This window comes from Eleutherodactylus coqui, chromosome 8, assembly GCF_035609145.1.
Source record: "Eleutherodactylus coqui strain aEleCoq1 chromosome 8, aEleCoq1.hap1, whole genome shotgun sequence".
Lineage (NCBI taxonomy): Eukaryota > Metazoa > Chordata > Amphibia > Anura > Eleutherodactylidae > Eleutherodactylus > Eleutherodactylus coqui.
Genome location: NC_089844.1, coordinates 165,187,858 through 165,308,057, shown reverse-complemented (window position 1 = coordinate 165,308,057; position 120,200 = coordinate 165,187,858). Strand labels below are relative to the sequence as shown.

General features: G+C 47.3%; 8 protein-coding genes across 23 annotated transcripts; 3 read left to right on the top strand and 5 right to left on the bottom strand.

Moving 5' to 3' along the window:
* The first annotated feature begins 2,120 nt into the window (after positions 1–2,120).
* NUPR1 (nuclear protein 1, transcriptional regulator) lies at positions 2,121–5,338 on the top strand. The gene is made up of 3 exons (XM_066576864.1): positions 2,121–2,288; positions 2,575–2,727; positions 4,944–5,338. The coding sequence occupies exons 1-2, from the start codon at positions 2,186–2,188 to the stop codon at positions 2,718–2,720; spliced, it is 249 nt and encodes an 82-aa protein (XP_066432961.1). The 5' UTR covers positions 2,121–2,185; the 3' UTR covers positions 2,721–2,727; positions 4,944–5,338.
* Positions 5,339–5,452: 114 nt separating this feature from the next.
* Positions 5,453–13,719, bottom strand: LOC136577116 (uncharacterized). Its single transcript, XM_066576863.1, has 12 exons — positions 13,493–13,719; positions 12,323–12,434; positions 12,116–12,209; positions 11,957–12,011; positions 11,704–11,844; positions 11,239–11,399; positions 10,942–11,040; positions 10,707–10,852; positions 10,423–10,594; positions 9,718–9,830; positions 6,664–6,748; positions 5,453–6,583 (listed from the first exon to the last, which is right to left on the bottom strand). The coding sequence occupies exons 1-12, from the start codon at positions 13,608–13,610 to the stop codon at positions 6,527–6,529; spliced, it is 1,353 nt and encodes a 450-aa protein (XP_066432960.1). The 5' UTR covers positions 13,611–13,719; the 3' UTR covers positions 5,453–6,526.
* Positions 13,720–20,918: 7,199 nt separating this feature from the next.
* Positions 20,919–28,676, bottom strand: LOC136577113 (sulfotransferase 1C1-like). Its single transcript, XM_066576849.1, has 8 exons — positions 28,489–28,676; positions 27,598–27,921; positions 26,872–27,000; positions 25,240–25,337; positions 25,045–25,171; positions 23,934–24,028; positions 23,680–23,860; positions 20,919–21,424 (listed from the first exon to the last, which is right to left on the bottom strand). The coding sequence occupies exons 2-8, from the start codon at positions 27,767–27,769 to the stop codon at positions 21,312–21,314; spliced, it is 915 nt and encodes a 304-aa protein (XP_066432946.1). The 5' UTR covers positions 27,770–27,921; positions 28,489–28,676; the 3' UTR covers positions 20,919–21,311.
* A 981-nt stretch (positions 28,677–29,657) lies between these two features.
* Positions 29,658–43,011, bottom strand: LOC136577114 (sulfotransferase 1C1-like). Of its 12 annotated transcripts, none has more exons than XM_066576853.1 (9): positions 42,880–43,011; positions 41,383–41,588; positions 39,853–40,036; positions 39,666–39,779; positions 35,338–35,435; positions 35,002–35,128; positions 34,577–34,671; positions 30,637–30,817; positions 29,658–29,950 (listed from the first exon to the last, which is right to left on the bottom strand). In XM_066576853.1, exons 3-9 carry the CDS (start codon positions 40,022–40,024, stop codon positions 29,838–29,840), a joined length of 900 nt encoding a protein of 299 aa, XP_066432950.1. In that variant the 5' UTR covers positions 40,025–40,036; positions 41,383–41,588; positions 42,880–43,011; the 3' UTR covers positions 29,658–29,837. The 12 variants fall into 12 exon arrangements, with proteins under 12 accessions (XP_066432950.1, XP_066432948.1, XP_066432947.1 ...); XM_066576851.1 differs by having other exon boundaries at positions 42,698–43,005; XM_066576850.1 differs by having other exon boundaries at positions 42,737–43,005.
* Positions 43,012–45,032: 2,021 nt separating this feature from the next.
* On the bottom strand, positions 45,033–53,783 carry LOC136577112 (sulfotransferase 1C2-like). Its single transcript, XM_066576848.1, has 8 exons — positions 53,644–53,783; positions 53,362–53,534; positions 48,579–48,704; positions 48,385–48,482; positions 47,928–48,054; positions 47,327–47,421; positions 47,067–47,247; positions 45,033–45,680 (listed from the first exon to the last, which is right to left on the bottom strand). Exons 2-8 carry the CDS (start codon positions 53,531–53,533, stop codon positions 45,568–45,570), a joined length of 912 nt encoding a protein of 303 aa, XP_066432945.1. The 5' UTR covers position 53,534; positions 53,644–53,783; the 3' UTR covers positions 45,033–45,567.
* Positions 53,784–61,534: 7,751 nt separating this feature from the next.
* LOC136577111 (sulfotransferase 1C1-like) lies at positions 61,535–87,411 on the top strand. 5 transcript variants are annotated; one of them, XM_066576846.1, is made up of 8 exons: positions 61,535–61,700; positions 81,441–81,621; positions 81,906–82,034; positions 83,825–83,922; positions 85,740–85,866; positions 86,155–86,249; positions 86,335–86,515; positions 86,673–87,411. In XM_066576846.1, the coding sequence occupies exons 1-8, from the start codon at positions 61,686–61,688 to the stop codon at positions 86,783–86,785; spliced, it is 939 nt and encodes a 312-aa protein (XP_066432943.1). In that variant the 5' UTR covers positions 61,535–61,685; the 3' UTR covers positions 86,786–87,411. The 5 variants fall into 5 exon arrangements, with proteins under 5 accessions (XP_066432943.1, XP_066432939.1, XP_066432944.1 ...); XM_066576842.1 differs by lacking the exon at positions 61,535–61,700 and adding an exon at positions 72,709–73,086; XM_066576847.1 differs by lacking the exon at positions 61,535–61,700 and adding an exon at positions 73,246–73,394.
* An 8,758-nt stretch (positions 87,412–96,169) lies between these two features.
* Positions 96,170–103,925, top strand: LOC136577110 (phosphatidylinositol transfer protein beta isoform-like). The gene is made up of 12 exons (XM_066576841.1): positions 96,170–96,291; positions 96,731–96,761; positions 96,838–96,983; positions 100,567–100,658; positions 100,791–100,798; positions 101,746–101,820; positions 101,936–102,019; positions 102,099–102,176; positions 102,445–102,555; positions 102,733–102,855; positions 102,939–103,013; positions 103,153–103,925. The coding sequence occupies exons 1-11, from the start codon at positions 96,272–96,274 to the stop codon at positions 102,984–102,986; spliced, it is 816 nt and encodes a 271-aa protein (XP_066432938.1). The 5' UTR covers positions 96,170–96,271; the 3' UTR covers positions 102,987–103,013; positions 103,153–103,925.
* On the bottom strand, positions 103,483–117,131 carry LOC136577108 (large neutral amino acids transporter small subunit 4-like). Its single transcript, XM_066576840.1, has 14 exons — positions 116,502–117,131; positions 116,344–116,412; positions 114,478–114,667; positions 114,327–114,382; positions 108,397–108,473; positions 107,980–108,072; positions 106,412–106,545; positions 106,078–106,241; positions 105,673–105,825; positions 105,432–105,555; positions 105,170–105,284; positions 104,900–104,973; positions 104,498–104,621; positions 103,483–104,118 (listed from the first exon to the last, which is right to left on the bottom strand). The coding sequence occupies exons 1-14, from the start codon at positions 116,638–116,640 to the stop codon at positions 103,972–103,974; spliced, it is 1,659 nt and encodes a 552-aa protein (XP_066432937.1). The 5' UTR covers positions 116,641–117,131; the 3' UTR covers positions 103,483–103,971.
* Between the last annotated feature and the right edge of the window lie 3,069 nt (positions 117,132–120,200).

The following is a 120,200-nucleotide window of genomic DNA, read 5'->3' as shown; positions in this document are numbered from 1 at the left end:
ATACCGCCATTAACCCCTCCGCCTCGTCCTCTTCTGCCAGTCATATCTGTACCTGGGTGACAACCAATATGGCCGCCATCATAAAGGTCGACACCCCAATAATAGGGGGCTGTATCACTTCCTAGCTGGATAGATTTGCCGTGCAGGAGTCTAGGAAAGCTGGGTGACAACCAATATGGCCGCCATCACGGCTCCCGCCTGCGTTGTCAGTCCTAGTAGCGCATAATACAGGGATGTATCACTGTCTCACCGGACAGACATCTAGGAAAGCTGGGTGACGACCCTGGTGGCAATGGCAGCGATTCTACGTCACCCAGCTTTCCCGGAGACAGCTATAATAATCCCGTAGTCGCCACGTATTACTACATACTAAGGCAGACTCGCCATGCAGGAGTCTAGGAAAGCGTGTCTCCACGGTGATGGCAGCCATGTTGGCGGTCACCCAGCTTTCCCAGGATGTAGCCTGCCATGTGATGTTTGTGTATGACTCGCTCCTGGATGTTATGATGGCCGCTCCGCGGTTACTCATTACCAGGACAACAAACATTTCTACGTCTGGTGACACCCAGGCTCCGCCCCTCACGCTGACCCCGCCTCCTTCCCAGATCCTGTTTATTTGCTCATGATATTTGTCATGGAGTCCAGCCCCCCCCCCCCCCCCCCCCCCCTACGGCGGGGAAAACTGTGGAAAAGTACAGAAACTTCTCTGTTCCCTGCCTGATACATATGGAGCATTAGTAGAAGGGGTTAACTGCCCCTGGCAGCGAAGGAGGGGTTAATACAACCGCTAGGATCCCAGGGGGGCGCAGGAGGATGTGTCATGGGATCTCAGGGGTGGAGGGGGCGCAGGAGGACACGTCATGGGATCTCAGGGGGGACGCTGGAGGAAGTGGCATGGGATCCCAGAGGGGGCGCAGGAGGACGTGTCATGGGATCTCAGGGGTGGAGGGGGCGCAGGAGGACACGTCATGGGATCTCAGGGGGGACGCAGGAGGAAGTGGCATGGGATCCTAGGGGGGGCGCAGGAGGAAGTGGCATGGGATCCCAGAGGGGCGCAGGAGGAAGTGGAATGGGATCCCAGAGGGGGCGCAGGAGGACGTGTCATGGGATCCCAGGGGGGCACAGGAGGAAGTGGCATGGGATCCCAGAGGGGCGCAGGAGGACGTGTCATGGGATCCCAGGGGGGCACAGGAGGAAGTGGCATGGGATCCCATAAGTGGATACGATAACTTAGCGCCAGATGTGCCTCAGCTCTCATGTGTTCGTATCACCTTGCAGCAGGCTGGCACTGGCAGGGTTAATTCTGGTTGCCAGGGGTGGAATGTTCTGCAGGATTCCCTAGAAGGTTCTATAGTCGCAGTGTGGTCAACTTGCAGCAAAATGAGGTGATATTCTGCAGCACATTATATCTGAGATGCTCTGCGGAGCCTTATCAGCTGCCGTACACACACTGTAGGACTTGGCTTGCAATGCTCTGCAGATTACCAGATCAGGTGCTGTTTGGCAGAAAGCTGTAACTATACAGCTGCGGCACCCGTCTCTATATATGGTAGAGAAGCTTATGTACGCTGGAGGGTTTAATGGCGCAATGTTCTGCAGGAGGCTGTCATAGTATAAGACAAGGTTGCAAAGCAGCAGCACATTATGTGGCGTGATGCTCTGCAGAACGAAGCCGACACTTTACAGACAGTAAGATAGTGCTCTGCAACAATACGATACAGTGTGCAACAGGCTGCAGGTTATCACTTTCTGTAAAGCCGTCCGGCCGCGATACTCTGCAGATCTGGAGATGGCGTGATTTTACGTGTAACCCTCCAGTAGCTTACAAGTGCAATATTCTGCAGATTGGGATAGCATGTGCTATTGTGTAGAACTGCCTGATATCTCAGAGGTGTAATGTTCTGCAGATCAGGAATAGCATGACATTATATGGAACGGCTATCCTGCAGAGCAGTACAGGGTGCGATACACTGCAGCTCCACATCACTGGGAGAGATGCTCTGCAGACGATGGTGTAATGTGATGTAAACAGAGCACACGGACGTCTGATGCAATGCGAGGAGGAGGGGCAGGGCGGCTGGGAGGAGACGGGCAGAGACTCCCCTAATATATACCTCCAGACAAAGCCAGGGCACAAACACAACCCGAAGCGCAGAGCCCCGCAGGACAAGCGAGCGCCGCCACCATGACCAGCTCACACGTACAAGTGGAGAAGCTGCAGCCCACCGACTTCGAGGTGCAATACTTCGACAACTACGATTTCTACAACCTCAGCGACCGTTATACCCGTGAGTAACCCCGACCCTTCCCATGTACTACAACTCCCATCAGCCTCATCTGTATGGGGCTGCCTAAAGCCTGGCTGTAGATGTGGCAAGTATCGCTGTGCTCCGCCCGTGACTCAGTCTGTAATATATATGCTTCTTATAAAGTGTTCGCCTCGTAGACCTGTGCCAGTATAGTCACTGCAAGCCAAAGAGACTGGAGATTACTGTGCCGATCATTAACCCCATCCCTGCCTCGGCACTGACATTACATACAGCTCATCCTAATCGCACTGCTTCATCTTCCCAGAACCCACAGCAGCCAGAAAGGGGAGAACGAAGAAAGAGGCACGAGAAAACACAAATAGAGACAACCCTAGCGGACATGAGAGGAAGATCGTGGAGAAACTGCAGAAGACCGAAGAGAAGAAAAAGGCCAAACCAAGCAAAGAGTGACACTCAGGTAAGCAAACATGTAAGTGAATATGCTGTAAAACAATCCCCCTCTGTACAGGAATATAACTACTATACTACTGCCCCCCTATGTACAAGACTAAAACTACTATACTACTGCCCCCCTATATACAAGACTAAAACTACTATACTACTGCCCCCCTATATACAAGACTAAAACTACTATACTACTGCCCCCCTATATACAAGACTAAAACTACTATACTACTGCCCCCCTATATACAAGACTAAAACTACTATACTACTGCCCCCCTATATACAAGACTAAAACTACTATACTACTGCCCCCCTATATACAAGACTAAAACTACTATACTACTGCCCCCCTATATACAAGACTAAAACTACTATACTACTGCCCCCCTATATACAAGACTAAAACTACTATACTACTGCCCCCCTATATACAAGACTAAAACTACTATACTACTGCCCCCCTATATACAAGACTAAAACTACTATACTACTGCCCCCCTATATACAAGACTAAAACTACTATACTACTGCCCCCCTATATACAAGACTAAAACTACTATACTACTGCCCCCCTATATACAAGACTAAAACTACTATACTACTGCCCCCCTATATACAAGACTATAACTACTATACTACTGCCCCCCTATATACAAGACTATAACTACTATACTACTGCCCCCCTATATACAAGACTATAACTACTATAATACTGCCCCCCTATGTACAAGACTATAACTACTATAATACTGCCCCCTGTGTACAAGAATATAACTACTATAAGACTGCCCCCTATGTACAAGAATATAACTACTATAATACTGCCCCCTATACACAAGAATATAACTACTATAATACTGCCCCCTATACACAAGAATATAACTACTATAATACTGCCTCCCATGTACAAGAATATAACTACTATAATACTGCCCCCTATGTACAAGAATATAACTACTATAATACTGCCCCCTATGTACAAGAATATAACTACTATAATACTGCCCCCTGTGTACAAGAATATAACTACTATAATACTGCCCCGTGTACAAGAATATAACTACTGTAATACTGCCCCCTATGTACAAGAATATAACTACTGTAATACTGCCCCCTATGTACAAGAATATAACTAATATAATACTGCCCCCCTATGTACAAGAATATAACTACTCCAATACCGCCCCCATGTACAAGAATATAACTACTATAATACTGCTCCCTATGTACAAGACTATAACTACTCCAATACCGCCCCCATGTACAAGAATATAACCACTATAATACAGCCCCCTCTGTACAAGAATATAACTACTATACTGCCCCCTCTGTACAAGAATATAACTACTATAATACTGCCCCCTCTGTACAAGAATATAACTACTATACTGCCCCCTCTGTACAAGAATATAACTACTATAATACTGCCCCCTCTGTACAAGAATATAACTACTATAATACTGCCCCCTATGTACAAGAGTATAACTACTATAATACTGCCCCCTATGTACCAGAATATAACTACTATAATACTGCCTCCTATGTACAAGAATATAACTACTATAATACAGCCCCCTCTGTACAAGAATATAACTACTATAATACTGCCCCCTATGTACAAGAATACAACTACTATAATACTGCCCCCTATGTACAAGAATATAACTACTATAATACTGCCCCCTATGTACAAGAATATAACTACTATAATACTGCCCCCTATGTACAAGAATATAACTACTATAATACTGCCCCCTATGTACAAGAATATAACTACTATAATACTGCCTCCTATGTACAAGAATATAACCACTATAATACTGCCCCCTATATACAAGAATATAACTACTATAATACTGCCCCCCTATGTACAAGAATATAACTACTATAATACTGCCCCCCTATGTACAAGAATATAACTACTATAATACTGCCCCTATGTACAAGAATATAACCACTATAATACTGCCCCCTATATACAAGAATATAACTACTATAATACTGCCCCTATGTACAAGAGTATAACTACTATAATACTGCCCCCTATGTACAAGAATATAACTACTATAATACTGCCCCCTATGTACAAGAATATAACTACTATAATACTGCCCCCTATGTACAAGAATATAACTACTATAATACTGCCCCCTATGTACAGGTATATCACTGTTATAATACTGCCCCCGGTGGCTCTGACATATAATTAATCATGGTCGTCCCCTGCAGGCTCTCTCTCCGGACGGCACTAGGACGCAGGACTCGATGGCACGTGACAGACACTGAGCACTGGAAGAGTCAGGGAAGGTGGACAGAAGTCTCCGCCATTCTCCAGGAAGACACGGGGGAGATACTGGAGACGGCTGAATGACAGCGAGCCGCAGAGCGTTCCTCCAGCACCACTGCTCGACCCGAAGAGCACACAGTGGCACCAGAGCGCTGCAGCACATCACAGCTGTTGGCAGCACCGTAGAGGATGCAGAGCATTGCTCTCTACCCTTCTGTGATGATGTGTTTTGTAATGACCCCTCAGCCAGTGGGCGGAGCCACAGCTCCATTAACCATTTCACGGCTGCAGGGAATGGAACTAACTTTTGATAAATAAAGATGTTTGATGCAGACAACACTTGTGAGTCGTGTTATGCGAGATTCCATCCCAGCGCTCCGATTCAGGGTGTTCCCATTCACTGACAGCAAGCAGGTAACACAGCCGGCCCACTGGCCACAGGAAGAGCTCATCCATGTAAATAAGTTATTTATTTCTCTTGTACAAAAAAACAGAAGAACCCAGGAGGAGATGACAAGAGGAGTGTAGAGTGAGCGCCCCCTGCTGCTCAATACTGGCAGTGTAAGAATCCCACACAGTCCATACAATAAAAAAAGGCACCGAACGCGGCGCAGAAGAGCCCGGCGCCATTCCTCAGCTTATGTACGAAGCACCATGATCCGTCTATAGGAGCGCAAGAACAAGAGTATAGACCTATACACAAAACCAGCACCGAGCCCACTCCATGCTACACAGATGTAGCAGAGCCGAGTAAGCATTCCATATGGTGATTAGAGAAGGCAGACATTACTTGCAGTCCTATGTAACACCACAGACTTAAAGGGGCTGTCTGGAACTCAACTACCCTATGCCCAGGCTAGGTTATTACTAGTTGAACAGCAGAGGATTGTCGCTGATCAGCTCTGCACTGGGCCAACGCCTCAGGAAGTAGACAGCTCCATTCTCACTGCAGTGGACAGGCTTGGTATTGCAAACCAAGTTCTCATTCTCTTCCATGAGAGCTTTGCCTGTAGTACCAAACCTGGCCACTGCAGTGAGAATGGAGTTGTCTACTTCCTGCAGAAATCGGTTTAGTGTACGAGGTATTGGCCCAGCAAAGAGCTGATCAGTGAGGATCGAGGGCAGAGGACCCCCGCTGATCTACTAGGGCTATACCATCAATAGTTTACAAGTGGACAATCCCTTTAAATGAAATGCTCAGCTCTGCTACATCTGCAGTTTGGCGGCTCGTGCTGCGACATCACTGCGGTACAGACAGGCCCAAAAGGAGGGGGGAAAAAAAAGGGTATATTAAAAATGAGTCTTGATCCGGGGGTATCTGCATTCTTGTAGGGGGAGATCAGTAGTTATTGCTGGTGAATATCTGCGGATGTCGTAACGCCATCATTGGTCAGAGCGGCGTCCGCCCTCCGCTGAGTGCTGGATACACATGGTTGTAACAGTGTGGGGGTTGTGGAAGGGGGTAGTGTTTGTCTTGTTGGCCAGCTGCCCCCCTGTGGCAGGTCGGGGTTACAGCGGCTGCCCCTCAGCTCATGTCGTGTTCGCCCACGCTCTGCTTCAGGTAATCCTCATACAGCCGTTTCTGTAGGGGCGAGAAGAGAGAACGGTGAGAGGCGGCGGACGGAGGTCGCCACATACAGACGGGCGTAACGAGCCACTCACCCGCTTGTGCTCCACCACCTCGGTGATATACGCATGGCGGTCCAGCAAATAGCGGCGCTGCTTCTTGTTCAGGGTCTCTTGTGTTCTGTGGAGAGAATAGAGAAAGGTGCGGGATCAGACACAACAGCAGAGGGCGCTCTGGGGCAACAATGCATCGAGGAAGTGATGTGTTAATAACATACAGGGGAATCGCTTATAGTGCAATTCCATTCTATGGACTAAACGACATCTGGGGGCGCACAAGAGCGAGGGAATCCTGGAAGAAGTGTCCTGGAGCACACTCACTGACATGCAGTAGGAGACATGTCCATGGGCGGGTCGGATTCTGCATGTGGAAGCCTGCTGCGGAACCTGACCCTGCGAACCCGTCCAGGTCGTCTTATTTTCTCTACTGCAGATATGCCGGCCGGGGTATATGCACAGTAGAGGGGTCTTTTTTTCCCCCCAAACCCCTGCTTTCCTGCGGGCTGCGAATTGGACGGCTTGCATTGACTTCAATGGAAGCCGTCCGTGTGGGAACCTCACTGAAACCGAGAACGCTGCGATGCGATTTGTTTTCTGCACCCGAAGGTCCGCAAATCTGCATGCTTTAACTCAGGTGCGGACGCCCAGGTTTCCCTATGGGTGGCTTGAACCGTGGATCATCACCGCGGGTGCCCTTCGAGGATTTTGGAATTCAAAGCCCCTCCGTGGACATCAGGCCTGAAAGGGGTTGTCCGAGTTATCTTATTGGGTCAATCCCCCATCATGCCCCTGTGCACTAGTCATATAGCTTATATTGTCACTGATGCGCCTGTTTGCCAGGTTTTGGGCGCATCATGTGACTAGTGATGTCACCTGACCAGCCGGGCCCAGTGATGTCCTGTAAACGTGGCAGCCTCGCCCGTGATTACAGAATGCCACGGCTTAGATTGCAGTCAGGGCGTCTCGTACAGCAGCAGGGTCGCGCCCGCCAGTCCGATCTTTCACTGGCACAGGACAGCGAGCGTGTCTGTCAGCAGCAGGGATAGCCTGTGACTATAGCGCCAGCGAATGAGTCAGCGCTTCACTTAGGAGAAGCGCTAAGCGAAAAGCCCGCGATCCGGGGGTGAAGACTGTGTTTTCGCTCTGCACGAGCGCCAAAGACCTTAGCGGGGAGGTCAGCACTGTACAGTCGGCCCGCGCAAAAGCTTTCACTTCAGTACTGAACTGCAAGCACATGTGTGACTGCTAACACTTGGTGGGGTTAGTAGCCGGATAGCCTCACAGGCCATTGCCAGCCACTAGGGGGGAGAGAGGCGGGCCAGGCAGAGGGAGGTAAGGACCTTTTTACACAGACGGCCTGTCAGGCACAGATGCGCCAGACAGCCATCTCAATGCTGCTCGCTCCTGTGTAAGAGCAGAGGAGCGACCATCGGCAGTGAACAGAGGTGGAGCCGCCGGTTATCACTGCAGCCCGTCCGCCTCCATCCACAGTCAGCAGTTTATAGAGGGGCGCCTGCCTGCTTATACCTGACCGATGATGGGCCGTGTAAACTAGACCACAATCAATGAGCAAACTAATTATCGTTAGTCGGTGTGCGTCTACACCGACCGATCATCACTCAGGGTCTCACTGGATCTGAACCATTATCAGCAGGTGTAAAAGGATCCTTAAAAGGTAGAGTGAGTGCCGGCGAGCGGGTGCCACAGAGGCCGGTGAGGGACCCCGCGGGCGCCACAGAGGCTGGAAGGGATAAAGAGCAGGCACCGGCGGGCGGCACAGAAGCTGGGAAAGGTTATAGAGCAAGCACCGGCGGGCTGCACAGAGGCTGGTGAATGACCTAGCAGGCGGCACAGAGGCTGGGAAGGGATATAGAGCAGACACCGGCAGACGGCACAGAGGCTGGGAAAGGTTATAGAGCAGGCACCGGCGGGCTGCACAGAGGCTGGAAGGGATAAAGAGCAGGCACCGGCGGGCTGCACAGAAGCTGGGAAAGGTTATAGAGCAGGCACCGGCGGGCTGCACAGAGGCTGGTGAATGACCTAGCAGGCGGCACAGAGGCTGGGAAGGGATATAGAGCAAGCGCCTAAGGATAAAAAAAAATATTTAAATGAAAACCTAACCAGTGTGGCGGTATTATGCGGTGGAGGGCCGCGGACACCACATACCTTTATGCCAGGTTTGATGTGGCCACAGCACAGAAAGCTGCAGCAAGGTGTGGGATATTCCCAATGACAATTATTTGGGTAGTCTACAATGTATCTCCGCCGCCTCAAGGTTAAGAACCGCATCAGCGATCGTGTTTTTGCCGCAGTTTTGCTGTGATGAGCAACGGCCCGTTTACACTGAACGAGAAGTGGCTCATTAATTGCTTCGGGTCCTTTTACATACTGGCCAATCTACCAGGCGCAGAAGCCAGACAGTTGTCCAGCGATCAGTGGGCTTCTACACAGGAAGGAGGACAGTGAATGAAGGTGGAGCGGGCCGCGGATTGTTCCTGCATTCACAAACAGGCCGATTGCCTCCTTACTTCCCTACTTCTCCCCCCTTCTTTTATACACTTATCTACTACTAGGAAAGTTTTTCAAATCTTGGGACGCCCCCTTTAAAGCCCAATAAACTTATCGTCCAACCGCTGGGTCCCCCCATTTCACAGCGCAGGGTCCTCTCTACCGTTTCTGTAATATAATGGAGCAGGGTCCGCAGAGCATTATGCTTGGCTACTTTAGACAGCCCCATTGAAATGAAGCCGGGGCTGCGCATGTGCGACCAGCAGCCCACTCCCCACTACATTACATAAGTGGGAGAGGGGACCCTGCACCATACAGAGCAGTAATCATCCCACCACATGCTCAGGTGTACAGGAAGCTGAGATATGGGGGCTGTCTGCACTGGACAGATGCTTTAGCAGCCCTCCCATCAGTACAGGAGAGTAGCCAAATCATCCAGTTAGTGCAAGGTATCAAACAGCAGCACAGATCCCAGCTTCCCAGGCATATGAGATCATGGACCTGGGTTCTTCATCCTCGTAGTAACTGCACCCCCTCATAGAACCTCTGCTGTCAGATACCCGATATCAGGGAGTTCCTTACCTGAAACATCTCTGGGCCAAGAACAGGAAGAGCAGGGTGAGAAGCAGCAGTCCCATGAAGGTGTAGAGCACGTAGTCCTCCGGGACCACCGACCACAGGGTGTGCAGGGGCGACTGAGGGAGGAGAGGGGAGAAGAACAGGTTATATAAATAGCCATCTGCTTCAGTGGCCCCGCATCACTTGACAGACAGCATTAATGGATGCTCACTCAGCTTAAAGGGCCGGTACAGACCTGGGGAAATAAAAGAGCTCCATGTGTTGTGGGCGTCTGTACAGGTAGGATGCGTATAGAGCATATGGCGTTAGGACATGTAGCCGTATGGCTGATGTGAAGGGTTAAGTTTGGGTATCCATTCTTCGACAAGATCTCTGCTTGCTGTCGATAGCATGCAGAGGCTGAAAACCTACCCTAACCTTATTACTTAATACGTGTCACAGCTGAGTGTTTGTTACACTGTGTCAGTGCAGACCTTCTGTGTGGTAAACACAAATCTGTCTCCTGTCCCAATATATGGAGTTTGGGAGAAGAGACTCCGACCTCCACACAAGTGCAATGTAGTAAGTACCAGGGGTGCGAGCAGGACGAGGTCAACCAGCTGCCATCCTCTGGCGATCCAATTCACTGACAGCAAGCAGAGATCTTAGAACTGGTTATAAAGCGGCAAAATATCAGAAAGTTGCCGAGCTTTTCCGGCTGGCCCTCACCAGGTAGATCTCTAGGGTCTCCACTCCGGACATTCCCAGGAGACTCAGCCAGAACTCGCGGGGCATAGTGCCAAACACTATGGAGGCAAAAAGGAAGAGTGGCAACAGAAAGCCCGTCAGCCCAAAGAGGCAGCCACGTACACGGGCGCGCCTATTCCTCCAGACAGTCTCACTGCGGGGGAGAGAAGGCAAAGATTAAAGTCTTCATCCAATAATCTGGCAATGGGCCCCAGGTATACCGGATTAAAGGACAAGTCCACCCCCAGGAACAGGCAAGCACTCACTTGTCCTCACGCAGCTTGCTCTCGATGCCCTCGCTCAGTCTCTGGCAGTCTCTCCCGAGAGTGTTGAGCGTGGTCTGCACCGTCTGAGTGATGGTTTTCTCAATGGTCTTACAGACGTCTTCCACCTGGTTGACGCAGCGACTTGGCTGAAAAGAGACGGAGTATAACTACCAACGGACACCAGGGGGCGGCATTATGGGTAATATTACCATTTATGACTGAGGGAGGGCCTCACCTTATTGGGGTTTGGGATGTAGATGGTCGGCATGTCGAACCCACACTTGTTCAGTCCGGGCCTCTTACACAACTCCTGGACAATCTGCATCAGGACCCTCTGAAAGAACAAAACACAAGATATTCCAGGCACAGGTCACACCCAGAGCTGCATTCATAGTTCGGCATGGTCCAACGCCCTGCCTAGAGCACTGCAGGAGATTAGATGCTGTACCTCTCCTAGAGGATAATGCATCACCAGCAGCTTTGGTAGTAACTGGAGTATAGAAGACATTACTGACCCCGCCCACGCTCTCACCTGCCGGTCGCTCTCCCCTCCGGCCTCGTCCGCTTTGCTCAGGTAGAAGCGCAGTTTGTCGCCGTGGCTTTCGTTGATCTTCTCCACGATATCCAGGGTGCGTTTACACAGCGCCTGACCCATCGGGTCAAAGAAGACCAGCACCAGGTCGCAGAGCTCCCCTAAAACACCACGGTTACACATATCACACCCCTCATATCACACACTGCTCCCTGACAAGGGGAATTTGGAGCCCTCATTCTCAGCAAGGACGAGGGTCCCAGAGGCCAGACCCCCCTTTAGCAGGTTAACTGCACATCCATCCCCACTGCTAGGATGATAATCCCATGCTGTATTAGCAAAACTTCCATAAAAGTTTTAAAGATCATCTGATAATCCAGAATACATCAAGTCCTGTTGATGCTGGATTACAGGACTACTCCCGGTACACCCAACAGCCCTGGGCTCTGTCCGCAGTACACTCACCTAGCCACAGGAGGGCCCTGTTCACATCGAAGGGGTACTTCATGTCCCCGTCCACCAGCCCCGGGGTGTCCACAAAGGTGACAAGGCTGAACTTCTTCTGCCGCGACGTGGAAATCTCCGTGCAGAGATACTCAGACACCCCTGCGGGAGCGAGGAGACGGGTCAGTAAGGTGTGGGAGAGGGGAGAAGAGAGCGGCGGAGACACCAGGGGGCGCTGCAGATACCTGTGCAGGAGGGGTGGGGCGCTTCTTACCTTGGAAGGACTGCAGCGGCTTGAAGTGCGGGTACAGGTGGAGGGTGGCATCACCCTGCGGAAGAAGAGAGGAATGAGCCACAAGGTATGTGCTGGCATCCCTGACCCAATCTCCTGTCATTACCTCCCGCTACCCAGGTATGGCAGACCCCCACTCACCGTCAGACTCTCTCTCTTGCGGCCGCTAGTAATGAACGCAAACCCTTGAGTTTCTATAGCGACGCCGGTGCGCTGGATGTGCTCCTCGATGTACCTGCAGAGTGGGCAGAAAGACCGTGAGGGGCCGCTGACTGACGGGGTAATACCAGAGCCCAGACCTGACACCAGCCCCCCACCTCCCCAGACCCCCGGCACCAGACCCCCTACCAGTTGATGAAGCTGCTCTTCCCAGCCGAATGATTCCCCATCAGCATGACGGTGATCTTCTTCCTCGGCGGTAGGAAGGTGAGGCCGAGGTGAGAGGCGAGAGCGATGAGACCTGCGGAGAGAAGGCACAGACATCAGCGGGCGCCGAGAAGAGTGTAAACAGCCATGGATGTAGATGCAGCCGAGGGGGCGCTTATATATACGCAGCAGGGGATCCCTGGGGATGTAGATTCACAACCCAGGGGATACAACTGAAGATGAATGTACACCAGAGAGGGGGCGCTCACACAGCAGAGGTGGGCTGGGCACCAGAAGTAACCAGACCCCTGAGCAGCACTCATCTGTTAATACTTAGTGGGCTCCTTTGGCCCCAATGACATTGTATACTCTCCGTGGTATACTTTCTACTACCTGATACACTTCAACCGGTATTTCCCTTGATTCACCCTGCAAATGTCTGCCGAGCGCCATCATAGATGGACGCTGTTCATATTTCCTGACCCGATGTTCCAGTTCATCCCATAGATGTTCAGGAGGGATCAGGCTGGGTCTCTGTGCAGCCGGTCCTATCGGGGAACATCGGTATCCTCAAAGCATCATCAATCAGTGCTGGATGTGTGCAGCGGCGCGGTGTCTGGCTGGAAGTATGGCTGACTGGTCGCAGAGTATTGCCACATTGTCAGCAGCACGTTATTGTCTAGAGTGTCGGGGTCGCCTCCGTCGTCATGGTTACTGCAACCAACAGACCGAGCCCCCCAGAATCTCCGCTGTACTTACCTTTGGCACAACACACTCAGGCAGGTAAGTCACTCCCCAGGTAGGTCCATCTGATGTGAAGATGGAGTAGTGCGATTCATCACTCCATATAACGTTCTTCCACTGCTCACCTGTCCAATGACGGCGCTGCTTACACCACTGTAGACGGGCGATGCATCTTATTGGAGAGAACGTGCCTGGCATTTGCAGGGTGAATGGGGGGAAATACCAGCTGAGGTGTATCAGACGTTAGTAGGGCCAGAGGAGCCGCACCAAGTGTCATCACATGGGGGTACATACTTGTGAGCGCTGCTCAGTGAGCCGGTTACTCCAGCAGCCGCAGGGGGCGCTCTTCTATATACAGGTAGTAAGACCCCCCCAGAGCACAGGACGGGCACAGCCCGCGGCTCTCACCGTTCTCCGGGTCCGTGTACAGGCCGTGGCAGTCCCTCAGGATCCGCTCATTCACAGACACGGCCCCGGCCATGGCCTCAGCATTGGCGGCCGCCCGCACCTTCACTTTCCCCGACATGTCACCGCTCTGAGCCCCGCTCACAGAAGCCGGCTTCAATTACCAGCAGAGTGCCGAGCAGCCTGCCGGGACGTGTAGTCCGTGTGCAAACCGCTCCTCAGGTAAGGCTAAAGATGACGTCACTGCAGAACACTACATATCCCAGGATGCTTCAGTCAGCTGACGTGGCCTGACGTGCTACGTGTCAAAATATAGAGTTCTTAGCGCGACAGAAAAGGAGGCACAACTTCCGGCCCGAGCGGAAGTCCCGCAGCCGCCATTTTTGTTGTGGGTATTCCAATTTAGCTAGCAATAAACATAATACTGTTACCATGGATACAACCTGAATATTTATTTCTTCTGGAAAACTAAAGTTATTGCAAAATCACAACCTGATAATATTATTTATAGACAAAATGGAAAGTCATAATAAATCGTGAATTCTAAGTACTTTGCTAACATAATTAAGGATATTTAAAGGAGTTTTTTGTAAAGGGGTTTTGTTATTGAGACAAATCATAACCCCCAACTGTGTAAAATAAAAAACAAGGGTATACTCGCCTCGCCGTGAGTCCCAGGACTCGCCAGTATACAGCAGTGACTTCCGCATAGTTGGACAGCGAACGTACATGACTGTGCAGCCAACCAGAGGCTGCAGCATCACCGTGGTAACCTGTGGCACTTATATCCTGGGCGCCATGATGCCAGAAGTTTGGGGACATGACGCAGCAGCCTCTGACTAGCCACAGCGGTCTCATGCTTCCGCTGTCCGACTACCTGGAAGTCACCCCGGGATACCGGTAGCGACCGTCGGCTGCATCTCCGGACTCCAGGAGAGGGAAGGAGACCCTCATTTTTTTATGCAGGGTCCAGCTGGGGGGCGGTGTTTTGTCCTAATGACAAAACCCCTTTAAGGACAATTCTTCCCCATACACAATGTCACGGATATCCGTCGGTCACCAGTATGACTCCCGGCACCTGGAGGCCGACCACGGGGTCGACCTTTTCCCAGCTCCATGGATCCTGCACCTGTGCAAGATGAAGCCCAAATCACACCCACCTCCTCTCTCCTTACCTCTGGCTGTTTGCAATGGGAGTGAGCTGGACGGGGGCGGAGCTAAGCACCTGCCTCTCCCCGCCCCTTGTCTGCAGCCAGCAATGGGAGGGGAGAAGCTTAGCTCTGCCCCCTCCCATTGCAAACAGCCGGAGGGGAGGAGAGAAGGGTGAGAGAGTTTAGCAGTCACGCTGCTAAACTCCCTCCCACCTCCCCTCTCCGGCCGCTGTCATTGGCTCCCATAGGAGCCTATGCAGCGGCTGATGTATTCCGGGCACAAAGATAGATGCAGGACTATTTTTGCCGCCCAGCGCTATGTTTGCCGGCCGGGCGCTTTTACGCCGCTGGAATACGCCTGTGTGATCTGATGCATTGGAATCGAATACATCAGATGGCAGCATATATCGGTGGGCTCGTGTGAATAAGCCCTTAGATACACCTGGCTTCACCCAAGTTAATTTGATACATGTGCTTACATGTTGTTTGCACGGAAAATTTTATGAAGTCGTTGTTACTTTAGAGTAACCGAAGAATAAAGTATGTATACACATAGAGGAGCAATAGATTCTCCTCAGGCTGCATGTACCGATGTCCCTCTGCAGAATGTGCCACCCCTCCCACACTTCTCATTTAGGACCTAAAGAATGTTTGTGCCAAATTTTAGACTGGTACAACACCGAGAAATTACATTACATGGGGATGCACTTACTTTTGCAATTAGCATTGAATAATCGATTTATGACTCATAGACTGATAGAGTTGGAAGGGACCAGTAATGACCCCCTTAGAGGAAGAAGAGGAGAGATTTCACGTACTGCTTGTGAGCTGGATGTAAGGAGAGTGAGCCCTAGGAGAGAGCGAGCATCTGGAAGTTCTAATCTGTGTTTTTTATCAAGGCCAGTGCAGAGGTACTATCTATACTGTTAATTTTCCTACGCGGCCGTCTGAAGTCTAGATCACCGCGTAGAGGTACACCTTTAATTTGTCACACCCAAGCGCCCCCAAAGCTGGGTGGAGGTACTGTAAACTTCTAATCTCTGTTCACACACACACGTCTACAAGTCAATGTGAGCGCGTGGAGGTACTAATTTCTAAAGTCTATTTATTTGTCTGCACTGTGAAGTCTATCATTGAACTGCCTTGTACTGTCTGTTATTCATTCAAGTACAGTTTATGCTGGGCTCTGACCGTTCCCAGACACCTGTGGTATTCAAGAACTGTCTGTGGCTCAATTACTTATTCGCTAAGGGTCATACCGGTGTGTGTAGGACGGTGGCGTCACGCGTGATTTCAGTTATCCCTGTTAAACCCATTATTGGGCATCCCTATTCTAGGGGTGTCCGGGGAGGGCCCAGCGCTACTCTGGCCTTGGCTGCGTGTATCCCTCCGGGATGGAGTATGGTAAGTGCCACCGTGACACGTCCGCACTATACCCTCCCAGCTCCCCACGTATGTTAGGTGTCTGGGGTCTCCCTATGGGACGCTGCAATATGATTACATACAGCAGCTCAGTATCACATGATAGGCTGAGGACAGTTTCACACGGGCCAAGTCGGATCCTGCTGTGAGAATTCTCGCAGTGGGATGCTAGTTGTGCCCTGCAGTTACCTGCGGCTCACCTCCTCCGGCGTCTTCTCTGCGATGTGGACATGCCGTGATTCGTTTATCGCGTGTTTTCACGCAGTCAAATCGCGGTTGTCTGCATAGGATTGCATAAACCAATGCAATCCTTTGGCAGGGTGCACAGGCGGAAATGCCGCGGGAAATCTTGCCACAGAATTTCCACCCTAAAGCCCTTTTAGACGCAGCGATTTTTGCTTAAAAATCCATCTTTTGAGCGATAATCGTTGTGTGTAACTGCACTGACATCGAGCAGTTTTCACTAAGCAGTCACTGAAAGACAATGATGAGCCTTATCAGGAATTCACTGCGGGATACAGCTGATACTATTGTTTCAGCTGTATTCCGTTCCCTGACATCAGGCGGGGTATGAAGGACAGAGCAGTCCAGCTGTGTTCCTTTATACCCCGCTCGAAGCACTCGGCTGTATAACTGCCGGGCGCCCCGAGCGGAGAACTGCTGGATGCAGAAGACAAGTGGCCCTGCTTGTCCTCTGCATTCTCCGCTTGGAGCGCTCAGCTGTATAACAACCAGGCACTCCGAGTAGGGAACAGCTGGATGCAGAAGACAAGCGGCCCCGCTTGTCTTCTACATCCCCCGCTCGGAACGCAAGGTCATCGCTCACCGTTTGACTGATCACCTTGCGCTGTAAAGAAGCACCAACAATTATCGCTCAAAATTCCCTCAAAAGATTTTTTGAGCTATAATCACAAGCTTATCACACACAGATATCTTTCAAAAGATATCTTTCAGATCAGTGATTGTTTTGTATAAAGTACTAATAGGCACAAATTGCTATTAGTATTTTATCAGCTTCATTTGCATACAAATGAGCTTCTGGGAACTGTTGCAGAACTCAGCAGGAGGTCTGACCTCTATAGTTAGCTGCATTGTTCAACCAGTGGCTCCCCGTGGAGAATTCAGCACCATAGACACAGAGTGCAGTCCTGCTTATCAGCAGAACTGAAAACCATCGTTCAGCAGAAAAGTGAAAGATTTGGCACATTTAAGGGCCATTTAGACACAATGATTATCGCTCAAAATTCGTTATAATGATTAAAAGTGAGCGCTGGTTCTGCATTTAAAGACGGACGTTTTAACCTAACGAAAATCGTTGGAAAATGGACGTAGCGGCCGGCATGTCAGTCGTTAGATCGTCGTTGTGCAGCGTTCGCATTGAACGATAATTGAGCGATCGTTTGTTTGAGAGGCATGTGTATTTAGTGAAGGGAAAAAAAAATGATCTTTGTATCGGCTCGTGAAAATGGCGGCCGCGCTTATCTGGGCTTTAAAAAACCAGCTGTTTACCAGCGACAGAAAGAAACTAGATGTCTAATATAAAAGTAAACTAAAAGGCGCCTATTATAGGCGATCTGTGGAATTGCGAAAGAGCCGTGGCTGAGCCCTGGGTGGTGCAAACGATGGTATTTGTGTCATTGCAATGCAAATAATCTCTTGGTCATCCGTGTTAAAAATACGTGTAGTTTTGTGTACTGACCTATTAGTGACCTAGAATCTGCGCGAGCCTAAATAACAATAATCCGTGAATCCGAGACCTTCGCACGTGCGATTAAAATGGCAAATTAATTTTTTAATGGTCTTGGTTGCTGCTTGCAGTGAACGTCATAACAGCACGGCCAATGGTGGGTGTGTTAAAGTCGAAGCTTTGTCCCCCCCGACAGCCAATCGCTCTGCCTCTAGCTGGTTGAATGTACGCCGCGCCAAACGCTTAAACACTCCCATCAAATCGCTGAACGGCTGAACAAATGTCATTTAAACCAAACGAAAAGTGAAATGGCGAGCGATGAATTTTAAGCGGACCGAAAGATAATGATGAACGAATATGTAACAAAAAATGCACAATGGCCGCGCGTTTACACACAACGATTATCGCTCAAAAGACGGCTTTTGAGCGAATCTTGAGCGATAATCGTTGTGCCTAAATGGACCTTAAGGCCGGCTGCATATGAATGGGTCGGATCCCGCACCCTTATCTGACCCTGTGTCTGGCTGATGACCCCACGTACCTGTCATTTTCTGTGCTGCGTAAGGTCTGGAAGGCTCGGACATCCGCAGTACAGATTTTTTTTAAACCCCTGCTTTTCTCGCATCAGATTTTTTTGTCAAATGTTTGTTTTTCCGGGGCCACCTTCGCTAGTGGGGTGCCACAGGGGTCAGAATTGGGCCCATTTCTGTTCAACATATTTATCAATGACCTGATAGAGGGGCTGCACAGCAAAATATCAATATTTGCAGATGACACAAAATTATACAATATAATTAATGCAACGGAGGACAACGTGCGGCTACAAACGGACCTGGATAAGCTGGGGGCTTGGGCAGGAAAATGGCAAATGAAGTTCAATGTTGATAAATGTAAGACTATGCACGTGGGCAGGAGAAACGGATGTCACCAATATACACTTAATAGGGTACTGCTAGGGAAAAGTGATATGGAAAAGGATCTGGGGGTATTAGTGGATAATAGACTAAACTGGAGTAACCAATGCCAGTCAGCTGCTGCAAAGGCAAATAAAGTCTTGGGGTGCATTAAAAGAGGTATAGGGGCGAAGGACGAGAACGTTATCCTTCCACTATATAAGGCACTTGTCAGGCCTCACATGGAATACTGCGTACAATTCTGGACACCGGTGCTCAGGAAAGATGTTACAGTGCTTGAAGGGGTTCAAAGAAGGGCAACTAAACTAATACATGGAATGACGGGACTGGAATACCCAGAGAGGCTGTCCAAATTGGGACTATTTACTCTAGAAAAAAGAAGGTTAAGAGGCGACCAAATAACCATGTATAAATACATGAGGGGACAAGAGGGCATCCTCTGCGTCTAGAAGAAAGCAGGTTTCATCACCAACACAGAAGGGGGTTCTTTAATGTAAGAGCAGTGAGACTGTGGAACTCTCTGCCTGAGGACGTGGTGATGGCAAAATCCATAGAGGAGTTTAAGAGGGACTAGATGTCTTTCTAGAGTGCTATATTACAGGATATAGATGTTAATTAGAGATAAGTGAATATACTCGTTTCGAGTAATTACTCGATCGAGCACCACGATTTTCGAGTACTTCCGTACTCGGGTGAAAAGATTCAGGGGGGGGGGGGCGCCGGGGGGCGGGCCAGGCGTGGCGGAGCGGGGGGTAGCAGCGGGGAACAGGGGGGAGCCCTCTCTCCCTCTCCCCCCCACTCCCCGCTGCAACCCCCCACTCACCCACGGCGCCCCCCGAATCTTTTCGCCCGAGTACGGAAGTACTTAAAAATCGTGCAGCTTGGGCGGAAAAGGGGCGTGGCCGAGTAGGTTCGCTCATCTCTAATGTTAAATAATGATCCGTGTATCTTCCAACTGTTGGTCTTGGAGTCTGATAAGGACTTTTCAAATGTTGATCCGGGGATTATTCTGACGGCCATTATGGAGTCGGGAAGGAATTTATTTTTGGAGGTAAATTGGCTTCTGCCTCTTGGGGTTTTTGCCTTCCTCTGGATCAACAAGGGGAGTGGAAACAGGCTGAACTGGAGGGACATTGTCTTTTTTCAGCCTTAAGGCCCATTTACCAATGATCACTCAAAAATCACTCAAACTACAGTTTGTGACAGCTTTAAGCGATCATTTTGAATAAACTATTAAGTAGCTACTCAATAGCTTATGAGTGTGCAAATGAAGCATTAGCTGAAAGTAGGTAATAGCCGGAGGGCTCTCATCTGCTTTTAGATCCTTTGTTCTCCAGCGGGAAACAATGCTATCAGCACTACCCGTGGAGAACTGCTGATAAGACAATATGATGATTTTTAGGTTGGCCTGAATTTAACGATCAGCTAGCAGTGCACAAAAAGTGCACGATGGCCGCGTGTTTAGACGCAATGATGATCACTCAAACGATCGCTTTTTATCGATTTTTGAGCGATCATCGCTCAGTGTAAATGGGCCCTAACATACTATATTACTATATAGATAAACTTCTGGACTTTACATATTTTACGTCATCTGATAAATTGACTATTTGAGACGGCACATATATGAGTGTTCCGGAATCTGTATCTTTCTAGCTGTAGTAGAACTACAAGTCCCAACATGAAATGAAAGACTGCAGTATTGTGTCATGCTGGGACTTGTAGTTTTACAACAGCTGGTGAGCTACAGATTGTTCACCAGTTATACAAACCACCAGTCTAAGAGGTTGTCCAGTTGTAAACTACTAATTGACTAGCCTTAGTATAAGCTATCAGTAATATTGAGGGGCTGATACGTGGGAGCCCTGTTAATCAGCTGTTATCCCAGCCGGTGTGCTTGTGCACTGAGCTGATATCCAAAGAAAGTAGACAGCTCCGTTCCCACTGCAGTGGCCAGACTTTGTATTGCAGGCAACATTTGTGTTCACTTCAATGGGAACTTTGCATGTAATACTAAGCCTGGCCACTGCAGAGAGGACGGAGCTGTCTGCTTCCTACAAAAATCAGCTAAGTACAGGAACACACTGGTCTGTCAACCAGCTGATTGGCGGAGGATTTGGGTGGCAGACCCCTATGGATTTACTATTGATGACCTATGCTGAGGATAGCTTATTAATAGTTTACAACTGGACAACCCCTTTAAAGGGACCCTCCAGTGATGAAGAAAAAAATACGGCAGTTTTGGCTTCTCTGACTGCCTGATGTACACTGTGTATTAGTATGTATCATTAGTCTAAGACACCACATTCTGCTCTCACCAACCCAACAACCTATGGCACAACGATGAGCGGCAAAACCCCCCAAACCGTCTGTCTGTACATGGGTAATGGGGATCTTTCTCATCTGGAGAAGACTTCAGCTTTGGCTTACAGTCATTGTTACAAGGCTCGTTAGAAGGTCTGACAACTGACTTGCAGGAATGCTGCCTTCCAATAGGTGGCGCTGTAGAGGCATTGCTCCATCTTCCCATACTACGGTAGTAGTCAGAGAAGCAGAATCGTTGTGTCTTGAGTGATTGGTGCTTTTATAGGAAGATCAAGATGATGATATTGAGGCACCAGAAAGTCATACAGGGAGGCCGCTGATCCTCAGAGCTCAGTGCGGAAAGTCAGGTCTGTGCCCGCCATTCTTCTTCCATATTCCTTCTCAAAGATTTCGTCTTGTGCCACCGTGAAATGGTTCCTCCAGTCACCCACGATGCCTGGAGTAAGAAAAGTCGGGTCCAATTTAGATATTTATTACTAGAGATGAGCGAGCCTACTTTGTAAGGCAGTTACTTGAGCGAGCGTTTGCTCTTCTCAAGTAACTGCTTAGCGATCCGAGCAGGCTCGGGTGGGCTGCGGGGGGCGGTAGGGGGGAGCGGGAGGAAGAGTGAGAGAGATCTCTCTTTCTCTTCCCCCCTCTCCGCTCCACTTCCCCCTGCTCACCCCTGCAGCCCACCCGAGCCTGCTCGGATCGCTAAGCAGTTACTTGAGAAGAGCAAACGCTCGCTTGAGTAACTGGCTTACCAAGTAGGCTCGCTCATCTCTATTTATAACCTCACTTCAGACATACTCTCTTTGTCAAAAACAATCCCACCCCTAGAAGAAGTGGTGGTGATTAGATGGACGGTCCTGTCACCAGAGGCCCTACAAGTGGTTCCCCCCTTGGCCTATAAGAGGCTCTCGGAGGCTCCTTGTGTGTAGTGACCTCTTCTTCTACTTGTGTGGAGCTTGTTGGCCACTAGACGTCTCTACGACGCAGAGAAGAGATTTCACCCCGTTACCAGAGGAGGGCGCATTATTGGGATGTGAGAAGCTGGATGGTCGTAACTACCCTCTCTGGTCCCTGGACAGAATATTGTCCCGTGACTGAAGGTCACTTAAAAGGTGTTGCGCCAAGACGTACAACCCCTCCCAGAATAGAGGGCTCAGAGTGAGCAGAAGATTACTCGGGGTCCCAATATTGGCACCCCGGAAATCAGTTGACTTGGATCACTGAACAGGGCTTGTTTTTTGCATGATTAAAAGTGAGGTGGAATGAAAAAAAATGCAATTGCGCCATTTTGTACACTTTTACAGAAATCATGGTGAAGTAAATGTGACGTGGACCTTATTCGGCAGGTCAGTACGATTACAGCGATGCCACATTTATACAGTTTATTGTACCTTTTGCTGCTTTTAAACAGTAAAGTAACTTTTTACAAACAAAAATAGTTTTCCATCGACATACCTGGGACCCGGGACTTTGGTATCTTTCATCGATGGCCTTGTATGTATGGGGGGAGGCATTGTGCGGAGTACGCTATAGATCTAATTATTGCCATTTTGGTGACGTACATTTTTTTTTGATCAGTTTTTATTCAACTTTTTGGGGAGATGGAGTACACAAAAAATGCAATCGTGGCATTCTGTACATTGTTGTTGAGTGTTTCCTGTGTAGGATAAATAGTGCGATATTTTACTAGTTCAGACTTTTACGAAAAAAACCCAATTATGTGTTTATTATGTATTTAATTTTTAAATGGAAAGAGAAGGGGTTAAACTTTTACTATTTTTTCTTTTACTAATTTTCTTTTTCTATATTTAAAACATTTTTATTAAACCTTTTACTACATTTTTTTATTCCCACTAGATGGCTTGAACTTGCGATCACTTGATGACTTATACTATATTCTGCAGTACTTCAGTAGTGCAGTCTATGGTATTTCAATCGTTGCTGTCTATTATGCCCTGCCACAGGCAGGGCTTAATAGGCATTCATATTTAGCAGCCCTGGAAGCCTTCACTAGGCCCTGGGTTGCTATGCTAACCTATCTCCATTGGCGCACTGTAATCGCTTTGCGCAGTGTGGGGGATGAAGCACCACAGGCAGGTGACCAAGGCAGCAAAATAGTTAGCAACTAGAGATGAGCGAGCAGACTCGGATAAGGCAGTTACTCGAGCGAGCATCGCTCTTGAGTAACTGCATTCTTGTCCGAGCAGGCTTGGAGGGGTGGCGGGGGTGAGCGGGGGGGGGGGGGGGGGGGGGAGAGATCTCTCTCACTCTCCCCCCCGCTGCCCCCCGCCCGAGCCTGCTCGGACGAGAATGCAGGACTAACTGCCTTATCCGAGCAGGCTCGCTCATCTCTATTAGCAACTACAATTGGAGCAAACTCCAATCACGGCCATTGCCTGCAGCTGTCAGAAACAGTTGATAGTCACCAGTGTTGAGTGGACTCGGCTCCTGGATCTGCTCCATACACCCTTCGCAATCACATGACGTATATTTATGTGATGCGGTCAGGAAGTGATTAAGGAAAAAGATTTGCAACATCACTCAGCGTTTTATGAAGCTGGGTGCATTCAGCTGCCAATTTTACGGGGGCACTGTGGTTGCCCTTTCATGAAATATATAACTTCTATCATGCTCGCTGTTGCTTTCTCATGGGAGTAGTCATGGCTCCGCCTCCAGGCAAACAAAAATTATGTACTTTACCTTTCCTCATAAAGGGGGATATAGAATGGTCCATGACGAACGAGGGGATGGTGCTGTAATTGGCCATTGGATTCTCACTCATTGCGTGGAAGGTGGTGTGCTGGTAGACATCTTCTAGGATCTCCTCGGAGAGCTCCTTGCCCAGGAACTTCTTCACCTTTTCAATCTCTCGCCTTGTATTCTATCAAAAGCAAGAAAATACAAAATAACCTGGAAATAAGTTGTGTCTTTTCCCCCAGTCTTTGGCCTCTCACCTCTATCATGTCCTCATAGAAGATATAAAGAACCTGGTGACGATCCTTAGCATCCCACCAACCCAAGACGTGATCAAACCAGCTCCCCCAAGTCACTGCAAGAAGATGGAAGCCAAAATATTAAAGGGGTACTCCATGATATAAACATATCTTGCCCCTAGTACTGACATCACTCAATAATCCTATGATCCCATTTTAATGTTTTTTAGGGACCGCCATGGGCACGCACCATGGGCCAAGTTTTGATTTAGCCCTTCCCCTGCTATATACAAACAGAATAGGAGTGACAGCGCTGGATTTACCCCAGACCAATAACTTTGTTTTCCTCTATTTGTACCGATTCTGGGTCATTTCAGATGATTCTCTCCATTCATATCCAGAGCTGCTTTCGAGAAATTCTACTGGTTGCCTCTTTAAACAGACAGCGGTTTAGCTCCATCCATGGTCAGACATGTAGCCTAAGAGCTGAGTTCCCACAATGCTCTGCTCTCTGGTAACAGGAAACCAGCAGAATTGTAAAAACAGCTCTGGAGGTGACTAGAGTATAATATTTTTCAATTTTTTAAAACATTTGTTCCACATTTTTATTTCACTTATATTTTTCATCATTTTTTTAAGGCCTCTTTTAGAAAACTTAAACTTGCAATTGTTTGATCGCTTCTACAATATACTGCAATACTACAGTATTACAGTATATAGTATTTTTCATACATTAAGCCCTGCCACAGGTCACAGGCAGGACTGTGGTTAGATATATGGCAGCCGTGGGAGCCTTCACTAGACCTAGGGCTGCCATGGCAAACAATAGCACCCCACAATCACATCACTGGGAGCCGATGGTGAGTCACAAGTGGCCCCTTCAAACTGACTGTTTAGGTGTCAGTCAGGAATGACCATGCATGTCAGCCATGATTGGAGTTGTTGGGACATTTGTACAGGCTACGCTTTCAGCACATACAACGCTGGATCGTTGCTTCTACATTTCCAGGAGGAATAGCAGAGGAACGGTACAATGAAGAAATGCATTCCCCATGAACGATATTGGAACCTAAGTATTTACTAAACCAGGAGGAGGGGATCTGCCACCAGGGACCCATACCCTAAGACCCACCATTTCCGGACAGGAAGGTTGAGAAGTACGTGTCCCAGTCTCCGGGGTCCGGGAGACCCTTGTTCATTCTCTGGAAGTGATAATACGACACCATGGAGTCTTTGGCGTTCCTCGCCACGTATATCACCTGTACAGGGGGGAGGGGTTATTATCTGATGGGTGGTCTCTCAGCCCCTCCTTGTACCACGTGCTTACCTTACAGTCCTGGTCCCAGAAGGACGGCGGCAGCAGCTGGACGGGAAGGTGGGTCTTTAGGATGCGCGGAGGCTCCATGTTTTCCGCCAACTGCAGTCCTTAAAGAGGAAGTTAAAGGTCACCTCACCTTGTATCCCTCCCCCCCCACCCGCCGCTACAATGGAACAGCCCACAGAGTGAACAGCGTAATGGCGGCTGTCACTAGTCATCCCATCTCAGGGCTCATTCTCACGGGAGTAAGCAACTCGGATCCATAAAAAGCGCAACATATTCGCTGCTTGCGTGCGCTACCTGCAATTTTGCGGGTTTTTTTTATGTTCGTGTTGCATCCCTTTTTCGCAGGCAAGAAGAACCAAGTGATGTCAGTATTGTCACTGCCCACAGAAGCCGCTGCGCAAAAACAAGCAGTGGACACGGACGCTGATGTATAGCATTGTATTTTTTTTTTTGCCCCCCCCCCCCCCCCCATTGGCTTTAGGGGCCGATTTTGCTGTGATCTAGCGGTGCCTGCGCAAATACGCACAGTGAGCGGCATGCACGCAAAGTACCTTCGTAGCCCCAGGGCGGTCCTCTCAGGGGTGTATTTACGCAGACAATATAACCCATTGATTTCAACAAGCTCTTTCACATTTCCGCATTATGCGCACGTATTTTGGCCGTCTATGCTGTATGTTCTGCGTATTTGCACACTAAAGCGTCCCCATAGAATCCATAGGGGATTGTACAAATGCGCACAACAATATGCAAGAAGGTACGTGATAGGTTGTGTAATTCCGCTGGAAGAACATATCTGGAACTCATTAGACTAATTAGCTTTTTCAATCGGGACGTCTTTTTTTGCCGTGCGCGAATGAACAGGCGCAAAAAGGACAGTAAAATACGCCGATGCACAAGCAAAAAAGCATAGTTCATTTCACAAAAACGCTGCGCTCATGCTCACACACACACGCCTGCGCTCATGCTCACACACACACGCCTGCGCTCATGCTCACACACACGCCTGCGCTCATGCTCACACACACACGCCTGCGCTCATGCACACACATACACGCCTGCGCTCATGCTCACACACACGCCTGCGCTCATGCTCACACATACACGCCTGCGCTCATGCTCACACACACGCCTGCGCTCATGCTCACACACACGCCTGCGCTCATGCTCACACATACACGCCTGCGCTCATGCTCACACACACACGCCTGCGCTCATGCTCACACACACACGCCTGCGCTCATGCTCACACATACACGCCTGCGCTCATGCTCACACACACGCCTGCGCTCATGCTCACACACACACGCCTGCGCTCATGCTCACACACACACGCCTGCGCTCATGCTCACACACACACGCCTGCGCTCGTGGGGGCGATTTTGCTCTGTGAATGTAGATTAAAATTAGATAAGTTGCGTTTTGTTTTTTTTTTATGCGCGACATCAGTCCACATAAAAAACCGTACATCTGACTGCGCCACTTAATTCAACGGGTCCGTATTCGGTCATTAAAAAATACGGACAGAAAATACGCACGTGTTTATGGACACTCACAGTGAGCATCTCCCCAGCTAGAAATGGCTGATAGCAGCGAGTAATAGAAGCAATTTACCCAAGCTGCAGCTATGGTCCTCACCTGAAGGGACGGGTTTTGGAGCCACAGCTTCCAGGAAGGGGTGCTTGTCATAGGTGGGGGCCCGGCGGCAGCGTTCGTTGTTACCCTCCTGACATATCATGTCCACAATCTCCTGCATCCATGTGATGCCTGGAAGAAAAAGATACACTTAGGGCGAGCACCCACTGGCGTTTTTTTACCTGCGTTTTTCCTGCACAGGCATAGAGATAACATGTGTTCCTGTCCACTGGCGTTTTTTTTGCATTGCGTTTGCGTTTTTAACATAGGAACTGTCAGTTGCATATGTGTCCTTATTTTTCTCCATGGAAATTAATGGCAAAGCCGCGAAAACGCCGCGAAAAACGCGGGACACGCGGCGAAAACGCTGCGTTTTTTTCCCGCGGGAAACGCAAACGCCAGTGGGTGCTCGCCCTTATACTCTAGTCACATCCAAAGCTGCGTTAATACTCTCTTACCACACAGTGATTACACAGTAGAGCTGATGGTCTGTGGAGGACAGCAAAACTTCAGTATCTGTCCCTGGAAGAAAAACATACTTATACTCTAGTCACATACAAAGCTGCGTAACAACTCTCTTGCCATACAATAATTATACAGTAGAGCTGCTGGTCTGTGGAGGACAGGAAAAATTCAATTTCTTTTCCTGGACACACAGCAGATCTGTGAACGCAGCTTTGGCTGTGACTAGAGTATAAAGCAGGGATTGCCAACAAGTGATTTTCTTACCTGCTTTTGGATAAGCGGCCACCAGGACGTCCTCCGGATGCGCCTGAAACTTCCAGATGTCCTCCCATGTGTCGCATGCTTTCTGGTCCAGTGGGACGCCGGAGATGTGTCCGAGGCGCGGTCTCTGCATCACGTAACCCCCGAAGTGCTGGGCATTGCGCTCGAAAGCCATGACAGAGAGGAAGGAGGAGGCAATGCCTCGGCCAGCGAGATACGGGAAACTGTAGTTATGGTGGAGATCGCACAGAAAGCGAGGATCCAAGCGGAGAGACTGCGAATAGCGAGAATTCCTGGGAAGGCTCTTGAGACGTTTCTATGGAGAGTCTAACAACAGGATTTGTCATGTGACGCCCCCGTCTGGCAGATGCCCACCGCCAATTGTGAAACGCTGTGCTTGCCAATTAAAGGGACATGGCGCGTCCCGTGTGACAGCTGTTGCCCATTAGCCTGCGTTGCCCCCTTTCACGCCAATGCCCACCCCAGGACAGGTCGCCATGTGACACACACCCACCCATCATGTGACACTCCGTCGCCGCGGTTTTTCAACCACAAAAACTTTGTGCTACCAAGTTAACTTCTAAAATAAACTTTGTACAGAGAAGCTGCGACTAAACCCCCACCTCCCAGCATGCCTTGCTGTGCCCCATACTACTGGATACATAAGAGTAAACTTTGCAGATCCTTTATCTTTGTGATCCTGCCCTCTACTCCAGTCACAGCTAAAGCTGTAGCAACCGTCTGCTTGGAAAGTGTCTGTATCAGATTCAGACCTTGCAGGTCATGTGACTTCCTCTCAATGCTCTGGTGACAGGTGAATGCAGCTTTGGCTGTGACTGGAGTATATCTCATTCATTGTTTCAGACCTAGGGAAACATATAAATGTGGACGTACCTGCTCTCCTGCAGACGTTGTTATGCCCGTAGTATATGAGTTTGCCCACGTGGCATTAAACCTGTCACATGCTTGGTTTGTTGATACTTTAACCTTTGTCTTAAAGGGGACACGGCATAATTGTTGGTCTAAGGAGTCATATTAGGGGTCCAGAACATCAGAATGAGCATATGGGGTGGGGGGTGAGGGGACGGGGTCTACTCAGCGGGCGGCGTATGGTCATGTTTTTTTGTGCACAGTTTGGTGTTGTTATTTGGGCACTATATGACTTTTATATGGGCATCATATGGACATATCATATGGGCACTATATGATGTATGTGTTGTATGGTAATGTGCACAGTGTGGCATTATTCTTTGGGCACTATATGACTTATGTGTGCGTTGTATGGCCATGTTGTGCACAGTATGGCATTATTCTTTGGGCACTATATGAGTTTTATGTGTGTGTTGTATGGCCATGTTGTGCACAGTATGGCATTATTCTTTGGGCACTATATGAGTTTTATGTGTGTGTTGTATGGCCATGTTGTGCACAGTGTGGCATTATTCTTTGGGCACTATATGAGTTTTATGTGTGTGTTGTATGGCCATGTTGTGCACAGTATGGCATTATTCTTTGGGCACTATATGACTTTTATGTGTGCGTTGTATGGCCATGTTGTGCACAGTGTGGCATTATTCTTTGGGCACTATATGACTTATGTGTGTGTTGTATGGCCATGTTGTGCACAGTGTGGCATTATTATTCAAGAACAATGGAATGATCTGCATGCATTGTATGGCTGTCCTCAAAAAAAGAGTGTGGCACGGATATGTGGGCACTATATGGTGTTTTATGTGTATGGCCATTATTTATGTACTGTGTGGCATTGTTATTTGATGTTTTATGTATGGGTCGTAGGGCCATATTATTTGGGCATGGAATATACCCAAGCATATGGGCGCAGTGTGGCGGTACTCTTACTAATAGATCGTTGTGGTGATTGTCCTCCCGCTTGCAATATTTTTTACATATCATTTCACAATTTTCACTTTTGTGCAGTTTTCATTTCTGACTCCCCCCTCTCCCCCCTCCCCCCTTTTTCCTTCCGTAGAGGGAAGTTTTTGCCCCCCCCCCTCCTCCCCAGAAATTGTTAAGTCTCTGCACTTGGCGGCTGTTGGCGTTTAGTAGTTTTCACAATTTTTTGTAACAGAATAACATTTATTTCACACTTTACCATAATTGTGTTATTTTTGGATAAATATAAAAAAAATGCTAAAGTCCCGCACCCCCCAATATGACACGGATTAGATATAGAGGAGGTTCCGATGAGTCCTTCATACGCTCTCTACTAGACCGGACAGAGGTCAGACTTCAGTGCGGAACTCCAAACCGCTGCCCTCCATCTTCTTTTTGTACTCGTTGTCAAATATGATGTTCTGAGATACAAGGAAATGGTTCTTCCAGTCTCCAACGGTTCCTACAAGAGAAGAAGAGGTTATGGTGGTCCGGGAGCTGACAACAGAAGAAGAGGTTATGGTGGTCCGGCAGCTGACAAGAGAGGGAGAGTTTATGGTGGTCCGGGAGCTGACAAGAGAGCGAGAGGCTATGGTGGTCCGGGAGCTGACAAGAGAGCGAGAGGCTATGGTGGTCCGGGAGCTGACAAGAGAGGGAGAGGTTATGGTGGTCCGGGAGCTGACAAGAGAGGGAGAGGTTATGGTGGTCCGGGAGCTGACAACAGAGGGAGAGGTTATGGTGGACTGGGAGCTGACAAGAGAGGGAGAGGTTATGGTGGTCCGGGAGCTGACAAGAGAGGGAGAGGTTATGGTGGTCCGGGAGCTGACAAGAGAGGAAGAGGTTATGGTGGTCCAAGAGCTGACAAGAGAGGGAAAGGTTATGGTGGCCCGGGAGCTGACAAGAGAGGGAGAGGTTATGGTGGTCTGGGAGCTGAAAAGAGAGGGAGAGGTTATGGTGGTCTGAGAGAGTTGAAGGCAACAACATGGTCGGCCCAGAAGGACCATTTGGATGTAGCGCCTTCTATGGGGCTGAGAACCTCTTAGGACATGGACATATGGGGGATTCGGACATCTCTACAGTAGGAAGGGAGATGTCTGCACTTTGGAGGTCTTGTCAGCCATACTTGACCAATTATCTCCAACTGCTTACCTTTCCTCATGAAAGATGACACAGATTGATCAAAAATGGACTCTGAGAAGACACTAAAGTTAATCATTGGGTTGGCCTTCATGGCCTTGAAGGAGGTGTGGTGAAGGATCTTCTTAACAACGTCCTCCGAGAAGTCTTTACCCAAGAACCTCATCACTTTACAGAGCTCACGGCGAGAGTCCTGTCCAAGAAACAGAAGGATTAACCCCTTAGTGAAGGCCAATACGCCTGTTTACTGATCTCACTAATGGGCTTTTAATCTGAACATGCATCTTTTTAAGGGGTGGCTTAGCTGACTGACAGCCAGGCTCCTGCTCTAACCGCCAGGATGGAGGAACCACAGATCCTGAAAGTTTAACCTCTTACATGCCACAATCAATAGCAGCTGCAGCTTGTGAGCAGATGACAGGGGAACGGGGCTCCTTCTGTCGCCCATCAGCACTCCACAGTGTGATTGCAAAGTAGCAATGGGTTCCCATGGCAGCCGGAGGCCTAACAAAGGCTGCCATGTTTACCATGTAACTCAGCCTATTAGACTCCGCCTCCAGAGACAGGCTGCTGTCGTAGGCTTAGTAGATTGCACTACAAGTAATGCAGTGTACTATCCTAGTGATAAAACTATTGTATCTTTAAGTCTCTTTCAGGAACTAGAAGATTGTGTCAAAAATAGTTCAATAAAGTTTAACTTAACCCCTTGAGTGGCGGGTTTCCTACCACCCTGTCGTGCCCACCAGGGCAGGTTTTTTAAAATGGTCTAATCATTGAATTTCAACTAATTTTGCAGTTGCGTCTCAAGAGCCATAACTTTTTCACTTTTCCATTGACATGGCCATATAAGGGCTTGTTTTTTGCGGGACAAGTTGTGATTTTTTAAACAGGGGGGAGGAAAAAAAGAAATGGGGAAAAAAGAAAAAAAGGGGCCATGTCATTAAGGGGTTAAATAATGTATTAACTTCCTTCTCTGGGTCATTACAACGCATGGATACCACATGTGTGATTGTATTTTTGATTTTTTACAAAGTAAAGAGAGACAAGTGTTTTTATAATTTTTTTAATAATTTTTTAACTTTTTTAAAAAATTTTTTTATTTTTTTAATTTTTTGTCCCTTTAGGGGACTTCCACAGGGACCCATCAGGACCCCTGATCACATTCCGGGGGTCCGATGGTGACAGCCCTTTACATGCTGCAGTGACAGCCCTTTACATGCTGCAGTCACATAGACTGCAGCATGCAAAGAGTTAACACAGCAGAGATCGGAGGTTTTCTCTGATCTCTGCTGTAAGAGCTGGTACCTAGCTGTCCTCTGATAGCCAAGCACCAGCTCTCCCTGCCACAGAGACCATCGGCTTGCTTCTGACAAGCCGATGGTCTCTATGGCAACCTTTAAACAAACCAGGAGTTTGCCGGCATATCGGCAATATCTTCTGCTGGTTTTTCAAAGCCCTTGCTTTGTTCTCTGTGTGGGTCTGTGCAGGCAGAGCACAATGTCACAGCTTGTGGCATTGTGCTCTGCAGCTCCCATAGTGATACATAGCCCGGAAATCTTCCGGGCAGTATCGCTATGGGCAGTGGAGCTCGTCCCGGAAAATTTCCGGGCGTGCCACTCAAGGGGTTAAAGGGGATTTCCAGGAGGAATGATATTGATGACCTATCCTCAGAGTAGGTCAATAGTTGATCAGCTGGGATCTCTTCACTCGGAACCCCGACCGCTCAGCTGATTGTGCGCCCGCTGACCGTACCGCATTATACAGGGGTTGGAGCGGAAGGACCAGAAGTCTCTGCGCCGACCTCTGTGAAGTGGTTGGCATTTGTAACTGCAGGAACGTCTCACATTAATTTCCATGAGGATAGGTCATCAATAGTATTTCCCCCCCCCAAAAGACCTTTTATAGGAAAAAAAATCCAGTTTAAAAGAAACTATATTTTTGTACACAAAAACCCTTTTAAGGGCTTATTCAGATGACCGTATATCGGCTCGGTATTCACGCCGGCCGATATACGGCGTCTCTCTCTGCAGGGGGAGGAGGCTGGAAGAGCTGGGAGCAGTGCTCTGAGCTCCCGCCTCCTCTGCCAACTCTCCACCCCCTCTCCGTCCCTCTGCACTACTTGCAATGAGAGGGGGTGGGACAGGGCAGGGCTAAGTTCCACTCATTGCAAATAGTGCAGAGGGGCGGAGAGGGGGTGAAGAGTTGGAGGAGAGGGGGCGGGAGCTCAGAGCACTGCTCCCAGCTCTTCCAGCCTCCTCCCCTGCAGAGAGGGACGCTGTATATCGGCCAGCATAAATACGCGGCCGATATACGGTCATCTGAATAAGCCCTTAAATGGATGAAAATCCCCCCAAAATTTTAAAAGGCAGCACATGAGGTATTACTGTGTTCATAGCAACCCACACAAAATATTGTGTAATTTATTGCACATGGTGAACACTGTAAAATTATTTTAACCCATCAAGGATCAAGCACTGTAAATTTACGGTGCTTGGTCCCGGGCTTAAAGCTCAGCTGTATGTAAAATTACGGCAGGGATTACAGCCTGCTGCTTCTGCAATCAGAAGCAGAATGGGTTGTCAGCTGTAAGTCACAGCTGATAACCCGAAGGAGGAGGAGGGAGAAGTGGCTTTTAACCCTTTCTGCCTCCTTTCTTTAATACACATCGCTCAATGAGTTTCTTCCACTACGCGAGCCAGGGGATCACGTGACCATCGGGATCCCTGGCACAGCAGAGCTGCAGGGTCCTATAAGACCCGAATCAGCTCTGCCAGTGTCTAATGTCACTACAGAGGGATGTTTTCCCCATAACTGCGGCTCCTATGGACGCCCCAGCTACAGTGGGAAAGTGTCAAATAAAAATAAACAAACATGTGAATGTCCCCCAAATGTCTTACATGACGTCATGGGGAACATAGATAGTAAAAAACATAATTACATACATAAGTAAAAAAAATAGAGAAAAAAACCCCAATAAATACATAAGAAAGAAAATAACCGCAAACCGTCGCTGTATGCCTCCTGTACTCCAAAACCATACATATTATATATCAAAACGTCCAAAACAAGATGAGGAACCAATTCCCATACTTTATTTTAGCATAAATGTACTAATAAAAAAAAACTATAAATGTTAAAAAAATCATATCGGTGAAAAACATATTTATAAAAATAGTCCTATATGTCACGGAAACAAAAACGCAGCAAGAATAATTTTTGTAGCTCAAAGAAAAAAAATAGGGCAGTAAAACCGCCACATGGGTAAAATCCCTAAAAGTATCTGGTCCTTAAGGTACAAAACAGCCCGGTCCTTAAGGGGTTAAAGACTAAACACCAGAATTGCTATTTTGTTCTTGGTCGCCTTCCAAAAACACTTGATAGAAAGACATGTACCTCAAAACTGTGCCAATAAAAACAGCAACTCTTCCCGCAAGAAACAAGCCCTCGCAGAGCTGCAAAGCCGGAGACACATCAGTGTTCCAGATCTTAGAACATGGCGATGCAGTCATTTGTTTTTCTTTAAAAATATGTTTTTATGGTGCAAAAGTAGTAAAAATAATCTCTATAAGGCTGCCTGTCCACGGGCGTTGCGATATCCTGCAGGGGATCTCTGCCGCGGGAGCCGCCGCCCCGGAGCAGGAGCCGCCGCCCGGGAGCAGGAGCTGGCAGCTGACAGATAGGCTGACCGCGGAGAATCGCGGCAATTCGCAGCACGCTGCGATTTGCCGTCCGCGAGCGGAGAATCGCTATGATTCTCCGCTGGTGGACAGGGGGCCGGAGCTTTCCATAGTAACGCGGAGTGGTGCCATTAAAAAAAGTACAACTTGGCTTCCCCCCAAAAAAATCAGGCCCTCATTCGGCTAGGTCAGCGAGTTATGGCTCTGCAATGTGACAATGTTAATCGTCACTAAGGGGTTAATGCCCCATGATTCTACTTCTGAGCAGATGTTACCTCAATCATGTCCTCGTAGAAGATGTAGAGGATCTTGTGTTTGTCTTTCGCCTTCCACCATCCGTTCACATGGTCGAACCAGTCCCCCCAGGCCACTAAGGAATAAATACTACAATATGCTAAGGTTACAGGATATGCCCCCCCATATTATATGATGGGGTCTCCATTCTCCCTTTGTTACAGTACGGTTTCTACATCGTAGCACCTTGAGACTGTTATGTCTGACAACTATATTCCCACAGAAAGCAAGTAGGTGTCAGACTCCACCCCCTTTTCTATTTCTCATTTTTGAATAGTCACATGATAGCTAAGCTCCTCGCAGGGTAGTAAAATAATGCATCATGGGAGGAGAACACTGTGGGAGGGCTGGATGGCTCCTTGGATACTGGACCAACCAGGGCGGTCAGATTGGATAACCAACTTACAGCTTCCTTTAAGGAACATTGAAAAGAAGTTGTCCCAGGTCTCGGGATCTGGCAACGTCTGGTCCATCTTGTAGAAGTAGTAGTAGGACACCATGCAGTCCTTGGGGTTCCTCGCAATGTATACCATCTATTGCAGAGCGATACGAGAGGAGTCCACATCACTCCCATAGGACAGACAATTACATTACAGGCATCACAGGGGGCTTACCTACGGAATGTCGGACTTACCTACGTAGTCAGTGATATGCCCCCCACACTTAGAGATAACCCCTGTGTGATCTGTGGCAACTCGCTAGAAGAGGATGAGTGATCGGTCTGCACGGCGGCAGCTCTCACCTTGACGTCTTTCTCCCAGAATGATGGTGGCATCAACTGGATGGGCAGATGAGTTTTGAGGACGCGAGGAGTCGGCATGGTATTAGCCACTTCCAGAGCTGGAGATATATAAAAGATATCCATCTAATACATTATCTATCCCATATCCATCCATCTCATATCCACCGGCCTGACACCCAGGCTTCATGTTCTGTATATGCGTATGTACTTGTATGAATATATATATATATATATATATATATATATATATATACACACACACACACACACGCATACATGCCGGCTTCGCCTCAGTTAATTTGGTACTCCTGTTTATCTGGTGCTCACACGGAAAATCTTATGAAGTCGTGGTTACTTTAGAGATACCGGAAAAACATATGTTCACCATTTTGCATAGTTCTCTGCGTTACCCAGGAAACACCACGGTGAGGTAACCATGCGACGTTTCCTTTATATAAAATAACATCAGGAAGTGAGAGAATTAGATTCCATACGTAAAATTTGGACGCTAATTCTTTTGCACATAGAATTGAATAATCGAGTTGGGACCCATTAGCTTTTCCTATTTATGACATAATCAATGCTCGTGCCAAATTTCACATTTCTATGACACCGGAAAGTGAGAAAATTACATTCCGTACGTAAAATTTGGACGCTAATTCTTTTGCGCTTAGAATTGAACAATCGAGGTGGGACCCATTAACTTTTCCTATTTATGACATAATCAATGCCCGTGCCAAATTTCAAGTTTCTATGACATCGGGAAGTGAGAGAATTAGATTTCGTACGTAAAATGTGGACGCTAATTCTTTTGCGCTTAGAATTGAACAATCGAGTTGGGACCCATTAGCTTTTCCAACTTATGACATAATCAATGCCCGTTCCAAATTTCATGTTTCTATGACACCAAGAAATCAGAAAAATAGATTCCGTACGTAAAATTTGGACGCTAATTCATTTGCGCATAGAATTGAATAATCGAGTTGGGACCCATTAGCTTTTCCTATTTATGACATAATCAATGCCCGTGCCAAATTTCACGTTTCTATGACACTGGAAAGTGAGAAAAATACATTCCGTACGTAAAATTTGAACGCTAATTCTTTTGCGCATAGAATTGAATAATCGAGTTGGGACCCATTAACTTTTCCTATTTATGACATAATCAGTGCTCCTGCCAATTTTCGAGTTTCTATGACACCGGGAAGTGAGAGAATTAGATTCCGTACGTAAAAGTTGGACGCTAATTCTTTTGCGCATAGAATTAAATAATGGAGTTGGGACCCATTAGCTTTTCCTATTTATGACATAATCAATGCTCGTGCCAAATTTCAGGTTTCCATGACATTGGGAAGTGAGAAAATTACATTCCGTACGTAAAATTTGGACGCTAATTCTTTTGCGCATAGAATTGAACAATCGAGTTGGGACCCAATTACTTTTCCTATTTTGGAGATAATCTATTCTTGTGCCAAAATTCATGTTTCTACGACATCGGGAAGTTGGAGAACTTTTGGCGAGTCAGTCAGTGAGTCAGTCAGTGAGTGAGTGAGTGAGTCAGTGAGGGCTTTCGTCTTATATATATATACTAGCTGATATACCCGACTCCGCCCGAGTTAATTTGGTATTGGTGTTTATCTGGTGTTCACATGGAAAATCTTATGAAGTCGTGGTTACTTTAGAGATACCGGAAAAACATATGTTCCCCATTTTGCATAGTTCTCTGCGTTACCCAGGAAACACCACGGGAGGTAACCATGTGACGTTTACTTTATATAAAATGACATCAGGAAGTGAGAGAATTAGATTACGTACATAAAATTTGGACGCTAATTCTTTTGCACTTAGAATTGAATAATCAAGTTGGATCCCATTATCTTTTCATATTTATGACATAATCAATGCCCGTTCCAAATTTCATGTTTCTATGACACCAAGAAGTGAGAGAATTGGATTCCGTACGTTAAATTTGGACGCTAGTTCTTTTGCGCTAGAATTGAATAATCGAGTTGGGAGTCAGGACCCATTAACTTTTCCTATTTATGACATATTCAATGCTTATGGCAAATTTCATGTTTCTATGACTTTGGGAAGTGAGAGAATTACATTCCGTACGTAAAATGTGGACGCTAATTCTTTTGCGCTTAGAATTGAATAATGGAGTTGGGACCCATTAGCTTTTCCTATTTATGACATAATCAATGCTCGTGCCAAATTTCACGTTTCTATGACACTGGAAAGTGAGAAAAATACATTCCGTACGAAAAATTTGGACGCTAATTATTTTGCGCATAGAATTGAATAATCGAGTTGGGACCGATTAGCTTTTCCTATTTATGACATATTCAATGCCCGTGCCAAATTTTAAGTTTCTATGACATTGGGAAGTGAGAGATTTAGATTACGTCCGTTAAATTTTGACGCTAATTCTTTTGCGCTAGAATTGAATAATCGAGTTGGGACCCAATTACTTTTCCTATTTTGGAGATAATCTATGCTTGTGCCAAAATTCATGTTTCTACGACATCGGGAAGTTGGAGAACTTTTGGCGAGTCAGTCAGTGAGTGAGTCAGTGAGGGCTTTCAGCTTTATATATATAGATATATATATATACTAGCTGATATACCCGGCTTCGCCCGAGTTAATTTGGTACTGGTGTTTATCTGGTGTTCATGCGGAAAATCTTATGAAGTCGTGGTTACTGAGGAAAAACATATGTTCACCATTTTGCATAGTTCTCTGCGTTACCCGGGAAACACCACGTGGAGGCAACCATGCGACCTTTCCTTTATAAAAAATGACATCAGGAAGTGAGAGAATTAGATTACGTACATAAAATTTGGACACTAATTCTTTTGTGCTTAGAATTGAATAATCGAGTTGGGACCTATGAAGTTTTCCTATTTATGACATAATCAATGCTCGTGCCAAATTTCCTGTTTCTATGACACCGGAAAGTGAAGAAATTACATTCCGCACGTAAAATTTGGGCGCTAATTCTTTTGCGCATAGAATTGAATAATCGAGTTGGGACCCATTAGCGTTTCCTATTTATGACATAATCAATGCTCGTGCCAAATTTCCCGTTTCTATGACACCGGAAAGTGAAAAAATTACATTCCGCACGTAAAAAATTTCGACGCCAATTCTTTTGCGCTAGAATTGAATAATCGAGTTGGGACCTATGAACTTTTCCTATTTATGACATAATCAATGCCCGTGCCAAATTTCACGTTTCTATGACACTGGAAAGTGAGAAAATTAGATTCCGTACGTAAAATTTGGACGCTAATTCTATTGCGCATAGAACTGAATAATGGAGTTGGGACCCATTAGCTTTCCCTATTTATGACATAATCAATGCTCGTGCCAAATTTCATGTTTCTATGACACCAGAAAGTGAGAAAATTACATTCCGCATGTAAAATTTGGACGCTAATTCTTTTGCGCATAGAATTGAATAATGGAGTTGGGACCCAATTACTTTTCCTATTTTGGAGATAATCTATGCTCGTGCCAAAATTCATGTTTCTACGACATCGGGAAGTTGGAGAACTTTTGGCGAGTCAGTCAGTCAGTGAGTCAGTGAGGCAGTCAGTCAGTGAGTCAGTGAGGGCTTTCAGCTTTATATATATAGATGTAGTATGTCACTGCAAGATATACATTAACCAATCACTGCATTAGGAACAGCTGGCACGTGATCGGTAATGGCGTACCACGTGATGGCCACGTCACGATCTGCTCTCAGATAATGTCCTGACCTCTCCTCTGCGAAGCAGGAGGCAACATTTGGCAGTCACGGGTAATTTTGGTAACTTGAGTGACTTTGACCACGGACAGATTTTTGGCGCTCGGAGGTATGGTGCCAGTATTTCTGAAAAAGTCCCACTTATTAGCTGTTCCCGAACTGCAGTATCAAGCATGTACCAAGACTGGTAATGATACCTGAGCACGGAGGTCTATGTAAGTTGGGGTGGGATCCAGAAAGCAGGAAACGTGTATGTTAAAAAATGAGCACCTAATGGACAGTAAGACTTGGTCCTTGACTCCTATCTCACCCTAAGGCTAAACTCAGGTATCACTGGCATTGGACAACCTACTAATGCACATGTCCTAATATGCTATAATTTGACGGACAGGAATACGACGCGCCGAGAGTCTTTTTTTACGTGGTTCATCGATTTGTATGAAAAGTCTTCCATATGTATCATAGTCTGATGGGCTATAATGGTCACATGGGCTGGAACTACATGGACCTTACAAGAAGGAAAAGTATGGCGGTGTGCCTTTAGCCCAAGGTGTATACATGTGCTCATTGCCACACTTACAGGTGTGCCCCATCTCTAGGAACGGCACCTTGATGAAGCCGAGCGCTCGCTGGCTCTTCTCCACATCGCCGTCCTGGACAATCAGGTCCAAAATCTCCTGCATCCACGTGGTCCCTGCCATGAGAATGTCACTTCTGTCACATCGACTGACGCCTCCATGACCTGCTCCTCACCAGAGGACCCTCACCTGACTTGGGGTAAGACGCCACCACAATGTCACCGTCCCGAGCCTGAAAATTGTACACTGTGTCCCATACATCACAGACTCCCTTGAGCAGGGCGACACCTTCAATTTCTCCCATTCCAGGGGGGTAGTTTTCCAGCTCCTGCATCACTTTCTCTATGATTTCTGGATCCATCCTGGATTAAAACTGCAAAGATTTATTAAACCTGTGCTGTCAAGTGACCATCAACCATATCCTGTATTATACTCCAGAGCTGCACTCACTATTCTGCTGGTGGAGTCACTGTGTACATACATTACTTATCCTGTACTGCTCCTGAGTTACATCCTGTATTATACTCCAGAGCTGTACTCACTATTCTGCTGATGGAGTCACTATGTACATACATTACTTATCCTGTACTGATCCTGAGTTACATCTTGTATTATACTGCAGAGCTGCACTCACTATTCTGCTGGTGGAGTCACTGTGTACATACAATTACTTATCCTGTAATGATCTTGAGTTACATCCTGTATTATACTCCAGAGCTGCACTCACTATTCTGCTCGTGGAGTAACTGTGTACATACAATTACTTATCCTGTACTGATCCTGAGTTACATCTTGTATTATACTGCAGAGCTGCACTCACTATTCTGCTGGTGGAGTCACTGTGTACATACATTACTTATCCTGTATTATACTCCAGAGCTGCACTCACTATTCTGCTCGTGGAGTAACTGTGTACATACAATTACTTATCCTGTACTGATCTTGAGTTACATCTTGTATTATACTCCAGAGCTGCACTCACTGTTCTGCTGGTGGAGTCACTGTGTACATACATTACTTATCCTGTTCTGATCCTGAGTTACATCCTGTATTATACTCCAGAGCTGTACTCACTATTCTGCTGGTGGAGTTACTGTGTACATACATTACTTATCCTGTACTGATCCGGAGTTACATCCTATATTTTACTGCAGAGCTGCACTCACTATTCTGCTGGTGGAGTCACTGTGTACATACATTACTTATCCTGTACTGATCCTGAGTTACATCCTGTATTATACTCCAGAGCTGCACTCACTATTCTGCTGGTGGAGTCACTGTGTACATACATTACTTATCCTGTACTGATCCTGAGTTACATCCTGTATTATACTCCAGAGCTGCACTCACTGTTCTGCTGGTAGAGTCACTGTGTACATACATTACTTATCCTGTACTGATCCTGAGTTACATCCTGTATTATACTCCAGAGTTGCACTCACTATTGTGCTGGTGGAGTCACTGTGTACATACAATTACTTATCCTGTACTGATCTTGAGTTACATCTTGTATTATACTCCAGAGCTGCACTCACTGTTCTGCTGGTGGAGTCACTGTGTACATACATTACTTATCCTGTACTGCTCCTGAGTTACATCCTATATTACACTGCAGAGCTGCACTCACTATTCTGCTGGTGGAGTCACTGTGTACATACATTACTTATCCTGTACTGCTCCTGAGTTACATCCTGTATTACACTCCAGAGCTGCACTCACTGTTCTGCTGGTGGAGTTGCGGTAACCCTCCGTGTAGCCGTCAGCCTGGAGAGCTGTGTACTAGCTGATACTTGTGCGCAGTGGTGCGGTATTATCGGAGTGGCGTTCTGACGGACGGACTGGATGTGCGGCTGCCAGATGCTTGCGGTTATCTGGATGATAACATTATAACGCTCCGGTTGCTGCTCTAGTTCCTCCTTTCTATCCTGTAAATATTAGTAATTGATCAGATAAGAAACCGTAACCGGCAGCTGCTGCCTCCATCATCAAAGGGGGGGACAGACTATGCAGACGACAAAGTCAGCTCTGCTACATCCTCAGCTTTCACGTACTCCGTATCCAGAGCCGCTGCGCTGCAGACCGGAGAGTCTGGTGCACAGAGTACAGTTCAGGCTGCTGTGTGCGGCATGGCTGCACCCCTTCACCTCTGCTCACGTCCCGGTGGTCCACTGTAGCCCCCTCACCTCTGCTCACGTCCCGGTGGTCCACTGTAGCCCCCTCACCTCCGGGTAGTCCCCTGTAGCCCTCTCACCTCTGCTCACGTCCCGGTGGTCCCCTGTAGCCCCCTCACCTCTGCTCACGTCCGGGTGGTCCCCTGTAGCCCTTTCACTTTTGCTCACGTCCCGGTGGTCCCATGTAGCCCCCTCACCTCTGCTCACGTCCCGGTGGTCCCCTGTAGCCCCCTCACCTCTGCTCACGTGCCGGTGGTCCCCTGTAGCCCCCTCACCTCTGCTCACGTCCCGGTGGTCGCCTGTAGCCCCCTCACCTCTGCTCACGTGCTGGTGGTCACCTGTAGCCCCTTCACCTCTGCTAACGTCCCGGTGGTCGCCTGTAGCCCCCTCACCTCTGCTCACGTCCCGGTAGGTCGCCTGTAGCCCCCTCACCTCTGCTCACGTCCCGGTAGGTCGCCTGTAGCCCCCTCGCCTCTGCTCACGTCCCGGTAGGTCGCCTGTAGCCCCCTCACCTCTGCTCACGTCCCGGTGGTCCCCTCACCTCTGCTCACGTCCCGGTGGTCCCCTCACCTCTGCTCACGTCCCGGTGGTCCCCAGTGTAGCCCCCTCACCTCTGCTCACGTCCCGGTGGTCCCCTGTAGCCCCCTCACCTCTGCTCACGTCCAAGTGGTCCCCTGTAGCTCTGTCACCTCTGCTCACGTCCCGTTGGTCCCCTGTAGCCCCTCACCTCTGCTCACGTCCCGTTGGTTCCCTGTAGTCTGCTCACGTCCCAGTGGTCCCCTGTAGCCCCCTCACCTCTGCTCACGTCCCGGTGGTCACCTGTAGTCTGCTCATGTCCCGGTGGTCCCCTGTAGCCCCCTCACCTCTGCTCACGTCCCGGTGGTCCCCTGTAGCCCCCTCACCTCTGCTCACGTCCCGGTGGTCCCCTGTAGCTGGCTCCTCCGGAGTCTGTTACTGAATTTGAAGAGCAGCAGGCGGCGCTGATAGTCTAAGCAGTGGCACAGCTGGCGGCGATCATGGCATTTGCTTTGATCCCAGCACTAACCACTGGCACAGGGAAAACTATAGCCGATCGTGTGACCAAGGTCCTAAGACGGGTGACTCCAGGTCAGCGGGTGAGCCGATGATTACACCACGCCGTACGCTGCACTCAACCTCTCCCGCAGGGGTATTCAGGCCACACCCACCGCGAAGAACTCAATGAAAAGTTATAAAAGTAATAGGGAAACTTTGTTTGTTCCCCCAATTATAGTGAATACGCAGTGTGCTCATAGCGCCACTTAGTGGTCCATACTAATTACTGGCCAGTACAGTCTGGATTCTGAAGACATCTACCGCTTAGTCAGGGTGCATTGATCTAGGCAAGTGGAAGAGACTCGGACTGATGTCGCATTTGCAAAACCGCGATTTTCACGTGCAGGATAATAGCCTTTTATTCCATATGGGAGCAAAAACGTATCGAGCGCGGTGTGATTTTTTTTTTTTACTGCTCTGAGAGGAAAAAGGGCGATTCTTCAATAGAATCGCCCACAGATAGGATATACTGAAATGTCTCTCTCGTTTCGTCTCGCAGCGCTGCGAAAAAAGTCACAACGTAAATGCAGCCATTAAAAAAAAAAAAGGGTTCTTTTTTCGCCCGATTTCCATGCACTTCGCGACGCACATCAATCATGCCGGTAAATCACCCGCGTAAACGCACCCTTATTCTGCTTTGCCCGTCTCGAACCTGAGTGGCAGGTCTAGCTATCATGGGTACAGACGCTACGGCGTACCTGGTCCTGGCGCCCATAACCTCTCTCTTACCATGTAAGGAGACCAGTACTATGAGCGAGGCGTTATACTTGGGGGGTCCGGGTACAGAGGTTACATTGGAGCCCCCCAGCAGCATTCACAGGGCTGCTGGTTTTCCATTAACTTGGAGGGTGGAAGCTTACATTGGCGCTGCTCATTATTAGTATTATTAGGCTGGGCTCACACAGGGCGGATTGGTCGCGGTTTTGCTGCGTCTTGACGTTGCGCAAATGTGTTTGGGCAAAAAGCTGTTCTCACAGGACCGTTTTTTTCCGCATTGCTGCTGAGTCACGGTTTTTGAAGTTGCAGCAGATCACTTCTTGTCCGTAGACCCCCATGGACACCACAAAAGCCGCTGCAAAAAGTAAAAACGCTTGCGGATTGTCAGAGCCAACAAAGCGCCCTTAGGCTTAGATACGCGGCTCGGCAGACAGTATCACACATGGCAGGATTAGCTACGCGGCTCGGGAGACAGTATCACACATGGTAGGATTAGCTACACGGCTCGGCAGACAGTATCACACATGGCAGGATTAGCTACGCGGCTCGGCAGACAGTATCACACATGGTAGGATTAGCTACACGGCTCGGCAGACAGTATCACACATGGTAGGATTAGCTACACGGCTCGGGAGACAGTATCACACATGGTAGGATTAGCTACGCGGCTCGGCAGACAGTATCACACATGGCAGGATTAGCTACGTGGCTCGGCAGACAGTATCACACATGGCAGGATTAGCTACGCGGCTCGGCAGACAGTATCACACATGGCAGGATTAGCTATGCGGCTCGGCAGACAGTATCACACGATAGGGTTAGATATACGGCTTGGCAGACAGTATCACAGATGGTAGGATTCGATACGCGGCTCGGCAGACAGTATCACACATGGTAGGATTAGCTACGTGGCTCGGCATACAGTATCACACATTGTAGGATTAGATATGCAGGATGTCTGACGGTGCAGCTCCCTCCTCCCCTCTCACAGCATGCATGTACAGAGAGAGAGAGAAGCTGCAGCTGCAGCCACATCCCCCTCCTACCCCGCTGCCATTTACTCTAGGTGGATTTTTTTGGTACCTGCGGAGGTTTATGAACATTTGCAGGCGGGGGAAGGGGACTGCTGGGCTGCTGGAGGGCGAGGAAGAGGACGCTGCCCCCTAATAAAATATATCACACAGTCCTCTATACTCTGGTGTACCCCTGATCCATGTAGTGCATTATATAATGAGTTACGCTTTTATTATGAGGTCACCCGACATCCATGTCACCCAATGATAAGAAGGCACAAGGTTAACACTATATGTAATGACATCGCAGACAAATGGTTGTGAGCACTGAATACACCCTGGACCATAAATGGCTGATAAAGGAGAAAAATAGTGAAAGAACAAGTATAGTTAGTTGATGTCCTGCAGTCGTGGACTGTATCTCTGCAGCCCAACTTTATTAACCTTTTCCGTTTTGGGGAGACTATGCACACAGAAAATCACAGAGTAGAGACACTTCATGTGAACAGGACTTTATACAGCTTTTGGTACAGTGTACAATCTTCCTTTCCTTCCATCTTTGATGACGTGGGCTTTAGGACCCAACTATGATCAGTGACTGCAGTCGGAGGTAGTCTGACATACACATTCTCATTGCTTTACACTGCAGCACCCCTTGCTTTACACTGCAGCTCTGCTTGACAGCTGTGTATTAGCATGAGCTCAGCAAGACATCAGTGCACTGAGAGAGAATTTGCATTGTAGAAAGGACAGAATGATAAAGAACCACTGGGGAGGAAAGAAGATCATCAGGTATTGGCTACACAGACTTGAGGGGAGGAGCCTCAATTAGTAGGAGGAGCCTTAAAGGGAAAGAGCCTGGCTTTATGGGTAATCATCTAGATCAATTATGGAGACGTACATCTTATGATTATGATTTCCGTTCTGCCTCATAGCTCGGTGCGGAAGTGCAGCCCGCTCCCCTCCATCTTCTTCTTGTATTCCTCATCAAATATTATATTTTGAGCCACCAAGAAATGATTCTTCCAGTCACCAACTTCACCTGAAATGGACACAAAGGGTTAATAGTGGGCAGTTAAAGGCATATCCCTTTAAAAAATATGATCAGAACTACGATTTCCTGATTTCTATTCTTGCGGGTGGAGTCGTCATAATCCTCTATTCTGCCTATTGCAATGCGTGATACGCGCCAAAATAGGTCAAACCGCGTATTTTCTCACGCAATGCACAAAACGTGAAAAAATACACGGCGTGACCTGTTGTGGTGCGCATTATGTGTGGCAGTCACCATTGAAGTGAATGGGCCGCCAATATACAGGGAATACACAGGAAACCTGCATATTCACTGAGTATTTGTGCACCACTTTAATGAGCCCATCTACCCGGTATTTGTGTATTGGCGCACATAAAACCACGGGCATAAGCAGCGTTTAGCTGCACAGATACACTGCGTATTTGTATGACAAAAATTCGATTACGCCCGTGTGAATGAGCCCCAATAGTGACCTCCCCCCATTAGGGGCCACGGTAGTAATAGAAACCTCCATTAGTGGCCACAGTAATAATAGTGCCCCCCTCCATTAGTGACCACAATAGTAATATAGTGACCCCCCTCCATTAGTGGCCACAATAGTAATAGTGACCCCCTCCATTAGTGACCACAGTGGTAATAGTGACCCCAATTAGTGGCCACGGTAATAATAGTGACCCCCCCATTAGTGGCCACAGTGGTAATAGTCATCCCACCGTAATAATCCCAGGGATGCTGCATGGCTAGAGTCCAAGGTAACCCCGCTACAGGCTTTACACACACACACAGCCTGCAGCTCCAGTCTGACTGTGACCTCTCACCTCAGCATAGAAGTCAGCGGGTCAGAAGAAGTCAGCGGTCAGACTCTACAGTGCGGCACCAGGCTAGAGCTGCAGGCAGAAGGGGGGGGTTGGGAGTAGAATTCCTTTAAAGGGGCTATCCAGGCAGTGTCCACCGACATACATTGGGGTTGGAGCGGAAGCAACTGCTCTGACCCCCGTGTATCGGCCGGCGTTCGTAACTGCAAATGCAGCTCTCATCGCAATCAATGGAAGCGGCGCCTGTAATGGCAGGCTGAGGTCCTATTGTTTTGAATAAGAGCAGCGCCTGCAATTACATGCATCGGCCACAGCACAGGGGTCGGAGCAGCAGCTTCCCCCCGGACACCGGTGTATCCCAGTAGCCATTACCTGGAAAAACCCTTTAAGGTTTAATGGAGTCGGCCTTGTGTTTGACGTGTGCCATAGGGTGTTGTCACATCTCAGCTGTAATAAAGTCACTTCTGTCAGTGTCCTCTCTCTGGCATTATATTCATGGACATCTCCCCCATATAAGAGCGCTGTGGTGCATGAAGTGTGTGTGTGGGGGGACGGATGCACAGTCACACCAGGATCTCACCTTTCCTCAGGAAGGGCGAGACTGTCTGGTCAAATACAACTGAAGGCAGGGTGCTGAAGTTGGTCATTGGGTTCTTCTTCATGGCCTCAAATGCTGTGTGGTGCCGAATGCTCTCCAGAACCTCCTCCGTCAGGTTTTTGCCCAAAAATTTTGCTATTTTTCTTATTTCTCTATTTGGGTCCTGATGATAAAATTCAGTGGATATCATGAGGTATTACATGGGGCACCGGCATAAGGGGTGCGGGAGGAGAAGGCCTCACCTCAATGATGTCCTCATAGAAAACATAAAGGATCTGGTGCTGGTCTTTAACTTTCCACCATCCGATGACGTGATCAAACCAACTCCCCCACGGAACTGAAAAGAGGGCAAAGAGTTAGAACCAAGAAGCTAGAAAGCGGGAAGAAGCAGGCTGAGGGGCGCAGTGAGGAAAGAGCGCGGAGCGCGGCGAGGAACGTCGCGAGGAAAAAAATAAGGGGTGCGGCGAGAAGAGGCTGAGGAAAAAATGAAGAAAATGGTGAGGGGGCTGAGGGACATGGCGAGGAAGGGCCAAGAAAACAGTGCGGAACGTGGTGAGGCAAGGTGGAGGAACAAGATGAGGAAAGAGCAAAGAACAAGGTTAGAAAAGGCTGAGGACACAGTAAGAAACATGGTGAGGGGAAGCTGAGGGGGCATGAGTAGGAAGAAGGAGAAATCTGGGAAAAACAAACATGGTGAGAAGAGGAGGAGTAAACTGTGAAGAACATGGCGAGAAAGAGGCCAAGGAAACAGTGAAGAACTTGGGGAAGAAAAGAAAAGAAGGTCAGGAAAGACTAAGACATTTTATGTGGAAAGACTCAGGAGATGTTGAGTCCCTTTCTTACCATCTCCAGCCAAGAACTTTGAGAAGTATTCGTCCCATGTCCCGGGGTCTGGCAGCCCCTTGTTCATCCTCTGGAAGTAGAAGTAGGACACCATGCAGTCTTTGGCATTCCGAGCAACGTAAACTACCTGCCAGAAGGGAATAAAAAGGAACATAAGAAGGCCCGGACAAGAAGGTGCACAATCTGAACCCCGGTACCACCACCTCCACCATCTTTAGGGCCCCAAACTAATGTACCACAACTGCAAGCTAGTTAGAAGCAATGGTGGCAGATCGCATGGGTGATGTTCCCGACAGCCAAGTAGGACATCAGTGAGGGTTCCAGCTTCTGGACCACGACGTGGGTGGTCCTATATGTATTGTAGGACTACCCCTTTAAGAGCTCTCCTCACTGTATAGTCAGGCAGAGGAGTTCCCCCTTATAGCTCTACTCTCATCATCATCATCATCATATTCACCTTCACATTCTTTTCCCAAAAAGATGGCGGCATGAGCTGTACTGGCAAATGAGTCTTTAGGAGGCGCGGTGACTCCATGTTGTTGGCTGCCTCCACTCCTACAACGCAGGAAGATCAGACAAGACTCACGTTTTTTGACACAACAGAACATTTTTGCCTCGCGCTCGCAGTGATGGACCCGAGGTCTCCGTTACCTGACTTCATGGGCTTTGCATTTAAGTCTATGAACGGCACCTTGACGAAGCACGGGGCCCGCATGCTCTTCTCCACGTCTCCGTTCAGCATGATCAAGTCCACAATTTCCTGCATCCATGTAGTTCCTGCAACAACACCTTTACATCAGCGGATCCGAGAGATCTCTTAGATTCTAACCTACATTTATTAAAGTGCATTTCCCCTTTAAATCTTAAAGTGATCTGCATATATATAATCCACTGTACTAATATATATTGTACTGTCCCTTAAATATCTCACATGTCCCTTACAGGGTGGGATGGCGTCACCTGCTTCATTAAACCCTTACTGGTGATGAAGTAACCGACCGGATTAGTTCTCGGTCTCCTCTGAACCTGTAATTAACAATTTCACTGCATCTCAGGTTCTTGAGAACTTCATCCGGATCACAGCAGCCACAATAAGGGGGGCACATAGTTTCCTCTGGATTACAAGATTGCGCCTTCTTACATTTCACAGTTGTGTAATTGATTTTACATAATACACCCAGCTTTCTAAGCCCCCTGAAGGGCAATCTGCCTTGGAGCCCGTTCACACCCGTGTAATACGCAGTAACTAGAACCCATTGATTTCAATGGGATCATCCACATGGGAGTATTTTTACACGTAACCTGCGTATTCACAGAATATTCACGCAGCAAATCAATTGTCCTTTTTACGTACTTTTTACATGTGCAAATCCGCAGTGTATTGGGACGCACAAAGCCCCGCAGGAACGGCCGAAATACGCAAGCAAATGTACGCGGCGTATTTACGCAACTGAAACCGGCATACGACTGTGTGAATGAGCCCTTATTGTGGTAGAATTTGGGGATTGGTGGATGGATTGGAGAAAAACTAGGCAGATTTGGCATTCAGGGGGCTGGGAAAGCTGGGTGCCAACTAACGTGGCTGACAGAGCAGCGCCCTCAGGGACATCATCCTGCTTTCACAGACTCCAGAATGGTAACTCTGCCCAGACTTTATTCTACCAACCCCCAAATTTGCATATTGGGCAGACTTTGCGTTCTGGAGCCTGGGAAAGCGGGGTGACCTCCGGGAGGGCGCTGTGTTGTCAGCTACATCGGTTGGCACCCAGCTGAATGTCTAAGCTGCCCGGTTATGATGAAATATATCCCCCCCCCATACTAGTTAACAAGTAAGCAGACTTGTCACTCAGGGTCCAGCAGAGCAGTGGCCATGTTGGTGGTCACCCAGCTTTCCTTGGCACACCTTTGGAGGAAATGAAGAGGACGACTCCTGGGCGAGGGCCACCACTCCCCTCCGGCGGCTCTTGCATCATTTGTGGCTCTGAAGAATGTGTCATAATGATGCAGCAAAACCTATTTCTCACGTTTGTAACATGAACTCCAGTCCCCCCTCCCCCCCTCCTGCCCCCGGGGACAGCGAGTTCCTGTAGTATCCAACATCCCCCAGGGGTGGCGTGCTACAAGGTTACCACGTGTGATACTGCCTGCTGAGCTGTTGTATCTAATCCCATCATGTGTGATACTGTCTGCTGAACCGTGTATCTAATCCCATCATGTGTGATACTGTCTGCTGAACCGTGTATCTCATCCTATCATGTGTGATACTGTTTGCTGAGCCGTGTATCTAATCCTATAACGTGTGATACTGCCTGCTGAGCCACTGTATCTAATCCCATCACGTGTGATACTGTCTGCTGAGCCGCTGTATCTAATCCTATAACGTGTGATACTGTCTGATGAGCCGCTGTATCTCATCCTATCGTGTGAGATACTGCCTGCTGAGCCACTGTATCTAATCCCATCATGTGTGATACTGTCTGCTGAACCGTGTATCTCATCCTATCATGTGTGATACTGTTTGCTGAGACGTGTATCTAATCCCATCATGTGTGATACTGTCTGCTGAGTTTCTATATATAATCCTATCAAGTGGATAGGGTAAAAGTTTAGATTTTGGGATATCCTCTGTAAGCCTATGCTGGGAGGAGCTCTACATTGATTTGCTTGCTGTAACATTATCAATGGTTACCTACAGGCACCACTAGAGGGAGCTCCATGCATACAGTTATATACAACCACCACTAGGGGAAGCTCACTGCATACAAATATATACAGCCACCACTAGAGGGAGCTCCATGCATACAGTTATATACAACCACCACTAGGGGAAGCTCGCTGCATACAGATATGTATAGCCAGCACTAGGGGGAGCTCTGTGTATACAGACAAACAGCCAACACTGGAGGGAGATTACTGCATACCAAATTTATACAGCCTCTATTAAGGGGAGGTCACGGTGTACAAATAGATACAACCACCACAAGTGGAGCTCAGTGAACACAGAGTTTTATAGCCACCACTATGAGGAGCTCACTATACGCAGACACCACTAGGGGGAGCTCACTACATATAGCTTTATTCAGACAGCTATTGGGGGAGCTCAGTGTCTGCAACCACCACTAGGGGAGCTCACTACACACGTTTATACAGCCACCAGTAGGAGGAACCTATTGCATACAGGTGTACACAGCCAACACTAGGGAGAGCTCACGGTACACAGATATATACATTTACCACCAAGGGAAGCTCAATATATACAGCTCCCTTTGAGTCCAGTACTAGCTGTATTTTCCATATACACTGATCTCCTCCTAGTGGTGATTGCGGGTAGCCAGAATTTAATTATGTCAGATTGCCAGTGCTCCCATATACAGATATAGTATAGGGGAGCTATGAGAATACTAAACTTTAGTCCAAGTTTGATGAGCTCAGAGATGCCCTTAACCGAATTGACAGGATAATGTCCTTAAAAATAAGAGTACGGACAATAAATGGGAAAGGTTTTAAAAAAGTGGCCAAAGACAGGGAAGCGCGGTGTATGCTGATCCACGAAGTGACCGAAAGTCAGCAACGACTGAGGGGATAAATCATGATCAATGACTGGGAGCGGGTCATACTTTACAGGAATAAAAGGCTTAGTGATGGGAGAAAACCAATGTGGCTCAATAAAGAGGAAAAGGGGGGCAGCAAACAGCAGAAATAAAGCGTTTAAATAATTAAAGAAGAAGGCAGTGAAGCAGCACTAAAAAGCTAGAAGGATAAAAATTATGTAAAAATCAGAGTGGTTTCACACCTGTGTCGGGGGTTCACCTTTCCTGCTCAGTTTGGTAAGCAGGAAAGGGGAATCCCCGTAGCCAAATGCCTCCATCTTTTGTCCTAACAGCACCGAATGGACCCCCATTGAGTGTAATGAGGTCTGTTCACTTTCCGCTGAGCTGTCTGGCTCTTAGCCAGAAAAAAAAAGCGCTGCACACAGCGCTTTTTCTTCTGGCAATTTGAAACTGGTCCATAGACTGTTCATCAAGGATATAAAAAGTAAAAAGATAAAAACCAAGAGTGTTGTCCCTTTAATAAATAATGTAAGAAAAATTGTAGAGGGTGGTGAGGAGAAAGCAAATTCATTAAAAAGTATTTTCTCCAGTGTATTCACAGAGGTAAACAAACCATCAGATGAGATGCAGAGTGATAAAGTAAACTCTCCACTAAAAAGGTCACCAATCTAACGCAGGAAGAAGTGCAGAGCCACCATAAAAACATTAAAATAGACAAGTCACCCCATGTGAGCCGTGCCTGCAGTTACAAGTGCCGGCCACTACATGGAGGTTGGCTGGGAGGCTTCCACGCCGACCTCTGTATTATTACGGCGCTGACAGCATGCGCCTGCTCAGCTGATTGGTCGGTGTCCCGAGCGACGGACCCCAGCCAATCAACTATTGATGACCTATCCCGATGATCGGTCATCAATAGTATTTCCCTGGAAAACCCCTTTAACTGTAAGCTTAACTGGAGCAATCAGTGTCAGGCAGCTGCTGCCAAGGCAAGTAGGATCATGTGGTGCATCAGAAGAGGTCTAGGGGTGCATGATGAGAACATTGTTCTTCCTCTTTACAAGTCACCGGTCAGACCACACATGGGGTATTGTGGAGAGTTTTGGCATCAGTACTCAAAAAAGGACATATCAGAGCTTGAGCGGGTACAAAAGGAGGCAACTAAAGTAATAAACTGAATAGGGGGACTACAATACTCATCTATTTATACCCAGGACTGTAATAAGGGGGCGCTGTAATATCCATGTATAGATATATCAGGGGACAATACAGAGATCTCTCCCATCATCTATTATACCCAGGACTGCAACAAGTGCGCGCTCTAATCACTATGCATAGATATATCAGTGGAGTATACAGAGATCTCCCCCATGATCTAGTTATACCCAGGACTGTAACAAGGGGGCGCTGTAATATCCATGCATAGATATACAGTATCAGGGGAAAATACAGAGATCTCTCCCATAATTTATTATACCCAGTACTGTAACAAGGGAGCGCTGTAATATCTATGCATAGATATATCAGGGGACAATACAGAGATCTCTCCCATCATCTATTTATACCCAGCACTGTAACAAGGGGGCGCTCTAATAACTATGTATAATATATCTGTGGACAATACAGAGATCTCTCCCATCATCTTGATAAAAGAGTACAATAGGGGTCTGGCCGCTTTCCTTGAGTCTTACAATATTACATGTTATATCACTGATTACCCAGGAGGATCGGTGATCCGGGGATTATTTAGAATGCCAGTTTGGAGTCAGGAAGGAATTCTTCATCCCAAAACAAGGGGATAGTAGGCGGAGCCATCAGAGTGGGATCCATTCTGAGTCATGCCTCCGCTGTGTGACCATAATTGTGGCGTCAAGAGCGTCACTCACCGGCTTTAGGGTACGTAGAGACCAGGATATCGTCTTCTCGTGCCTGAAAGTTGTAGATCTGGTCCCAGATTTCACAAGTGCTCTCGGGCAGCGGGATGCCCTGGATTGCCCCTATTTTAACGCCCCATTTCTTTATCTCCTCCGCTAACTTCTCCATTACTTCTGGATCCATTCTGGAATCACAACCCGGTTTTAGTCAGAAGATTTATTTGTTGCTATCACTTTAAGAAACCATATGAGGGATTTTTTGTTTAAAGGGCCAGCGCTGACCCTTGATCTCACCTTGGCAGCGGCCCTCGTGTCTCGTCTAACCTGCTGGTTCCCTTTGGCCTCTCCCGGAGTGTCTGCTGCCTTTTTTTGTTTTTTCTTCCACCAGTATCATATTCTTTTCACTCATTCTTGCTGCTCCCGGATCCCTCCTACATTTGCCCCTCCCCTTAGCCCCTCCCCCTGGTTGTAGTAATAAGTGATTTCTTCACATCACCCTGAACACTATTTTCTTGGCGCTTTCTTCTTCGTGCATTGCAGTTTATTAACCATTTGGTGGCCAGCTGAAATTCCAGCATTCCTCTGGAAATAAGACGCAAAATTGTGCACTATATTAACGCCTCGTGGGAGTTCGTGTTAAAGGGAGCAGCAAGAATGAGTGAAAAGAATATGATACTGGTGGAAGAAATGGCGCACCGTGTACGACCGCCCTAGATCTACATGAAAATATCAAATTTTGCTGTATGACTCCGTTAATATGGGTGTATTTGTGAGCGCACTCCGCAGGAGAATAGAACCCACTGATTTCGATGGGTTCGGTCACACGTGCGTGTTGCCTGTGCATATCGGTTGCGCAAAAGAAAAAAAAATGCAGCACACTATTTTTCTGCGCATTTGTGCAAGGAGATGTGTGACAACACTGCGGAATTGCATAGGAAAAAGACGACATCTGGAACGCATTTAAATCTGTGCATCTCTTCGCAGCAAATAAACATGCCTTGCCGGCGAAAAAAAACGACCGTATAATACGCCAATGCGCACGCAAAAAAGCATCATTTATTCCACAAACACACAGCGCACAAATACTCATATGCTCCTGTGAAGGCGGCCTAAATGTGTCTTATACTCCAGTTACTGCTCAAGCTGCAGCAATCTTTCTGCAGCTTTCTTTTCCTGTCTGGGTAGAAGCCTTCATATCTCACTACTGCCCCCTGCTGCCCCTCTGCTGCATCAGCATCTATACCACCACAGTAGCCACTAATGTGAAAGAAAATGCCATGTGATCTTTTTACTCTGTGGGTCAGAACGCTTACAGCGATACACAATTATATCTTTTTTTTAATGTAGTACTGCTAAAAAATATGAATTTTTTTTTTACTTTTAACCGCCATCTTTTGACCTTTTATCTTCTTTTTCCGGTGATGCAGTTGTATGAGGGCTCTTTCTTTAAAAAGGTGACCTGTAGAGATGAGCGAGCACGCTCAGATAAAGCAGTTACTCGAACGAGCATCACTCTTCTCGAGTAACTGCTTACTGGTTCGAGCCGGCTCGGGGGAATCCTTCTCTCCCCCCCTCCCCGCTACCAGCTGCCCCACCACCACCAACCCTCCCCTCGAGCCTGCTCGGACCACTAAGCAGTTGCTCGAGAATAGCGATGCTCGCTCGATTAACCGCTTTATCTGGGCGTGCTCGCTCATCTCTAGTGACCTGTAGTTTTTATCGGTACCATTTTGGGGTAAATATGACTTATCACTTTAATTAATTTTTCTTGAAGATGGGGTGACCAAAAAGGGGCAGTTCTGGCATTGCATATTTTTTTATTGATGATGGTGATCTATGTTGCTACTAATAATTATATCTAACGCATAACGATTAATGATCGCCGACTCCTGTGCGGGATGGGAGCCTTCCTCTCCTTCCACGCTACTTGTCCTTTTTACAGGATATGGCTCGTGGCTCTTTTCGGCCCTCGGGTCATCAGGGTCATTTAATAGTGGTGTCCATTGGTTCTGTCTGCAGCCAGTTTTCTTCAGGGCTCTCCGATCACCTGACCTCTGACCGTACTGCAGCAAGGCCATTGTTATAGTTGCTTACAGCACTCAGTCCTTTCAAGTAGCCACAGGGGTAATTGCCCCACCGGAGGGCTATACTACCAACCCTACAATGGCCACTGCCACGTTCATGGTGCCCCTCTTCAGCCCCTCACACACTAGTCTCATCATTGCTGACCCTTATAGGGAGGTGGAGTCTTATCTCCTAGCATTTATTAGCACTTTCACTTCACTCCCTGACAGCTTGACTGACCGGGGAAGGGCAGGCTGAGTACTAGCGAGCAGAGGACCTGATCCTCCTGGCGCCAATTGCACCTGTCAGCTCTCCTTCGCACCCCAGCCATGGCACTTGCCGGTGGTGGGACCTTCTCATATGGCACTGCAAGTGCTCCAATGCTGGTGCACATATCTTCCTCTCGGTCTCTCCTCTTCTACGTCCTGGGGAGACGGAGCTTACAGCGCGGTCTCTCGAGCCACATCTCCGAGCTGCTGTATAACGTAAGGAGAAGTGCGCTGAGCTGTACACAGGAGGCCTGAGATAGGCTATTGGAGATAACCGATTCAGCAGCTTGACCATCACTGGTAGTCCAATTGAGGGGAATGGTGGGGCAGTGCACACGTGCAACCACCGTTGGTCACTATTCGGCATGTGCCGGGGCCTTCTTCACCCAATTGGTGAGTGGGTTCCCAGAGTTTGGACCTCCGCGAATTTGCAAGTTATTTCCTATCCTGTGGATAGGGAATACCTTGCAATTATGGCAAACCTCTTCAAGTTGAAGGCACTCAGGGGGTATCACTAGGAGCACTTTGTGTGAGGGCACTAAGGGGTAATCTTTACTTTGTGAGGGCACTATTACTGTCACACAAAGGTACTATTAAAGTATGTGGTGCACCAAGGGGACACCAGTACTGAGTGCGAGATGAAGGACGGCACTATTGCTATGTGGTGGCAGAAAGATGGCTAAATTGGGTGGGGTTAGAGGCGGTGCTTAACACTTAAACTTAGCTCCGGGGCTCAAGGCCTACCACATCCATTTTCCTTCATGTCATCCTTTAACTCTTTCAAGACAGATTCTTCGATTTGACATTTTTGCTTTTGTGTCAAGAAGCCAAAACTGTTATTTTTAAAAATAGCCACATGAGAACTCGTTTATAGCGGCACAAGTTGTGGTTTTTTTTCTATTAATCGCCCCATTTAATGTAGTGAAAAACTTTTTTAAAAAGTTTAAAGTGAAAAAAAAAAAAAGCAATTGCGCCATTATTTCAGGGATTGTGTTTTCGCGGTGCGGTAAAAAGGTGGATTATACCTACCTGATAATTGGGTCTTCAGAAGTCTCCACGACTGCACCACCTGAGATCGCCTCCTCCTGATAGGCCAGGAACACACAGAGACGGTTAAAGCTCCGCCCCTCTAACACCTTTCTCAGTGATTATAACAGACCGCTGGGGTAGGAGCTTAACTAAAATACTACCTCTACTGGTATACTCTAAGGAAAGTTAAATTAGATTTCTTCGGGGGGAGGGGTAACGTACGGGTGCCGTGGTGGGGACTCCTGAAAACCCGATCATCGGTAAGTATAATCTACCTTTTCTCCACCTTTTCCCTACTGCACCAACTGAGACGTTCCAACTAAATAGTCAGGGTTGGACTACAGCTGAGAGGACCCTGTGAGATCCTCGTCCGCCTGAACATCTACCCTGTAATGTCTGATAAACATATCTGTTCTACCCATGCAGAGGCTCGTTCAGCCCAAGAAGTGGATACCGCCCTTGTAGATTGAGATTTAAGTCTAGTGGAGGCCTCTTATTTATCGCCTTACAGGCCTCCGTGATGGCCAGGCGTATTCACCTGGCTATGGAGTCTTTCACTCCCTTTCTTTCTCTATTGGGGCCGAAAAATTGGATAAACGAGTTCTTGTCCGTCTACTACTGCTCTCCTGACATCCAGACAATTGAATTCTCATTCTTGATCATTCTTAGGATTATCGAAAAACAAGGGGATTACTATATCTTGTGCCCTATGGAATGGTGACACTACTTTAGGCATAAAGATTATCATCATTCTACTTTTGATGGTTCTGAAAAGGGGCTGGCGACTGGATAAGTCCTGTAGCTCGCTGATCCATCTGGCTGAATTGCCATTAGGAAAACAGTTTTTATTGTCAGAACTCTAATAGGGAGTGATTCTATAGGTTCAATTGGGTCTGAAGACAGAGTCCTGAGGACCCAATTTAGGTTCCAATCAGGGACCAGATTCGCAATTTTTGGCTCCAATCTGTCCGCTGCCTTCATAAACCCATCAACCCATCTTATTTCAGAGAGTTTGGTGTCAAAAAAAGCCACTAAGGGCCGCTGCCTGGACCCTCCGGGTATTTAGGGAGAGACCCTTATCCAGGCCCTCTTGCAGAAATTCAAGTATTGCCGGGACGTCAGGGGAATAAACCTGAAGCTTCCTCTCCTGACTCCGAGAGATCTCTTCCAGACTTTCAGACAAATCCTCTTAATTATTTTTCTACGTGATAACAAGGTCTATGTCACTTTCTTGGAGAAGCCTGTGTTAGAAGGTCCGGTTGAGCGGGCAGGAGGACTGGGTCTTGTAGGCTTAGGTTTTTTAGGAGTCCAAACCAGCTTCTCCTAGGCCAGAATGGAGCTAGTAGTATAAGTGCACATCTTTGGGAGCAGAAGTTCTGGAGGACCTTCGAGATTTGCGGAATTGGGGTAAATATGTAGGCCAATCGTCTGCCCCAGTCCTGGGTTAGCACATCTACTGCTACCTGCTGATCCTCCAGGTGGAGGGAAAGAATCTCTTGACTTTGCAATTTTCTCTTGAAGCGAACAGGTCTAGCTGCGGAATTTCCCACTTGTTTGTCAAGACTTTGAAGGCTTCTTTAGAAAAGGACCTTTCCCCTGGGTCTGTGTGTTTCCGGTTGAGATAGTCGGCTTTCTGGTTTAAGGTTCCCTTCAGGTGCATGGCTGATATTGATAGGACCTGTTTTTCTGCCTAAAGAAAGATTTTTTTGGGCGACGCCCTGTAAGGATGGGAATCTCGTTCCCCCTCTAATGCCGGATGTGGGCAACGGCTGTGATTTTGTCCGACGGGATCCTCAGATGTTGATTGCGTGTTGAATCTCCCAGTTGCTGAATTTCTCTGTAGTTTGAGGACCAATTACTGATTCCTTGGGAGCCAAGGACCCCTGAAGAAATCAATCTCCCACATGAACCCCCCCAGCCTTGGGCACTTGCATCTGTTATAATGCATAAACTGAATTTTGAAGCCAATGAACCCCCCCCCTCAATGGGTTCGAGCTCGACATCCACCAGCGCAGGGACACCCTCACTGTGTTTTCTATGTGCATCCTTTTGTCCAGCGAGGACTGCCTTTTGTCCCTGTAGAGTCCTGGTGTGTGCTTGAGCCCATGCCACCCGGGATGCATGAAGTTAGTCTCCCTAACAATGACAAGGCCTCCCGGATTGAGCACATTTTGGTATTTTAGAAATGCTGTGATCTGGAGCTGCAGCCCCTGTGTCTTTGATTCGGAAAGAAAGGAGCATTGGCTCATTGAAATTGAACAGGATGCCTAGAATAAGGTGACCAGATTTTCCCCACAGTCAAAGTTGGACACAGGGGTGCGGTCAGAGGCGGGGCTTATCACGATGTATGATTTTACCTCCGTCGTTATAAAAAGTACAGGGCGGTTTCAAAAACGATGGAGCAAATTCTGCAGCATTTCTGCATCCAAAAAAAAAAAAAAAAAGTCGAAATCCGTGCCATTGGTGCAAATTGTGACTGAAAACTAGCAGTGTACCCGCAGCTGATTTCATACTATGCGGTGCTCCTTCTTACCGCCTCTGTAGGCTTCCCGCTGCAGCGCTCCCCAGCTTTCCATTCCCAGCGGCCTGTAGTGGCCACAGCTGACCAGCAGTGCCGCACCTGACTAGGCCCTCAGTACTAGTGACCCCCACAGTGCACTCAGTAGTAATAGGGTCTCCCATAGCGGACCTCAGTAGTAATAGGGTCTCCCAGAGCGGACCTCAGTAGTAATAGGGTCTCTCACAGTGGACCTCAGTAGTAATAGGGTCTCCCACAGTGGACCTCAGTAGTAATAGGGTCTCCCACAGTGGACCTCAGTAGTAATAGGGTCTCCCACAGTGGACCTCAGTAGTAATAGGGTCTCCCACAGTAGACCTTAGTACTAATAGGGTCTCCCACAGTGGACCTCAATTGTAATATTGACTCCCACAGTAGTCTCAGTGCTATTACTATTACTACTGGGGCTGATGTAGGGGACAATATTACTAATACTGTCCCTTATATCGACCCTAGTAGTAACAGTGACATCCATGGTAGTAGGAGAGCCCCCATGAAACCGATATACTTACCCTCCTCCTGGTCTTCAGAGTGCCGCTACTCCTCCTCTTTTTGGCACTGCAGTGGAAGTGTGTGTGCACCCGCAGCAGCGCCTCCTCCATTCTCCTCTACTCCTCTCCTCTCCAGAATTAAAGAGCAGAGGTCAGGGGAGGGGGGAGAAAGATCCCGGATGCACACACTGACGTCAGTGTGTGCGTCCGCCATGGTGCTGCAAAGGGATTACTGGTGGGGAGCTGCAGCACCCCAGCTAGTAATAACTATGGTGACCAGACGTCCCAAAAGCGGGACCAATGGGCCAAATGACTTAATGGGGTACTGCTAGGGAAAAGTGATATGGAAGAAGACCTGGGGGTACTAGTGGATTGTAGATTAAACTGGAGCAACCAATGCCAGTCAGCTAGTGCAAAAGCTAATAAAGTTTTGGGGTGCATTAAAAGAGGTATAGGGGCGAAGGACGAGAACGTTATCCTTCCATTATATAAGGCACTTGTCAGGCCTCACATGGAATACTGCGTACAGTTCTGGTCACCGGTGCTCAGAAAAGATATTACAGTGCTTGATGGGGTTCAAAGAAGGGCAACTAAACTAATACATGGAATGACGGGACTGGAATACCCTGAGAGGCTATCCAAACTGGGACTATTTACTCTAGAAAAAAGACAGCTAAGGGGTGATCAAATAAGTATGTATAAGTACATGAGGGGACAATACAAGGATCTCTCCCAGGATCTGTTTATACCCAGGACTGCATCGGTAACAAGAGGGCATCCGTTACGTTTAGAGGAAAGCAGGTTTCATCACCAACATAGGAGGGGATTCTTTACTGTTAGAGCAGTTAGACTGTGGAACTCTCTGCCTGAGGATGTGGTGATGGCAAAATCCATAGAGGAGTTTAAAAGGGGACTTGATGTCTTTCTGGAGCAGAAGGATATTACAGGATATAAATATTAGGTTAATTGTTAATCCGGGTATATAGGCAGGTAGGAACTATTAGGGGTTGATCCAGGGAACAGTCTGATTGCCATTAGGGAGTCGGGAAGGAATTTTCCCCCAAATGGGCTAATTGGCTTCTGCCTCTTGGGGTTTTTTGCCTTCCTCTGGATCAACAAGGAGGTTAAACAGGCTGGACTAGATGGGCATGGTCTTCATTCGACCTTACATACTATGTTACTAAATAGTTGTCCAGCTGGGGTCCCGGCAGAATGTGGGACACAGGGTCCCAAAGCGGGACTGTCCTGGCTAAATCGGGACGTCTGGTCACCTTACCTAGAAATAACTTCTTTTGGCTGGGGATTATGTCCGATTTCTCCCAGTTTATTAATCACCCCAAATATTGAAGAAGGTGAATAGCCGTTTTCAGATGTTCTTCTAGGAGCTCCTTGGTTTCTGCTACAACCAGGATATTGTCTAAATAAGGTACAATCAGGATTTATTTCTGCCTTACGTATGCCCCTAGTTCTTCCATGATCTTGATGAAAATACGAGGTGGAAGGGGGGGGGGGGGGGGGGTGACGATATACCGAAGGAGCAGCAGGTGTAGTGGCCTAGTACTTCTATTCCTGGCCCCCTCCACAAATATCATACATGTAGTGCAAAAGTGTCTTGTCATTCTGTTAAGTGTATTGCGCAACTGCAGCAAGTGAGGAGTTAAGTGTTTGCAATAGACTGGGAGATGCTTGCAATGTATTCGTTATGTCCTGTCACGTGATCCATGTTGTCTAGAAGTATGAGTGTTTTTGGGTGTGACTGCAGTTCCATTCTTGCTCTTCTTCTGAGTTCCTGAGAGAGAGAGTGCCGGCCACATGGGAGTACCTTCAACCCTGTGTGGTGAAGAATGGAAAAGGAGGAGAGGTTACTGAATGCCCGTATACCAGTGACTGTGGAAGAGTGAGCGTCCCCCAAAAAAGAGAGACGGCATGAGCATGTTTGTGGTGAGTGAAGGCACAGCCCCCGTGCATAGGTACTTTTGTGCCGTTTTCCTACGTGGCCGTCCTGTGCCTGGATCACCGTGTAGAGGCACTAAAGATTCTTGTTGTGCTGCATAATTTGTGCCTTTACCTAATGTTTAAAGAGAAGTAAAGTTTTGCCAGGCCCTGACCGTTCCCAATGACCTGAGGTACTTTAATACTGTCTGCGGCTCCTTCATTTATTTACCACCGAACGTCTTTCTGGTGGGTAAAGGATCAGTGGTGTCACCTGTGACAACCCCTATATCTGTTCTCCAGTTTATTGGGCATCCCTCTCTGAGGGGTTTCCATAAGAGGCCCAGCGCTGCCCTGGCCAAGGCTACATGCGTCCCTCTGGGATGAAGCGTGGTAAGTGCTGCCATGACAAGCTACACAGGTAAATTGTAAATGCCTCGTTCTCCCCCCTCATGTGAAGTCTGTATGAATTGGCACATGAAAATATACACCTTTTAAGTCTATGGAAGCCATGAAGTCTCCTTCCCTTATTAGCTTCCATGCTGAGCCCACGGACTCCATCTAGGTTTCATGTTTATGATCATACAGGATTTCCCTAATGTTTTTTATTTTATTCAGAAAAACCCTGGAGTAGTGGCCTGCAGATTTTTCCACTTGAGGGACCGGAGTCACTGCTTTCAACCGCAGCGGATCCCGAACCCCCTGTTGGAGCAGATGCAGCTGATGACCTGAGCCCCCTGTGGTCTGGAAATTTTGCTTGAGTCGAGATAAGAGTTCAATTCGATATCTCTGGCCTAAGATTTCGGGAATCCAGGTGCCCTTGCAGACTGTGGCCCATTGGTCTGCGATCTCTCTTGCATCGGGATGGCGTCATGGTTTCAGCTTGGAGAAGTCCCCTTGGTAGGGGATCAAGAGGAATCCGCTCCCTTTGCCCACCTTAAGGTAGCTCCACCGGCCCATCTTGCCCCTGCCCTTGGAGGGCTCTGCATACTGTGCTAGGGCCTGAAAAAAGTATTTTCTCTTTTGCCGTTTCTCCTCCAGAAATCCCTTCTTATTCGCTGCTTTTTCTAGGATCTTATCCAAGTCTGGGCCAAATAAAAAAAGTCACCCATAAAAGGGGAGAGAGCAAAGCTTGCTTTTGGAAGCCAAATCCCCTGACCAGGATTTCAGCCACAGCACCCTTCTGGTGGAACTGGATACTGCTGCAGTACATGCTGACAGGTTGATCACCTCCACCAATGTATCTGCCAAAATATTTGTAGCCATTTTCAAGCTTGGAAGTCTAGAATCTGTTCCCTCGGGGTCTTATTACACATATGAAGTTCTCACTGACCCAACCATACGTTCAGAGTTCTAGCCACACAGGTGGCCGCTACGCCTGGCTTGAGCAGACTAGCTGCTGCTTCCCAGGTCTTTTTTAAGAGGCCTTCGGTTTTTCGATCCATGGGATAGGTCTTTTGTTTGGCTACAGGAACATCCACCTTGGGTATTTTCTCCCAATCTGCGCATACTTCTTCTGAAAACAGGTAGCGCCTTTTAACCCCTTTAGTAGGGAAGGATCCCGTATCAGGACTGCTCCACTCTTTCTTAATCAGCTTCTGTACATTGTTATGGACTGGGAAAGTGTGTCTACGTCTCACCCCCAGATCCCCAAAGACCTTATCCACATATTTTGTAATGTCAGGGCTGAGCGAACTTCTTTCCTGATCAGATGTCTCATTTTCAGGGGAAAACACGCTATTAGACACGTTCTTATATTAATTTTTGACCCAAAAGAGGCGCAGTGTCTTATTTACAGGGGGGGGGGTGTCTTAATACTCACCTAGCAGGCGGCGTCCGAGTCCCTCACGCTGGGCTGCAGCACTCCGGCAGTCTTCCCTGTAGCTCTCAGCGCTGACTGAGCATTCTCTTCCTAGTAATGGGGCTTGAATACCCCGCCTCCAGCAAGAGATCGCTGTGATTGGTTCAGAACCACCACCTCCACCAATCAGAGCCGTCGCTCGATGAACAAATCACAGCCATTCATTATATCATTGAATATCTGTGATTGGTTATCGAGCGCCGGCTCTGACTGGCTGAGGCGGTGTTCCACTGAGGAAGGTAGGAGGGATGGAGGGGGGGGGGGGGGACTTTTAAACCTCTCTGTGTGTTCCTGTCCTATCAGGAGGAGGCGATCTCAGGTGGTGCAGTTGTGGAGACGATTGGGAAAAGGACATGTTAACTGTATCCTGCGGGTCAGTATGATTACGGCGCTGCCAAATGTAATACTTAAAAAAAAATAATAATACATTAAAAGTCAAAAAAGAAAAATGCTTCTGCAGCCTCTCTCGCTCTTTTTGACTCCTGCAACTTTTTTTTTTATTGTTACACTAATGGGGCTGTAAGAGCTTGTATCTTTGTGGGGTGGACTGGAGTTTCCATTGGTAGCGTTTTGGGGGTAGACATGACTTTTTAATTGCTTATTCAATTATTTTTAAGAGACAAGATGACTTCTTTTTTTCTCTGTGTTCTTCGTGCAGGATAAGTAACACAATATTTTAATAGCTGGGACTTTTATGGACGCGGCGGTAATAATTATGCTTTTTATGGTTTACTTTTGTTATGGGAACATGTGATCACTTGTACCATATACTGCAATACCCCAGTATATAATAATATTTTATTGTTACCACGGGTTGTCCAAGTGTAAAGTACCAATGGCCTATCCTTATGATAGCCTATCTACAGTACATCCGCCACCTGGGACCCCCATTGACCAAATGTTTGCCAGTCAGTGCGCTTGTGCAGTAGGCTGATTTCTACAGGAAGCAGACAGCTCTGTTCTTACTTTGGTGGCCAGGGTTGAAATTGCAGGCTATTCACTTCTATAGGAACTTTGACTGTAATACCAAACCTAGCCACTACAGTGGGAACAGCGCTGTCTGCTTCCTGCAGAACACAGTTCAGTGCATGATCCCATTGGCTTGACGAATAGCTGTTTTAGCCCAGACACACAGTTGGTTTGTGTGCAACTCAGACACCTGTCTGATACATGTATTACTTGTACATTGATATGGACAAGAATAGGACATGTGATGGGGCCACATGAAAAATATGGCAGGGTGCATAGCCCCATAGGCGATAATGGGTCCGTGTGCTATCCATGAAATAATACAGACAGCACACATACCCAAATACGTTAGTGTGCTAGAGGCCTAATGGGTGTTTGAGGCTGCAGACCACCACTGATCTACAATTGATGACCTATCATTACGATAGGCTATGAACAGTTTACAATATGCTACCCAGTCAGCACTCCATGATCATGTGACAGAGGAGCCAATGAGGTGACAGAGGGAGCCCTCCCTTACCTTCTACCACTAATATGCATCAGTCAGCATTGATCACAGCATCTAAGTAGTTAGCAACCGTGATGGGAACGAATTCCAATAGTGGGCATTACTGGTGACCCTCACCATACACGGAGTGGGCTCGGCTCCAGCGCCCACTCCATACTCCCTTTAGGACCGCATGGTTTATATTTACATAATGCTGTCAGGAAATGATGAGGTTGGGCAGTATACAGCAGATACAGATATCATCAAGGAAGAGCTGGAGAACAAGGAGGCAGAGAAGAATCCTGGAAGGGTTAACATTGTGCAATGGTGACTCCACCCACTTGGGAACCACAGTTTGCACTTTTGACATTATGGCTTCCACTATAGATGTATTGGGAGGCGCGAGGCACATTCTACCTCTGCAGTATTCAAGGTCACCCAGGTTATTGATGTGGGTGAAAGTTGTTCCCGCTATCATCTACTTGACACGCTATCAGCAGTAACACAGTGGCACGCAACGACCTTCCACCCCTGTAAACCAGCGCTGATCTACTGCGCAGTCCGCCCAGCGCTTCAGACTCGGTGAGGGAAAAGTCCAACCAGCTGCAGCAGGAAAAGTTCTCCAACTTTCAACTATATTTTGCAGTTCCGTTTCCTATCATATTCATAATCTCTGCTTGCTGTCAGTGAATTGAAACACTTTACTTTCAGAGGATAAGAACTGGTCCTGCCCTAATACATCTCACAGCTGGGGGAGGGGTGTTACTATGTATCAGTGCAGACAATGAGCTAAACACAGCAGCACAAATCTCTCTCCTGTTCTGGACTCCATCTATAGCTCTACCTACACCGATACAATGTATCAGTGTAGGTAAGAGAAATGAGCTTGGAGTCAGAGGATTGTCTGAACTAGATACAAAGTAACAAACGCTCAGCTGTGAGAAATAATAGTTCAGGATACAAACACACTGACATCAAGCAGAGATCCTGAAAAAATAGCAAAGAATTAAAACAATTTCCCAACTATGCAGGTCACTGGCACAATATGTTAGCCCGGGCACTACAGGTTACGTCTGCTGTCCAGTAGAAACCTTGTATGATCCCAAGATACTAGATTTACTTTCTGGGGCCTCAAACAACAGGAAGAGCCAGAGTAAAAACATGTTCTTGGAAAGTGGATGTTGTACTTGTCACCATTCCCAGAATCTCCACGTGGAGCAAAAAGTCATCTATTTGGATGTAGTAGAGCTGAGTTTGTTATTTGTGGTGTTACATAGGACTGCAGGTGACATCTACTACATTATCTGTGCTCATACAGTTATGATTGTGTTATCTGTGGGGTAACATAGGACTGCAGTGTAAGGAGGGAGCCCAGGTTCAAGTTTATGCTGTAATGAGCCTGGTTATGGTTCTGTACTCTGGATGGTATAATAGCGGCCTCTACTGGCAGTCATGCAGTACTGCAGTTTGTGTATTTCTCTATCAAGTTTTGTATGGACATTCCATTGGCTGCAGAGGTCAAGTGGGAGATCAGAAGGACTTGAGATAGAGAGCTGCCAAAGGAGTGAGGAGTTGGCTTAGGGAGCCGGTGAGACGTGTCCTGGAGAATCTGTGCCTGTTAGAGAGGGACAGCTGGACAAGAAATGAGACTGTGTTGGAGAAGAACCAATGTCATCAGGAAGAAAGCTGCAGGGACCACAACTAGAGACTGCTACAAAGGATCCACATCATCCTGCAGCTCTGTGAATCGGAGTAGCCCCATTAGATATCCAAAGACTGTATGTGTGTGTGTGTGTGTGTGTATATTATATATATATGATGGATAGCGATATATAGATAGATATATTATTATATTATATACACACACATATTTGTTTAACAAAGCAGGAAGCTGTATTCCAAGAGTGTGGCGTCAACCCCCCCCCCCCTTCCCCCCCCACACATTTTTGTTGTGGTTTAACACAATCCAGGAGATAATGGAGATGGAGGATCTCCCTGCATCTATTAATGAAGCACAGACAAGATGTTCCAACACATGGGGCATTTCTGGATGGAATTCCAAAACTCCACAGAATTTGGAACCTTATTCATCCGCTAGCCTTGACAATCCAACTGATCTCTCCCTCAAAAGAATTATAAGATAGTGTGTAGTGTTTGTTTTTCTTCTCTTCCCCTCCTTCCTGCCTTTTCCCTCCTCCCATAGGACCATTCTCCTTTTGTAGGCCACTTCTACGTTAACTTTAAAGTTCTTGTCTGTTGGTTGGGCATATTAGCAGTACATGAAAGTGCGTAGATTTACTGCAGCAGCGCTTTGCTGCATTAGACTTGTGTACATACAGAAGACACAACTTTGTGTGTGTGTGTGTATATATATATATATATATATATATATATATATATATATATATATATATATATATATATATATATATATATATTTGTAAGCCTGGTGTCCGCATCGCACCCCAGTTTCTGCATCACCTGCACCTACTGCAACATAAGTTTGGCGCAGTCAGCAGAATATGATGTTGGACACGGAGGCACATAATGCATGTGCTAACATGGCAGCAGCGGAGCCCCCATAAAAGTCCTACCGGTTAGTGCCATTCTACGCCACCTCACCAAATTTGACGTGCACAAGATAGCTAGGCTCAGAAGCGTTGTCTGCCTGTACAATGGAGCTCCGGAGCTGCAGACAGAATCAGCCCTGAATGCATTGGTAGGAGATGCATAAAAAAAACTGTCCTTCTGTAACCCGGATCTGAGCGTCAGACTGTGGCCGCCATTACCAAATTACTTGAAGTCATTTATGGGGAAACAGCAAGCGCTGGACATTTGAGGGCTCAAGTCTTCACCAGGTTAAAGATAGAATATCCTGCAGTACTCCAACACGCTTCAGGGAATCCTAGCCAGCATACAAAAACAAGATGCATCTGGAATGAACACCATGGGCCAAATGGACGAAAACATGAGAGATCAGTTTATCCTCGGGTGGCACATTGTGCCTCTTTGCCAGATTCTACATAAGTGGCTCCTGGTTGATCCTTCGCTGATGTTCCACCAATTGCTCACTGAAGCTGTTGTTCGGAGCCAGGATGAAAACTATGGACCATATGCTGTATGGTCACAAACCATGGAGGGCCGTGAAGCCACCGGAGGAGCAGAAAGATGGTAGAAAATGGTTAGTGAATTATAGAGAGTGCTCTGAGCTCTGTAAAAGAAGAATTCATACAAGTTAAAGCTAGACTGCGTCAGCCCCTGTCTGAGGGGCCAAGATACGAAGACCCCCAATATCAACACCGGTCAGCCGGTTATGAAAAGTCGGTCTGCGCCCCTACCTCAAAGTGGGAGACAATGCCATGATTGGCAAGAGCTGTAATGTTGTCGATGTGGAGAAGGGGGGCACGTCGCTAGAGAATGTCAGAGTGAGGTGCCTCGAGGTCCAGAAGAGCCATTAAACTGAAGCCCCCTGCAGTAGTGGGACGTACAGCAGGGGAGGTGTGGGGAGAACCCACTAACCAATGCTAAGAACAGCTAGCTGCTGGGTGCCCAATGCTGCGGGCTGAATTCAAAGGAAAGACAGTCAAGTTGCCTTGTAAATAGCAGTTCGCAAGTAACAACGATGCCAAAATCTTTCTTCAATCAACATTTCCAGGCCTTCGTTAAGCCCAAAAAAGAAGTCGTGATTAAACTGACTGCCGCTAATCATCTGCCCATTTTTGTGACAGGAGTCGCTTGGATGAGAGTATGAATTTGTGGACATGACATTGGCAAGTAAGGCATAATCATCATCTGCGAAGCCTTCTGAGAAGATGTCCCCATGATACTGGGCATAAATACTCTATATGAACTAGACCGGATAAGGTTTACTAAGAAGAAACCCAGTTATTGAAGTAGACCACTCCCCATCTGCTGACACAGAAAGTCTTCCAGCAACTAATCCTGAGCAGGTGGTTTACAGAAGAGCATACCTGGACATCGGGCGGTGGGGACTGTCACAATCCCTAGAGGAGAGACGTTCTAAATTCCGCCTTCTTGGCATGAGTCTTTCCTGACTTGGCCCATTCGGAAACAAAGATTAGAAGAGGTTAAAGTTATGGTGGTACCAGTAGGGCTCGTGGAATCGGGTAAGGATGCCCTGGTTGCCTGGATGTTAGCGGTGGTTCGAGTAGGGAAAGTTTATGCACGGCGTGTCAATATGCAGTTTGAAAAGATCACCCCAGCCTCAGAAGCAGAACTCTCCCAAGTGTATGTGCATCAAGAAGAACTACTCAAAAAAGAAGGATCTGTTCTTGATACCAGTCCAGAGTAAAGCATCGACTTTGGTTGTGTCCACAGAAGACAGACAAGTCCTGACACCTCAGTGGAGCGGGCGAGTTATCCTAGAACAGATGGAAGCCGGCCTGACATCATTCACCCCAGAACAAGTAAGAGCAATTGAAGATTTATTGTGACATTTCCAAGCAGAGTTCGCCCGACATGCCGAAAACCTTGGTGCACGGACGCCATTCAGCAGGAGATACCAACTGGGGCTGCAGCTCCCATTCGAGAGATACACCGTCAGATACCACTGAAATTGTACCAAAAGGTGAAGAATCTCTTAACCCAGGTGCCGAGTCCGGAAGTCGTTCAGAGTAGTCAAAGTCCCTGGGCGGCTCTAGTAGGGTTTGTGAAGGAGAAAGACGGGAGTATCCGATTCCTCGTAAATTACTGCAAGCGGAATGCCTGTACCATCCGGGATTCTTAACCTCTACTAAGTATTGAAGAGGCCCTCTCCACCTTGGGAAAGGCTAAATATTTCTTCATCTCACCAGCGGATATGGACAGGTGCCCGTTGCAGAAAAGGACAGACCCAAAACAGCGTTCATCCCATCTATGGAACATGCCTCGGCCCAGAAGGATATTACAGATGATTTATTAAAAGCTTTGCAAAACTTGCAGTTCCTCGGAATGAGCTAAGAAGAACCAGCTGGTGGTTTCAAAAAAACAAAAACGATCCATCTTATGGTACGAGACTCAAGAATAAAGCATTTCAAACGTTGAAAGAAGTTTTGACCGCTGCTCCCATCCTGTCCCACGCTGATTTTGACCAGCTGTTACTGTATGCCGACGGCAGTCTGCACGGCCTGGGAGCAGTGCTAACACAAATACAGGAAGGAAATGAGAGGATTGCCTAAGACAGACGATCCCTATACGACTCAGAACACAATAATAGGAGCTCCTTCAGATTAGAGCTGCTCACCTTAGTCTGGGCAAGGACTGAAAAATTCGTAGAGTACCTGATACAAGTCCGGACTGACAACAACCCGCTAGTACATCTAGACTCAGATGAACGGGGAGCACTGGAACAGCGTTAGGTGGAGAAGTATAATTGTACTATCCAATACTGGTCAAAGACAGAGAACACGAATGTGGATGTATGGTCTCAAGTTACGCTTGAAGTCCCTGTGGAAGAAGTGGATGGCTGGTTGGAGAATGACGAGACACCAGAATTTGAGAAGTTCCCTTCTACAGTAGCGGTCCAGTCATGAGAAGGCCAACCACCTGAGTGGTAAGGTCCTGAGTGAGGACCCAGGACTGTCTCAGGTGAAGACCTGGGCCGCCCAACAAGAAAAACCCATCTTTGTCAAGAGATCCTCTCCGTGCTACAACAATGGTAATGACTACAACTACAAGACAATGTCTGGTACTGGAGAGTTCAGCTTCCCATGGACTTTGAGGCACGGAGGGGGGGGGGGGGGGGGGGGAGAGGTAATCTCCGGAAAGTTAGAGAAGTACACCACTCGAGAAGCAGATGAACAGGCGCGCACTTGGTGTCTAATGAGGCGTTCAGTGGCTGCAATGGTTCATTTGTTGCCCGAGATTAGAAAAAAAATGCTAAGTAGCTTGTCAGACTTGTCAGAAATGTGCAAGCAATCCAGGTGAAAGAGCCTCTCGCAGTCCTTATGATCGACTACCTACTCATCGGGCGGTCAGTGAGTGGACATCAGTACTGTTTGGTCATGACAGACCACTTCTCGAAATTCACAATGGTGACTCCCACCCAAGAGCAGACTGCTGAATCCGCTGCCCCTGCGATCTGTCAAGACTCCATCCGAATGTACAGATGCCCAGAACGGGTACTGGTGCATCTTGTCTCCACCAGAAATATGGGTGAACACCTGCGCAGTGACAGGTCACACCTTGATACCACCCTGTTAACGCCCCCCTGAGCTTCCAACTCTTCTGCGCCCACGCTGTCACTGTCCTCCCCATTCTGGTGACGTGCTAACACCTCTGCTGCAGTATTGGCGTTGGTTCCCGCTATGATCTTTCACGCCGCCTCTGCCGAACGGCGGTGTGTCCGTCCATGGTGCACACCCTGCCGACGACACTCTCCTTCCTACTGTAGCGATGCTCACTGCAGCTTCTCCCTGCCGGCTGGGAGAGAGGGCACATGTGTGAGCTGCCAGGCCCATGTCACAGGGGGATGTGGGCATTGCAGGGGGCTCCGCTTCCCTGTGTATGTGTCTCGGTCTCTCGCCAGCTCCTGAATACTGCCTCCTCTCCTGTCAGTGTCTCCGTCACACAGCAGCAGGGACCCCAGTGATCACAGTTATAGCGGGCCCGCCTGCTGCTGCTGTGTTCGTGAGGGACATGGACGCTCAGAGTGGGGAGTCCGGCTACGAGATGTCTGACATGGCTAAGGGAAATAAGCGGTGCATGTGCGGAGGTGTGTGTGCGCCAGCCAATCCCCAGCTCTGGCCATCACCTGGCCGTACCCTCAAACTCCAGACTCCCAAACCATGTCTCCACCCATTCTTCCGGTGGAGCCAAGATACACCAGTACCCCCAGACCGCACCCACTCAAACCAAGGGACCTATTTTCAGGAGAAAGTCATGGAAGAGTTGCATAAGCTACATGGTATTGAAAAGTTCCGGACTACCCAGTACCATCCACAGAGGAACAGAGTGTATGAATACTTTAACGGGACTTTGCTAGAAATGCTCTACATCTTGAAGGGCGATAAGTAGATGAGATGGCTTCGTGTGGGCTTACAACTATAGTGTTCACAGTACCACTGGTTACACCCATTACATGCTGACTTTTTGGTGAGCTGGAAGAGAAATTGTTGAGCTGAATCTTGAGCAACCTGAAGATATAGCCAAAGGAACGGTTACGCCTTGGGTGCGCGAGCGTTGGCAGCAAACAATATGATGGCTTGCAGGATAAAGACCTTGAGAGAAGACTCTGGTGCAAGCGATTCCACTTTAGCCCGGAGACCGGGTACTGATACAAGAGAAACCATCTAAAGGAAAATGAAGCTCCAATGGGAAGTAGAGCCCTATAGAGTACTGAAGTGCGTCTTATCTTAGGGACCGGTGTATAAAGTACAGAGTCTCCTGGCGCACACCCTTGAATCTTATGTCAAAACATGCTGAAGCCCTGTAGTTTCCAAGAGACGATGCTCCAACCTCAGTCAACCCTCCTACGATCTGCTTGGGGTCCCAAAATTCAGGTGCCAAGTTGATGTATTTGCTGTTGGTGGCTCCTTTATTAGGAGGACTGGCAAGTTTAAATAGGAGGGGCATGTAAGGAGGGAGTCCAGGTTCGGGTTTGTGCTGTAATGAGCTCTGTTATAGTTCGTACAGTTATGTAATCTGGATGGTATAAGGATGACCTCTGCTGGCAGTCATACAGTACTGCAGTTTGTGTATTTCTCTATGGAGTGTGGTATGTGATTTCCCATTGGCTGGAGAGGTCAGGTGGGAGATCTGGATGACTTGAGATCTTAGAGAGCTGCAAGCTAGGAGGCAATTCCAGTGGTACTGAGCCTTGAGAGAGACTGCATTGCCGGGGGGAGAGAGCTGTAAAAGGAGTGAGGAGTCGGCTCGGGGAGCCGTGGAGGACCTGTCCTGGAGAACCTGTGCTCTATAATGTGCCAGAACCGACGTCGCTGAGAACAGCTGCAGGGACTACAGCTAGAGAGACTGCTCCAAAGGATTCACTTAGGCCTGCAGCTGGGTATCGCCAACAGATGTCCAAAGACGCGTCACCTGCATTACAGGACCGGACATGCTGGAGATATGCAAGTGAGGTAGGTCCTCAGGAAAATGCCTGACGTGTGCACACGAGTAGTGACTTCAATGGAGGCCTGCTAGTTACAAATAAGTGAGCTCGAGCCGGCACCAGAGGAACGCCTTCATCCGCCAGTAGAGGACAAGTTATTGGACAACATTTGTGTTACTTTCGGACTGTGTGGCTGACCGCCATTGCTGGGTGAAGCATTGGGTGGTCCTACCACGTCTTCTACAGTTGGAGTGTGTTGCTGATCTTTGTGATGTATAACAGATTATTACCATCCCCCACTCATGGTAGAGTTTGCATACTCTTAGTTACAATCAGGTAGGTTGCCCAATACTTCTGAGTAATCGCATGTTACTTATCTATTAACTCAAGCTTCTATGGCAACTTACCTCCAAATGAATGTGTTCTATTATATAGGTTATATATTGGTAAATCTGGTATCCGCATCGTACCCAGATTTCTGTGTTGACTGACCCTACAGCGACAGCAGGTCACATCTGCTGCACTATCTGTACTCAGAGAGCTATCACTGCGTTATCAGTGGAGTTTCATGGGACTGCAGGTCACATCTATTACATTATCTGTGGTCATATGCAGTCCCATGTAACACCACAGATAATGCAGTAGATGTCATATGCAGTCCCATGTAACACATCTACTGCATTATCTGTGGTGCTACATAGGACTGCAGTGAATACTTACTATGGCATCTGTGGTATTACATAGGACTGCGGGTCACATCTACATTACCTGTGCTCAGAGTGATCACTGCGTTTTCTGTAGTGTTACATGGGACTGCAGGTGACACCTACTACATTATCTGTCCTCAGAGTTATCACCGTGTTATGTGCTGTGTTACATAGGACTGCAGGGAACATCTACCATATTATCTGCCCTCAGAGTTATCACTGTGTTATCTGTAGTGTTACATGGGACTGCAGGTCACATCTACTACATTATCTGTACACAGAGTTATCACCGTTATCAGTGGTGTTACATAGGGCTACAGGTGACATCTACTACATTATCTGTACTCCGAGAGCCATCACTGTGTTATCTGCGGTGTTACATGGGACTGCAGGTGACATCTACTACATTATCTGTACACAGTTATCACCGTTATCTGTGGTGTTACATAGGGCTACAGGTGACATCTACTACATTATCTGTACTCAGAGTTATCACTGTGTTACATAGGACTGCAGGGAACATCTACCATATTATCTGTCCTCAGAGTTATCGCTGTGCGCAGAAGTATAACAGTTCGATGACCACTTCAGCTCTGCTACATCTGTCGTGCTGCCAGCTGGTGTCAGGCTCTGCCCCGGCCTTGCCTCTCCGGCGGGCGCACACCCTCTCTGACGTAGGGGGTTATGTACCTTATATTTCATTAGGACGCTGATCCGGGGCAGAGGGTGGAGAGAGGTGGCTGCAGAGCTCAGGATGGAGAAGCCAAATGTGAGTGATTACACAGGGTGATTCCAGGGCGGGCACAAGGGGCATCTCCAGGGCAAGGACTGTGGCACTAGGCGATAGGTAACGGGACTGCTGTCTTGTATTGCTGGTTTTCTATGCAGCATTTGAAGTGATCCTGCCCTGTTCGTGAACTCTTCATATATTTTGTGTATGGGCGTGACTTCAACAGAATGCCAGAAACATCTGCATTGTAAAGTACATTTTTCCTGCTTCCTCCCCCTGTTTTGCATGTGTGTCAGTCTACACTGCATTTCTGGCATTCTATTCATGAACCAGAACGCATCGGAGAAGTAAAGCAGTAGGACCCTTAGTAGGACAGAGGAGCGCTGCAGTACAGGGAGTGCGGCTGATGCCCTGGGACCATTATGGAGACAGGAAGCAGTACCGCTGTGTAAGACAATGGAGATACAGTGACGGACTTGGAAGATGCATGCCTTCAATGCTGGAAGGAGCTGGATTACCTTGTAGCATGCTGTGAAGTAGGCGCATTTACAGCTGTGCTCATGCAGTGCATTCTGGTTCACGAATAGAATGCCAGAACTGCAGTATAGACTGACACACAGAGATTTGTATGTTTTTTATGGTCTGTATGAACAATATGGGGTGCGGTCATCATCCACCTGTAGGTGGCCCGCGCTCTGGTGCTGGCCGTCATGTCTCCACACTGGACGGCGCTGTTTAGATAGAGTTACCGGATCAGCCAACTAAATCCAGACATGTATTAATCTGCGGTCACACGCCTGAGCGGAGAGGCTGCATACCCAGATTAGTGACCAGGCAGCCGTGCTGGACATACATGGTCCTGGCCCATAGACAAACGCGAGGTGTGCGGTATGTGACAGACAGGGACTCATCACATGGAAGACTACTACAGACCGGCTGATAACAGGAAGCAATAGCCTTCATTCACCTATCCCAAAGTCTATTCCTAGCATAAAATGGCTGATAATAGGGAGTAATAGAAAGTATTTGGCTGTCCTATAATTAGCCTCTGCTTGTAATGCTGAGAAATGTAGGCATCAATAGGGATAGATGAGATGTACATCAGTTCTCTGCCTGCAGTGTAAAGCATGGAGGTTATGTTACGGAGTATCATATCTGACCACTAAACTGCTTTATTTCTTGCATTTAAAGGGTTAAAACGTGTATCACTGAAAATGAAATCAAATTTGCTTAAAGCGGTTGTCCATTGTTAGTAATACATAGATGTTTTCATGCAAACACAGCGCCACTCTTGTCCGTGGGTTGTCTGTGGTATTGCAGCTCAGCGTCACTGAAGGAAATGGGAGGTCAACTGCAATACCAGACCCAACCCACAGACCCTGGACAAACTCTTTAAAGGGGAACTGCACTTTTGTTAAACTTTTGACATGTCAGAGCGACACATCTGTGGGGTCCGGCTGCTGAGACCCCCGCTGATCTCTGTAATGAGGTAGTGTTGTGCCCCTTCGGCTGCCTTCATTGCCTGTTGGCTCCTCATGGCAGCTGATGGACTTCTACAGACATTTATACGTCCATCTTCAGCTGGGGGGAGCCGGCAAAGTCAGCCGTAGGGCGCAGCGCTCTCATTAGGGCCACTTACACAGGCGAGCGCAATACTGGACAGGGAAACTCAGACCGATAGCGCACTAGTAAAACTGCGATGTTCACTGCGAATGCATTGTGATTTACGAGAAAACCGCATCGCTGAACAGGATATTTTCCCTCGCATTTATTTTCGATAGGAAAAAGTACAACCTGCCCTGCCCTCGCATGAAGATCGCCGCGGGGTTTCTCTTTCTCACTCATTGGAAACAAGGGAGAGGATTTCCGTGGACTCGCAGAAAAATAGAACTTGCTACATTTTTTCTATATCGCACCTATAGGTGGACCAACTGAAAACAATGCAGTCAGTTTCATTGTGGGTTTTGTACATCTAGCAACAGCGCAGGCTCTAGGCGGCGCCATCCCCCCGCAGAGCAGGCGCGCGCTAGACGCCGCCATCCCCCCCGCAGAGCAGGCGCGCGCGCTAGACGCCGCCATCCCCCCGCAGAGCAGGCGCGCGCGCTAGACGCCGCCATCCCCCCGCAGAGCAGGCGCGCGCGCTAGACGCCGCCATCCCCCCCGCAGAGCAGGCGCGCGCGCTAGACGCCGCCATCCCCCCCGCAGAGCAGGCGCGCGCGCTAGACGCCGCCATCCCCCCCGCAGAGCAGGCGCGCGCGCTAGACGGCGCCATCCCCCCGCAGAGCAGGCGCGCGCGCGCTAGACGGCGCCATCCCCCCGCAGAGCAGGCGCGCGCGCGCTAGACGGCGCCATCCCCCCGCAGAGCAGGCAGGCGCGCGCGCGCGCTAGACGGCGCCATCCCCCCGCAGAGCAGGCAGGCGCGCGCGCTAGACGGCGCCATCCCCCCGCAGAGCAGGCGCGCGCGCAGCGCGCGCTAGACGGCGCCATCCCCCCGCAGAGCAGGCGCGCGCTGCGCGCGCTAGACGGCGCCATCCCCCCGCAGAGCAGGCGCGCGCGCGCGCTAGACGGCGCCACCCCCCCCGCAGAGCAGGCGCGCGCGCGCGCTAGACGGCGCCACCCCCCCGCAGAGCAGGCGCGCGCGCGCGCGCTAGACGGCGCCATCCCCCCGCAGAGCAGGCGCGCGCGCTAGACGGCGCCATCCCCCCGCAGAGCAGGCGCGCGCGCTAGACGGCGCCATCCCCCCGCAGAGCAGGCGCGCGCTAGACGGCGCCATCCCCCCGCAGAGCAGGCGCGCGCTAGACGGCGCCATCCCCCCGCAGAGCAGGCGCGCGCTAGACGGCGCCATCCCCCCGCAGAGCAGGCGCGCGCTAGACGGCGCCATCCCCCCGCAGAGCAGGCGCGCGCTAGACGGCGCCATCCCCCCGCAGAGCAGGCGCGCGCTAGACGGCGCCATCCCCCCGCAGAGCAGGCGCGCGCTAGACGGCGCCATCCCCCCGCAGAGCAGGCGCGCGCTAGACGGCGCCATCCCCCCGCAGAGCAGGCGCGCGCTAGACGGCGCCATCCCCCCGCAGAGCAGGCGCGCGCTAGACGGCGCCATCCCCTCGCAGAGCAGGCGCGCGCTAGGCGGCGCCATCCCCCCGCAGAGCAGGCGCGCGCTAGAACGCGCCAACCCCCCGCAGAGCAGGCGCGCGCTAGAACGCGCCAACCCCCCGCAGAGCAGGCGCGCACGAGCGAGATGACGCCCACCAGCAGAGCAAGCAGCAGGTACTCACCCACTCCTCTCCCGCTCTACCATGAGCTGGCGTGGCACGCTCCCTTTGTAAAGAGACGGGACGGCTCAGTGGTGACAGGGATAGCGGTAGGGAGAAGGATGGTTATTTTCCTATTACTACTGGCCCACCTCACTAGGGCCGGGTACTGGCCCACGTCACTAGGGCCGGGTACTGGCCCACCTCACTAGGGCCGGGTACTGGCCCAACATAAACCAGGCTTCAGGGCCCTTTCATGTGAACATAAATCCACAGGGAGCAGAACCCACAGAGTTCACAGACTTCCCACACGACTTTCGGTCCAGTGAAGACGCAGCACGCCCCGGCCTGGCGGATATTACACACCGAAATAACCCAGTGAAATCCCCGTGTGTATACAGGAGGCCGGCGCACTGCTGCAGGTTTACCTAGAAAAATGGATACGCTGCGTATTCACAGACCGAAATATGCAACACGGCGGTGAGAACGAGCCCAACTCTCTAAAGCTACAGAAAAGGTCAAACGCAAATCCCTGCTGCACAAATAAAAATCATTCAAACGAGCCAAAGTGCCCGCTCACAGCTCGCTCTTCATTCGCCGTTCATTTTCTGCAGGTATGACAATCATCGTCGGCCCGCCCGGTCCCCGCAGTCACTTATACAGCGATTGGTAACGACCGATTTCCCGTATGACCGAGCCAACAATGTATGTGCCTGGCTGCCCGAGCTGGCAGTGATGTCATTCAGCTCGTCTAATAGGGCCCTTAGGCCGGCATCACGTGGGCGCATTTGTGTGCAAGACGCAGACAATAGAACCCATTTATTTCAATGGGTTTGTTCGCATGCGTGGATTTTTCCTGCGCAAGTCAGTCATACATAAAAAAAAATTGCAGCATGCGACATTTTCCTGCAGATTTACTCTTCTGTGGATGCAGCCTGCAGTGTAAAGCATGGATGTTGTACTATAATGAAGTTACTCTTATCTACATGACCTCTTTAAATACATCCTTGACCACTACTCACCTGCTTCTCTTCACCCTGGGGCTGGCAGGATGAAGTGCAGGCTATATCGTTTCTGGCCACCAAGTGGCGATGTAGAGATGAGGATTTCTGCTCAGTTGTATCACAGCTGTTTCTGGGAAAGCTGGGTCAGGAAGGGTATTGTTTCTCCTTAGGGAGACACCTAGAAGGTGAGGGAGGAGACCTCTGGGAAATATGCAAATAAGGAAGATGGAACCATACCTCATTGTTACAAGGCTTGTACAAAAAGTTTAAGGTTGATCTGCAGGAATGCTGCCTTCCAACAGGTGGCGCTGCAGAGGTTTCGTTCCAACTTCATTATAGGAAATCAGTTTGGCTGCTGCCACATCTCCAGCAACGCTGACGGCACCCAGCTGTATGGGATGTATCGCCGCATAACTAGGCAGATAAACCATTCAGGAGTGTGGGAAAGCTGGGGAACAACTAATATGGATACTTTTGTAGCTCTTACAACTCTGATGTCATACAGCTCTCCAGGACATCTGAGAAACTAAGTAGTGATACAGGAGTGCTAGGTGGAAGTGCTGCTCAGGAGTCTGGGAAAGCTGGGTGACAATCAATGTGACTGCCATTATACAGCGCCTGTGATAATGATGATGACACCCAGCTTTCCACATATAAGATGGATGTATTACTGCAAGGGCAGGCTCCAAGTTTACATGGGCCCTTAGGTGACAGAGTCCCAGTGGCCCCCTTAGTAATCGATAGGCTGCATGTTCTCTCTTACTAATTTATAGGTCCCTCTGTGCCCTCTTAGTAATTTATAGGTCCCTCTGTGCCCTCTTAGTAATTTATAGGTCCCTCTGTGCCCTCTTAGTAATTTATAGGTCCCTCTGTGCCCTCTTAGTAATTTATAGGTCCCTCTGTGCCCTCTTAGTAATTTATAGGCCCCTTTCTGCTCTCTTAGGCTACCTTCACACGGGCAAGTGCGATATCGGGCTTGAATCACGGCCTGCTATCTCGCTCGCCAGCATGCTACATCCATGCGGATGTGAGGCGGTTTTATTAAACCACCTCGCATCACTTTGTGGAAGTAGTGATCCTCCCCGCAGATGTCAGCCCCGGCGGAGAATCGCTGAGTGTCTCCCATTGTTTTCTATGGGGGACCTCGCTTCGCACTCACATGCGCCTAGCACGCAGTGAGAAGCTGCCGCAAGGGCACGCCCAAAGATAGGAGGCGCCATGATTAGTTTCACCTTATCGCATTGCACTGTGATATGATGTGGGGGGGGAAAAAACGCTCATGCGTATGACCCTAGGGTCAGAATGGGGTTAATTTGTGCGACTTTCTTAACCGTGTGAAAGTGGCCTTAGCAATTTATAGGCCCCATTTTACTTTTTTAGTAAGGGTGCGTTCACACGAGCGCATAAACGGCGCGTTTTTGCGCCCAATCGTATAAACGTGACCATCTGAGGCGTTGGTTTCCAATGTATTCGTTCGCACGGGCGATTTTACGGCGCGTAAAAACGGCAACCCGAAAAAAAAACAGAACATATGCGACCGAAATACGCGCCAACGTATATTCGATGGCCGAAAAGATAGTTTGCAAAGTAGGAACAAACGATAATACGCTTTCTAGCTCTGGTCATGATCGCCGAAAAACGTTCTTTCCGGCGATTATACGCTGCGCTCGTGCGAACGTAAATATGCCTACGCTCGTGTGACCGCACCCTAATTTATAGGCTCCTTTCTGCCCTCCTAGTAATTTATAGGTCCTGCTCTACCCCCTCAGTAATTTAAATGCCCCATTCAGCGCTCTTAGTAATTTATAGGTCCCACTGTGCCCCGAGTCATTTATAGGCCCCACTCTACTCCTTTAGTAATTTACTGGTCTCTCTGTGGCCACTTAGTACTTTATAGGCTGAGCTCTGCCTCTTAGCAATTTGTAGTCCTCGCTCTGTCATCTTAATCCCCCTTAGTTATTTTCTAGACCCCCCCATGCTTCCTTAATAATTTATAGGCCCCATTCTGTCCTCTTAGTAAATTATAGACCCAGTTCTGCCTCCTTAGACATTTATAGGTCCCACTGTGTCCCCTGAGCAATTAAAAGGGCACTACTGTCCCTTTTCAGTAATTTATAGGCCCCGCTCTGTGCCTTTAGTAATTTATAGGTCCCACTGTGTTCCCATAGCAATTATTAAGGCCCTACTGTGTCCAAGCAATAAAATAAACTCACCCCCTTAATGCTCCCACAACATCCTTGACCTCTTGCAGCAAGGATCACGCAGAATGATGCAGGCGGCATAATGACATCATTGCACCACCTGTGCGACAGAGAGGTGGCGCCGGGTGGCAGAACAGGGAGTGCTTCCCACAATGCCTTAAAGATACAGAAACAATTGATTACAAAGAACCAGATTGACCCCACCCCTGAGTGCCCCCCACAGGGTCAGTGGGTCCCAGCGTCTGCCCAGGTTTGCCGGGTGCTGACGCAGTTCCAGATCCCTGCATAACTAGTCAGATGTGCCATTCATGGGTCTGGGAAAGCCGGGCGACAATCAATATGGCTGTTGTTACAGCTCTTGCAATGCCAATGTCCTCCAGCTTTCCACATATGAGATGTATCACTGTACAACTAGGCAGATGAGCCATTCTGTAGCCTGGGAAAGCTGGGTGATCACCTATAGGAGCTGTAAAGACCCTGTCCCCCTTGCAGGCCAGCCCCCTGGATTACACCCAGGAGCTCCATGACGTTCCGGAGGGCGTATTCTACCGGTACCCGTTGATCCCGGTTCATGGCGTTCCGCTCATGCAGCCAATTGCAACTTCCTGGGAAAGAATAGAGAAATTCGAGGCCCGACCGGACGACCTGCTGATCGCCACCTACCCCAAAGCAGGTAACCGCCAACCCAAGAGCTGACCCATCGTGACAATGTATCAGTCTAGACAATCCTCTGTGAGCTGAACACATCAGCGGCATCATCTCCTGTGCTGATAGTTTGTTACAGTGTATCAGTCTGGAGTCTATGGAGGATTGTCTAGACGGGAGCGCCCCCATCATTTGGGGGGCAGGTCTATATTGATGATGGGGTACACCATACGTCTCTGATTACTTCAAGATCTTCTCCATCCACCTTTGTACTTTTCCGGAATGTTCTGCGCCTCACTGCGGTTCTTCTAGGGACCACGTGGATGCAGGAGATTATCGACTCTATAATGAACGAGGGAGAAGTGGAAAAGACCAGTCGGGCCCCCACACATGTGCGCTCCCCCTTCCTGGAGATCTGCTCCCCCCCTCCTGTGCCATCCGGTAAGTGGCTCCCCTAGTGGTCACTGGGTATCAGCAGTAGACTTGTCCTATTGCTTTACTTATGTTATGTTTTATACCGCAGACACATCCAGAGCTGCATTCATAGTTCTGCTAAATGCTGCTTGCAATCATGACATTCTGCTGCAATGCATCGTGGGGAATGTAGTTTTTCATACAATCACCCACAATGCACCACAGCAGACCATGCTCTACAGCAGGGGTACTCGGCTGACAGGTGAAGGTCCGGCAAACCCAAGTAATGAGGGTTAGAACAGGGCGCATAATTCTGTATAAATTACGGTCCGATTATGGCGACGCCATATATGTGTCGGCTGCTGCTTACTACTCTATAGAACCCCGCGCTCGCCATATTGTGAGAGCAGAACCCCCACTTTCCCATCGGCGGAGCTGCGAGGGGTCATTTCCTACAGGAGGAGTTGATGTTTATGTTTTCACTAATACCACTTTTGGGTACATAGGGCATTTTGACCGCTTATGAGCCAGAGTACCAGTTCTACCCAGTGATAGTGATTACAGTGCTGTTACCTCCAGTGGTCACAGGTGACGTCTTCTCTCATTGATGACGTTCTCTTAACGTGCGTTTTTGTTTTACGTCTCTATCTGAGCCCAAACCGCCATCACCCGCTACAACTCATCTCTGCAGACTCTTCCCATCCTGCTGCTCCGCCAATGCCCTTCTCAGTAACCCCCAGAGTAAAAAAAGTGTCCCTCTGTGGTAGAGATGAGCGAATGGTGCCTTAGCCGAGTATCCTCCCGCTCCTCTCTAAAGATTCGGGGGCCGGCGAGGGGGGTGGGGGAGCGGGGAGGAACGGAGGGGAGATCTCCCTCCCCCCTGCTGACCGTCGCAACACTCACCTGTCACCCACAGCGGCAGCCGAATCTTTACAGACGAGCGGGAGGATACTCGGCTAAGGCACTACTCACTCGAGTAGTTAGCCTTAGCGAGTATACTCGCTCATCTCTACTCTGTGGCCCCTCTTAGCTATGCTGATCCCCTGTAACCCTTCTTATTTTTGGCCCCTTTGGTTATAGTGTGCCCCAGTCCGCTAATTCCTCCATCATCCAGTCCCATGTAAAAAACACCCCCTCCCTCCCTTCATCTCCTCCTTCATCCAATCCCATGTAAAAAGCACCAATTCCCTTACTTCATCTCCTCTATCATACAGTCCTATGCAAGGAAAGATCACACCTCTCCCTTCAACCCCAACATACAGTCCCATTTAAATGGCACACTCACCCTCCCATCATTTCCTTTTGCAGTCCCATGTAAAAAAAAACTCAACAGCTCTCGTACCTTCAGCCCCTCAACATACCCCTCCAACATACAGTCCCATGTAAAAAAAAAACATCTCTTATCCTCTCTTCTTCCCCATCCAGCATACAGTCCCATGGAAAATCCTCCTTTGTTCCCCAGTACACACATGTAGCGAGCTGTCTCCTGCTCTAGGCCACAGTGTAGCTCCTTCCCCGGCTCCTGTTCTCAAGATCACTGAGAGTCCAGAGCTGGAGATGGAGTGAAGCTGCGCTGCAACGGCAGTCCTGTCATGTGATCACACTGAAAGGAGCTAGCGCGGGGAGAGAAAGAGAACGGTCAGCGGCACCTGCTCCTGCTCTGGACAGCTGGCGCTTGACCCTAGTCCACCTGTCCTGTGTGGCCCCACAATATGGTTAATGTGAGTGCAGCTCTGGGTGTGACTAGAGTGTAAGGACCTGCGCTGCTCATTTATAGAACGACCGATGGGACTGATTTCATGTTCTTTCTAATACAGGAATTGACCAGTTGGAGGTGACCCCGTCCCCCAGGCTGGTGAAGACCCATCTACCCTACAAGCTGGTGCCCAAGTCTTTCTGGGAGCAGAAGTGTAAGGTGGGGGCATGTCTCATTATCTTATAAAACAGACCCGATCCCTATCGGTGACGGCCACAGTGCCCTCATAATGGCGACGGCCACAGTGCCCTCATAATGGCGACGACCACAGTGCCCTCATAACGGCGACGACCACAGTGCCCTCATAACGGCGACGACCACAGTGCCCTCATAACGGCGACGACCACAGTGCCCTCATAACGGCGACGACCACAGTGCCCCCATAACGGCGATGACCAAAGTGCCCCCATAACAGCGATGGGCACAGTGGCCCCATAACAGCGATGGACACAGCACTCCCATAACAGCGATGGACACAGCACTCCCATAACGGCAACAGCCACAGTGCCCCCATAACAGCGATGACCAGAGTGCCCCCATAATAGTGCTGGCCACAGTGCCCCCATAACAGCGATGACCAGAGTGCCCCCATAATAGTGCTGGCCACAGTGCCCCCATAACAGCGATGGCCACAGCGCTCCCATAACGGCAACAGCCACAGTGCCCCCATAACAGCGATGACCAGAGTGCCCCCATAATAGTGCTGGCCACAGTGCCCCCATAACAGCGATGGCCACAGCGCTCCCATAACGGCAACAGCCACAGTGCCCCCATAACAGCGATGACCAGAGTGCCCCCATAATAGTGCTGGCCACAGCGCCCCCATAATAGTGCTGGCCACAGCGCCCCCATAATAGTGCTGGCCACAGCGCCCCCATAATAGTGCTGGCCACAGTGCCCCCATAATAGTGCTGGCCACAGTGCCCCCCATAATAGTGCTGGCCACAGCGCCCCCCATAATAGTGCTGCCCACAGCGCCCCCATAATAGTGCTGGCCACAGCGCCCCCATAATAGTGCTGGCCACAGTGCCCCCATAACAGCGATGACCAGAGTGCCCCCATAATAGTGCTGGCCACAGTGCCCCCATAACAGCGATGGCCACAGCGCTCCCATAACGGCAACAGCCACAGTGCCCCCATAACAGCGATGACCAGAGTGCCCCCATAATAGTGCTGGCCACAGTGCCCCCATAACAGCGATGGCCACAGCGCTCCCATAACGGCAACAGCCACAGTGCCCCCATAACAGCGATGACCAGAGTGCCCCCATAATAGTGCTGGCCACAGCGCCCCCATAATAGTGCTGGCCACAGCGCCCCCATAATAGTGCTGGCCACAGTGCCCCCATAATAGTGCTGGCCACAGTGCCCCCCATAATAGTGCTGGCCACAGCGCCCCCCATAATAGTGCTGCCCACAGCGCCCCCATAATAGTGCTGGCCACAGCGCCCCCATAATAGTGCTGGCCACAGTGCCCCCATAATAGTGCTGGTCACAGTGCCCCCCATAATAGTGCTGCCCACAGTGCCCCCATAATAGTGCTGGCCACAGCGCCCCCATAATAGTGCTGGTCACAGTGCCCCCATAATAGTGCTGGTCACAGTGCCCCCCATAATAGTGCTGGCCACAGTGCCCCCATAATAGTGCTGGCCACAGCGCCCCCATAATAGTGCTGGCCACAGTGCCCCCATAATAGTGCTGGCCACAGCGCCCCCATAATAGTGCTGGCCACAGTGCCCCCATAATAGTGCTGGCCACAATGCCCCCTATAATAGTGCTGGTCACAGTGCCCCCCATAATAGTGCTGCCCACAGTGCCCCCCATAATAGTGCTGCCCACAGTGCCCCCATAATAGTGCTGGCTACAGCGCCCCCATAATAGATACAGGCACATGAAGTCACTGTTCTTCACCATATATTGTACTGTAATCCCCGTCTCCGTGTTGCTTCGCCCGCCATGTCTCCTCTCGTGTTGCAGGTGATTTACGTCGCTCGGAACGCCAAGGACAACATAGTGTCTTATTACTTCTTTGACCGGATGAACAAGACGCAGCCGGACCCCGGGACGTGGGATGAATACGTGCTGAAATTTCTGAAAGGCGACGGTGGGTGATGGCGTTACTTCTCCATTTAGTCCTGTGCAGCCTTATGTTACTTCACAGCTGCATTCACAATTCTGCTGGTTGTCTTTGATATCTGTCAGTACTCTGACGACAGTGCTGGATAGTGACACAATGCATTATGGGGGATATCACGCTACATCAAACTAGTCTACATGTCTGGTGTAAACACTACATCTCCCACAATGCATCGCATCGGAATATGTTGTACATACAAAGTAAACCAGCAGGGGGCAACAGAAAGCAGCGCAGCTAACGTCTGTCTTCTCACAGTTGGATGGGGCAGCTGGTTCGACCACGTCCTTGGGTGGTGGGACGCCAGAGACAAACATGACATGCTCTATGTGTTCTACGAAGATATGAAGGAGGTGAGGGACTGGCTGACTCCAGAGAGAAGTAGCTCAGGCTGATTTGCATTAAGTTTCTTATTGAATGTCACTTTTTTTTATCCAGGATCCCAAACGGGAGATCAGGAAGGTAATGAGATTCTTAGGGAAGGACTTGTCTGAAGATGCTGTGGAGAAGATCTACCGGCACACATCCTTCGCCGCCATGAAGGAGAATCCGATGGCTAACTACTCCACCATGCCCTCCAATGTGCTGGACCAATCCCTGTCCCCCTTCATGAGGAAAGGTGCGCATGTAACAGTGTATGGGTATCAATATCAAGAATAAAGCACTGCAGTTTACATTGTGGCCACTAGATGTCAGCACTAAAGACACACAATGCAGCTCAAGGCCATCTCACTTTATGGCAAACTGTAAATTCATTCATTTCTTTCCTATTCTAGGGGAAGTTGCTGATTGGATGAATCACTTCACTGAGTCTCAGAATAAGATGTTCGATGAGGAGTATCAGAAGAGGATGGGGGGCTCCACCCTAAAGTTCCGCTGCACAATCTAAGACCACACAACAAATTCACTGCATCAGCTACGAAACATCAGCGCCATCTATAGGTTACACTCTAGTTCTCACCTCTACGGGGCCCTATGGGGTACAGCGTCCGATCCAGCGTGGGGCCACCATATATGGGGTAGCTCCACCCCCTCTTTATTTCTGTCTCCTCAATTGGTTCTCTTCCAGTGTCTCAGATATTTAAGGGGAATCCATCGTAATCCCTGCAGGCGGCCTGGGAACGTCTTACCCCCTGGAGATAAGCGGCGCCTGTCATTCCTCCCTCCTGATTGGAGGTAGTAGTCTAGCAAAGTGTAAACTCTCTTGACTCTTTCTAGTGCACTCAGCCGGCCCCTGGATGGATACATGTTGCCTGCACTGATACACTGTAACAAATCGTCAGGACAGGAGGAAGATTTATGTTGTGATGTTTTGCTCAGACTGGATACAAAGTATCAAACTCTCAACTGTGAAATGTCTTCAGCCTGTTTAGCCTTTGGCTGTAAACAAGAATGTGCCCATTCACTGACAGCAAGCAGAGATCTTGCAGACTTTGTAGAATTATAAAGCTGCTGAGATTTTTCTTAACGCAACAAATGAAGGTTTTTAAAATAAAAGTTTTTATCTGCTGCTTATCTCCTCATTCTGCTCAACACAATTATGGGGCAAGGGGGCGAGTGCTCTGTGGCAAGGGGGCAAATGGGGCGAGGGCGCCCCCTATTAGCACACTCTGACCTTCGTTCTCCACAATGTACCTGCATGACGATACAATGCTGCCTCGTATAAGCGGCGTCTCCTGGAGGTTCTATAATTTCAAAATACACTTTTTCCGTGTTTTCTCCCCTCATGCTTTACACTGCAGCGCTGCTCGTTCAGACCAGCTGCTGAGCAGAATCTCGGCACATGGAATGATGATTATAAATCACAAGGGAGAAAAAGGACGTGGAACCTGCAGCACATAGACTGGTGGGGAGGGGTCTCAGTGAAGAGTAGGAGGAGCTTCAATAAAGCAAGGAGTCTCAATAAGGGGGAGGAGCTGCAATATGGAAAAGGAGTGTCATGCCCCTTTAAGTGTTGATTTCAGGCAAAGTCTTACCTAATTGAATCTGGGACATTCCTCAGACCTGGCAGCGCCTAATCACTGGAGACAGGCCAAGTAAAACAAAATTCAGAACAGCCTGTACTCTGACCACATCCTGTGATAAGGACTGCAGACACTAAACCTGCCTGTACCTCCGTTCAGTCTGGGCCTCTTAGGTTGGGGATAGAATGACAGAACCACAGTGCAGACTGACACTGACAAGCAGTGATAGTGGAAACAAGGCACGGAATACAACTACATATATTAATTTCTACCTGCACTCTGCTGTCCGTCCCCCCCTCCCGAAGATCACTCTGGTGTTCATCACACTGGGGGGGATCAACAGATTAACTTTTACTGATTTTATTTTGGAGTGACATCACTAATCTCCAAATAAAATGGATATATAACAGGAGTGACATCACTACTCTCCAGATATATAAGAAATATATTGCAGCAGTAACATCACTGCTTTCCACATATATAAGGGATATATTACAGGAGTGACATCACTGCTTCCCAGATATATAAGGGATATACTACAGTAATGACATCACTAATCTCCAAATTGAAGGGATATACTACAGGAGTGACATCACTGCTCTTCAGATATATAAGGGATATATTACAGGAGTGACATCACTGCTCTCGGCATATATAACGGATATACTACAGTAGTGACATCACTGCTCTCGGCATATATAAGGGATATACTACAGTTATGACATCACTAATCTCCAAATTTAAGGGATATACTACAGGAATTACATCACTGCTCTTCAGATATATAAGGAATATATTACAGAAGTGACATCACTACTCTTCAGATATATAAGGGATACACTATAGGAGTGACATCACTACTCTCCAAAAATATGAGATAGACTACAGGAGTGACATCACTACACTCCAGATATTGACTGGATATACTATAGGAGTGACATCACTACTCTCCAGATATATAAGGGATATACTAGAGGAGTGACATCATTGCTCTCCAGATATGTAAGGGATATACTCTAGGAGTGACATCACTGCTCTCCAGATGTATAAGGGATATATTAGAGGAGTGACATCACTGCTCTCCAGATATATAAGGGCTATACTATAGGGGTGACATCACTGCTCTCCAGATATATAAGGGCTATACTACAGAAGTGACATCAGTGCTCTCCAGATATATAAGGGCTATACTATAGGGGTGACATCACTGCTCTCCAGATATATAAGAGATATACTACAGGAGTGACATCACTGCTCTCCAGATATATAAGGGATATACTACAGAAGTGACATCAGTGCTCTCCAGATATATAAGGGCTATACTATAGGGGTGACATCACTGCTCTCCAGATATAGAAGGGAAATACTACAGAAGTGACATCGATGCTCTCCAGAAATATAAGGGATATACTATAGGAGTGACATCACTGCTCTCCAGATTTATAAGGGCTATACTCTAGGAGTGACATCACTGCTCTCCAGATATATAAGGGATATACTACAGGAGTGACATCACTGCTCTCCAGATATATAAGGGCTATACTATAGGAGTGACATCACTGCTCTCCAGATATATAAGGGATATACTATAGGAGTGACATCACTGCTCTCCTGATATATAAGGGATATACTATAGGAGTGACATCACTGCTCTCCTGATATATAAGGGATATACTATAGGAGTGACATCACTGCTCTCCTGATATATAAGGGATATACTCTAGGAGTGACATCACTGCTCTCCAGATATATAAGGGATATACTACAGGAGTGACATCACTGCTCTCCAGATATATAAGGGCTATACTATAGGAGTGACATCACTGCTCTTCAGATATATAAGGGATATACTATAGGAGTGACATCACTGCTCTCCAGATATATAAGGGCTATACTAGAGGAATGACGTCACTGTTTTCCAGATGTATAATTGTATACCAGAGGAGTGACGTCACTGCTCTCTGGAAATATAAGGGCTATACTATAGGAGTGACATCACTGCTCTCCAGATATATAAGGGATATACTATAGGAGTGACATCACTGCTCCCCAGATATATAAGGGATATACTATAGGAGTGACATCACTACTCTTCAGATATATAAGGGATACACTATAGGAGTGACATCACTACTCTCCAAAAATATGAGATAGACTACAGGAGTGACATCACTACACTCCAGATATTGACTGGATATACTATAGGAGTGACATCACTACTCTCCAGATATATAAGGGATATACTAGAGGAGTGACATCATTGCTCTCCAGATATGTAAGGGATATACTCTAGGAGTGACATCACTGCTCTCCAGATGTATAAGGGATATATTAGAGGAGTGACATCACTGCTCTCCAGATATATAAGGGCTATACTATAGGGGTGACATCACTGCTCTCCAGATATATAAGGGCTATACTCTAGGAGTGACATCACTGCTCTCCAGATATATAAGGGATATACTACAGAAGTGACATCACTGCTCTCCAGATATATAAGGGCTATACTATAGGGGTGACATCACTGCTCTCCAGATATAGAAGGGAAATACTACAGAAGTGACATCGATGCTCTCCAGAAATATAAGGGATATACTACAGGAGTGACATCACTGCTCTCCAGATTTATAAGGGCTATACTCTAGAAGTGACATCAGTGCTCTCCAGATATATAAGGGATATACTACAGGAGTGACATCACTGCTCTCCAGATATATAAGGGCTATACTATAGGAGTGACATCACTGCTCTCCAGATATATAAGAGATATACTACAGGAGTGACATCACTGCTCTCCAGATATATAAGGGATATACTATAGGAGTGACATCACTGCTCTCCTGATATATAAGGGATATACTATAGGAGTGACATCACTGCTCTCCTGATATATAAGGGATATACTATAGGAGTGACATCACTGCTCTCCTGATATATAAGGGATATACTCTAGGAGTGACATCACTGCTCTCCAGATATATAAGGGATATACTACAGGAGTGACATCACTGCTCTCCAGATATATAAGGGCTATACTACAGGAGTGACATCACTGCTCTCCAGATATATAAGGGCTATACTATAGGAGTGACATCACTGCTCTTCAGATATATAAGGGATATACTATAGGAGTGACATCACTGCTCTCCAGATATATAAGGGCTATACTAGAGGAATGACGTCACTGTTTTCCAGATGTATAATTGTATACCAGAGGAGTGACGTCACTGCTCTCTGGAAATATAAGGGCTATACTATAGGAGTGACATCACTGCTCTCCAGATATATAAGGGATATACTATAGGAGTGACATCACTGCTCTCCTGATATATAAGGGCTATACTATAGGAGTGACATCACTGCTCTCCAGATATATAAGGGCTATACTATAGGGGTGACATCACTGCTCTCCAGATATATAAGGGCTATACTCTAGGAGTGACATCACTGCTCTCCAGATATATAAGGGATATACTACAGAAGTGACATCACTGCTCTCCAGATATATAAGGGCTATACTATAGGGGTGACATCACTGCTCTCCAGATATAGAAGGGAAATACTACAGAAGTGACATCGATGCTCTCCAGAAATATAAGGGATATACTACAGGAGTGACATCACTGCTCTCCAGATTTATAAGGGCTATACTCTAGGAGTGACATCAGTGCTCTCCAGATATATAAGGGATATACTACAGGAGTGACATCACTGCTCTCCAGATATATAAGGGCTATACTATAGGAGTGACATCACTGCTCTCCAGATATATAAGAGATATACTACAGGAGTGACATCACTGCTCTCCAGATATATAAGGGATATACTATAGGAGTGACATCACTGCTCTCCTGATATATAAGGGATATACTATAGGAGTGACATCACTGCTCTCCTGATATATAAGGGATATACTATAGGAGTGACATCACTGCTCTCCTGATATATAAGGGATATACTCTAGGAGTGACATCACTGCTCTCCAGATATATAAGGGATATACTACAGGAGTGACATCACTGCTCTCCAGATATAGAAGGGAAATACTACAGAAGTGACATCGATGCTCTCCAGAAATATAAGGGATATACTACAGGAGTGACATCACTGCTCTCCAGATTTATAAGGGCTATACTCTAGGAGTGACATCAGTGCTCTCCAGATATATAAGGGATATACTACAGGAGTGACATCACTGCTCTCCAGATATATAAGGGCTATACTATAGGAGTGACATCACTGCTCTCCAGATATATAAGAGATATACTACAGGAGTGACATCACTGCTCTCCAGATATATAAGGGATATACTATAGGAGTGACATCACTGCTCTCCTGATATATAAGGGCTATACTATAGGAGTGACATCACTGCTCTCCAGATATATAAGGGATATACTATAGGAGTGACATCACTGCTCTCCAGATATATAAGGGATATACTATAGGAGTGACATCACTGCTCTCCAGATATTTAAGGGATATACTATAGGAGTGACATCACTGCTCTCCATATATATAAGGGATATACTACAGGAGTGACATCACTGCTCTCCAGATATATAAGGGCTATACTATAGGAGTGACATCACTGCTCTTCAGATATATAAGGGATATACTATAGGAGTGACATCACTGCTCTCCAGATATATAAGGGCTATACTAGAGGAATGACGTCACTGTTTTCCAGATGTATAATTGTATACCAGAGGAGTGACGTCACTGCTCTCTGGAAATATAAGGGCTATACTATAGGAGTGACATCACTGCTCTCCAGATATATAAGGGATATACTATAGGAGTGACATCACTGCTCTCCTGATATATAAGGGCTATACTATAGGAGTGACATCACTGCTCTCCAGATATATAAGGGATATACTATAGGAGTGACATCACTGCTCTCCAGATATATAAGGGATATACTATAGGAGTGACATCACTGCTCTCCAGATATTTAAGGGATATACTATAGGAGTGACATCACTGCTCTCCATATATATAAGGGATATACTACAGGAGTGACATCACTGCTCTACATATATAGAAGGGATATACTAGAGGAGTGACGTCACTGCTTTCCAGATATATAAGGGACATACTACAGGAGTGACATCACTGCTCTCCAGATATATAAGGGATATACTATAGGAGTGACATCACTGCTCTCCAGATATTTAAGGGATATACTATAGGAGTGACATCACTGCTCTCCATATATATATAAGGGATATACTACAGGAGTGACATCACTGCTCTACATATATAGAAGCGATATACTAGAGGAGTGACGTCACTGCTTTCCAGATATATAAGGGATATACTATAGGAGTGACATCACTGCTCTCCAGATATATAAGGGCTATACTATAGGAGTGACATCACTGCTCTCCAGATATATAAGGGATATACTATAGGAGTGACATCACTGCTCTCCAGATATATAAGGGCTATACTATAGGAGTGACATCACTGCTCTCCAGATATTTAAGGGATATACTATAGGAGTGACATCACTGCTCTCCATATATATAAGGGATATACTATAGGAGTGACATCACTGCTCTCCATATATATAAGGGATATACTACAGGAGTGACATCACTGCTCTACATATATAGAAGCGATATACTAGAGGAGTGACGTCACTGCTTTCCAGATATATAAGGGACATACTACAGGAGTGACATCACTGCTCTCCAGATATATATGGGCTATACTATAGGAGTGACATCACTGCTCTCCAGATATATAAGGGATATACTATAGGAGTGACATCACTGCTCTCCAGATATATAAGGGATATACTATAGGAGTGACATCACTGCTCCCCAGATATATAAGGGATATACTACAGGTGTGACGTCACTGCTCTCCAGATATATAAGGGATATACTACAGGAGTGACATCACTGCTCTCCAGATATATAAGGGATATACTATAGGAGTGACATCACTGCTCTCCAGATATTTAAGGGCTATACTATAGGAGTGACATCACTGCTCTCCATATATATATAAGGGATATACTACAGGAGTGACATCACTGCTCTACATATATAGAAGCGATATACTAGAGGAGTGACGTCACTGCTTTCCAGATATATAAGGGATATACTATAGGAGTGACATCACTGCTCTCCAGATATATAAGGGCTATACTATAGGAGTGACATCACTGCTCTCCTGATATATAAGGGATATACTATAGGAGTGACATCACTGCTCTCCTGATATATAAGGGATATACTATAGGAGTGACATCACTGCTCTCCAGATATATAAGGGCTATACTATAGGAGTGACATCACTGCTCTCCAGATATTTAAGGGATATACTATAGGAGTGACATCACTGCTCTCCATATATATATAAGGGATATACTATAGGAGTGACATCACTGCTCTCCAGATATATAAGGGATATACTATAGGAGTGACATCACTGCTCCCCAGATATATAAGGGATATACTACAGGTGTGACGTCACTGCTCTCCAGATATATAAGGGATATACTACAGGAGTGACATCACTGCTCTCCAGATATATAAGGGATATACTATAGGAGTGACATCACTGCTCTCCAGATATATAAGGGCTATACTATAGGAGTGACATCACTGCTCTCCAGATATTTAAGGGATATACTATAGGAGTGACATCACTGCTCTCCATATATATAAGGGACATACTATAGGAGTGACATCACTGCTCCCCAGATATATAAGGGATATACTACAGGAGTGACATCACTGCTCTACATATATAGAAGCGATATACTAGAGGAGTGACGTCACTGCTTTCCAGATATATAAGGGATATACTATAGGAGTGACATCACTGCTCTCCAGATATATAAGGGATATACTATAGGAGTGACATCACTGCTCTCCAGATATTTAAGGGATATACTATAGGAGTGACATCACTGCTCTCCATATATATAAGGGATATACTACAGGAGTGACATCACTGCTCTACATATATAGAAGCGATATACTAGAGGAGTGACGTCACTGCTCTCCAGATATATATGGGCTATACTATAGGAGTGACATCACTGCTCTCCAGATATATATGGGCTATACTATAGGAGTGACATCACTGCTCTCCAGATATATAAGGGATATACTATAGGAGTGACATCACTGCTCTCCAGATATATAAGGGATATACTATAGGAGTGACATCACTGCTCTCCAGATATATAAGGGATATACTATAGGAGTGACATCACTGCTCCCCAGATATATAAGGGATATACTACAGGTGTGACGTCACTGCTCTCCAGATATATAAGGGCTATACTATAGGAGTGACATCACTGCTCTCCAGAAATATAAGGGCTATACTATAGGCGTGACATCACTGCTCTCCAGATATATAAGGGATATATTACAGGAGTGATATCACTGCTTTCCAGATATATAAGGGATATACTATAGGAGTGACATCACTGCTCTCCAGATATATAAGGGATATACTATAGGAGTGACATCACTGCTCCCCAGATATATAAGGGATATACTATAGGAGTGACATCACTGCTCTCCTGATATATAAGGGATATACTATAGGAGTGACATCACTGCTCCCCAGATATATAAGGGATATACTACAGGTGTGACGTCACTGCTCTCCAGATATATAAGGGCTATACTACAGGAGTGACATCACTGCTCTCCTGATATATAAGGGATATACTACAGGAGTGACATCACTGCTCTCCATATATATAAGGGCTATACTATAGGAGTGACATCACTTCTCCCCAGATATATAAGGGATATACTATAGGCGTGACATCACTGCTCTCCAGATTTATAAGGGATATACTATAGGAGTGACATCACTACTCTCCAGAAATATAAGGGATATACTATAGGAGTGACATCACTGCTCTCCTGATATATAAGGGCTATACTATAGGAGTGACATCACTGCTCTCCTGATATATAAAGGATATATTAGAAAAGTGACATCACTGACTTCAAGATATTTAAGGAATATAATAGAGGAGTGACGTCACGATTTCCCAGATATGAGGGTTTTCTACCGTGATGACGTCACTACTCTCTAGATATCACGGACGTGATTGCCATCGTTACGACATTATTTTCCGTCACATCCACTTTCTCGGTAACTCCTGTCTTCTGGGAAGTTCCGCACGAGCCCCGCCTCCTACGTCAAACGTCGCTGTCACTACGCCCCGCCCTTAGTAACCGGGAAGCCACCTAGCAACCAGCGCCGCTGCGGCTGGATACACCGCTTTCACACTGCGCGTCGCTGGGAGATGACGTCAGCCGTCCGCCGGCTCAGCACAAGCATGTGTCCCTCCCTCCAGTCTGGGCGGCCTGGCTTCCGGTTTCCGGCCTGTATCGCAGGGGCTGCTGTAGCGGAGGAGGGAGAGGATGGTCCTAATCAAGGAATTGTGAGTGCGGGCCGGGGGGCTGTAGAATGGCTGGTTGGGGGTCGTCAGTGGTGTGGGGGTGTCTGAGGGGGAGGAGCTGCTGTCAGGAGGGGCCTGGGGGAGCTGTCAGAGACGGGAGGGGCCCCTAGTGGCCCTTACTTCCCCTGCTAGGTCTCCACCTGTTCTACAGTGCCAGGCAGGTCACAGCCTGCTGGTGCTTGTAGTTCTCCCCAGTTGTCACCTGTGCCCCTCTGCTGTTCATAGACTTGCTGCAGATCTGCACCATATGGTGGCTAAAGAGGGATAATTGCGCGGTTGGTGGCGTGTGCCCGCTGTATACGGGGATGGAGACGCCATCTGTTGCGTCCGGTGATGATTACTTGGAGCAAATTGCGCGGTTGTAATGTCATGTGACGCCATCCGCGGCCCCCGCTGACTTTGTGCTGTCTTTGTCTTGCAGCCGCGTCTGCCTGCCCATCTCTGTGGAGGAGGTAAGTGTGCCTCGCTGATGGCGAACCTGAGGCTCCGCCTCCTGCGCTTCCGTAACCCGCGGTGTTCTCTCTCCAGTATCAGGTGGGGCAGCTGTTCTCGGTGGCGGAGGCGAGTAAGGACAACACGGGCGGAGGAGAAGGCATAGAAGTCCTGAAGAACGAGCCGTACGAGCGGGAGGGAGAGAAGGGGCAGTACACCCACAAGATCTACCACCTACAGAGGTGAGCCGCCATCTTTATCGCCTCCGCGCGGATGTCCTCATAACGCCATCCCTCCATAACAACCGCCGCATCTGATTGGCTGTACAGATCCTTCCATGTCTGTATTTTTAAAGACGGCGCAATCGCTGCCAGAATTTAAAGGGCCGGTCGCTTCGTCTGTGAAGAACGCCTCCTCCTCGTAGAACGAGGCTTTCTGTAAGGCGACGTTCACAGGAGCGAAATTCGCAGTAGCGAAATCCAACGTGAAACCGCAGCAGAAATCCTGCCGTTCAAAGGGGCTTTCCAGGCAGCACCGAGGGCCGGGAGCTGAAGCAGTGCGCCACCCCTGTGTAGTGGCCAGCACTTGTAACTGCAGGTGTAGCTCTCATTGAAATCTACAGAAACTGCAGGTTGGCGTCTCACTGACTTCAGTGAGGGCTGCGCTTGTGATTACGAGCGTCGGCCGCTGCACGGGGGACAGAGCAGCGCTTCCCCTCTGGGGGGCGCTGACCTCATAGCCCCTTTAATGCAGCTTTTTTCCACAAGTGTGTATTAGTGGCAGTCGTTGATCTACACGCGGATTTCCCAATATGGATTCCATAGGACGTGACGCTTCTCTTATTTTCCGTGACGTGGACTAATAACCTCATCGCACGGACTGCAGCGCAGACTTCCGTCAGTTAACACTACACTTTGTGATGGGGACTTCATGCGGAACCCAGGTGAACATCAGCGTAGGGCCCCATCACACGGAAGTAGCGAGCCGCCGCAGTGGAGGATGGTGGAGTGTTTCTCATTGTTTTCAATGGAAACCCTCACATCGCATTCGCGATTCTTTGACATCCGTGACGGGAGTTCGCGCTGATCGCAGCTGTTCACCTTTAAATGCCGCTATTCTGGTAGCGGCTTTTAAATGGCCCAGTCAGCAATCGGAGGTACCGAATGATGGGTGATGGGAGCATGGGCGGCTGTCGGGGGTTTCATGGCTGCCATGTATTTCTGCGCATTAAGATGTGCCTGTGGCATGGCCTAATAGAAAGCTTGCTGTTACCATAAGTGATCAAATGATCACAAGTTCACTTCCCCTATGGGAGCAAAATAAATTAAAATAAGTAAAAAAAACAAAAAACAAAACCTTTTTATGTTATAAACAATAAGCGATATTAGCTTTTAGAAATAAAGTTTCCCATATTTATAGTAAAACCTGAAAACAAAAAAACCTAAAGCCTATTTGGTGCCGCAGCGTCTGTGAAACTATCAACACTATGAATTATTTATCCCCGCATGTCCTCAGACTAAAAAATCCAGAAACGCCAGAATTGCACTTTTTTTTTGTGGTAACTCTGTTTCCAAGAAAAAAATGGAATTAAAAGCGATCAAAAGACAGATGTGCTCAAAAACTGACGATAGAAACAGGAATTTCACTTCACTGAGGCATTTAAAAAAAAAGTTTTTCAGTACATTACATGGTACAGTGAATGAGGAGGAAAAACCTAAAAAATGATCTCGTCAAGGGTTAAATCCAAAGGCTAAGGGTTTGTTACAATGTATCCAGTCTACTGCTAGTTTGTTACAATGTATCAGTCTGGAGTCCAGAGAATTGGCTGGACTAGATAGATACCCATTGTAACAAACCCTCAGCTGTGACAAGTAATAGTGAAGTCCACGCTGCTGTTGTGGTTTAATGACGCGGTCGCTTTGGATTTCTGATGTGGATTAGCTCTGTTTTTCGATGGGCAAAATCGATTCAGTGTCAAAAACTGACGTCGCTCCTTTTTAAAATTTATTTATATATATTTTTTATGCTGAGGTTCAAATGGATGGAACATATTTTGATGCGGGTTTGATGCACAAAATCTGCTGTGTGAAGCCAGTCTAAGGTTAAGGCCCCCTGTCCACAGGCACACACTGATTCTACATGGGGAATCCCGCACGGAATCCGTCCGTGCTGGAGACCCTGCGTATCTGTCCGTGTCGTTAAAGTTCTGTACTGCAGATGTGAAGCCCCGGCCGGCGCGGACGCACATGCGCAGTACAGATTTTTTACTTCTTTTCTTTTTAATCTCCCCTTACCACAGAATGGGCAGGCCGTCTGCAGTATCAGCTGCGGATCGGACAGCTTGGAAGTCAATAGAAGCAGTCCGTGCGGGAACCACAGTAAAATGGCGCATGGTGCGGAACGCCCGCTCCGGACTCCGCAGCAAAAATCCGCCCGTGCACATGAGGCCTACGACTGGTTTTAATCTCTGGGCATAAACAGATTGTGTCCAGTTACGGCCAGCAAGCAGAGGTCTTGAGAATGGCGAGGGCTGGTCGACGTCGGTGTGGTTATCAATGAGTGAGTGCAGGGCAATGGAAACCCTGAATGTATCACCGCAGTATTTGTGAGGCCTCAGGCACACGGGCGGATCTCTGCTGCTGAATCCGGAGTGGGCGACCGCCTCCGCAACGATGACCCTCCATAGCAGGTTCTGGGGAAATGATTCTTCATGCACACAAGTGCAGACCAATTGCGGTTTCGGCTCGTGGATGAAAATCACAGCATGCTCCATTTTACTGCAGTTCCCGCACGGACGGCTTCCATTGAAGTCTATAGAAGCCGGGCGGGCTGCGGATTCCGTGGGAAGACCAGGAGATTTAAAAAAAAAATCTGTCCTGCGCATGTCTGACGGCGAGCCGTGCGGACCATCCGCAGTACAGGGAAAGAAAGATGTGGAGTACGCGCACACGCCGCTGCCGGCAGGGGCGGATTCTGCTGCGGGCTCCTGCATGAGGAATCCGACACATCGATGGACATGAGGCCTCAGAGATACCTTGTAAAGACGGAGAAGAAGCCGCCATGACGGATGTAAATATGGTGTCCAGATGCACCAATGATGAGTAGCAGCCGGCCACTAACGCCATATTTAGAACTGTCATGGGGGCTTCTCTGTGCCGATCCTTCGCATACTGCCCTTGTGTGCGGTTGTTTACGTCTCCCTGGCGATCCGTTATTAACCGAGGAAATGCGTTCGGCCAGGAGATTAGGGATTAGCGCGGTACGGACAGCTTCCTGCATGCCATCGCCATTTTCCAGGTTGGTCTGTAGCGTAAGGGGCGGAGTCCGTGCCCCTGTGGTTCTTAAAGGGTTTGTCTGCTTGACTTACAACTTGCCGCCTTTAGTGCTTCCTGTGCTAAAATCAGAATAGGAGATGCACGTACCTGTTCCCTGCCGCCGGGATCCAGCGCTGCAGCCTTGCTGTGGTCCCAGTGTTTGTTATGACGGATGATGTCACAGGAAATTAGGTGATCGCTGCAGCTAATCCGAAGCTGCATTGTCACCTCTCATTCCCCTGGGACCAGCGTACCTTGATGCCAGGAGTTTGGGTACGTGACGCTGCTGCTTCTGATTGGTTGCAGCGGTGACCTAAATTTCCTGATACGGTGTCAGACCTCTAGAAATCCTCCCTCCCGTTCTGTACTAGCAGTGGACGCTCGTGCCCTGTGAATGCAGCCGTACAGAACAGCTTAACATACCGTGATTTCCTCACTGAAGACTGGCCCTTTAAATATGGCGCTCATCATGTTATCACCCTGACCTAGTAATATCTATCTTGTCTTGCAGTAAGGTCCCCAGTTTTGTGAAGATGGTGGCCCCCGAGGGATCGCTTGTGTTTCATGAGAAAGCCTGGAACGCGTATCCGTACTGCCGCACCAGTGAGTGTTGGTTCTCTGCTCGGATACACTGAGCCTTATGATAGTGTCTTAATAGGCTGTAATAATCATATAATGTCTCTCTCTCTCTCCCCCCCCCCCCCCCCCCCTCCCGCCGCTCTCCTGGAACATCAGTCGTCACTGTGAGTATATACATTATATCAATGCGTCTGCTCTGTATGATTGTAGGTGGATTCTATGTCCTCTTGTGTGGTCTTCCTCCTCCTGGGCAGAGACTGCCCATGAGGAGGTGGTGGCGACTGCCCATGAGGAGGTGGTGGCGACTGCCCATGAGGAGGTGGTGGCGACTGCCCATGAGGAGGTGGTGGCGACTGCCCATGTGGAGGTGGTGGCGACTGCCCATGTGGAGGTGGTGGCGACTGCCCATGTGGAGGTGGTGGCGACTGCCCATGTGGAGGTGGTGGCGACTGCCCATGTGGAGGTGGTGGCGACTGCCCATGTGGAGGTGGTGGCGACTGCCCATGTGGAGGTGGTGGCGACTGCCCATGTGGAGGTGGTGGCGGCGACTGCCCCCAAAGTGGAAGATCCTGCCATGAGGCCATTGAGACTGCCCCCAAAGTGGAAGATCCTACCCATAAGGTGGCTGAGACCGCGAACACAGCAACCACCCATGAGAAAAAAAAAAGATTGCCTTCTTGTGGATGGCTTCCATCTCTTCATGCAATGTCTTTCTCCTCCTGGGTGTAGACTGGAGACCGCCCATGGGGAGCAAGTCACTGCACATAAGGAGTCAGATTGCCCACAAAGAGCAAGACACTCCGCCTTAGTGGACGGTCTATTCCTTCTTGTGGCTGGTTTCCATCTCGTTGTGTGCAATGTCTTTCTCCTCCTGGGCGTAGACTGGGGATCGCCCACAAGGAGCAAGACACTCCTTCCTTATTGGTGGTCTCTTCCTCCTTATGGGTGGTCTCTTCCTGTAAGCTCAGTTTATGCTCCAACCTCTTCCGCCGTTACTTTGAGTCATACCCTTGTTGGCCATTTTGGCTGTCATAGGGCTGCTTTGGTATGGAGACTCTTCAGATTTTGGACTTCGTTACTTCCTGTCTGACGATTGTGAATTTCCTTCCAGAACGAGTACATGAAAGACGACTTCTTCATCAAAATCGAGACTTGGCATAAACCGGATTTTGGAAACCTCGAAAATGTGAGTCTTGCTGCCCCTCCGTGTATGTACCCTAATGTGTCTTTCAGCTCTGAAATGCGCCAGCCTATGGACCAGACGCCGGTTGGTGATTCACAAACATTTCTGTCTCCCGCAGGTCCACGGACTGGATGCGGAGACCTGGAAGGATGTGGAGGTCATACCTATTGACATTGCAGACCGCTCCGAGATCTCAGAAGACGTGAGTACGTTAGCAAGTGCCAAAGCGTCCGCCTGAAACTGGACTGCGTCTATACCCAAGTCTGCTTGTGTCTCCACAGGACTACAAACCAGAAGAAGATCCTGCAACCTACAGGTCGGAGAAGACGGGGAGAGGACCCTTAAATAAAGACTGGATGGTAAGGTTCTTCTACTTTATTAAAGGGGCAGTTCACTACATAAAACCGCTCCCATCTTGATCCTGGGAACCCTGCTCTATTATCTTATGCCTTACATTCACTTTATTCTGGCTCCTCCCACTATTCCCTAATCCTGGCTCATGAATAGAATGCTAGAACTGCAGTGAAGACTGACACAGGCAGAACAACAGAGAATCTGCATCAATATCTGTTCTATGCTATTCAAGGTCTGTAGAGAGCTGATCAGCTTCTTCATGTTTGGTTGTAGAAAGAAGTGTTGAACAACCCCTCATGCCCTCATATGTGTGCCTACAAGTTGGTCACGGTCAAGTTCCGGTGGTGGGGTCTTCAGGGCAGAATGGAGAAATTTATCCACAAGGTAAGATCTCCTCTGCCGCATTGCATTGTGAGAGATGTAGTGTTCCCTACATCAGAGGACAGTGCATGGCATGGCAGAGACTGTAATAGCCTGAGAGCTAGCAGGACAGCAGCAGAAGCTTGGCTGCAGCTTTGGATGTGACAAGAGTGTAAGACTTATTCATTTGTTTTGTCGTAGCAAGAGAAACGCCTCTTCACAAACTTTCACCGCCAGCTCTTCTGCTCGTTGGACCGGTGGGTGGACCTGAACATGGACGATATCCGTCGAATGGAAGACGAGACACAGAGAGAACTTGACGAGGTGAGGGCCCGAGGAATATCTCTGGTTGGAAGCACAAGCGCCTCTTATTTCTGGGCCTGATGCATCTTCTTATCTCTCACCAGATGAGGCAGAAAGGAACAGTCCGAGGAATGTCTGCCAAAGATGAATAAAGTCCTGGGGGTCCACGGATTGAACAGGTAATGAAGGGTTAAATCTGGTCTGTAGTGCAGTTCTGCTTGTGACCACAGGGCAGCAGCACATGGTGCTCGATCTATAGATCTGTGAATGTCGCCATCTACAGGCAAAGCTGCTAATTGCATCTGTGGTTAATCCTAGATCCCTCTGTCATGGAGTCTGGACCATCTTCCTCCTCATTGGCTGATCTGCACAGGGGGCGTGTCTGAGTTGTGATGAATGGAGAGGAAGAGCTGCTGATCCCTCCCCCGAGGATTCCTCCCTGCCCATTCCTTGACTCTTTGGCCTCATGTTTTTTGCCTCTTGCCTGCCCGGCTATCCATGGAGTTGTCAGGCTGTTAACCTTTTCACTGCCACTAGACTACATTGCCCCGAATAACAGTCCAGTTAACCCTTAAACAGACATTGAGAGGTGGAGACTATCCCTCTATGCCGTTAACAGTACCTAGAAATCATCAGCGCTACAAAGAGTTGTAATATGCAGGGAGGCCGCACAGAGATTTATTATAAGGCTACCGGTGCTTCTAAATCACTGTTGTCCAGCAGTGGAGCGGTTAATACCCTACAGTCCAGCAGCACAGGGGTTAATAGGATGCACTACTATCCACAAGTGATCTTTACTCATGGACTGTTCCACTTTAGGGGGGGTGGGGGGTGCAGGGTTCAGTCTTTTCTGCTGTTGTCCAGTAGAGGAGAGGCCAATGACGCAGTACTTCTCGCTGTAGGGTCCAGAAGTGGTGATATACGGTTTATAGAGAAGGGACCAGGAGGGATGTTCACGGGGGCCGTGGGCGGGGCTGTTATCATGCCTACTGTCGGGGGGAGGGGCTTTAGTAACTTTTTTTTTTTTTTTTTTTCTAAGGTATCATGTGAAATAAAAAAAACAAAACATAAATAAAATCCTGGAGTTTGTCCGCGGTCGTCTCTTATTGGTCGTGACCTCTGTGTAAATGATTCGGCTTAGGCGTTGGTCTCGGTTATAGGGGTCATCTTGCAGAGGTGGATGGGGCGAGAGAGCGGACGAGAGTGCCTCCGATTATTCTTAATGACAAGGTGGATCGGTAGAAGGAGTGCAGCCGGAGACAGAGCCAGAAATGTGATGTAGATCTACAACAAAATCGGATAAGAGGTTATGGAAATGCTATGGCCATTGAATACTGTCTATACAGAATCTACTTCAGAGCTGAAATCTTCCACTAGTTCCTGCTTGTTCAGTGTCTGCATAGGGCTTGCTTTAGGGTTTTGCATTACACCCGGGCTCCGACCAGTCATCTGATTTAAGAAAAATTTATCCTACCCTTGGGTGTCTGATTGTTGGCTTGCTGACTGTTTCCAAGAACAACCAGCAGAATTGTGAGTTCAGCTCTGAATGTGACTTGATTTTAGCAAAGTGCTTCAATATTTTTGTAGATTTATGGAGATACCAACTTGTCCCTCTTGATGAAAGGTTGGTGATTGTCATACAAGGAATGAGACAGACTCTTACCCAGAACAAGTCCCGCTGCAGGGACCCCGTGAGCAGCAGGAAGATCGGATGTTGAACAAGGGACAGGATTGAAGAGATGAATGTGTTGATTCCCAGCAGAGCTCCAAAATGGTTGCGGGGGAACCTGTGCAACAGAACAGACATTGGTCAAGTATCATCTCTCCTTAAGGAGAGCACCTAGAAGGTGAGTGAGGGGACTTATAAGGCCGTGCATGCTCCTCTGGGAAATAGGCAATACCTCCGCAGCGCCACCTATTGGACGGCAGGATTCCTTCAAATCAATGTCTGACCCTTTTACAGGTCTTTATAACAATGATTGGGAATTTTTAGAACCGACTTTATGACACCCATTCCTTGTCCGGTCATTGCTGTAGTGTGGTCTGACCTGTGCATTATACTCACATGCAGCGATAAAGGGTGGAAGTGACTAAAAACATGGATGTTCTCATAACCACATGGAGGACGAAGCTGACAACCTCGAGGACAAAGAGAAAAGGGAACAAGTCAAGTGGAGGAATGACATATTCTTTGTGCTGCTGTTACTTTAAGTGCCACTTATTATTCAGGTGTAGCACCAGTCACAGCCTGCAGGGGGCAGTGTGTATGGAACTGATATAGCACCCTCTAGTGGCTATGAAATGGCACTGCAGCCCAACCTGAGACCCAGATTACCTGAATGTGCAGGGAAGGTATAAGGCAACATATTCCGAAGCAAATGGCGACCAAACTCCTGAGGGTGTAGATGGCGGACAGTCTCTTAATGCTGCATGCACTTCTGTGGGAAGTCCTGCAAGACACCATCACATAATGAAGCAACAGTCCTATACGGAGGAGATGATAGTGTTTTACCTCACGCCCTGACAGCAGCACCAGGGCTAAGGGATAACAGATTAACGTTAGACATCATGGCTTATATCAGACAATTAGGGAGGACCTTGCTTTGGTCTGGCCGCTCTTTATTGGTTTTTCTAGGATCTGGTAATGAAGTAAGATGGAGATCAGCGGAGCAGCAAACAGGCCGAGGATCTGCAGACCCCCGAATACTGACGAGTAGAGATCTAGGAAGACAAGACACCATTAGATGGAGCATTTTCCCCCATTGCCTGCATAATAATAAAGTGGACAACTCAAGGACTTGTACTCACTGGGACTATGATAGAACTGATGGATCTCACCTGCCTGATGCCGAAGATCTGCCTGGCTCTGAAGGTGTAAGTTGACCGAGGAGACGTAGAAGTAGATCCAGGTGAGCAGCGTGGAGTCAGACAGCAGGTGGAGGATGAACGTGGGGCTGATGAGACTTTCCAAAAGAGGCGATGGGGCAAGAACTGAAAGAAACAGAAGGAAAGTCAGCGGAACGTTTTATGTTGGTGCCTGATATGTTACAAAGTAAATGAACCCAAAAAGAGGCAGGAACTGTGCATCAGATGCCCATCTCCTCCCAGTAGGCCCCATATTTGAGTCAGGACAGGTTGGCCAAGATCAGATAACACTATGATAGAGCTGGTTGTGAGGGAAGCTCTTGGCTGAGCCTGGTCCTGGCCTGAAGGTGGTGGCTAGTGAATGACAATGACTGTTACCATCTGGCCGCTTGAAGCTCAGAGTCCTCCTCTTGCTCAGTATTCTCTCTCGGTCTCTTAGCGATCGCTGGAACTTTAGTTTCAGCGACTTCTGGCACCACTTGTCCTCCTGCAACAGCTTCTTCTTGTTCAAGGCCTCGTAGCAATTCAGCCGCAGATTGACGCTGAGGGAATACAAGAGGCTTGTTGTGACCTGGATCCCCACCTGTACAGCCAAAATGACAACTATCTGTTCTTTTCTATACAACTCTCCACATCTACTACTGAGACAACTTGTGGAAGAGCTACGGCAGCGGGATTGGGCCGAGTACACATCAGCGTCAAGTCTGCCCACCTGTATATGTTCTCCTCTTTCTTCTCACTTGGGTTTAGGCTCCAGCAGAAAGTACTGTTCAGGAACATGAGACAGGACATGGCCCCATATCCTAACATGACGGGTACAATGGGGACCCAAGAAAAATAAATGACCTGCATGAAGACAGAAAGGAAGTGAAATACTGTCATAATGGTAACCTCACATATCCCTACCACTATACATACCACTGGGGCTTTAGCGACTGAGTGCTATACTAACTGAATGGCTCCCATACAGTAGCACATTGGATCTCCTTTGAGCTTCAGATCTCCAATAATCAGGTATTGGAGGGATGCGGGTATAACAAGAACACCTTCCCCACACCATTACTACACCTCTACCAGCCTGAAAGGAAGGGGTCATCGATTCATGCTGCTTGTGGCAAATTCTGGCTCCCATCAGCACAGAAATCTGGACCCCTCTGTCCAGGTGATATTTTTCTGCTGCTCAGTGATACAGTTTTTGCCCCCTGGAATCTCGCTTTTAAATAAAAAGTGGTCGTTTGCTGTTATATCACATCCAGGGTAAGGAACGGCAAATTGTGCGGTCAGACATGTCAGTTGGAGCACCAGTATTGTATTCGGCTGCTCTTGACAGTGCAGTTCCTGTTGGTCAGAACGATTCCTGACATCCTCCTCTGACCCCTTTCAGTAAAGAGTTGTTTCCATCCACAGGGTCTCCTTTCATTGCATACATTGCCTTGATCCCACCATTCTCTGTATACGTTCCACTCTGTTACACAAGAAAACCCCACGCGGGTGGAAGTAAAATCCCGTTCCTGGGTAGTCTAGCACCGACGACCCAGCCTCGTCGGAATCCCTCAGATTGCTGGATTTTCCCATCTAAGGTGGAATCACAATGAAACTGATCCATGGTAAACTTGTCACCTCATTTTATGCTGCACTCCGGGGTCATGGGGAGAATTTCTATACAGGGAGGTGCCAAAAAGGACTAATAAAGGGGCAGTCAGTGTATACCACTTGATCACTGAGGAATAAACTATATAGTACTGGTCAAAAAGGACTGAGGGGTAACCATACTTGGAGGATAAACTAACCTTGTAAGGGCCGCCGTGCCCAGCAATAATGATAGTTATGGCAGTTTCATGCAGGCAATCGCCATTTTGCCTTGGGACAATTGCAGCAGAATCTCGTCTTTGTTCCTGCAGTTTTTGAGCGTTAGCCATGCTTTTTCTTGAGGATAATCTGCATCGCTGCCGCCCGCGATAAAACTGTACGATTGTTATCGCAAAAGTCAATGGGATTTACTAATGTTAAAAATGCATCACACGATAATTGTAAGTCTTGTGCATTGCGATGAGAAAAAAAGAGGCTTCATAGGGAAACATGGGCAATTAAAAAAAATCGCACATCGCAGGTTGGGTGTGCCACGATTTTTTTTCTCTTGCGAGAGAAAAATACATCACTAATGTAAAGAAAACCATTGAAAATCATCGATTTCATAATTCAGCTTTTTACTCACTCTTGCATCATGTGAAAATAGCGTGATTTCATCACCCGTCTGAAGGCGGCCTTAATACGTCTTACCTTAAAAATGGTGAAGACTGTCGCTGAGGCAGAGAAACCCGCAATCACCAGAGCGGAGAAAACAGATCCAACGTTATCCAAAATTTGTGGGAGCTGAAAGAGATGCGAGATAGATAAGTAATGTCAGGTAGTTGTGTCCCCTGTGTCATACATGATAAGAGGAGGTACAGCAGCTCATTATACAGTATACATATAATACAGCGGCTCGGTGCTATATTGTGTTATGAAACGGCCTGCTGTCAGTGCAGGACTTGAGGTCAGGGTTCTTGGGTGTGATCAGGGATCTGTTGTATAAACGCTCCAGGTATGTTTGTAGGTGACACATTAGAAGTCACAAACCATTCACATAAAGAACATAATAAATCGGTCACTGATAAGATGATCTATAGCCGTTATTTAGATAGATCTTATCCTTACCATGAGAGAAGAGAAGAGGACGCAGCATCCCCCGAGCCCCTGCGCTATCAAGGCAAATGGCAAAAACAGGGACAAGTCTGGAAGGCGAAGAATATCACAGGTATAATAATACTATAATACTGCCCCTATGTACAAGAATATAGCTACTATAATACTGCCCCCTATGTACAAGAATATAACTACTATAATACTGCCCCCTATATACAAGAATATAACTACTATAATACTGCCTCCTATGTACAAGAATATAACTACTATAATACTGCCCCCTATGTACAAGAATATAACTACTATAATACTGCTCCTATGTACAAGAATATAACTACTATAATACTGCCCCCTATGTACAAGAATATAACTACTATAATACTGCCTCCTATATACAAGAATATAACCACTATAATACTGCTCCTATGTACAAGAATATAACTACTATAATACTGCTCCCTATGTACAAGAAAATAACTACTATAATACTGCTCCTATGTACAAGAATATATCTACTATAATACTGCCCTTATGTACAACAATATAACTACTATAATACTGCCGCCTATGTATAAGAATATAACTACTATAATACTGCCCCCTATGTACAAGAATATAACTACTATAATACTGCCCCCTATGTACAAGAATATAACTACTATAATACTGCTATGTACAAGAATATAACTACTATAATACTGCCCCCTATGTACAAGAATATAACTACTATAATACTGCCCCCTATGTACAAGAATATAACTACTATAATACTGCCCCCTATGTACAAGAATATAACTACTATAATACTGCTATGTACAAGAATATAACTACTATAATACTGCCCCCTATATACAAGAATATAACTACTATAATACTGCCCCCTATGTACAAGAATATACCGTATATACCGGCGTATAAGACGACTTTTGAACCCCGAAAAATCTGCTCTGCAGTCGGGGGTCGTCTTATGCGCCGGTAATACAAAAAAAAAAAAAGTGTAAAAAAAAAAAATTTTATTACTCACCTCCCCCGGCGTCCTGTCGCGCTCCGGCAGGCTGTCGCTCGCTCCGGCAGGCTGTCGCTCGCTCCGGCAGGCTGTCGCTCGCTCCTCGTCCCCGCCGCAGCATAGCTTTCTGAATGCGGGGCTTGAAATCCCCGCTTCCAGAAAGCTAATACACACGCCGGCAGCAATGACAGCATTGAATGGCTGTGATTGGCTAAAGCACACGTGGCTTCAGCCAATCACACTATTCAATGACATCATTGAATGGCTGTGATTGGCTGAAGGCGCACGTGTTAGCAATCACACCCATTCAATGATGTCATTGAATAGTGTGATTGGCTGAAGCCACGTGTGCTTTAGCCAATCACAGCCATTCAATGATGTCATGGCTGCCGGCGTGTGTATTAGCTTTCTGGAAGCGGGGATTTCAAGCCCCACATTCAGAAAGCTATGCTGCGGCGGGGACGAGGAGCGAGCGACAGCCTGCCGGAGCGAGCGACATCCTGCCGGAGCGCGACAGGACGCCGGGGGAGGTGAGTAATAAAATTTTTTTTTTTTTCTCCACTGAATACCGGCGTATAAGGTGACAGTTGGGGGGTCGTCTTATACGCCTCGTCGCCTTATACGCCGGTATATACGGTAACTACTATAATACTGCCCCCTATGTACAAGAGTATAACTACTATAATACTGCCTCCTATGTACAAGAATATATCTACTATAATACTGCCCTTATGTACAACAATATAACTACTATAATACTGCCCCCTATGTACAAGAGTATAACTACTATAATACTGCCTCCTATGTACAAGAATATATCTACTATAATACTGCCCTTATGTACAAGAGTATAACTACTATAATACTGCCTCCTATGTACAAGAATATATCTATTATAATACTGCCCTTATGTACAACAATATAACTACTATAATACTGCCCCATATGTATAAGAATATAACTACTATAATACTGCCCCCTATGTACAAGAATATAACTACTATAATACTGCCCCCTATGTACAAGAATATAACTACTATAATACTGCCCCCTATGTACAAGAATATAACTACTATAATACTGCCCCCTATGTACAAGAATATAACTACTATAATACTGCTATGTACAAGAATATAACTACTATAATACTGCCCCCTATGTACAAGAATATAACTACTGTAATACTGCCTCCTATATACAAGGATATAACTACTATAATACTGCCCCCTATGTACAAGAGTATAACTACTATAATACTGCCTCCTATATACAAGGATATAACTACTATAATACTGCCTCCTATGTACAAGAATATAACTACTATAATACTGCCCCCTATGTACAAGAATATAACTACCATAATACTGCCCCCTATGTACAAGAATATAACTACCATAATACTGCCCCCTGTGTACAAGAATATAACTTCTATAATACTGCCCCCTATGTACAAGAATATAACTACCATAATACTGCCCCCTATGTACAAGAATATAACTACCATAATACTGCCCCCTATGTACAAGAATATAACTACCATAATACTGCCTCCTATGTACAAGAATATAACTACTATAATACTGCCCTATGTACAAGAATATAACCACTATAATACTGCCCCCTATGTACAAGAATATGACTGCTATAATACTGCCCCCTATGTACAAGAATATAACTACTATAATACTGCCCCTATGTACAAGAATATAACTACTATAATACTGCCCCCTATGTACAAGAATATAACTACTATAATACTGCCCCCTATGTACAAGAATATAACTACTATAATACTGCCCCCTATGTACAAGAATATGACTACTATAATACTGCCTCCTATGTACAAGAATATGACTGCTATAATACTGCCCCCTATGTACAAGAATATGACTGCTATAATACTGCCCCCTATGTACAAGAATATAACTACTATAATACTGCCCCCTATGTACAAGAATATAACTACTATAATACTGCTCCTATGTACAAGAATATAACTACTATAATACTGCCCCCTATGTACAAGAATATAACTACTATAATACTGCCTCCTATGTACAAGAATATAACTACTATAATACTGCCCCCTATGTACAAGAATATAACTACTATAATACTGCTCCTATGTACAAGAATATAACTACCATAATACTGCCCCCTATGTACAAGAATATAACTACCATAATACTGCCCCCTATGTACAAGAATATAACTACCATAATACTGCTCCTATGTACAAGAATATAACTACTATAATACTGCTCCTATGTACAAGAATATAACTACTATAATACTGCCCCCTATGTACAAGAATATAACTACTATAATACTGCCTCCTATGTACAAGAATATAACTACTATAATACTGCCCCCTATGTACAAGAATATAACTACTATAATACTGCTCCTATGTACAAGAATATAACTACCATAATACTGCCCCCTATGTACAAGAATATAACTACCATAATACTGCCCCCTATGTACAAGAATATAACTACCATAATACTGCCCCCTATGTACAAGAATATAACTACCATAATACTGCCCCCTATGTACAAGAATATAACTACCATAATACTGCCTCCTATGTACAAGAATATAACTACTATAATACTGCCCTATGTACAAGAATATAACCGCTATAATACTGCCCCCTATGTACAAGAATATGACTGCTATAATACTGCCCCCTATGTACAAGAATATGACTGCTATAATACTGCCCCCTATGTACAAGAATATAACTACTATAATACTGCCCCTATGTACAAGAATATAACTACTATAATAATGCCCCCTATGTACAAGAATATAACTACTATAATACTGCCCCCTATGTACAAGAATATAACTACTATAATACTGCCCCCTATGTACAAGAATATAACTACTATAATACTGCCCCCTATGTACAAGAATATAACTACTATAATACTGCCCCCTATGTACAAGAATATAACTACTATAATACTGCCTCCTATGTACAAGAATATGACTACTATAATACTGCCCCCTATGTACAAGAATATGACTGCTATAATACTGTCCCCTATGTACAAGAATATAACTACTATAATACTGCCCCCTATGTACAAGAATATAACTACTATAATACTGCTCCTATGTACAAGAATATAACTACTATAATACCGCCCCCTATGTACAAGAATATAACTACTATAATACCGCCCCCTATGTACAAGAATATAACTACTATAATACTGCCCTATGTACAAGAATATAACCACTATAATACTGCCCCCTATGTACAAGAATATGACTGCTATAATACTGCCCCCTATGTACAAGAATATAACTACTATAATACTGCCCCTATGTACAAGAATATAACTACTATAATACTGCCCCCTATGTACAAGAATATAACTACTATAATACTGCCCCCTATGTACAAGAATATAACTACTATAATACTGCCTCCTATGTACAAGAATATGACTGCTATAATACTGCCCCCTATGTACAAGAATATGACTGCTATAATACTGCCCCCTATGTACAAGAATATAACTACTATAATACTGCCCCCTATGTACAAGAATATAACTACTATAATACTGCCCCCTATGTACAAGAATATAACTACTATAATACTGCCCCTATGTACAAGAATATAACTACTATAATACTGCCCCCTATGTACAAGAATATAACTACTATAATACTGCCCCCTATGTACAAGAATATAACTACTATAATACTGCCTCCTATGTACAAGAATATGACTACTATAATACTGCCCCCTATGTACAAGAATATGACTGCTATAATACTGCCCTTTATGTACAAGAATATAACTACTATAATACTGCCCCCTATGTACAAGAATATAACTACTATAATACCGCCCCCTATGTACAAGAATATAACTACTATAATACTGCCCTATGTACAAGAATATAACCACTATAATACTGCCCCCTATGTACAAGAATATGACTGCTATAATACTGCCCCTATGTACAAGAATATAACTACTATAATACTGCCCCCTATGTACAAGAATATAACTACTATAATACTGCCCCCTATGTACAAGAATATAACTACTATAATACCGCCCCCTATGTACAAGAATATAACTACTATAATACTGCCCTATGTACAAGAATATAACCACTATAATACTGCCCCCTATGTACAAGAATATAACTACTATAATACTGCCCCTATGTACAAGAATATAACTACTATAATTCTGCCCCCTATGTACAAGAATATAACTACTATAATACTGCCCCCTATGTACAAGAATATAACTACTATAATACTGCCCCCTATGTACAAGAATATAACCAATATAATACTGCCTCCTATGTACAAGAATATGACTACTATAATACTGCCCCCTATGTACAAGAATATGACTGCTATAATACTGCCCCCTATGTACAAGAATATAACTACTATAATACCGCCCCCTATGTACAAGAATATAACTACTATAATACCGCCCCCTATGTACAAGAATATAATTACTATAATACTGCCTCCTATGTACAAGAATATGACTGCTATAATACTGCCCCCTATGTACAAGAATATAACTACTATAATACTGCCCCCTATGTACAAGAATATAACTACTATAATACTGCTCCTATGTACAAGAATATAACTACTATAATACTGCCCCCTATGTACAAGAATATAACTACTATAATACCGCCCCCTATGTACAAGAATATAACTACTATAATACCGCCCCCTATGTACAAGAATATAACTACTATAATACCGCCCCCTATGTACAAGAATATAACTACTATAATACTGCCCCCTATGTACAAGAATATAACTACTATAATACTGCCCCCTATGTACAAGAATATAACTACTATAATACTGCCCCCTATGTACAAGAATATGACTGCTATAAATACCGCTCCCTGTGGATGAGCTTTATACTCACTGTGCGGATTAGTAAGGCAATACGCCAGCATCAGGTAGGAGACGGACAGCAGGGCTCTGTGGTAATACAGGGTGATGAGTGACAGACAGTAGACAATATCTCTGTTATGACAGGTTAGATATACACTGGGTGCATATTGTATATTTCTCACCCTCCAATTTGGCGCAGCGATCTGACGTTCATATATCCTAAGAGCAGCTGTAGGGGAAGAAATGCCCCCCAGACAAAGAACGTTCCCACTGTGAATCCTAAATGGAGGTTTTGCTCCTGAGACGTGCAGGACTGTTGGGGTTCGCTGGTCCTGGACGCCATTATTATCTCCGCCAGGGTGGATACTACCGCTGTATACAGAACCATTAGAGAAAGCAATGAAAGAGACATGTCAGTGGAGTGAGAATACGGGATGTACCACAGCGTCCTGCAGTCATGTGCAATATATATATGGGGCCTTGATATAACAGCCAGTGATGATACGGTGCGGTATAGTGAGGCCGTATATAATAGGTCCATGTTGGAGTCTTATATATAATATGTTGCAGGATATAGCAGGTCCATAGTCATGTGTTACCTCTAGTGTGTTGCTGGATGATGGGGACAGATAAAGTCTACCCGGGGCTCTACACTATATAAGGTTTGTGGGGCCCCACCAATCTGTTTTTAAACTGACACTTACTGCAGTACCAGAACCAAGTCTGTGGGATAGCTAAAATAACACTGCCGATTTTATAACAATGATACGGTACCATCAGTACCAGAACCGAGCTAACTACATGGATATGGTAATAGAACCAATCTCACTAATAGGGTCAATCTTATTGCACAGACACAGTACCAGAATCAAGCTTACTACATAGATACAGTAACAGAGCCAAGCTAAAGTATAGATACCAGAACCAAATTTGCTGCATACATATATATGGTAACAGAACAAAATTTACAACAATATATATATATATATATATGATCAGAACTGAGCTTACTCCATACATATGGTAACAAATCTAAGCTTACAACATATACATAGTATCAGAACTGCAATTACTACATAGATACAACTCATAGATCCAAGATTACTACATAGATACAATAATAGAACTGAGCTTACTACATAGATATGGTGTCAGAATAGACATAGATATAGTACCAGAACCAAGCTTACTACATAGATGTGGAAACAGACTCAGTCTTACTGCATAGATATTTTACCAGACTAAGTTTACCAAATATTTATAGTGACAGAACTAAGCTTAATACATAGATACAATATCACATCTGAGCTTACTACATAGATACGGTACCAGAACAGAGTTACTACATAGATATGGTTCCAGAACCAAGCTTCCTACATAGATACAATAACGCATCCAATCTTACTACATAGTCATGGTACCAGAACAGAGTTTACTAAATATACATGGTTTCAGAACCAAGCTTACTACATAGATACAATAACGCATCCAATCTTACTACATAGTCATGGTACCAGAACAGAGTTTACTAAATGTACATGGTTTCAGAACCAAGCTTACTACATAGATACAATAACAGATCCGAGCTTACTATATAGATTTGGTACCAGAACAGAGTTTACTACATAGATATGGTTCCAGAACCAAGCTTACTACATTGATACAATAACAGATCTGAGCTTACTGCATAGATACAGTAACAGAACTGAGCTTACTAAATAGATATGGTACCAGAACCGAGCTTACTACAGCCGTCATCTACTGACTGTGAGAGGTAGAGACTACTCTCTTAATGTACTAGCGTTGGGCTCTGTATCTAATGGGAACCAGTGCAGGGGAAGGGGTGTAGGAACATGAGAAGATATACCACAGAGTCAGAGAGGACGTGGCTACAGATGGTCCTGCTGATAAGAGGACTTCACAGTCCCTCTTGTAAAGCTGGACCACTAGGCAGTTTGGGGGGGCCAAGAGCCCACCTATATTGTAATCCACCACTGTGGATGGTATATGCCCCAGAGGTTTAAGAACCTTATTACACCTCTACTCACCCACACTTGGAGGATGTCCAGCTCCGGCGGCGCTATTATTACTACTTGCAGCTTCTGTCCGCTCCATTTCTGGGAGACACAATAAGGAAGGGTTTATGTGACATTAAAGAGAAAGAGAGCGGAGAATGGAGGACAAGGAGACTCCACCTGATACTGACCTGCGTGACAGTCCTGAGACAGCACCCCCATATCCAACAGGATGGGATTCAGGGAATTCCAGCCAAGAAGACATCCCGAAAATAACAGAGTTTCCACCAGGGCCGAGCTCAGCAACCACAGCCTCATGAGCCGCCCCATGTTACAGCAGGCAGCGATGATAGGAAATGTGCAGGCAGGATATAATAGGTCTCCTCCGGCGCGTTCTTATATGCAGTGTGTTGTGGGATTGCTGGTGGTCTATTGCAGGCAGGATATAATAGGTCTCCTCTGGCACGTTCTTATATGCAGTATGTTGCAGGATTGCTGGTGGTCTATTGCAGGCAGGATATAATAGGTCTCCTCTGGCGCGTTCTTATATGCAGTATGTTGCAGGATTGCTGGTGGTCTATTGCAGGCAGGATATAATAGGTCTCCTCTGGCGCGTTCTTATATGCAGTATGTTGCAGGATTGCTGTCCATTGTAGGCAGTATATAGTAGATCTCCTGTGATGCCTTATTGCTTGCGGTCTATTACAAGGGGCACAGATTGGGTCTCCTCTGAGTGCTGTGCACAGACTGGCGTGTGCCCGGCATTGTGCATTGTACGTGCAGAGGTGACATAACCCTTGTTGACAGGTAACACAGATGCAATCCTGGCCCACAACTAATGATGGCTGCCTACCAAGACGTGCCGGAGTGTGTACAATACAGGAGCAGCATAAACAGACACAAACAGCCATAAAATTACCTGTCTGTAGGCTCAATATCAGAGCAAGGTGGAAGCAGACATTGCTGAGTCCCTGGAGCTGGTCCCCAGGGCTGAGACCTTCCAAAGTGGAGACCAATGGTCCACCAGACTCCATCATTACGGCAGCCTTCCCCTACATGGGACTTCCTGCATCACCCCTTCCAGGGCATGGCAAAAGGGGTTTCCAAAGTCCTGCAGTCCACCATGTATTTCAGTGAGAGGAAAAGTTTCAGAGTTTTTAAGAGCCCTCAGTTTTGTGAATTTCCCACCTACACTGAAACCACTAACTGCGCTCTTTATTAGAGACCCCCATCTAGTAGCGGGTTCTAGCATGGGCCTGCTGGAGGGTTTATGCAACCTTCTCTGCCTCACGCTAACTGTGGACGGTGGTTGTGAGCATAACGCTGCCTTCTCATGGTTCCATAAAGTTTGTCATAGGAGCAAGTGGACTGTTGTATTATGTGGTCCAGGCCTATCCTGAGCCCCTCCCATTTGTCCCCTACTTGGGAAATCTGTGCGCCAAGGTCTTTACCAGAGCTCATCTGCTGGCATATTACCCCAACCTTCTGGGGTCACTGAACCCAGACTGAGCCAGGAGTCTAATAAAGGGCCAGTGGTCTAGTAAAGGGTTGGGGGGTCTGATAAAGGGGCCAAAACTCTGATAAAGGGCCAGGCAATCTAATAAAGGGCCAGGGGTCTGATAAAGGGTCTGAAACTCTGATAAAGGGCTAGGCATTCTAATAAAGGGCCTGGGGTCTGAAAGTGTCCGAAACTCTGATAAAGGGCCAGGAAATCTAATAAAGGGCCAGGGGTCTGATAAAGGGTCCGAAACTCTGATAAAGGGCTAGGCACTCTAATAAAGGGCCCGGGGTCTGAAAGTGTCCGAAACTCTGATAATGGGCTAGGCACTCTAATAAAGGGCCCGGGGTCTGAAAGGGTCCGGAACCCTGATAAAGTGCCAGGGACTCTAATAAAGGGCCAGGGGTTTGATAAAGGGTCTGAAACTCTGATAAAGGGCTAGGCACTCTAATAAAGGGCCCGGGGTCTGATATAGGGTCCAAAACTCTGATAAAGTGCCAAGGACCCTAATAAAGGACAGGGAACTCTGAAAAAAGGCTGGGGGCTCTAACAAAGGGCCAGTCCATATAAAAACTTGTTGTGAACCTCAATGGTTACTAAAAACTCTAGTCTGAAGAATCTGAGTCCGATATTACGCTCTTAAACTTGCAATTCTGTGTTTTACTGTACTTACTGCGCGTTCAAAAAAAATCTGCACAGATGCTCACCGCCATGGAAATGGCCAGATGTGTTCTATTCTTGCGCAAAATTCTAAGTGCTCCACTCCCCCTCAAAGAGAACGCACCGAGGACGGGGGCGCAACACCCCAGAAACGCGTCTATTGTATGCTGGATTTATCAACAATAATAAACGCAGAGGGTTCAAGCTTAAGGCCGGCTTCACAAAGGGGCGATCGCGATATCGCTGTAAGAAAACTGCGGCAATTTTGCTCATGAGATGCCTGACCGTCAGCGCTGCTTTCTCGCGCAAAAATATTGCTGCCGCTTGCGTTTCTCTCGTGAGAAAGACGATAGGACTTCCTAATGTTAAAAATGCCTCGCATTAAAATCGCACGTTTGTGCGCAGCGATGTGATAAAACAAAAGCTCCATAGGGAAACATTGAAAAGCACTGGCTTCATAATTCAGCGTTTTTACTCACTCTCACATCGCGCTAAAAACGCGCAATTTTATTACCAGTGTGAAAACGGCCTAATGCTACGTCCTGCCTCTTTAAAAAAGGATTGCGCGCGCTTTTTTCTCTACATTTGCGCTATATGTACGCCCGTGTAAAGCCGGGCTAATCCACCGTGTCTCCTCCATCTTCCTTTATTGGGGAGTCTTCACACAAAACAACTAGTGGAAATTCACGTGTTTAGTGGCAACAAGCAGCTGGCAGGAAGGAGGGCGGATTCCTCGCCGCGGGGGTGGGGGGGGCACCACCAGGGGGTCCACACAAACCCCCGTTATACCTGCACCGTCTCCCTGCAGGCCGGCAGATGCAGTTCTGTTACCGTCATCATCATAGGTTATAATAACCATATACGATATTATATCCCCTAAATCCGGCGCTCCCCTCCACCCCCCAGAATGCCAGAACTACGGTGAAGACTGACACAGAGGGAGAGGGAACGCAGGGCATGCAACACAGTATAATGATGGAGGGTCTGAGGAAAGCTGAGCTGGAGCCTCCATTAGTGTCTGTTATGACATGGCATGGGTGTAACTGGGCGAGGGCAGGGAGATAATGCAGGGTGGGACGCAGAAAAGTAGCCCCCTCAAACAGCATCACACTTATATGAGAGCTGCAAGTGGAGGGAAAATTGTGGCATGCTCCATTTTTGCGCGGATTCTGCGCGGACGGCTATCATTGGAGTCAATGGAAGCCGTCTGTTCCGCGGTCCTTCTGCAACTGACATTGTGGAAAGCTCGCTGGTTCTGTGTCATCGTTAGGCTAGGAGTTAAAAAAAAATATCTGTACTGCGCATATCTGACGGCGAGCCGTGCGGACTAGCCGCAGTACAGGTGAAAATGAAAGTAAGCAGGTACGTGCGGACACCGCTGCTGCCGGGGACGGACTCCGCATGTGGAATCCAGCTCTGCCGTGTGCAGGAGGCCTAAAGGAAAATCTGTTGCCCATAACAACCAATCACTGCGCAGCTTTCATTTCTTATACCGCTGAGGTAACATGAAAGCTGCCCTGTGATTGGTTGTTATATATTATACTGCTGAGGTAAAATGAAAGCTGCGCTGTGATTGGTTGTTATATATTATACTGCTGAGGTAACATGAGAGCTGTGCTGTGATTGGTTGTTATATATTATACTGCTGAGGGAAAATGAAAGCTGCGCTGTGATTGGTTGTTATATATTATACCGCTGAGGTAACATGAAAGCTGTGCTGTGATTGGTTGTT

What these genes read in the sequence shown, in the direction of transcription:
- NUPR1 (XM_066576864.1), top strand. Translation starts at nt 2,186, where the DNA reads ATGACCAGCTCACACGTACAAGTGGAGAAGCTGCAGCCCACCGACTTC. An exon ending in CCTCAGCGACCGTTATACCC is followed by an intron (nt 2,289 to 2,574) that starts GTGAGTAACCCC and finishes TCATCTTCCCAG; the next exon opens with AACCCACAGCAGCCAGAAAG.
- LOC136577116 (XM_066576863.1), bottom strand. Translation starts at nt 13,610, where the DNA reads ATGTCGGGGAAAGTGAAGGTGCGGGCGGCCGCCAATGCTGAGGCCATG. An exon ending in ACATCCCAAACCCCAATAAG is followed by an intron (nt 10,853 to 10,941) that starts GTGAGGCCCTCC and finishes GTCTCTTTTCAG; the next exon opens with CCAAGTCGCTGCGTCAACCA. An exon ending in TTGGCCCAGAGATGTTTCAG is followed by an intron (nt 6,749 to 9,717) that starts GTAAGGAACTCC and finishes TTCTCTCCACAG; the next exon opens with AACACAAGAGACCCTGAACA.
- LOC136577113 (XM_066576849.1), bottom strand. Translation starts at nt 27,769, where the DNA reads ATGGCTTTCGAGCGCAATGCCCAGCACTTCGGGGGTTACGTGATGCAG. An exon ending in TCCAAAACCCGTCCCTTCAG is followed by an intron (nt 25,338 to 26,871) that starts GTGAGGACCATA and finishes TTCCTCTTTAAG; the next exon opens with GACTGCAGTTGGCGGAAAAC. An exon ending in TCTGGGACCAGGACTGTAAG is followed by an intron (nt 25,172 to 25,239) that starts GTAAGCACGTGG and finishes CCCCCTGTACAG; the next exon opens with GTGATATACGTGGCGAGGAA.
- LOC136577114 (XM_066576853.1), bottom strand. Translation starts at nt 40,024, where the DNA reads ATGGATCCAGAAATCATAGAGAAAGTGATGCAGGAGCTGGAAAACTAC. An exon ending in TCTGGGAGAAAGACGTCAAG is followed by an intron (nt 35,129 to 35,337) that starts GTGAGAGCTGCC and finishes GCTCTGCAATAG; the next exon opens with ATGGTATACATTGCGAGGAA. An exon ending in GTCATCTTTCATGAGGAAAG is followed by an intron (nt 29,951 to 30,636) that starts GTAAGCAGTTGG and finishes CTTCTCTTGTAG; the next exon opens with GAACCGTTGGAGACTGGAAG.
- LOC136577112 (XM_066576848.1), bottom strand. Translation starts at nt 53,533, where the DNA reads ATGGATCCAGAAGTAATGGAGAAGTTAGCGGAGGAGATAAAGAAATGG. An exon ending in TTTGGGAAAAGAATGTGAAG is followed by an intron (nt 48,055 to 48,384) that starts GTGAATATGATG and finishes CCCTTCTGGCAG; the next exon opens with GTAGTTTACGTTGCTCGGAA. An exon ending in TCTATGAGGACATCATTGAG is followed by an intron (nt 47,248 to 47,326) that starts GTGAGGCCTTCT and finishes TTTTATCATCAG; the next exon opens with GACCCAAATAGAGAAATAAG.
- LOC136577111 (XM_066576842.1), top strand. Translation starts at nt 73,027, where the DNA reads ATGTCCAAAGACGCGTCACCTGCATTACAGGACCGGACATGCTGGAGA. An exon ending in CCCCCCTCCTGTGCCATCCG is followed by an intron (nt 82,035 to 83,824) that starts GTAAGTGGCTCC and finishes TTTCTAATACAG; the next exon opens with GAATTGACCAGTTGGAGGTG. An exon ending in TCTACGAAGATATGAAGGAG is followed by an intron (nt 86,250 to 86,334) that starts GTGAGGGACTGG and finishes TTTTTTATCCAG; the next exon opens with GATCCCAAACGGGAGATCAG.
- LOC136577110 (XM_066576841.1), top strand. Translation starts at nt 96,272, where the DNA reads ATGGTCCTAATCAAGGAATT. An exon ending in ATTTTGGAAACCTCGAAAAT is followed by an intron (nt 101,821 to 101,935) that starts GTGAGTCTTGCT and finishes TGTCTCCCGCAG; the next exon opens with GTCCACGGACTGGATGCGGA. An exon ending in GCTCCGAGATCTCAGAAGAC is followed by an intron (nt 102,020 to 102,098) that starts GTGAGTACGTTA and finishes GTGTCTCCACAG; the next exon opens with GACTACAAACCAGAAGAAGA.
- LOC136577108 (XM_066576840.1), bottom strand. Translation starts at nt 116,640, where the DNA reads ATGGGGCGGCTCATGAGGCTGTGGTTGCTGAGCTCGGCCCTGGTGGAA. An exon ending in AGCGGCCAGACCAAAGCAAG is followed by an intron (nt 105,285 to 105,431) that starts GTCCTCCCTAAT and finishes GGTGTCTTGCAG; the next exon opens with GACTTCCCACAGAAGTGCAT. An exon ending in TGCAGCGGGACTTGTTCTGG is followed by an intron (nt 104,119 to 104,497) that starts GTAAGAGTCTGT and finishes ATTTTGTTGTAG; the next exon opens with ATCTACATCACATTTCTGGC.